A 112,319-nucleotide genomic window follows, 5' to 3' on the forward strand; every position below is an offset into this window, starting at 1 on the left:
TCTTATAATTCAATGGCCCGTCGTCAATTATTCCTTACATATTGTGTGTTATTTGGAATAATTAATGATGGATGCCTGCAATATTTGGACGTGTGATATTCATCATGTTGACCCCCATTTAAGATAACATGTTGGCATTTTAATATAAAATGATTTTTATATTATTTTTATAAGAAACAAAGTCATAATCATCTGGCCCGAGGGTAAATGATGAGAATCTGCATACCCGTAGGTAAACAAAAACAATTTAATTGTAGTCTTAGACATTTGGACAGCACAACGTGTTATGACGATACTGATTCTAACAAAAAATGCTACTGCAACATACAGTATTGTTGCTATGGTTACTTCCGAAAGTGAAGGTGACTTTTCCCGAGCATCTATTAGGCGGCAAATGAAAACACGCCTTTGGTTACTAAAATGTTTAAAAACGCTGATGAAATCTGCCATATGTATTGCATGGCCTTAAATCTTCTGATTTGATTTCCTGTGGGGGGATCCATGCCTTAATTAGGGGGTCAGACCGCTCCCCTCCAAACCTCTCTATAATTTGCACCCAGGCTACAGTTGGTACCTTTTACTTTGAAGCAAAATTGACTTGAGGGGGAAGACCGACACACACACACACACACACACACACACACACACACACACACACACACACACATACGTGATGGTGGAGTGAGTGAGCGAATGCTGTTTGCCAGTTCAGCAGTAGCAGATGTTGGCTAGCGTTTAATAGAGATGTTAATGCAGAAGAAAAGAGGATTCTCATTGGGTTTGGCTGCTCTCCTCTCGTCTCTTTCATTAGCATGAGTACGAACACCTGGTGCGAGCCCCAGGACACCAGCAGAGCTGACGGACCAACATGCATCTCCGCAACCTCTCTCGTACCCCCCCCCCACACACATGTATATGAATCCACACCAATAGTGAATGTAGACAGCCATGGCAGTGATGGGGGGTAGAGAGGGCGGTCTTAGCCCGAGGGTGTCAGTGAGAGAGAAAGTGAGACAGAGGGGGAATTGTAACATCTATGCCTCATATCTTTGTCCTCTCATGTACCCTCAGAAATAGAACCAGTGACCCTTGATGTATCAGGACCGTGTGTGTGTTTGTGTGCCTGTCAAGTGTGATAGTCTAACCTCCTTCTCTTCTCTCAAACTCGATGAAGTAAAGGGTCACATTTGTTGTCCCACGCAAAAGCCCTGTTAAATAAAAAGCACAATTCATTTGGCAGAAATTATTAGTGGTGCCTGATAAGGCAAGTATCAGTGGTCAGCGTTGAGGGTAACGCATTACAAGTAACATGCATTACGTAATAATATTACTTTTCTGAAGTAACGATTTCTGAATGCAGAACTTTTTAGTCATAAAAAACACAAGAGATCAAACCTCAGTTTGGAAAAAGTAACGCAAAAGTAACTAAAAAGTAACATAAGCATTACTTTCCATGAAAAGTAACCAAGTAACACAATTAGTTACTTTTTTGGGAGTAACTTAATGTTGTAATGCATTACTTTTAAGTAACTTTCCCCAAACACTGTGTCATTACTGCTCAAAACAATCTCATCCAATAATTTTACAATACAGAAGCGACTTAAACTGCAATTCATTGACTGGCCGCTAGAGGCAGGCTCCAAAAAGGAGTCAATTCCCATAGACCCCCATGTTAAAATGCCCAACTTTATAGCTGAAAATAATATGTTTACAGCCTGGTACAAATTTCTTTTCCTCTGTATAGCTAATTTTGCCCTTTATGACAACTGTGAGGGGGGTGAATTTTTTGCAACTCATACATTTAATTTATTAAGCCTTAAAGTTCTGCATAATTAAGGGCGTGGCCACTTGAGTGACGGTTGAATAGCCATTGCTGTCACTAGAGTCGAGCTAGACAGGCATGGTTTCACCAACCAGCCACCTCACAGCTTTACCCACGTCCCACCTCTTTACCCATTTTCTGATATCCATGAGTGACGCGCAGTGACATGCGGCCAAAATGTGACGACAGGCACCACCTACTATTGGCTTCAAAAACGATCTTCAAAAACCCATGGGTGACGTCATGGATACTACGTCCATCTTTTTTACAGTCTATGTTTACATGCCATAGAAGAACCATTTATGAATCCCAAATGAGCCACACAGACAAAGGTTCCTAAAAAAAAACTATTTTATTTTTCTATAGGAACCATACAGCCAAAAATTGTGCATTTATTTGGTATCATTTAGCACCTTTAGGGGTCGAGCACACCAAAGCTTTTGCACCGGCAGCCGGCGTATATTTTCAATTGTTTCCAATGGAAGCGCCGCGCTTTTCAAAAACGCCTGCAGCTGGTGGGTTTTGCCCATGCCGAGCGCGGCACTTGGCAATTTTTCCGTTCTCAGCGCTGAGAGATGAAAAATGTTCAACTCGGATGAAAACATTAGCTCATCAATGTGATTTCTCACTCGGCTGTCCAATCACAGTGGAGGAGGGGTGGGACAAATATCACAACAACCAACAGGTGCACCATTCAATGACTGATAAACGAAGGGCTCAGCTGAAAAAAAGCTGGCAAGCGCCTACAGTTGGCATCCGGCTGGCGTTTTCCGCCACGTTTAAATGTTTGAGTGCATAAGTCGCCCTACATCTTTTGTTCTACAAATGTTAATATGTCCTCAAATCAGTTTGTCAAGGAGAAGTGTGCAAAGAAAATTTAAGTGATTTAATTGATCAAGTATGGTAGCCCACACACACACTAAATGTGACCTCTGCATTTAAGTTCAGTTTACGTGCAACCTGTTTGCCATGAGACTCAAACTGGCAACCTTCAGGTTACAAGCCCGACTCTCTAACCACTGACCATTAAAGGAATAGTCCATTTTCTTAAAAGAAAAATCCAGATTATTTACTCACCACCATGTCATCCAAAATGTTGATGTCTTTCTTTGTTCAGTCCAGAAGAAATTATGTTTTTTGAGGAAAACATTGCAGGATTTTTCTCATTTTAATTGACTTTAATGGACACCACCACTTAATACTTAACTCAACACTTTCAACTGAGTTTCAAAGGACTATAAACAATCCCAAACGGCTAAGGGTCTTATCAATACACCAAAAAAAAAAAACATGGTTACTAAACTTTTGCCACAAAAAAACATTCATTTTCGTAAGGGGAATATGAGTGTTTGTTTTTTTGTAGTTTTTGAGTCAATTGCATACCGCTTTTAGCTGTACACATTAATTAACTTAAACAGTTTTCGTAAATGCATTTCAGAGAAAAGTGAATTCTGAGATTTGAATAATGCATCTGACGTGTGGGATGACGTCACGACGCACGTATTTTGATTTTTACCAGTCGCTCAAGACAGACGGATTCAGTCCCAAGGTACGTTAAAATATCTTAAAATTAATATATTTGATTATCGTTTGACCATTCTGAAGTTTATCAGTAGACTATCATATTTCGAATGCGAAATGTTGTCAATAACGCGGTGTCTAACTCGCTATTAGTGATAAACTGCTGTGTAGCTTAGCTTAGCTTAGCTTAGCTTATAGCTAATGTTAAAGGTTTAAAAGATAGCACTGTTAGCCTGTTATATCGAATTAGTACACCCGATTGTTTTGTTAAATATATGTATTGGTGTGTATGTATATGTTAATGAAAAAAGGTAGCGTCAGAAAATCTGTTTTTTTAATGTAGCGTGAAAGTTAACCCTTTATTGACTGTTTAGTGGTTGTAAGGCTTTTACCTAACTTAACTGTATTTAGTATTAATGATGCTTCATTCTTTCCTCAGAAGCTAAAGTTTTTCAAAGACATTTGTAGGGAGGACTTTGCAGCTAATGGTAAGTCATTTTAAACTCTTAAGATATAATAATTCATTCGTAGTAGTAAATCAAGCTTCAGTTTAGATAACGTTATATACATATTGAGGAAGTTTCCCGGACAGGGATTAGACTAGTCCTAGACTAAAATAAATGTAAGAGCTGTCCAAACTGAAAACAACTTGAACTGACATATCTTAAAATACACCAGTGTCCTTTGTTTTGCCTCAAAATGCACACAGGTAATGTTTTTATTAAGGCATGTTTTTTGAAACTAGTTATATTTCTTAATTAAACTAAGGCCTAGTCCTGTTTTAAGCTAATCCCTTTACAGGAAACCACCCAATTGTCTGCTTGTTGCATTTTCTTTCTGACAAGTTTTACATTTAAATTTAATACAATAAAATCTTTCTTTAGGAGCTGAAGTATTTTATGTAAGGATTTTGCAGCCCATATAGGCAAGTCATTATAATGAAAACTCTTTGGGGTGGTTTCCCAGACAGTGATTAGCTTTATCCATGACTAGACCTTAGTTTAATAAGGATAGTTTTAACAAACATGCCTTACTAAAAACATTACTTGTGTGCATTGCGATGTAGAGCGGGGGGCACTGATGTATTTTAGGATATGTCGGAAGTTGTTTTCAGTTTGGACAGCTCTTGCATTTGTTTTGGTCTAGGACTGGTCTAGTTCCTGTCTGGGAAACCGCCCTTAATATATATGATGACATTTTAGTCAAGCTCTAGTTTAGGTAAAAATATATCTGCTATACAATCTCTGCCAGTAAACTATAGATTTAATACAGTAAGTCTTAAATGTAATGTTTTAATATTAAACACTTTTTAATTGAGCTTATTGTCTCTCTTTTTCAGATTTCCTAAGCCTGAACCAAAACCTGCCAGACTAAAGTTGATTTGGGAGAGAAAGACATTGTTAACTCAATCATCTTGACATTCTTCAATGAGTAATTGTTCAATTTTTAGGCAAATACTGTACACTTTGAATGCTGTGAATAAAACTATATTTTAAATATATTTAAAATGACTTGTTTTTGACTGTATTAATCAGCTTTTATTTATTTGGAAAAAATTATTTTGGTTATGTTACCAGCAAGTAATCTATTCCCAAAATAGCACTCTTTAAGTTAACTAATTATTAACGCACTTTAAGTATACTCATTACTAATCTAGCTGCAGGTATGTAAAAGTATACAAAATGTAATGTACTTGGCATATTCATTTTTCACCAGGGCAGTTTTTAGAATTTTGGATTGGCCAAAAATATATAGAATGTATGCAAACAGTCTATTTAAGGTATACTGATTGTATGTTTGCAAGACACTCATAATACATTTGTAATGTACTCCTAACATAAATAAAACACACTCTAAATCCACTTATCAAGCATGAATTTAGCACAAAAACAGTCATGTACTTAAATTGTACTAAATACACTTAAAGTTGTTCCACTTTAGCACACAAAAGTACACTAAATACACTTAAAGTTGTACTTTGTTACAATTAATATACAACTAAAATATATTAAGTACAAAATTAGTTGTTCCAAAATAGCACTCTTTAAATAAACTAATCAATAGCACACTTTAAGTATACTGGTCATTAGTGTGACTGCAAGTATACTTAAGTATATCAAAATTAAATATATTTAGCATACTATTTTTTCACCAGGGTAGCGAAACGATTGTCATTTTTGACAATAAAAATAACAAATATACACTTTTAAACCACAACTTTTCGTCTAGGTCCAGTCCAGCGCGACCTAACGTAAATGCGTAGTGACGTAGGGAGGTCACGTGTTACATATATAAAATGCACATCTGCGGACCATTGTAAACAATAAACTGACACTAATTTAATTAGTATCATTCCACATACAACAACGTCGGAACGGTCCTCTTTCAACACACTCGTAAACACTGGGGCGGAGTTTCGCGCTCGTTCTCTGTGACCTCTTGACGTCATGACGTATTGCGTGAGGTCACGCTGACGCTTTCAGGACGGGATCTAGACGAGAAGTTTAAAAGTGTATATTTGTTATTTTTTATTGTCAAAAATGACAATCGTTTTGCTAGATAAGACCCTTATGCCTCGTTTGGAATTGTTTATAGTCCTTTGAAACTCCGTAGAAAAAAACTGTTAAGTGTTGAGTTAAGTGTTAAGTGGTGGTGTCCATTAAAGTCTATTAAATGAGAAAAATCCTGCAATGTTTTCCTCAAAAAACATAATTTCTTCTCGACTGAACAAAGAAAGACATCAACATTTTGGATGACATGGTGGTGAGTAAATTATCTGGATTTTTCTTTTAAGAAAATGGAATATCTTTTAAGCCATGACTGGTACAACTTATTATAGGTGTACACTGAAAATGGACACGCCATCTGTGAGCAAAATATCAAATACTTGGAAGTGAGCACCTGGAAGACATTACACTCCAATGTGGTGCCCGCGGGTAAGGTGCCCGCCACAGCACCTTTTATTAATAGTCGCAATTGTAATATTTATTTATTACATATTTTGATATTAGCTTGGCTTGGTTTACTGTACGTATGTTAACATTTTAAACAATACTAAAACATATCAACAAGTCAAATAAAATAAAATCAACAAGTAAAAAAAAACTTTTGAGTAGACTATATCAAAAAGTAGCCCTTTAGATTGTTTAATCCATTGTGGTAGCCCTTGCCCCCAAAAGGTTGGAGACGCCTGCTTTACACTGTCTCAAAAAACAGTCCCTAGCTGTCACTGGGACAATACCCTTTTTAAAAGTACACACTTGCATCTAAAGAGTTCATATTAAATCTAAAGTCTTTTATAGACCTTATGCCGTGAACCTCGCATACTTTTCGGCTTTGTGTTGTTTCCAGGCGGACCGTTAAAGAATGCGACATATCTCCCAGAAATCCTGTATAATTCAACCAATCAGAGGATGACTTTTGAAGCTGCTGAAGTGTTTCCAGAAAAGTGTGCCATATGCATCAAATGTTCAGCCAAAGCTCCGCGGGCATCACGTCTGAGGCTGCTTAAATATATTGTTGTCCATAAAAGATTTTAAAAAACATCTCAATAATAGAGAAACCTGACTTTTTCAATAATAGGCAAAACCTATAATACTACAGTTGTACCATCATTTCCAAACAGGAAAAAAATGCACATTACAATGCAGACAGGTCTGTCTGTGAAACAAACAGGGTATATAATATGACTAACATCCTCAAAGGTTGAGATTTTTTAAATGTTTTTCGGAAAGGTTTTAGTTTCCCACTAGAAACAGTTAATAGCATATAAAAAAGAGGAAGTGGATGAGAAAGGAGAGGATATGGTCTCCGGCGCACGAGCACCGCTGTTGGCCTTGAGTGCTTTTAGTTCAGCGCCGTGCCCGTGGGCTTTAGGGAGTCAGAACAGGGCAACTTCGATCCACCTACACCAACTTCCTTTCCCACTGGCATCACCCGCTGGCACTCTAGAGATTAAGACGTAGCCAATCAGAACGAAGAACGTATTTGATTGACGTCAGAGCTGCAGGGACTTCCCGTGTGGTGTTGAGAGAAACGTGTGCTCTTCCTCTGTGGCTCATCGCTCAGATGAATGACAAGGGAGAAAGTCACACTTTGTCTAAAATTACACGGATTCGACCCTGAGAATAGTTGGGCAGTTTTCCAAAAAAGATTTGTAATTGTTCGTGCCATGCTTTTATCGATTGGGTGAATAATTTTAGTGGCTACAATTCAAATATTCTTTAAATTCACATTTATTTTCAACAAGCTTTATCATGTGTGTTACCTGGGACTCAAACCCTTGACCTTTCTGTTGCTATGCAATGCTCTACCAAAGGAGCATATGCAATGCATATAGCGGCTAAGCAATATAATTACGCAATAATGCAAACACAGTTTAGCCGTCATTGCACAAACATACTGCTTGTGAATGACCAATCAGAATCAAGCATTCATTTGTAATGCAAGTATCTCTGTTTAAATGGACAGTTCTCTTTGTTAAGTTTTGTACAGTTGAACCACTTTGTACATTACATACAGGACACGGCACGATTTTCATTACAACTAGATTTATCCTTGTCGCAAAAAAGAGGCATCATTTCCCCAGCGGCTGTGATATCAGTGTATTTCTGTCAGACAGGTTATATTTACTCCGGTCCGGAGAGAGAATCTCCAGCAGAGGAAATGACAAAGCGTGAAAAGCTTTTCTGTGATTAGTAAAGACACAGGATACGCCTCTCAGCACGTCCTTTAGCAAGAGAGAGTCGTCGCTGTTGCCAAGCGGACATCGCTTCCTAAATGATACTCTACAATAGTGTGACATGTGGAAAGAAAGATTTACAATGTTTCCCGCTGCACGTTTGAGAAATGAAATGATTGCTTGTTATGAATCATAATTCTACTGCTGCAAGATTCATTTGTCTACCATCTCAACGTCAGATGAAAGCTTTGAAAACTCAATTTTAAGCTACTCTCGGAGGGTTTTATCTGAACTGCACGCTTTGTCAATCATAGTAAAATGTTTCACATGGCCTGAAGGCATCGTATGCTCTCTATAGCCCATCGCCAAAACTATCTACAAAAACCACAAACTAAGCACCAACTATAGCAAGGTTTGTCTTTTTCTGCATGTATTTAATTTACACGACACCATTCACACTTAATGCCATGTTGGTTAAGCAAAAAAAATAAATCAAAACTATGTTTTATTTTAGAATAAAGAGTTTCCCTTTATTAACAAAAAATAATAAAATAAACTACTTTATAACATTTACGCATATGCATTTAGATCAAAAGTCTTAACATCATGAGAAATGTTTCAGTCAAGTGACACCAAACTTGTAATTATGGTCAATAAATGGTCCCAAGGTGTCACTGGGGCTGTACCCTTTAAAAAAATGGTCTTAATATGTAGAGATATGCATATGGTATTAATATGTACATATGAATGTTTTGTGGACTTTGTTTTGACAGTGTAGCATAGGTCTGCCTGAATATAATTGCATGCATGCGTGTAAATATGTGTGTTTATGTATAGCTCAGTGGTGAAGCATTGTATTAGCAGCACGAAAAGTCATGGGTTTGAACCCAGGGAACACACTGTGCATTACAAAAAAAATGAAGTGTTGGGTTTAATTAAAAATATTATGTCAACAGGATCCACACAATTTGTTTAAGTAATCTCAACAAACAATAATTTTGTTCATTTTACAAAAGAAGTGAAACCTTAGTAGAGTCAACAAATAAAAATTGAGTTAAATGTACATAAAAATGTAATTAATGATGACAAAAATTTTGAATAATGCCATTTTATAAACTCCACCCCCTTTAATTAGGATTTAATAAGTCCATAACACAGAATCAATCAAAGTGTAGCTGCTCAATACAACTTATCATATATACCTTTTTTTTTAAACAGTTAATCAAACATATCACAAACATATTTAAAATGCAACGTTGCATTCCAAACCGTTTGTTTGATTTGTTCTAAAATATATCAAACAAGTTAATTAACTCATACTTGGCCACTTATTACTCAGGTACCTATCTAATCATTCTACACTTCTGCAATAGGGTACAACAATTCTGCCAAAACAACAGTTACCCATAATACACTGCAAAATCCTCAGCCAATGAGATGCAAGTCTGTATTGGTTTTATTAATTACTGTTATGCAACAATGTTATGTTGGCTGAACAAATAAGTTTTAAGTAAAGCTGACAAGACACACCTTTTTGTTGAATAAACTAGATTAAATTAAGTTCGCATTGAACTTAGATTTTTTTTTAAGTTATCACAACATGAAAGAATTAAGTCAAATTGGCAAAAGTGAAAGTTCATTTTTTTGAGTGTATGTAGGTCGCTTTGGATAAAAGCGTCTGCCAAATGCATAAATATAAATATTTTTTTTTCAAATGCAAAAGTGCATAAAAGTGCAAATGAAAAAATATATTTTATAGCAACATTTCAAACAGTTCTGCTTATGTTTCACGTAAACAACAGTTTAGACTTATTATTAAACAATAAATCTGCTTTTTACATCTCAGTTTGACTTTCTGCGTATCTGATGGTTTTAAAAGAGACCTTGAGAAAGTGAAGGAGAGTCTGTCTGTATGAATGACATCATGAAAGAAGGATTGTGAAGTGACACAGTGTCCTGTGCTTTAGGTGAAGACAGCAGATCAATACATCAATAAGTGTTTATGTGTGTTTGTGTCGGTCAGTCGGTGGCTGTCTCGTGGCTGACAAGTCAATCAAATACATCAAAACATTGCATTAATTGTATTCCTATTCATGTTGTTGTGTAAGTCGACCAACCATATCAATAACAATTTATAAATAATTAAAACTAAAACAAAATGTGACTGTTACTAAAAATACATTTTAATGCATTATTTCTAGTAATAGAATAATTTTTAAATACATTGTCATGCTTTTAATTCTTCCATACAAATGACTATTTTGATTATAATTATATTTACCTACAACAGGATACTTCTCTGAAAAAACTTTATTGTTTATCCAGTTATTCCAGTTATTAATTTTACTTCAAACATACAGCACATTTTTAAAGTTTGTTTAGAGTTTTGCAGGCATAAATGTGTACACACTGATAATGATCAGACAGGCGGAAAGCATTACCCATGTCCACAGTCCAATCATTCACCACCCGTCATGATCCCATTGTGTGAACGCGGCCCGCTTTGATGTGAGAAGTTATTTAGCAGGCGAGTGGACGCAAACAAATCCCTCATACAGGAACTGACCAGGAAGGCACTCTGACATCAAACAGCGCAGTACGAAACAATAGTCTGGACAGTCTATTCTGCAAAGATTTCTGCCACTATAGACGGATAAATGTGCGTTGCACGCAATAACCTCGGAAGATATTAGTCATGCAACCCGGCTCAAGGTTCGGCAGAGACAATGTGCCTGTGTTATTTCAGATGGAGATATTTCGGAGACGTATGGAAGTCTGATTTCCTCGACTTTCGCTGTGAATCGCCGAAACCGTCCTCTCTCAGAACACATGTGCTATAGCGGTTATATAGACTACCTTTAAATTACCAGGAAACATTTAAAGCCAGAGCATTTTGAGTTATAGCTATAATTATTATACATTTTAACAAATCCTGTGTTTTGCATGAGGAATAAAAGCAGTGTTTTTTGGGAAGGGAGATGCACATGGATCATCAGGTTAACTTTTGTTGTCAAGCATTTTACCAAACATAAATAAAAAGGAGTTGCATATTTATTTTGCAATCCTCAAACTGCTAAAATATTTTGCAATAAAGAAAATATTTTTTAAATAAAATATGCAAATTAGGGGTGGAACGGTACACAGAAGTCCCGGTTCGGTTCGTACCTCGGTTCAGGCGCCACGGTTCGATTCACTTTCGGTACAATGGAGGGAAAAGCAAAACAAAAATGAAGGCGGCATTTTTTTAGTACTTAAGCTAATCTTAAAAACATAGGTGTCCTTATCAGTGTTATTTTGAGATGTCATGAATATGAACTGAAATGCATTTAACATACTATCTCGTATTTCAAAAATGCATACCACTTTAAGTAATCTTGTACTCATCTTTCATACAAATATGGGTTCAAATGTATTACAAGTGTTACCTAAATACATTTTAAAATTACATTTTGGCCTTATTTCATATTAATGTACTAAAGAACAAAAAAATAGGCTTGTAGGATGAATTAATAGGGGTGTACGACTTCACGAGGCGCTGCAAGAAACGACAAGTGGATGACGTCAGAGTAACGTGAGAGCGATTTGAAATCAGCCTCCTCCGCAAGATTTCTCGCGGTACTCTGACGCTGATGGCGCTGCGTAAAGTTGAGCACGCTTAAGAAACTGAAAGCAGCTGAACTCGACAGAACTGCCCTGCGTATGCCTGTTGTATATAGCAGGACATTTTATCTCCTACTTCTCAGCGTGAGAAATACAAAGTGTGGCGTTTGAACTGACTGAAATGCGTGTCAAGGTGAATGCGTGAGACTTGAGAGCCATACCTAACAACTGCTGAACAACGCCAACGCACTGTCCTCGTCTTTTCCACCATTCTCTCGCCTGTACTATTGTAACTGACTGGAAAACTGAAGTTTTGCCAAACTTGCGATCTTAAAGAGGCTGGCGGAGTGTACACCACTTGCCATCCTGGACCAGCGTCGACGTGACAAAAAAATGCAGAGTGCTAGAGAATGTAGACGGGCTCTGGTAGAGCGAGAGCGCATACATAGGCGGAGCTCGGATGCATCGGCGCCAATCAGAGCTTCAGAGCTAAAGCGGGGCAACAGATTAGCTGTCCATAAAGAACCCGCGTATCTAACAGTAGTTCCGCATTACATTAATTATTTTGCACGCAAGTTTTTTTTATTTTCATACCGTGTATTCTCCGTTTAAATTCATGCACCGAACCGTGACCCCCGTACCGATTCGGTTCGAAACGAATACATGTATTGTTCCACCCCTAATGCAAATACATTTTTGCTACTGGTCTCAGATTTTTGGGTCTCACTGTATATGTCAAAATTTTGTTTATTTAATATGATTCCATGCAAATAAGCTTTGACTGATCAAAGCGTACATTTTAACTGGAATAATATTTTTTTTAAACAATAATACTAATAGGATATATAAAATTAAACAAGCCCCCCTTTAAAAATCTAACGCAGTCAGCAGTGTGTCCCTGTAATGTGTCCCGCCACGCCTGGCTGTCCCTCTGTTCTCCAAAACGTTCCCCAGGGACGAAGCCCTGCAGTGAGACACGGATCCAGCTAGATTACAAAGTGAGAAATAATCATTCATTAACCTCTGGCCCGCTGGGTCTGTGGATCGACCAGCTCCCGAGACGAAGCCCATTGTTCCCCGTCCCACTGCAGCTGGGTCAAGCCAATTGACTAAACTCATAATGATCTTAAAAGGATTAAGTGGACAAACAGGGCAGAGAGTTTCTTTTTTCAATTACACCACGAGTCATTTACATGAAGTGGAGCAGAGAGCCAATAACCCAGAGCAGAAACACAGCGGCCCTTTGGGAAAATCTGCCCGGAGCTGTTCTGCCTTCAACACAGATGGGATTTTTGTGTGCGTGTGTGTGTTGAAGAGAGAGAGAGAGAGAGACAGAGAGAGAGAGATGTCTTGTAATGTATTCCCCGAGGAAAAAGTTTCATTCACTCAAAGCAACAAAGAACTTAATCAATCCGGCAATTTAATGCAGCTGCAACATGAAAGACCAACATTATTTATTTTTCTGTTTAGTCCATTCACTAATTATTTTCTCATTTGCCCTCTGAAATGTTACAAACGTGTATCATATTGAAACTGTAATTAGATGCGATAAAAGGATTAAACAGATTGGAGTTGTCCTATTATATGTAGCTGTTTATTTCTTTTATCTGAGCAATTTTTGACAGTCGTAATGCTATAGCGGGTGGAGTTTGGTTTCTATCGCGATGTGTTTTTAGCAATGCCATAGAAGAACTTGTCTTTGGTCCCTTAAAGGAAAACACCAAAGTTTTCCATATTTTACTATGTTCTTACCTCAACTTAGATGAATTAATAAATACTTATATTTATTTAATGTGTGCACTTAATCATTTTACAGCGCGTTGTGAATGTGTTAGCATTTAGCTTAGCCCCATTAATTCCTTAGGATCCAAACAGGGATGAATTTAGAAGCCACGAAACACTTCCAAGTTTTCCCAATTTAAAGACGGTTACATGAGTAGTTACATAAGTAATTATGGTGGCACAAAATAAAACGTGGCGATTTTTTAATTGAATAGAAATGAGAAAGTGATATATTGTATGGCGGAAGAGCACTTAGTTTGCAGCACTTCGACCTCAGTGCGCAGTAACTGCACCCAATTGGATAGACCTACAACCAATCAGAGCTACGATGTTAAAATGGCGTCTTTTGCAGCCTGACCTGATTTCTTTAGCACTTTGTCAACTTTTTGACAGCCAGGCAGTAGGGATGCTCCGATCGATTGGCCGATAATGCTTGCTATGTTTCTCAATGAATTACGGTGAAATGCCGCTACATCCAAAAGCCAGGGGGCGCTCTCGTGCAGAAACTCAAAATGCGCTGTAGACGAAGAACAATACACACGCAACTGTGATGACACGCAGCTCCATGAAATGGCTGAAGGATATATTTATATTGCTGTTCTTCAAACCTTTTCAGGTATTTTCATAATAATAAAGAATATGTATAATGATTATGTTTGACGAGTGTTGCTTTTTCAAATGCATGTTATAAACGACTCAAACTAACAGTGATTTTAGATCGATAAGGACTTACTGATCGAAAGCCGTAGTACAGGAAATAGCTGTAATAAGATCGGCTGTCCGATTCAGAATAGTGATCGGCCACGTATTATTAGTGGAGATCGGCATTGATCGGAGCATCCCTACCAGGCAGGTAAAAATTACATTCATTACGTCCTTGGTTTTGCCCTTTAGAGGTTATTGGACATTTGGGCTTTGAAAATTTGTGATGAGAAGCACATAAGAATGATTTATATTTTCATAATATGAGTTGAATTTGTTAAAAAATAAAGATGCTGATATGTTCATTAGTCTCATTGTGTTATTCCTAGAAAATTGCCATTAAAAAACAAAAACAGTACAACAGGCGTCGGTATGGGCGAGTAAAAAAATATCGGTACTTGTACTCGACCCTTAAAAAGTGGTATTGGTGCATCCCTACATTTTATAATCTAAACCATCTTTTTTTCCACTACAAAGAACGTTTTATGAATGAATGTAAGTGTTCTTTATGGAACCATTCAGCCAAAAATGTGACCCTGGACCACAAAACCAGAAACTGAGATTTATACATCAGGTTTCAATTGCGATATGATTGTTTTTGATTGAAGGTTTGTTTGTTTCCTAATCTTTGTAAGTCGCTTTGGATAAAAACATCTGCTTAATGCCTATATGTAATGTAAATGTTAGGATAGGACAATTTTTGGCCAATATACAACTATCTGAAAATCTGAAATTCAAGGGTGCAAAAAAATCTAAATATTGAAAAAATTGCCTTTACAGTTATCCAAATGAAGTCGATAGCACTGCATCCATTCACAAAAATAAAAGTTTTGATTTATTTAGGGTAGGAAATTGACAAAATATCTTAATGGAACATGATTTTAATACCCTAATGAATTTGGGCATAAAAGACAAATTTATAATTTTATCCCATACAATGTATTTTTGCCTATTGCTACAAATAAACACATGCAACTTAAGACTGATTTTGTGGTCCAGGATCACAAATGTTTCTTTTATGGCATCGTGAAGCGCCTATATGTTTAAGAGTGCATATGGCTTGGGTCCTGCATTCATATCAAATCTTTGGGGTTTTATATTTATTTTCATTTTAGTAAGATTACGATATATCAAAACCTTAAGCTCTGAGCTAGGAATATACAGTAAACCTTAACATCATACCTTTATTGCCCATCATTTTCTGTCTCCTCTCTATTAGCTCTACAATAAAAGCATCTTATAAGCACACCCAATAATCTGCTTTTTTTAAAGTTTCTGCATAGAGGTTTAATTTGGGGGATGTGTTGATGTACACCAGGAGTCTCTGTAAATGTGATCAGAGACAGAGCACAGTGACTGATAAACTCTTAGGTGATGAGAGGATGAGAATAATGTGATAATAATGACCCTCCTCACCTCACGGCGCTGATGTAAGCATTATTGTCACCTGTGTCCATCGGACAGGGTCAAAGGTCAGGAGATAATGATGTTACGTTTTGATAACAGAGAGGAGGTGAGACAGGGATCGATGGCCGTGGGTCTCTGTCACCTTGAACAGAGGACACCAACCTTCAGACTTACTGAAAACTACACAAATTACAAGATGCACTTAATGTGTCTATATCAGCTTTTAAGAGTAAATAGCAGCGTGACCGCAGCTTCTGTATTTGTAAATGTTCAAAAATGAATCTAAAATGATTCTCAAAGCAGTTTAATAATCTTGTATATCTATGTCATAGAGCTAAACCATGTGAGAATATAAGCATAGCACATGTATAACCTATGAATTGAAAGTTAAAATAACGTATAAACAAGTTAAAAAACATACCATCTTAGATGATGTCACAATGTTGTCTTCAGATCTTCAGATTGTTATTTGAGAGCGCATGCCGAGCGGAGCGTCGTCACATGATCAGCTGAAGGTAACAAGACTTTGAATCCGGATCCTGAATCCCAGGGAGTTGCAGATTCCATGTCAATTACACTCATCTTGGGAATTCTCACTATGCAGCTCTTGTCTGGTAAACTTTCCAGCAGTAGCCGTCTCAAAGCACAACACATTCACGTCAAGCTCTTCCCATTCATTTATCTTACAGAATGCTGAAGGAAGCACATTTGCCAAAGGGACTCCTGCTGCTTAACTTTCCCGTGATTTTGGGTTTGTAGTTTTCTATCTTGCTCACGCCGTTGAAAAAAAAACAGTAAGATGTGCTCTGCAAAAAAAGTATAATAGTAAGTGAATACACTGAAAAAAACCTTTTTGGTGTAGTAAAATATATTAGATTAACCATCATAATTTCTACATGGTAATATTAACATTTATTGAAAACTAGATTTTCCTAAGTCAAATGATAATAAATACACAATTAATTCAAAATGAACTGTGTGGGAATAGTGAGTCGTATTATATATTTTCTTATATAATTATCTGTTTTATATTTACATAGTCCTAAAATAATTAAGTACATTTTATTCAAAAACTTTAGCGCGTTCAAGTCAAAAATCTGAATTCATTTAACTAAAGCATATAAAATCCATTAAACTAAAACATTAAAGTAAAATGAAATTACATTTATTTGCACATGTTGTAAGGAATACCCACAATCCTTTGCACCTGAATATTTTGATTGTTTAAGCTTTTTCACAGAATAATGGGGCATACACACCAAACTTGAGTTTAACGATTTGCGTGAGTAGATTACATACAAAGTCAATGCAAAGGTGGGGCGATGCGAATGACGCAAAATGGGCGGCACGATTGCCGCGAAAACATGCGCTATTCGCCTCAAATGCGTCCTCGCGCAAGTTGAAAATATTCAACTTAAGCAAAAAATTTGCGTGATACAAAGTTAAATACCGCGAGTAACCTATGCTACGCGCTTTGTGTGTACTTAGCATAAAAACTGAAAAGAACTTGTACCACTTAAATATTTGTTAATAAAATGTCATAAAGGTTTAAGAGCTTATATTATTGATGTTGTTTAATTATAATTTTGTGAAGTCACCGTTCAGGGGTGCGTTAAAAGCATCGTTTGTTAACTATGGTTGTTGTTACCATTGATTTCTATTGATAACGACAGAACTTGCGAACATAGTTTCTTTGGGGAAACGCACCTCAGGTAAACAGTGTTTACTTACATGAACCATCTTCAGAACATTTTATTGTATTTCTCTACACAGTGCTGACAATGCATGTCAAAAACGCAGTTTGTATGTGTTTTGGGTTCGAGAATTACTTTTATTCAATAGCTTACTTGTAGTCAGTCATGATTTTTGTGTTATAATGCCATATATAACAATAAGTGTAACTAAGTCCATACAACTATGTTAAAGAAAATAACAAACAGTAAACATAATCTACCATACAGTAAATGTGATTTATTTAATATTTAAAAAAAGGAATGCTTTAGCAGACTTTACCTAAACAATTAAAATAAATCTAACTTCTAAATTAAAAAATAATTAAGTGACATTTACTTAATTATTTAACAAATGTTTCATGTATTATTAAGTAGATTTTATTTGATTTTGGTAGGTAAGTTGTACTTAAAGAGACAGTAAGTAGGGTTTTAAGTGTTTTATTAATCAAAATCAATGTCTTTATTCATAATTATGTCCTTGTTGGTGTCAAATGACCTCTGCCAGTGATCTGACTTTTCTTTGTAAGCTTAGAATTTTTTCTCTTTATTTACATTGGACGGTTAAGTCCAAGGAGGCTTCCATATCATTCAGCCGTATTGATAAACTATAATAGCAAACTATAAAAGCACTAGCCTACCAACTCATTTCCACAACGCGTTTTCATCCAGAACACGTGAACTAGCTAAAACGAACAAGGAGATCATTGATTACATAACGGCTTCCGTAGTTGAAACACGCGTTTGGAAAAGCGAGGCGCTAGAGAGCACTGTTCGTTTGAATGCAAAATACAATTTCACCACAAGATGGGGTAAATCCTACTTATTGTCCCTTTAAAAGAGCAGTAAATTTGTGCAAATTGTTACAAGGATTTTTTAAAGTCAATTTTACAAGATTTTTTTTCAGTGTAATTGATAATAATAACCATTATAAATTATTAACCTAAAACACAGCAGTGTTTCCAGCAACAATTTAAAACAGATCATCTGTCATGCCAAAGTTTTGCATTAAATGGATAGAAAATGTCATTGATTTAGAGAAAAAAATGAATAAAAAAAACAATTAAACTTTATCTTAATGGTCAACTTAAGACATTCTTCTAACTATAAGAGACTTTGCAACTAACTACATCAACTATCATTAATTTACCTCTCACCACTCATTAGAGTATTAGTAGACTGTTAAGGGTACGGTTAGGAGAAGGGGTTAGCAAAATAAGTTGTAACGTTGTTGCAAAGTTACTTATAAATAAAGTTACTCATAAATAAAATATTCACTTGAATGTCTGCTAGGGGTTCATCACAATAAAGTCTTAGCAAACATAAAGCCAACAGTCTACTAATAATCTAATGACTGGTGTTTGACAAGTTGAAATTAGAAAAATGAAGAGTTTCGTTGCAAAATGAGATAAATCCATTTTTTAACATTTTTGTCAAAACATGTTTATTATTATGTTATTATTTTGTTTTATTGTGCTACTTAGTTGTATTTTTTAAGTTATGAAGGTTTAAATCAAAACAAACCGACTGCAGTTGCATTTATATTAATTGGAATGCACAACCAAAAACGAGATTTCTGAACAATTAAAAAAACGGAGTTATCTCGTTTTGCAACAAAACTCTTTATATGTCACACTGGCGTAACCCTCCTGAGACGACTGAAATAAAGTTAAGCCTCAGATTGGTAACTTTAAGACTTCTAGAATAGCAATACAGTTTGATCATCATAAAGTGCGGGAGAGGGAGAGGAAAAGGGAGAGGGAGAGGGAGAGAGAGAGAGAGAGAGAGAGAGAGATACAGTAGGCCAAAATGTCTGTTTCAGTTGCTCATGGAACTTAAAACCACAGATGACAGCAAATGTCGTCTTGAACGTCAAGATGGACTGAGTCTTCATGACAGCAGCAGACACGCTTAAATTTTTGTCTCACTTGATACAAATGAGCATTTCAACAACTTTTGGCTCTGTGACTGTAATTGTTGATGAAGGCTCATAAATTAAAGAAATTTATAGTAAAGCCTTCCTATACACCTGCTAAAGAATGACATTTAAAGTAGACAATAATATTTACTACAACAACAGGCGTGCTTGTGTAAAACCGGATAACACTTGACAGTATATTCTAATAATAATGTGACAATATTTTGCAAGCCAAAAAATGTAATTGTATATATTTTTTAACTATCAACTGCTCTTTGATATATCCTACAAGTGTTTTAAATGTACTCCTCTTTATTAGATCTCATCTCTTTTGTGAGAAATCCAACAACATGTTGAAAGCAGGATAAAAGCAGGTAGCGCCCCGTGCGGCCGTCCGCATATGGTCCGCATTAAATGTCAGACCGGCCCTATGAACTCCGCCCCCCCGTGCCTCTGAGTGGTTCAGCCCGCTGACGGACATGCTCTGATTCCACATATGCCGAAATCCAGAGAGCGTTACATTACCTCTTTGATACTAGCTGATTTATTGGGCCTTGGCAGCAGTTGTGAATGTCTTGAGCGAGGAAGAGGCTCGTCTGTGTAAGAGGATAGCATCTATCGGATAGCAAGCCGACAGGACAACAAATGCCACACCATTTCCACATTATTCTGGCTTACGAAGGTTGCGTTTCACCCGCCCCCTTCTGCGGCCTGCACATCAACACAGAACATATGTTACCACGAGCCACATAACAGTCATTTAATTGCTTTTAGTATAAGAGCAAACTATTTTACACTTAGTGGTCTGAGGGAGTCTCTTTTACCTTTTCATCACTAGTTTACTTTATAGAAGTTATGCCAGTTATTAGAAGTGGTTGTAGGGGCGCCTATAAGTCAGATGTTTTACATTTAATTGTGAGATCTTGCATGTATTCTCACTCTGTAGACAGACTCCAAAAAGAAGATCCAGAATATTGTGATCATAGCTTTCAATGAACTGTACTGTGTGCTCACTCAAAAAAAAACCCTGTCTGTGAAATCCCAACTAAAGTCATTTTTTTGGGATTTACTGTTTGGATTTTAAAGACACTATGTGTGTCTGTAAAAATACCAAGGAGGCATTAAGGAAATTGATTAATTATGAAATTTATTATAAAAATTATGAATAATAAAAAAATCAATAAATGAAAATTTGGTAGCATGTTACAATAAAGTTCAAACTGATAGAACATTGCGTTAGCAAAGTAAAAGTTCATGGGTTTGCATCCTTATGAAACACACATATATGAGAAATAAACGTAGAGCTTGTGCACTGTAAGTCCCTCCAGAAAACATTTAAATGCATAAAAGTAAATACATAAAATCATAGTTTATGGACAATTAACTAACAATGAACTGTGTAAGAATTAACAAAGATCAATCATGTCTTTATAAATACTGTATGTTGTTCACAAATAGTTTATTTTATTTAACACTTAACTAATCTGAATGAATTTAACCTTACCAGAAGTATTTATTAATGAAATTTTTTTCCCTTAAAGGTGCAGTGTGTAAATTTTAGCGGCATGTAGTGGTGAGGTTGCGAATTGCTCAGTCCACTGCTCACCCCTCGCTTTTGAAACACATAGAGAAACTACAGTAGCCAACACCGGACAAACATGTCATCATCGAAGACAACTTAGTCAAAAAAGTTTGTCCGTTAAGGGCTTCTGTAGAAACATGGCGGGACAAAATGGCGTCTTCCATGTAGGGGGACCCTCGGTGTAGATATAAACGTCTCATTCTAAGGCAATAAACACATAACGGTGAATTAAAAAAGGTCTTTGTACACCCCTGATAATATAGTTTTATATATTATTTTGCATTTCTGTCAAAAGATCCTTCTAAAAATTACACACTGCACCTTTAATTTAGGCAATCAACCAAAAAATAAGCTTTAATAATAATTATTATTAATAATGTATGGGTCAATGACAAAACAAGCTCCTAAAAATGTATTTTATTTCTTTTTTACAAAAATGTAAGTAATGCCTATTTTTGAGTCAGGAACAATGTGTTAAAAAGTTTTTTTTATTGAACAACATTTCAGTAAATGTTAATGTTTTTTACAATATTTTTGATATCTCTATTCACTTAAATATCACGTAGTACAACCAATAATCGTTAATTTCCTATATAAGTTTCAATGCACTCCGGGTGTCATGCTTGATAAAATTATTAGCTTATTACAATTATTTCTTATGTCTAATTTATTTGTTTATTTATTTTTTAAGAGCATTCATAGCAGTTGCACCATTTGCCTTTCTGGTTGCACCACCTGACCCCTGCAATGAATTTACATTTAACAGACTTCTACTTAGATGCTGGTATTTTGCCTGTGACATCAAACTCATAAACACATAAACTTCTTAAAATGAGTTTGATAAAATAGCCGTTTGGTCTAGTTTTACACTGGTTGTACCACCTGACACAAGTGTACCACCAACGCTTTCTCTCAAGAAATCGTACATATTTTATGAGTTGGCTAATTTGTATTAATTCAGCTGAAACAGTATACATCAAAGCCCACTTGTGTAGCCACTGGAGTCCCTCAGGGATCTGTCCTCGGCCCTCTTTTGTTTATTATTTATCTATTGCCCCTTGGTAGTATTTTTAGAAAGCACGGTATTCAATTTCATTGTTACGCTGATGACACCCAGCTTTATCTTTCTTCAGACACTACTTCAAATTTTCCATTATCAAAACTTACCGACTGTCTTGCTGAGATCAAACAGTGGTTTACATTTAATTTTCTTAAATTAAACAGTGGAAAAACTTATTTGTATTATGTATTTTGACTGTATTGTTTTTATTGTAAGGTGTCCTTGAGTGTCGTGAAAGGCGCCCATAAATAAAATGAATTATTATTATTATTACCACCACATTTGTAAGTTTTTGTACGAATTGCCTTGACCCCTGTGACGTTGGGGTTAGGGGTTGGGTTTCGTTGTTGTTTTTTCATGAGATTCGTACAATTTTTCATGATTCACTTCGTATGAATTCATACGAATTAGCCAACTCATAATATATACACATTTTTGTGAGATCATGTCACGACTGGTAACAGGAGTGAGGACGCAAGTGCAGGGTTCACCATGAAATAAATAACATTTAATATAAAATGAACAGAAACAAAACACGAGGAGTAAAACAGCAACACAGGAACATCCAAAATGTGACACGGGGAACAGACAGGGTAGTAATGACAATGACAATGATCCGGCAAAGACTGTGACACAAACACTGGTATAAATACACAAAGACTAATGACACACAGGTGGAATGAATGATGATAATTAACAAGTGTCCAGGTGATGACAATATAGAACAGACACAAAACATGACACGGATCACCGTGACATGACCCCTCCCTCTAAGAGTGGCTACCAGACACTCACCTAAACAAAACAAACACAAAAGTCTGGTAGCGAGAGTCCAAGGGAGGGGTGGAGGGCTTGGGGACCCTGGCGAAGCCGGCAGCCGCCGGGATGAGACCAACAGGAACGGTAGGCCGGACTGCGCCAGGAGAACCGGAGCGATCGCTCCGAGAACCGAGGCAGACGAATTACCCCCCTCCTGGGAATCGCCGACGATCAGCTGCCCCCGGAAGTCATCTCCCATCCCCTCGCGGAAACGGAGACCCTCTCACGGTAGCCACCCCGGGGAAATGATCGGGCGTGGTCCGTTCCGGATCCCCCTGCGAGCAGGATGGTGGTTCTCCGAGGGACCGTCGACGACGACTCAACCGTTGGGGGACCGCCTGGGCCGATCCTCCTCCCGCATGCTCGCAGGAGCGAGCGATCGCTCACGGTGGTCCCCAAGAGACATCGGGGCTGATGGGGAATGAACCCCGATGTCACTACTCCCCCTCGACGAAACTCCTGGGGGAGCCGCCCTCCGTGAACCCGCTGCGTCCAGTCTGGCCGGATCATTCTGTCACGACTGGTAACAGGAGTGAGGACGCAAGTGCAGGGTTCACCATGAAATAAATAACATTTAATATAAAATGAACAGAAACAAAACACGAGGAGTAAAACAGCAACACAGGAACATCCAAAATGTGACACGGGGAACAGACAGGGTAGTAATGACAATGACAATGATCCGGCAAAGACTGTGACACAAACACTGGTATAAATACACAAAGACTAATGACACACAGGTGGAATGAATGATGATAATTAACAAGTGTCCAGGTGATGACAATATAAAACAGACACAAAACATGACACGGATCACCGTGACAGATCAGGCTTGTACCACCCTATCCATTACATAGCTATTTTTCTGTATTTTAGAGAAATAACTATTGCGAGATAAGTACAGTTACTAGACAAATTATGTGAATGCTTTGTTAAAAAGAAAAGTCTTAAGACTCAAAGTGATCGACTGTATCTGATTCTCGGACATCAGTTGGCAAATCATTCCAGAGCTTAGGGCCAAACCCAGCCGTTTATATTTGACCCAACCACTTTTTAAGTGTAGAAGTGTTCGAAAAGACAAATAAAAAATATATATTTAGCTTAAACATGTAAAAATGGCAAGTAGAAAAAATACTCCTCACCCAACCTATGTTTCCAAACTACTAAGTGTCACATAGATGATGTTTAAACTGCAATGAATCACAATGCACTTTAGGATCACTTTGACAGATCTCCGCTGTCGCTGAACGGTTGTCTTTGAATCACACTCGACTATTTACATGCAAAACATATTCACTTACTGTAGAGTGGACATTACTGGTGCGTATGCATGCATCAGAAATCCGATTATACCATCTTCTGACGTGGCTAAATACCTTGTTTACCGGCTCTGCCTTGTTGATGGGTCATGAGTCAGCGGTAACCTCAGGAAGAGCAGGTGCCAGTATTTATTTTTCCTATTAAAGTGATGCTGAGAAGCTAAGTGTGGTGGGTTTATGCCATGCACGGCTTGCATGATAGCCGAAGTAACCCAATAACTAATTAGCATTTGAGAACATGTGCATGTATTTCTATCAATCCCTATTTTGTGTGGTGTTATCCTCCATTAGCTTATTGAATTAGCATGCTGTTTTGGTTTTGAATTTGAGAAGAGCTTAGGGTAGAGATGTGCTCATGTGGCATTACGACCGGACACATGGATTAGTATACGGTATAATTATAAAGAGCAGATCACGGTTCTAAACTGTTGGACTGGGTCACATTGACTCAACATTCCTGATGTAATCTATCTGTGTCTTAAGTAATCTGTGCGTGTTGAACAGGTGATATTGAAGTTTGGCTTTATGGCAGATGTCATTGACAAGTGATGTATTGGCAACAGTCTTGCGCAGGAAGCAAAATCATCGTTTTGTGACAGATAAATACTTGTAATTGTATTTTGTTTGTGTGTTCACAGAATTTTGTTTTTTAGTTTTTAATCAAAAGTATAAAACTTTATTGGACAACATCAAACATGGCTCTATGGTTTTATCATGTACCATTTAAAGTCAAGTGTGCTATTTCAGCAGGTGTAGAGTGAAATTTATTTTGATCAAGGATTGGATGTGAATGGCAAGCAACAGTGGCTCATCCTATCTATCAGCAGATTGGCTCCATGTAGACACATCATTATTAACATAACTGCTGTGACATGGCTTTGACCTCTGACCTCTCAGGCTCCGGTTCACAGTGGAGACAGATTCCCTCAGTTACGTCTGAAGGCTCCTATGACAAAATTCCACCCTGAGTTGTCTCAGGCCCTGTTTACACGAGAACGCTCGAGGGTGAAAACAGCGTTATTTTATCGGATGTTTACACGCCGACTGCGTTTTTTGGGGCTTAAAAACGCAAAAAATGAAACCACCATCCAGAGTGGAAATGCTCGCATAAACGTGGAATAAAAAGTGATAATGCAACGCAACTTTTGCGTTTTCTCTTCAGATCGTTTCCGTCTAAACGTAATCTCAGAGACGAGTTTTGAAACTTGAAATTTACTTGAAAATTGTCTTAGGTCTTTTTAGCATCCTTTATTGATTTTTTTAAGAGACATACAGCATATACAGGTCAATGACAAGACATGCATATTTTGTGTCTGAGGGTATTATTCATTATAAAAATAACTTAATACCTGATTTATGACTTGTCACTTTATTCTGTGAAACCTATTTAGTTTTAAAGATTATCATTACTTTTAATAATGACTAAAAAAATTTGTTTTGGTATCTCAAACTTGTAAAATGGCAGGCGGGCAACTTAAAAAATGGTGTTTAAATTTTGCAAAATAAAAATAAGATAAAATTCATCATCCGTAGTTGAAATGTTACAGTAGGGTAATTGAAAACCTGTAGTCCAAAAATGTGGATGTTCTCAAAGGTCAAGTCTTTTATTAAGAAGGTTACAAGTATAAACAAACTGAATATGGCTCAATGAAAAGTTTAGCTTGTAAGGAACAAAGCATTCACATAACTCGTCTGGGTAACATACTTGTGCCGCAATAGTTAGCCTGTCTGGAACCAAGAAGATATAAAAACACAACACTGTGTGAAACTGGCATGACTTGCGAACAGCTCCTACACTAATAGGATTTTGTTTCTCTCTCCCTGTCTCATCCTCGATTGGTCAACACACCACTGATCTACTGACCGTCCTTCAACGTAATGCCCAGCCGATGCCTGACCAACGACCACCGGCGGAACCCGTTTAATCTCCTTATCCGTTTACCTATATATATATATATATATATATATATATATATATATATATATCCCAAGGTTTTTTTCCTCCTAGGACTTTTTTCTCCTAGGGGGGGGGGGGTTCAACCCCGGGGAGTCAGCCAACATTGGCATAACTTAGCACCCTATTCTATACGTTACATTATTAATACGCTCGCTTGTAAAGTCTCGCTTGTAAAGTTTTTCTGTGTTTCCTCTGCTTCTATTAATGTAAAGCTGCTTTGAAACAATTACCAATTGTGAAAAGCGCTATATAAATAAAATTTAATTGAATATTTGACCCAACCATGGGCTAAAACTACTCACAGTGCTTTTTCACAGTGGTGGTAAACAGCGATAACAAATCTGTTTGTAACATATAATCAACCAATTGATACATCATACTGTAGCCTATTACAAGTCATACTTGCTATTTTAACAGAACCGCATGTACATCAGGTTGGCTACATAACGAATCTAAAACACTATTTACCATTTACCATTTAAAACCAGATGCTTGAGTTTGTTAGACATAAAAACACCCACACACAATCAATGAATGTGAAATGTAGTGAAAAAACCACACCGGTCTGATAAGACAAGTCACAGTTTCACTGACCGGCCCCAAACTCTCTCACACTGGCCCCGGTCCAACCTGAACCCTCATCCAGTCATCACGTGTCCCCCTCACTCCATTTCTCATTGTCCTGATGAGAAAACACTCAAAGCAGTCCCAAAAAGACAGAGAGCCTCACCACGATTCCTCTCATGGTGAAAGTTTGCGGTCAGGCCTTCTTGAGCAGGTACGTGTCATGACAGAGAAATGAGAAGAGCCAGAGAAATCAAACAGACCATGAAGGCTGTGCTGTGACAGGAGGTGTGGACGGAGGACTGGGAGTTTATTACAGTAGAGCTTCGCTGATGGATCAATCTGATGGATTCCAGTTTTGCTTTGACCTTTCTAATGATCATAAATCATCTTTTCAATCTCCCACAATGTTTAGCAGAATCGCAACAGCCTCGAGTGTAAAGCCAACAGTCAATATGAAGTGAGATTACAGCTTATTAAGAGTACAAACTGGAGCCTGAAACTTTAAATGCTGTTTTGATATGCAAAATTTTATACTAGCCATTTTATATTTAGTTTTTATATTATTATTTTTTAATATGGCAATTTTTCAAGATATAATATTAGTCTCACGTGTCCACAGAAAGTCATGTGAAGTTTCAGGTCCAATACCCTAAATATCATTTATTATAACATGCTGTAAAGGCTCATGTTTGGGTGTGCAGTAAAAAGTGCTGATTTTTGTGTGTTTCTTTAAATACAAATGAGCTGCTGCTCCCCTCCCTGTTTAGCCTACTGTAATCTAATACTGAAAACGTATACATTTTTAATAGGACAAACACCTTAATTATTTGTTCATAATGAATGTGCGGCAATGAATTATGCAAAGTGGATTTAAAATAGAAATAATAATCTAACTGCGTGTTCACACCGTCACCGGCGAGAGCGTCAATAAACGCTCTGGCTGCCCTGCCAACGACGCTATAGAAAAAGAGTAGTGGACAGTTCTGACGCTAGAATGCATTCTCTGAAATGCTTTTCCGCCTTCCGATTGGTTGCCGGCAAACGTTTCTGCCTTTCGTTTGGTTGCCGCCGAACAGCGTCATAGCTCATTACCATAAAGTTGAGTTGATTTCAACTTTCCTCGACACTTAAATAGCGCAAGCTTTGTCAGATAGCATCTACTTCAAAATGCAAAATATATGTTAGCAGCCAATGTTAATCGTTAACGATTTGGGACAAATATGATGTTATTTAATGTTAAACTATGTGAGTGGTGCTCTGTGGCGAATTTGAGCAACTTCCTGAGTCGTAGCTGGTCCCGTAGGTGGCGCCTGTCCGTGCCGGTCTGCGTATACTCATAGAAAGCAATGTTTTCGAGTTTTTTAGAACGGTGCAGCGCTGAGCTGCATGGCCGGTGTGCGACCCCCTTCACACCATTGAAGATACGCCGCGCTGCTGCTTGCCGTGGGCTTTCATTAAAAATGAATGACTTCCGGCCATTTTGACGCTCTCGCCGGTGACGGTGTGAACGCACAGTAACTGTGGTCTTTGGACAGTTGTGGGCGGGGCCTACGCAAAGTGACATCAGTTTGCTTAGAAAAATGGCAACAACTTGTGCCATGAGATGGGGATTTAAAGATGACATATCATGAAAATCTGACATTTTTCATATTTAAGTGCTATAATTGGGTCCCCAGTGCTTCTACTTACCTAGAAAATGTGAAAAAGAACAACCCAGTAACTTAGTTTTGGTAAATCATTCTCTGCAAGCATGTGAAAAATAGGTCATTTAAATTTGGCTCCCCTTGTGATGTCAGAAGGGGATAATACCACCCTTTAATCAACCACGGCACTGCCATTTAGTGCAGAGATCAGCTCATTTGCATTTAAAAGGACACACTCCAAAACGGCAAATTTTTACGTAAATCTACAAAGTGGCATTTCAATAGGGCTGCAACAACGAATCGTTTAAATCGATAAAAATCGATTACTAAAAGAGTTGGCAACGAATTTCATTATCGATTCGTTGTGTCGGGTGACGCAGAGACGTTTAAGTATATTAAAAAAAAACTTAAGTTATAAGCGCGGAGCGGAGTGAACACACTTGGTCCCTCTCGCGCACGGTTGCTTGCAGAGTTCAGCGTCTCATAGACAGGGCGGAGAAAAGATTTTTAAAAAAAACAGCGGAGGTAGAGGAAAACCACATGTCAGTGTTTTTCTCCTCCCAAACGTAAGCACGTCACCTGGAAGTTAGCCGGCAAAGAGGTAAACAAACAAAGACGACACGCTTATGCTTTATGGAGCGACGACAGCCGGTAAAAAAAGTTTCTAGAACGAATAAAAAAGTCCAGTGACAAACTCCAATGATATTAAACAAAGAAATAAAACTTTGAGAGAGAGTTTTATGAACGCTTTTCCCCGTCATGGACCTGTACGTAAAATCATCGCACAGTCACTCTCCTGCTGCTCTGTACTGCGCGCTCCAGCTTATGCCGTGCAAGGAGACGCGCGTGTCCAGCCCAACATACAGTACAATATACAAAGTGACGCCTTTTTTGCATAAACATCATCTTAAATTTTTTAACCCGAAGTAATGAATGGTGTATTTGCATTTTACGCGGGAGTAGAAGACGCATTTTCCGTTTTCACAAGACGCATTTATGTGGCCAAATGTAAATGGAACAGTTTTAACAATTATGAGATAGCTATCTGATCAGAGAAAACACATAAAGTCAAATATAAAGGTACAAAGCTGTCACTGGTGCAGTACCCTTTATAAAAGGTCCTAATATGTACCATTTAGGTACAAATTTTGAACTGCCAATATTAATATGCACTTTTTGGGTACAAATGTGTACCTTTTTGAAAGGGTACTGTCCCAGTGACAACTTTTGTACCTTTATTTCTGAGAGTATACTCGTATACTATCTTTTTGATCCCATCAAGAGAGGGAAATGCATTTGATGGGAAATGCATTATAAAAAAGTCTATATATTTGGCAGATGTAAAGCATACATGTGTATTTTTTGTGTTAGTCCATTTTTATTTTATTATTATTGTAACAGCTCAGGTATGTTCAAGGGGCAACATGTTTGTGTAATTTCTAAAGATTTTAGTTCTGTTCTGTATAAGGGGTTGGAAATTAATGCTTTTCTTGTTTGTTTTTTTTGTTTTTTATCTGATTCATCGATTAATCGAAAAAATAATCGACAGATTAATGGATTATTAAAATAATCGTTAGTTGCAGCCCTACATTTAAAAATCTTATAATGAATTATCTTTATTTTTTAAATTATATTTTGAGCTAAAACTTCACATACTTACTCTGGGGACACCAAAGATTTATTTGACATCATAAAAAGGCTTGTAAAATGTCCCCTTTAAAGAAAACATTGGGCAGATTTTTATCATTACAGGGTGGTTGTTTACACATGTGACAGAACTTTATGTTCAAACAACATATATTTATTTAGTTATGCATTTATGAAGATGTAATGATGTAATGCCTTTCCAGTATCTATAGCCCTATTTAGACAGGATTATTTTTACAGCGGCACCTCTAAAATTGTGCTGTCAGAGATCCTCTGTGTTTTTTATAGCTCCCGAAACGGCCATGTATGTGTTTTTCTCTCACGACCTCCGTAAAAATTCAAGAGAAATTTACCTACAGTTTTTCTCAAACTTAAAGGGCGTTTTGCAGGTAACATTTTTCAACGAATTTGTGCAATTTGCTTGTTGATAATAAACATTTAAATTGTTATCCATTGTATTTTATGTTGTTGGGTATCACAAAACCCGAAAAAGTATGAAAAAGTACAGCAATTTGCAATGATTCTCCTTTCCCTCACAACGCACTGTATGACGTCACGCTGGGGAGAGAATTGACCAAAGCCGCCTTGAGAGCATTGAGAATGACTATAGAAAGACGAGTAAAGTACAGTTCTGATATCGCAGATTATTTACATAGATAGATAGATAGATAGATAGATAGATAGATAGATAGATAGATAGATAGATAGATAGATAGATAGATAGATAGATAGATAGATAGATAGATAGATAGATAGATAGACAGACAGACAGATAGACAGACAGATGGATAGGCTAGTATAGAGAGATAGGCAGACAGCCAGATAGCATAAGGTTAGCATATCTTCGTGTAGAAAGTAAACAAACAATTAACATACTCGTGCATGCTGGCTTGAGGGGGTCCATGATCCTGCCTGAAATGGGTGTAACTTTATGCGATCTTCAGCACAAACGGTTTTGGCAGCATGTCTCTAATCCTGGAAGGTGAGTGAAGCACGTCACGTCTGTTCGCGGGGACCAGCGACCCAAACGCACTCACTTTCTTACAGCCAGTAGCGGAATGGCAATCGAGAGAGTCGGTGGGCCGACCTGATAATAGCTATACATTTCGAGTTATATTAGCAACACCGTCTGGCGGCGTGATGTGCGACCGGTTTCCCGCAGCCCGCTGGTCAAACTGTACAGCCTATCTGCTCAACAAAGTATATAAAAGTGCTCAACCTGTTCGGCAGGTCCAAACATGTACAGGATTTATAAAAATACGGTGATCAATGAGCGGTTCCTCCTCAAATGGCATAGTCTGTCGCCGCCGAACGCCTGTTTATTACAGTATGTATGCGGTCGGATCCGAGTGTGCTGCAGCTGCTGACTGCTGCTGCATAAAATGATCGTGTGATTCGTTATAATCGCATAAACAATATAACAAAGCATCCTTTTATTTCACAAAACAATATATTTGAGATATTATTTGATAGACTAGTAAGTGTGGATTAAGGATGTTTAAAAATCTCTAGCCTGGTGGTCAGGACATGAATGGATCAAATCAGCAGATTTGCGAAGTTTTATTTATCTCCACATATATCATAAATAATAATTAGCAAGGTAACTTTGCAGTATAACACATTATATATTTCCTACGATGTATATATGATTTCCAAATTATATAGGTAACTATTAAATAGCAATAAATGTCTCATCTATCTCTATGGCTCTGGCTGAGTCTTTCTCAACTTCTCCCCAACGTGACGTCATCGCAGAATTGCGTTAAAAAAAACCGTTAATACCAAAAACGTAAAAAAAGTGGTCTTTAAGACCATTTTTGAGACATTTTAAAAATTATACACATATCTTGAGTGATTTATGTACCCATTAATCGACAGTGGTGGTTAACCTGCAACATACACTTTAAGCACTATTCGGACGGGATTAGTTTTCCAAACGACGTTTGAGTTTCAGCGTGTCCCCCAGGACGTCTGTGATTTTATGTACCGATTCGAACGGGATTAAAATGATGCAGGCTATTCCAGAGATGGGAGTGTCTGTTTCATGCATTTGGGCGTTGCAGTAGCACGTGCTCTGGATACGCGTGTTTGTAATGTTAAATATTTTGCTTTAAATGTAAAATCATGACAAAATCAAAACATGTAATTTATTAATTTAATTTTAACAAATCAAAATAAAATATACAAATCCTACTAAAGTAACGTTAGCCTACGTGTTTTATATAACTGTCTGCTTATAACAAACACAAAGTAATGAAGAAATAATGATTAATAAAATTTAATATCTTTATTAATTAATTAACATTACCATTCCGGAGTTGAACAACTTTGAACGGAGTTTCTTATAATGTTAATGATATTACAGTGTTTAGTCTTAACAGTGTATGATATTCAGCTCGTCTTGATTTAATTATTTTATTTTGCCGAATACGTAAAAACATCCATATCTGAATGAACAGGACTCAGGAAATACAATATACGCGCATTAGTAAGACCTTACGGCAGATCACGTTGGCCAAAACACGAAATGAACCGCGTTTTCAAAAGATATTGCGGGCAAACACAGACGTTTGCTTCCGGACGGGATTAAATACACAGAGGACCTCTGAGTTCGGCGGAAACACAGTAGGTAAATTGCTCTGGAATTCTTACGGAGGTCGTCAGAGAAAAACACTGACATGGCCGATTCGGACTGGATTAAAAACACAGAGGACCTCTGAAAAGCATGATTTTCTCAGAGGTCCCCCTGTAAAACTAATCCCGTCCGAATAGGGCTTTAGAGTTCTTCTGAGAAATTTAATCCCATTCGAATGCGAATGTATGTGTTTGTCAGCAATATCTTTTAAAAACGCTGTAAGGTCTTACGCGTGTATATTGTACTTCTGCATCCCATTCACTCATACATGGATGTTTATTTCCATTCAACAAAATAAAAAATTAAGTCAAGACGAGCCAAATCTCGTACACTGTTGAGACTGGCCACTGTAATATCAGTATCAGGTAAGGAACTCTAAATGCGTGAAACAAACACTTCCACCTCTGAGAATACAACACTGAAACTCAAACGTCATTTGGAAAACTAATCCTGTCCTAATAGTGCTTATGACTATAATCATGGCGAGAACTGGTTAATTTACACACAAGTTAATCCACAGAAGTTGATCAATACACACTAAAGGGGAAATCTGACAGATCTAATTCACCTAACCTGCATGTTTTTGGCCTGTAGGAGGAAAACAATGTACCTGGAGTAAACCCATGCTGACACATGGAGAACATGCAAACTTTTCACAAGAAAACGCCAGGGCTCAAACCGGGGACCTGAGCCAAAGCACTATAAGCATTGTTTTTATTCACATCAAATTATATATGGCATCTGGCCTAAGTTCAACCAAAAGTACAAAACAAATCCCATCATGCTAAAACTAATGTCCATTTATGCACACAGATGCTTTAATTCAAAGTGAGTCACAGAGCATTCAACCTAAACACTTTTTTTATCAGTACGCGTGTTCCCTGGGATTAAACCCCTGATCTTTGTGTTGCTAATGCATTGCTCTACCATACAGGATTACATCTGATGAATTGCATTTGTGGTAACACTTAAAACATCTAAGTTAAACCCACCCGCAAAAGTGCATGTTACAGCTAAGCAAGTTAAAACCTAAAAAGCAACCTAGCAGTGGCAAGCCGTGCCCGCAGACGACCCGAAGTACAGCGCAGCTACAAACACATTGTGTGCTGTGCGCTGGCAGCATGTTTGTTTACACATAGACTGAGATAATTAGGCAGAAGTAATGAGCGAGCTACGATGACAGCCGCGGAAACCAGATCCCGCTGCTGTACGTGCTCCTCCGCCCCGCCTGAGCAACTGCGGCGCTGGCCTGTCACGTCTATTTTTGCCCACCGGCTGCTGAGGAACTTCTGGCGCCGGCCCCTGGGAGCCTCAGTGTTAGAGCTGACGGGGCCGGTGTGGTTATTTGCCCCTCTGCAACCTCCCACCACCCCTCGCCTCCTGAGAACTGAACCAAACTCTACGCAGGGCAGGTCAAGCGCCGGACAGCAGCGGCTGACATGAGAAATGCATATGGCACATAACCTGTCCGTGACGTCTCCAGAGACTTTCATCATTACTGGGAAACGAATGGACGTAACGACAGATCGGCCTTTATTACAGGTGTAACCTAGCTTTCCAAACGATATTCCCACTGTGCAGAGATTTGCGTACTTGTGTTGCAATCCCAAGTGTGATGTGCTGTGTGCCAGAACAGACACATTGCGTACATACCGCGGTCTGCATAGCCCCTAACTTGTCCAACATCGGTCTCTGGGGTCATCTGCAAACAAAATGCCAGATCCTTTTAAATTCCACAATTCAGAAATAAAGTGTAGTGTTTTTTTGCATACGTTTAACTTTCATTAAAATCTCTAGTAATTTCAAATTAATTAATTTTAAGTTGAAATATGTAAGGAATAATTGACTACGGGCCGTTGAATTATAAGAAAATAATGCACACCCAAGGTGGTAATGCAGGTGTGCATTATTTTCAAATAATTCAAAGAACCGGGGTCAATTATTCCGCTTATACCACGGTTACCAAAAATATTGCTCTGGTGCCTATTTTTAAGACATTTTAAAGGTTAGGCATGCGGTTATTGAAAAATAATCAACACCCATGGAACATTTCTCAGCCAATTAGAATACAGCATTTAGTAGGTCCATGGTATAATTAGTAACAACTATAAAGTGTACTAAACAGGGTTCATGTAAGTAAACACTGATCACCTAAACATTGAATTCAAAAATTATAATTTACAACAAAACAACATTAATAATATAAGAGCTTAAACCTCTATGACATTTTATTAAGAAATATTTAAGCAATCAAAGTTCTTATCAGTTTTTATTCTGTGAAAAAGCTTAAATAATCAAAATATTCACGCACAAGGGATTATGTATATTCCTTTTAACATGTATTTTTAATTTTAAGTTCATTTCACTTCACTTGAATGTTTTAGTTGAATGGATTTTATACGCTTAAAAGTTAAATAAGCCAAGATTTTTTTAAGTGTATGTGCAAAACACAAAATATTAAGTGATGTTTAATTCATTGTTTAAATACACTGTAAAAAATACTTTGGTGCCTTAAAATGTTTTGTTGAATCAACTCGAATTTACAAGTCATTTCAACTTACTATTATTTATCTTGACTATGGATGAGTTATTTTAACTACAGGTTAGTTGTTATAACTTATAAAATTAAGTTGACTTTTCTCAACTATATTTTATAAGTTGTGACAACTTGTCTCTGTTGACATGACTTGTAAATCTAAGATGATTTAAATATTTTTTACAGTGTGGGTTAACAGTGTAAACTGAGTGTGTAACTCGTCTTGTACTATTTAAAAAAGCAGATGTAAACTATGCAGCAAGTTATTACTTTTCAAAACAAACAGCCAGCAAAACATTCCCACACTGTAAAACACTATACTTAAGGCAACCAGTAATCAACTTGCCTTTACAAGTCATTTCAACTTACTTTGAATGTGCATGGTAACCATAAACAACATCCGAGCATTAAATCTTGCAATGGCTTTCAAAAGAATCATGAAAGTCTGACTTTTTTCATGTTTAAGTGCTCTAATTTGGTCCCCAGTGCTTCTATAAACCTAGAAAATGGGAAAAAGATCAAGCCAGTAACTTTTTGGGAAACCATTCTCTGCAAGCATGTGAAAAAAATAAGTAATTGAAATTTGGCGCCCCTTGTGATGTCAGAAGGGTATAATACTGCACCTTAACCTTGCCAATTTTAACAAGCTAAAATAAATTATCTATTTGAGCTAAAACTTCACATATGTACTTTGGGGACACCAAAGATTTATTAATATACATCTTTAAAAAAGTATTGTGAAATGTCCCCTTTACTGTACACTTTTACAAAATTACAGTATTACTGGGTATTAATGGCAACTAGCTGCCATTAACTTACTGTAGATTTTACAATTATGTTATTAACTGGCAACAGTTTGTTCAAAGTTAAATAAACATGAAACATTTTCAGCTGCATAATTACAGCAAATTTCACTCAATGGTGAATCAATATATTTCTGCGGTCTAAAAAAATGCTGGGATGTTTCAACCCATGGTTAGCTAAAATATTGACAAACCCAACTGCTAGATTACATTAACCTACAGTAGAAAAAATGTCCATATTTGAACCAACCACAGGTAGAAACAAACCAGCATTTTTAGAGTATGCTGTTTAAATTACCCTGTACACCATATAACCAAACAACTTAACCAAAAGTGGTTTGTCTATGGCATCATGTAGTTGCCATATTAGCCAAACTACATACTGTAATTTAAATGCACCAAACACAAGCAAAGCATGTTCAGGCTGAGAAAATGCAAATGATATTATTGACAGAAGATTTCAGCTAATCAATTATCAGTCACGTATCTCTCTGTAATCATTAGCAGCCTGCAAACCTAAACCCGCTAGCGTCTGGCCATGTTGCAGTTCCCGGAGACGGTGGGAGATGACACCTCGGGTTTTCAAAAGGCAGACGCTAACATTCGAGCGGGCCGAGGTACTCGGGGGGGCGGCCACCGCTGACCTCCAAATGGTATTCATTCCTTGCCGGTCTTGTGTGCGAAACATTTCTGTTGACACCCAGCAATGTGCCGTTGATGAGTTAATCTAGCAGCTGAGTGTGTCCTTTACCTAAGAGGTCCTCCGCTTGTTCTCTTGCTCTCTTTTATCATTCTGTGCCTTCATCATCAAGGACACGAACGAAAATATGTGTCATTTAAAACTTTTATGAACTTCTGATTCATGTTACTCTTGCGGACCTTGTGGCCTTGAGTCTATCGCAGGTCATATAACAGTGTCACGGAGTAAACGCTGAGTGGGGGGAAACTATAAAAGGTTCGGGCATGGCTGTCTCAGCTAAGTGGGACAATTTAGATACCTTGTAAAAAACACATCAAAAAGGCACCCGAGATGAATGGGCTAAACCATTGTCATTGTGGACCCCTAATGTCTTGATGGATGGAGATTGGCAGTCGAGCCGAATCGAATGATGGATCAAGCATATCAGAACCCACAGCTGCATGTGTGTGTGTGTGTGTGTTTCATTCCTGTTAGACTGGTATAAAGCAGAATTAGTGCTGGCTATTACTTCAGCATTTCTGGATTCCGACCTGGGTGTGCATTAACTCGAGACACTAAAAATAGACTCAGCGTGTGTTCTGCTATGAATGTGAAATCAATCCCTGCTATCATTCCTGTATTGTTTGGCTCAAGCCTATACAGAATTAGAGCTCACGTCAATACCTCTCTCTACTTTTCCAAGTAAATATGATTTAACCGAGAATGTCTATATGAATTGTTTTTTTTTTAATGCAAATTAAAGACATAAATGGAGATCATATATTTAGCAATATTTTCCGAAATAGCACAGCATACAGTAGGTGCATTTTTTAAATGTTGCATGATACTGCCCGACTTAAAAATCAACAAATGCACAGCGCTAATCTAAACGAACAGTTTGACAGTTAACCGTAAGTGACACCCTTTGTGGCATAACAGGGATTAGCACAGAACATAATTTTAACTCATCTCGCGCCATAAATGTCTGGGCCTGGTGATAAAACTTAATGCAAACACAGTATAGCCACAAATATTATACTTGTTAACATGAGACTAATGTGATGGAATTACTAACAGTACTAACATTGTCTGGGTAAAGTCCATCCAACTTTTTAGGTCACTATAAGGGTGACATCATGCCCAAATTGTATCCACCTAAAACAGAAATGAATTATTTAAACATCATTACAGGTCAAATAATAAAGGCCTATAATTTTTCTTTATAAAATGCAAAGACTTTAACAACAGTATGAGCTAAATATGTTCGCATATAACGTCTCCTGACATTATTATAACAAGGTTATATTTTCACAGATTGTTCTGAATAGTGGTCGATCGATATGTTTTTTTTTTTTTAATGGCCGATGCCCGATACCAATATTAAAGGGCACCAATGATCCGATTAACGATTTTATATTTCCTTTGGTGTGTAAGTGTGTATTAGTTCATGTTAACGTAATGCAAAAGGTACAAATCCCAATGTAAACGATGACGCGAGTTATCGTCTCCAATTTAAATCTCTTTTCTTGGACTACAACAAAACACGGATTGTAGGCAACAGTTTACTTCCTGGGATTGGTGATGTAGACAAGACCGACATTATCATAATTCCTCACGCTTCGGCATTAGCCTGTAAGTTAACTTCTGTTAGCATTGCATTGTGAGCGAATCTTTCAAACGTAGTAAGGAGCATCACATTTTCGGCTGACGTCAGGGGCACTTTTTTGATTTGTTCCAAGTCAGTCTTTTTCCTTTTTTAAAATCTGGAGCTACAAAAATGTACGGTTTGTGGAAAATAATGTTTTTTGAACCATAAACAATGCAAACACACTGTATTATACCAAATACACAAAATAACGTTGTTTTTAGCAATAAAATAGTTGCCCTTTAAGAAAGCACTATGGCCAATATAAGGCACAAATATAATTACAGTAAACGAGAGACACACTGAAAATTGGTGAAACTTAATAAATATTTGAAATGTATAATATTTATAAATAAACACCTTTAAAGTAAAGTACTTATTTACAAGACATTATTAATGTGGATCTGACATCTCACGGTTCTGTTTGAACAAAACTTTTCTGCACACCATAGTGTCCAACATAACATCATGTTAAAAAGTGAATAATGATTAGGGCTATCACGATTATGTAATTGCGGTTAATTGTCTAACAAATATTAATTGCCTGTTTTATTGCTTTGACATTTAATTCTCATAATTTTTTGTTGTTCATGAAATAATATCCAGCATTGTTGCGATTATTTAAATTAAATCTTTCACAATGTTTACCTGGCAGAAAATATTAATACACAACATTTAATTATTTAATAAATATCTGTCAATCTATCTTTTTCATAATGAAATAAACACAATAAAGTTTCTGAAAAATACCTGAAAATAAAAATGCAATCAAAATAAACTGACTATACCAGAATGAGCCTCAAATAGTAGCTAATCCTACTACTGTCATATTAGAACTGGACCACATGTCAATTCTTTGCAGATCCTTTAGAATAGCATTCTTCACTTTTCTAAATTTGAAATTGCTGGTTAAGGAGTGCCATCTACTGTCTGGTTTATACAGGCGCTGCAGCTCCCCCTTGTGTTTTTTAGAGAGATCTGCAATCATTGCGGTGATCTGAAATCATCACAATGAGGTCAATGAATCAGGGTGAGACGATTATTTAATCATTGTGACAGCCCTAATAATGATTGGTAATTTTACTGTCTGTCAGACTTTGCTTTACATCCGAGTGTCTTTTCATTACAAACAACAAATATATATGAAGAGTTTGGTTCCAAAACGTGATAAACGGCATAAAAAAAATTGTTACTATTATATCAGGTCAGTATTTTAAAGTAAATTCTTAATTTTACGCAAAATGCAATATCTGCTGTGTTATTCTGTCATCTTTTCTCCCTTTATTCCAAAAAACGCCACTCCCCCTTTTCTTCAGAATGCAATAAATCCGCTCAACAAATCACAGCGCACCATTTCACACATTGTAAACAAACAATGGCGGTGCGTTTAGTACACACAGAATCCCAGTTTTCCTCATTTACTTTGTACTTCGTGATCAACAAACAAACAAAAACAAAATAATACTTTGATGACATTGATAAACCTGTGGTGGTTTTCTGTGACGGGAAAGAAATGTAATCAACATCTAATAATTTACGTGAGAGGTACTCGGGAGCCGGGTGCCTGTTCTCCCGATAGCTTGAAGCTTTTGTCTTGCTAACACATTGACGCCAGAGGATCTTATGAAAAACTTTACATTATTTTACTCAAAGTCAACGAAAATCGAGCAGGACCAAAACATTTTACAGCTGATCGCTGTGAAAAATGTTGAGCAACGACGTCCCAAGTATAACCGCAGCAATTACAGTGTTCTTAATATCACAAAGTAAGTGTTTTGGTTAATGCCATTAATGTTCAGTCAACTAAATGAATATGTCATGGCAAAGATGAATGCACATTTATATATTGATTCAATAGATTTATAGCATTTTGGAAAAAACTTGTAATGGATTTATTGCATTTTGTGGAAAAAAATATTTGTTTTTATAATAAATCTTTGAAAATCAAGTTATGGATTTGAATTTTTTATGTTTTTATAACCTAAAGATGCTAAACTGTAAAAAAAATCAGTAGAAATTACAATGGTATTGCAGCTGGGTTGCCGGCAAATTACCGTAGATTTAAATTTATGTTATTTACTGGCAAGAATTTGTTCAAAGTTGAATACATTTTAAATATTAACAAGTCTTTATCTTTACAGAATAAAACTATACAATAACAGCCTCATGCAAAGCATTCTGGGAACCAGAAAAAAATATTCAAACTTTTTCTGTTTTTTGCTTCAGATTTTGTTTCCCAGATTGTTTTGCTTGATGCTGTTTTTCTAGTTTTTTTTTCTGTAAAGACAAAGACTTGTAAATGTTTAATGTTCATTTAACTTTGAACAAAATGTTGCCAGTAATAATATAAATTTAAATCTATGGTAAGTTACCGGCAACCCAGCTGCAAATTTCTACGGATTTTTTTACAGTGTATGTGAAAGTTTGTAACAGAAAATAGTGGTTTTCATTTTGTCACTTTCTTGGTATAGAAATTAGTCAAAATGGATTAATTGCGTTATATAACAGATAGTTTTACTGGCTGCTTGAAAAGCTTTATTGTCTGATGGCAATAATAATAAAAAAAAAATCCAAATATCGACCGCTATATCAGCCATTGCAATATCACTAATTTTGGTGAAAACAAATATTTTAGCTGGGTTTTACACACTGGGTTACAAATAATTAAGTAAAAATATTTTTGTGGTAATTTAAATAATTGCTAACCTGTACTAATTCATTTAAAAACAGTGTCTACTTTATAACAGCCTGCTCTTATTGTTTTTTATAAGATACCTATGAAGCTCCTTAAATTAAGAGGAGAATCCTTGCCTAGTAAAAAAAAACAGCTCATGTCTCTATTAACATCCAGGCACATGCCTTCGGTAGTGAAAATCCTCTAAAGTAAGACATGTGGTATGCTCCAAATGTTTGAGCTCTCATTTCTGCACTGTGGGAAAGTCCAAATCCCTCTCAGCAGGGGTGCGCCATAGATTACCGCTGAACTAGATCTATACAGTAAAGATAGATGGAATTACAGTGATATCCCCGCTAAGTGCTTTGAATGTTCTCTTTGATGCACAAACGGCCCGTGTAATGTGCTACAGGGAGTTGTAGTCGAAACTAAAGGCAAAAATGTGGCCGGTGTGAGAACACTGTTTATTTGTTTACACTTTCGAGCCATAAAGCAGGTTGTTAACAAGATATACGGCAGCGTTTGCTTTGAATATCTAAGTGTTTGTATTAGGTGAGAAAAGGCACAGCTCAATAGTGTTTATGTCATCTTGAAGACAGAGGACCCGAGCTTTAAACTATGTCCTATCTGTTTGGTGTGAGCCTGTCAACACAAAGATAACTCTGACTGATTAAAGATAATACTCCAACTGTTTCCCGACAAAACTTTTATACAAACCTATAAATTAAACAATGTATGCATTCAAAACATTACCACAAACAAATGCAATAACCTAGACTTTTATAAAAAAAAAATAGAATGAGCCAATAATAATGTAATCAATAATAGATTAATAATAAAATAAAATTAAACATTTAAAAAAAAATCTAATTCCAAACTTAAACTTTATACAACATTATAAAATAGGCTGAAGTGTGAGGTGGGAAATGAAGGACTGCTATGAAGATACTATATCAACCTCATTACGGTGCGTGACCATTCATTTCCTCTATAATGAACTCATATCATTCAACTGTGTCACTGATGCTGGGCCAGGAAGTTCGGTCTAACACCTTTGGGTCATTAAGCAAATCCCTCAGTGAGCGAGAAATAGAGAGACCAAAGCCCTGCTGAGCAAGAAATCCATCAAATAGCAGGGGATTATGGGAGAAATTGTGTGATTGTCAGCAGCTGATCTAATAAATGAAATGCAGCAGCACTGCCCCACCCAACAGTCCTATTTCCCAACATATTCAATAAACATTTAACAAACAGACAGAGAAAAGACAGACTTAAAATTAAGTATATAATGTAAACTATACTGTGTTACTATAACTACATAATACATTATATAATTTGTCTCACTCCTGGTTCAACAATGCAAAATTCATAATTACAGCCAAATGCAACAGTGGAGAGAAATATTGATTCTAGTACGAGACATATTGCCAAATTCGAAGCACGAGCCGCCCCAGTAACTACAGATTAAAGTTCAGCTTGTTCATAATTAAATGGATATTGATTTTTATGTAATAAAAATGTGACCATCAAGCTGAAAAATATAGGTATTGACATCCCGGTTGCCATGGTAACGGTCTAATACCTTTTTAATAAAAATGGAATTAACCTCAAATTGACTTTAATATGGCTGCTTTCCTAGAAATTGTCAATTTCGTTTCAAACATATTTTTGGGGATTCACGGCTTGGTGGTTAGAGAGTCGGGCTTGTAACCCAAAGGTCGTCAGATCAATTCCCGTGACCTTGAGCAAGGCACCATTCCCCCAGTTGCTCCCCAGTGTTATAGCTGCCCACTGCTCCATGTGTGTGTGTGTGTGTGTGTGTGTGTGTGTGTGTGTGTGTGTTCACTTCTCACTACACTTTAAAGGATTAGTCCATTTTCTTAAAAGAAAAATCCAGATAATTTACTCACCACCTTGTGATTCAAAATGTTGATGTCTTTCTTTGTTCAGTCGAGAAGAAATTATGTTTTTTGAGGAAAACATTGCAGGATTTTTCTCATTTTAATGGACTTTAATAGAGCCCAACATTTAATACTTAACTCAACGAGTTTCAAATGACTATAAACAATCCCAAACGAGGCATAAGGCTCTTATCTAGCAAAACGATTGTCATTTTTGACAACAAAAACAAAAAATATACACTTTTAAAGCACAACTTCTCGTCATGTAGATCCGGTCGTGATGCGCCAGCTGACCCCACGCAATAAGTCATGACGTCAAGAGGTCACAGAGGACGAACGCGAAACTCCGCCCCAGTGTTTACAAGTGTGTTGGAAGAGGACCGTTCCGACGTTGTTGTATGTCAACTGATACTAATTAATATCTTTGTGGCAGTTTAATGTTTAAAATGGTCCGCAAATGTGCGTTTTATATATGTAACACGTGACCTCCCTATGTCACTACGCATTTACGTGAGGTCGCGCTGGACCGGACCTAGACGAAAAGTTGTGGTTTAAAACTGCATATTTTTTATTTTTATTGTCAAAAATGACAATTGTTTAGCTAGATAAGACCCTTATGCCTCGTTTGGGATTGTATAGTCCTTTGAAACTCCGTTGAAAAAAAACTGTTAAGTGTTGAGTTAAGTATTAAATGTTGGTGTCTATTAAAGTCCATTAAAATGAGAAAAATCCTGCAATGTTTTCCTCAAAAAACATAATTTCTTCTGGACTGAACAAAGAAAGACATCAACATTTTGGATGACATGGTGGGGAGTAAATTATCTGGATTTTTCTTTTAAGAAAATTGAATATTCCTTTAAGAAAGTGTGTGGGGGTTCTGTCTTGTCTTGTGTTAAGGTCTTTTATTTTGAAGTCATAGTATTCATGTTCATGTCTTTTATTTTTTATATTGCTCATAGTTGTATCTAGTTTCCCTATTCTCTGATGTGTCATGTTCTGATTGGTTCCTTGTCTGTATATATAGCCCTCATGTTTCCATTGTCTTTGTCAAGTCTTGTCTTGTTCATCTGTATGTCTTTCTGTTTGGTGAGTTCATGCCATGCCGTGCTTTTGTTTAGTTTTATTCATGTCAAGTTTAGTTTTTTGTTTGTTTCTTTTAATAAAGCTGCACTTGGCTTCTAAATTGCTCGCCTCTCAGTGGACTACATTACAATGTGCTATTTTTTTACACATTGTTTTGTGTTATGCTATTTAAAACATTGTGTGTTCAGGAACAATACAAGATGTGTTAAAACAACACAAAAAGTGTCAGATATGTCTCTAGTTAAGGACAACACATTAAACGCAGAGGTCAGAGCTACCATAAAGTGTCCATTATGCACTTTTACTAATATTTTGAAAATCCAGCCCAGTCTCACAAAATTATGTACCTGTAGTCAATTTTTTTATGCTTTTTCATGATACTGTCACGAATTTCCGTGTTGTTTTTCGTAATCGTATAATGAATTTCTGTTTACGTGTCATTGTCACGTATTGGTTACTCAACTCTTTTTCCTATTTTCTTACTATTGTCGCATTGGTTTAGGGTTAGCATTACACAAAACCCAACTCTAACCTTAACGCCAGGCGACAATGGTTTAAAAAAAAAAAAATCAGAAAAAATATTATAAACCAATACTTAAAGTGACATTCTAACGCAAACACCAAATCTAACCCTAAACCAAAGCAAAAGTAGGAAAAAGCAGTTGAGTAACCAATACGTGACAATGAAACGTAAACAGAAATCACAAAAAACACAACAAAAATCTTTAAAGCACTGATGTATGTTCATTTTGATTCAGAGATAAAACACAGCTTAGGTCTAAACCAAAGAGCCACAACAGTGTTTGATGATAAATTATGTTAATAATGTTTGAATAATTATGTAGTCTTTGAGATAAAGGCTAAAAATTTACAAACTAGCAAGCAAATTGACAACATTTTGAATTATTTTTTATATCCATCAGTGATTAGGGTTGTTGTCACAAATCACAGTCCATCCCAAAAATATATTAAAGTAGTGGTTCTTCTTAAACTGCGGGGCGGGCATGAGATGGTGTCGGGGGACATAAAATTAACAATAAAATTAAATAATTTAACAAATTCTGTGTAATCACACCTCAGAATAATATAACTACTGTACCAAACAAACCGCATTGTAGGCTCGTCTATTCGCTGAAAAAACTAACTTTTTGGTTTAGTAAATGTTTTTTAAAGATTTACCCCTAATAATTTTTACATAGATGGGAAAATCTAGCTCTCAATAAATTTTAAAAAGTAAAATTATAAATAAATACACAATTAATTAATTCATGTACAAAATGAACTTTTTTGGATTAATTTTCTTGTATTATTTAAATGTTTTATAACCTAAAAAAAGTAAATATTAATCAAAAACTTTAGCGCGTCAATGTCTGGTTGATGTGGTAAGAAATACCCATCATCCCTTGTGCCTGAATATTGTGATTATTTAAACTTCATCACAAAATAAAAACAGATAGGAACTTTAACTGCTTAAATATTTGTTAATAAAATGTCACAGAGGTTTAAGCTCTTATATTATTAATAGGGCTGTCAATCGATTAAAAATTTTAATCTAATTAATGACATACTCTGTGATTAACTAATCTAAATTAATCGCATACATAATTTTTGCTGTGAAAGTATTAAATATTTCAATTTAAATGAATCAGTGAATAATCAGCATGTTCGATAACTTTTTTATTATTATTTTCACTGTGTATAATGGCCATAACAATCAACAAAATGACATACAGTAATTTGTTAAGGAAATAAATAAAAAAGTGCTTCAGGAAGATTATTTAACAAAAGTTTAATAGTGCAGTATCAATTGCAGGGCTTTTTTGTGCAATTGAACATAAACCTTAAATAAAAAATCAGCCCCTTTACCTTTGGTATTACGGGACGTGCTAGGTCGTACCTCCGGATTAACATTAACTCCTGGATGCTTTGCACTGATGTGATACTTTAGAGTGGACGATGATATGCAAATCCCTTGCTGCAGACATTGCAGACGACTTTATTTTTTATTATCACTTCCATCAGGTCGTTTTTTTATAAGTAAATGTTCCAATCTATGATCTAGTCACCAGCCAGCGAGTCTCCCTTCTTCATTTTATAGTCGAATGGTGGCTAGAACCTTTCCAGGTTCAAAGGTCAATACGGAATGGATTAATCTGCGTTAAATTTTTTAATGCGTTATTTTTTCTCAGATTAATTAATCGAAATTAATGCGTTATTTTGACAGCCCTAATTATTAATGTTGTTTTGTTGTAAATGACAATTTTGTGAAGTCACCGTTTAGGTGATCAGTGCAAATGAGAAGCACAGCATTAAAGAAACACTATAGAAACACAGACACATGCATAAAGACACATGTTAAAACATGAAACACGCTTGTTAAGCACGAGTGAACAAAAGGTCGCTCATACAGCTGGTTATTAAGGTGTGTGCGTGCGTGTGTGTCGGACTCTGGTCTGATGCCATCTGGCTCTGACGTTCTCCGGAGACTGGAACAATGCCATCACCTTACTTCCATCGGGCCGGTAATGCCAGTTTCTATTTCTACAGACAGAGCAAATGGCTGGGAGCAGACTTCACACAGTGGCATTAGCTCAAGCCAGGAACAGGTTGTGTTCATTGTCTGGCACAAGACAAGGGCTATTTAGAATGTAAGGTGAAAAACTAAGAGAAGCTATTTCTGCAAACAGGAAGTCCAGTGAGCTTTTGAGGGACTGTGAATTGTTTGACTGGCTTCAAACTATTCTCTATATTTTTATCTATTTATTTTTAAATGAAATAAATAGATAAATAATTATACCTTGAATGCATTGTAGGTTGCTTTGGATGAAATCGTCTGCCAAATCGTCTTGCCTTTAAACATTAAATCCGTGGGCCAATGTCATTTACCTGCTATATGATTTTGATTATTTATTTATTTAACCAAAAATTAAATATTCAAGTAAAAAATAATAATGTATATTTATAATAAAGTGATGTACACTGTCAGAAAAATAGCCCGTACTGTAATGGTCCTGGGGCAGTACCCTTTCTGCAATTTTCTAAAAAAAAACATTCTTTGTAAATTATCAACCCATTCTCACTTCCCAAGGCGTCAAAATCTGAAGCATGTTCAAACGCCTTCAGCATCAGTATGAAGAAGCTAAGGGTGCCCCTATGCGTCACTATATCGACGAAATGGGAACTCCGTTGCTTTCATGCTAATCCCTCAGCGTCGGATATAGACGAAAGGGAATCCCGGAAGGTGATGCCGTCACGTTATGCGATGATCGGCAGGATCTTGCCGCTTCTGGACGGTAACTACTAAATTTTTGTTCCAAATTTTCGCTTGGGGTTGGGGTTAGAACGACTTTCTGTTACATAAAATTACATCCTAACCCAAACCCAACTCTAACCCTAACCCCAAGCGACAATGGTTTAAAAATCAGAAGACAAAAAGTAAAAACCAATACAGACATCCTAACCCAAACTCTAACTCTAACCCCAAGCAACAGTGGCTTAAAAATCAGAAGACAAAAAGTATAAACAAACTGACATCCAAACCCCAAGTCTAACACCAAGTGACAATGGTTTAAAAATTGGAAAAAAATTGAGTAGCCACCATCCAGAAGCGGCACGATCCCGCCAATCGTCGCACAACGCGACGGCACCACCCTCCGGGATTCCCTTTCGTCTATATCCGACGCTGAGGGATTAGCATGAAAGCAACGGAGTTCCCATTTCGTCAATATAGTGACGCATAGGGGCACCCTTCGCGTCTTCATACTGAATTACTGATTTTGACGCCTTGGGAAGTGAGAATGTGTTGAAATTATGAGTCCTTTAAAAGTGAAAGTATTTTTTTAAGTTAAGTTTTTAATTATAAGGTATATATAACTTCCATGCGCAGAAATTGTTTAAATATGGTTAACCATGGTCTTATGATAACATGCATACAATAAACAACCAGTGGCGGCTCGTCACTGCTCATCCAAGGGGTGCAAATTCAAAATATGTGTTCAGAGTGTCATGTGTGTTGCTCGTGTTTTCAAACTATGTGTTTGTTGCGTCATGTGAACCATGTGGATCACGTGTTTTGTCAAAATAAGTGCCTGTAAGTGCCTTTTTTATCATTAACCCGCGGGCACCAGGTAGCCCGCACAGAGTCTGTGAGGTGCCCGCCAAAGCACATTCTATTAATAGTCTCAACTGTAATATTTATTCATTACATTTTTTTTATATTAGCTTGGCTTGGTTTATGTATGTTAAAATTTTACACAATACTAAAACATATAAACAAGTCAAATAAAATAAAATAAACAAGTAAAACAAAAAAGTTTTAAGTAGACTATATCAAAAAGTAGCCCTCCAGATTGTTTTATCCATTGTGGTAGCCCTTGCTCATAAAAAGGTTGGAGACCCCTGCTTTAGACGCTTCTGCAGCACGCACTTATCTTGACAAGACACATGATGCACATAGGATCACTCGACGCGCAAAACACATATTTTGAAATTAATAACACATGACGGGCTACATGTTGTGACGAACTTCGCATCGAGCTCCCTCGAAAAAAGAAGTCACCGGCCGCCACTGTAAACAACACTATTCACTTAATGGGAATATTCCACTTTCATACAAAAATACCAATAACTTACTCATCCCTCATGTCATCCATGTTTATGTCTTTTTTTGTTCAGTTAAGAAGAAATTAAGTTTTTTGAGGAAAACATTCCAGGATTTTCTCAATAGACTTTATTGGACAGTTTACAGTTTACAGTTTTAACACAGCTTCAAAAGAGACAACCGAGGCATAAGGGTCTTATTTAACAAAACGATCGTCATTTTTGCCTTTGCGTATTACGTTATCATCTCGAAAGGTCACCCATTACGTATGCAAAACTACCTCTCAAGTGTTTAACTCATTCGCCCCCAGCCTTTTTGAAAAAAGTTGCCCACCCGCATTTTTGTGATTTTAACAAAAGTTTCACAAAATTCCTTGCAGGAAAAATTATCTTCTATATAAACATGCAAATATATCAAATGAAAGAACACACCCTCTGCTTTCAAACAAACAACAAACAAACAAACAAACAAACAATTAAACCACTGAATTTAACCACTGAAATATGGCTATTGCTCTTCAAAAATACAACATTTTGAGCAAAAAGCTTAAAAAATTGCGTTTTTGTAAAGGAATTTATGTTAGAGATCACACTCAGAATGACTATCAAACATAAGGGCAGTTAAAATAATTCATTAAATCTTTTTAACTTCTGTTTTTGATAAAAGCGGTATTATACTTTCACTTTGAAATTCGTCCAGAAAGGCATATTTGTCAGTTAAATATTAACTCATAATTGATGAGATAACTCGTCAACGGCGGCAAAAGAGTTAAACGTGTGGAGAAAAGGACATTGATGTTCTGACATTGTTGTATGTGGAATGATACCAATTAATGTCTTTGTGTCAGTTTAATGTTGAAAATTGTCCGCAAGTGTATGTTTTGTGACCTTTCAACATGATTACGTAAAACATAAGGTCACGCTGGTGTGCATCACATGGCTTCAAGACGAGAAGTTGTGGTTTAAAAGTACATATTTTTTATTTTTCTTGGCAAAAATGATGATTGTTTCACTAGATGAGACCCTTATGCCTTGGTTGGAATCATTTAGATCCATTTAAAGCTGCATTGAAATTGCTATTTTCAACTGCATTGAAACTGTGAACTGTTGAGGTCCAATAAAGTCTATTATATTGAGAAAAATCCTGGAATGTTTTCTCAAAAAAAAAAAAAAAAAAATCTTCTTGACTGAACAAAGAAAGACATCAACATCTTGGATGACATGGGGGTGAGTAAATTATCAGGATTTATTAATGAAGTGGAGTAATTCTTTAAAGAGCATCTATTTCATTGCTAAAAACAACATTATTTTGTGTATTTGGTATAAGATAATGTGTTCACGTGGTTTATGGTTAAAAAAACACATTGTTTCCACATACCGTACATTTTTGTAGCTCCAGATTTCACTCTCTTCCTAAAACGCACGGATTTGAAAAGCTCTGAGTCCCGGATTGGACAGCTAATCTGTACGTTGTGATTGGCCTGAATACCTCTGACGTCAGCCGGAAATGTGACGCTCCTTACCATGTTTGAAAGATTCGCTCACAATGCAATGCTAACAGGAGTTAAAGGAATATTCAATTTTCTTAAAAGAAAAATCCAGATAATTTACTCACCACCATGTCATCCAAAATGTTGATGTCTTTCTTTGTTCAGTCGAGAAGAAATTATGTTTTTTGAGGAAAACATTGCAGAATTTTTCTCATTTTAATTGACTTTAATAGAGCCCAACATTAAATACTTAACTCAACGGAGCCTCAAAGGACCACAAACAATCACAAACGAGGCACAAGGGTCCTATCCAGCGAAACGATTGTCATCTTTGACAAGAAAAATACAAACACTTTCAAAGCACAACTTCTCGTCTAGATCCAGTCGTGATGCGTCAGCGCGACCCCACGCAATACGTCATGACGTCAAGAGGTCACAGAAGACGAACGCGAAACTCCGCCCCAGTGTTTACAAGTGCGTTGAAAGAGGACCATTCCGACGTTGTTGTATGTCGTATGATACTACAGTAATTAATGTCTTTGTGTCAGTTTATTGTTTACAATTGTCCACAAATGTGCGTTTCATCTATGTAAGACGTGACCTCCCTACGTCACTACGCATTTACGTTAGGTTGCGCTGGACCGGACCTATCGAGAAATTGTGGTTTAAAAGTGTATACTTGTTATTTTTCTTGTCAAAAATAACAATCGTTTCGCTAGATAAGACCCTTATGTCTCGTTTGGGATCATTTATAGTCCTTTGAAACTCTGTTAAGTGTTGAGTTAAGTATTAAATGTTGGGCTCTATTAAAGTCCATTAAAATAAGAAAAATCCTGCAATGTTTTCCTCAAAAAACATAATTTCTTCTCGACTGAACAAAGAAAGACATCAACATTTTGGATGACATGGTGGTGAGTAAATTATCTGGATTTTTCTTTTAAGAAAATGGAATATTCCTTTAACTTACAGGCTGTGAGTCTGAAGCGGGAGGAATTATGATAATGTTGATCTTTTCTACATCACCGACCCCAGGAAGTAAACTGTTGCCTACAATCCGTGTGTTTGTTCTAGTCCAAAAAAAATAAAGATATACGTTGGAGACGATAACTCGCGTCATTGTTTACTTTGGGATATGTACCTTTTGCATATCATAACATGTACTAATACACACTTACACACCAAAGGAAATGTAAAATCGTGAATTGGACAATAGGTGCTCTTTAATGTACATTTTAGGTTTTACTGTGCATGATTCATTTTAAACTATTTTTAAGGTTGTTGTAATTATTACATATATATTTCTACAAAATGAGACACAATTTCCTGTTGTCTTCGACAGCTGCAGCTTAATTTGATCCAAAATACTGCATTAATATGAGTCTGATTGTGATACTTGTTCTGTAGCTAAACAGATGAAACCCAGGGAACAAATACTGATAAAATGCATAGCCTGAATGCACTAAAATAAAGTGTCTGCCAAATGAATGAATGCAACGTAAACGTAATGACTGCATTAATACAGCACACAGACACCCTTGACTCTAAACAGAAGTCGGACCACCTTGGCAGGGCATCGTGCATTGTTTCTCTGTATGGATATTGAGAGTCGTTTCCATGCTGGCATTATGAGACATCTGCTGGGCTACAGAGAGCACCTGTTTCCACAGTGATATGGGCAGGGGCTTTATCACACTCATATGCAGTTGTAGGATGTATTAGTTGCGGGCGATCATGTGCAGAGACAGCCTTCGCCCCTGGGCCTCCACAAACTCTCAAATTCCCTATTAAACAGTAACAAGAGAGGCTTGAACACAGCCATGTGTGTGTGAGCACGTATGTGTTTAGTTGACGGGGATCTTCTACAGGATGTACAGTATATGTGTGCTTACTACAATTTGGTCCTGACACAACTGCTGTTTGTGTGTTGATCATCTGTATGGTATTGGTTGAGGGGCAAACATATCATGTCACGTTAATATCCTATCATACCCCAGCTTAATATGCAAAAAGTCTGAAAAAATAATGTGTATCTGTAGCTTAGCTGGTACAGTGGTTCCCAAACTTTTTCAGTGTGCGGCCCCCCTTGTGTATGGTGCATTCCTTTGCGCCCCCCCCAAAGAAAATTTGTGACAAAAAACTGTTCTAAAACTCAACATTTTAATTAAAAAAATATTACATTATACAAAAAAGTAGTGCTTTTGGTTAGTAGCCTTATTTTTTTAAGTTTAATTACACAGAATTCATGATAAATTAATGTATTTCATAAAATGTCATAAAACTGGGGCCCCCCTGGCACCATCTTGCGGCCCCCAGTTTGAAAACCACTGAGTTAGTAGAGCATTATGCCATCACCGCAAAGATTGTGGGGAACACATAAACTAATAAAAATGTATATGCACACTTTGAATGCTTTGTAAATGTAAACGTCTACCAAATGCATAAAAAATGTGCAAGTGTGCATATGCAGACGTGATCAAAGCAATCCTGATATGCATAACTAAAGTGCGTTCTCGTGTGACTGTGTTGGTAGCGGTCCTTAGTACTCAAGGGGGCGATAAAGTTGCCTTCAAATATTAAACTGGATGTATAATGACTCTGGTAGTTGCTATGAACTTGTCAACATTAAATAACTAAGCTTAAAAATATTATCATCAATCTGTTCCTCCACTTGAACAGATGTTGACCTAAAGAAAGATCTGATTACAGAAGCAGACAAACTCTTGTGCCACTATATACCGCCGACAATTCTAAAAATGAAACTGACCTCGTGAAGCTCTTATGTTCACGCATTCACTCTTTTCACTTCCTGATAAGTGTAAATACTGTAGCAGAAACACTCCTCTGTTCCTAAACATGATCAAACCAGATGCTGAAACAGGTACGTCAGGCTACTTAAACAAACAATGACAGGAACTAGTTATTTTTGCTATTTCCGTTTGGTGCCACCAACTCCCATCATGCACTTCTCCACACAATCGCATTCCTCCTACAGTCACACATACAGCTTAAACATTATTGACTATGCCAACGATCTAATGACGCACGTCATATATTGTAGGAGCCATATACAGTAAGCAGCCACCCGATCTGAGGACATAAAACAACGGAGCGGTCCAGTTATGGAGCTGAACATGGAGGGAGCTCACCGTGTCCATCCGCTTTGACCTCCACTTACAACAAGGCTCAGGTTTTTCACACTTGAAATGAAAACAGAAACATATTTTGGTAAGAGTAGGCTGTGTGCCACCGTGGCTGAATGTACTTTGGATAGATACTACAGCGTTAATAAGGTGCCAGAAAAAAATAACAAGGACAGAGAGCTTATAACTCCAACATTCAAGCAGGCTTACAACATGTGTGTTTAAATGAGAGAGATTGTCACGCTTTACTACATGCAGCACTATAGTATTACTGTAAATATTTAAACACGTGTAACTCTCATTCTTACATAGAAATACAGTCAAGTGTTTCATTCTGAGGAGACAGTAAGATGTAGAAGACTTTTACTACTTTCACAATTGTAAAGTAAATATAGAGATTTTTTTCTTTTTACTAGTGCATTAAGTGCTAATGGAAAAGAGGTTATTGTGCTCCAAATAAAAATGGCTCTTATCTTTCTTTGCATTCAGACTTTATTGTTCATATTTTGGCACCAGCTGGCCAAAGCACCTGCCTTGTAAACATGAGATTTTGGGTTCAAATCCCAGCAGTGCCTAAGCCTTTATTTACACGGCAGGCGTCTACGTCGCACTACGGCTGTGACATAGTTTTGTTCCGTCTTCAAGGTGGTGCCAACTCATGCCAGCAGCATTTCAGGAGCGAAGCAACAGGATTCGCAATAGCACATAATTTGCCATGGTCACGTTGGTATTTGCTAATCACTGTGATCTTTTCCCAGGATCCGCCCTCGCGCCAATCCTTTTGACCGGATGTAAAGAGAGATCGTTTCGAGGAGGGGAGGAGATTTGTGTTTTTGATTAAAGGTTATGAGGGCACATGAATTAAAAAAATAAAAAGGAGGTTCACAGATAAGTAATTTGTAAAAATACAACAATATTAAAAAAATTCAAGTTTTTAATTTCAATTTCATTGTGAGTTTAATTTTTTTCATCACAGATGTTGAAAATTACTGGGATACTCTTAATAGTCCACACTTTAAGTTAGCAAATACACAGAACTAAAAATTAGTGATGGAAAGATCCATCATCAGCATAAAAAGTTAATATTGCATCAGTAAAAAACAGATTAATGTATGTATAATTATTAGTAGATATGCTATACTTTAATTATTTAGAAAGTGACGAATATTTTAAGATTGCTTTCTCCTCTCGAAACTGTTGCTACTTCCTGCAACACTACGAAAACCGAGGTGTGTCATGAAAGTCAGATAAAGCATAAAATGGTGAAATGGAGTTTAAATTCAGTGCTGTAGCTAAAATGCAGAACAGAGTTTAAATTATTAGGGAATTCATCTCTAGTGGAATGGATTTGTCTAATGCTGCGTTCTGCACCAGATGCTCAATTCGCGCCATACGCGTGAACTAGACGCGTGAATGAGGTGGAATCGCGTCTACTGCGCTGCGCTAAACGCCTCATTCGCGCCCCGAGACCTCCAGACGCGCGTCAACGCGTCTTCACATTGAATTAACATTGAAATACCACGCACTTGACGCCTCTACCACGGCTGGTGTAAACGCAGCATTAGGCACTTTGACAAATTAGAGAAAAAGTGAGTGGGTCCAATATCCAATAACATTAGTCTTAAAGTGGTCTTATAATGGTTCAGATGCCCATGTACAAATCCAATGTGTGGAAACTATCTGTATACCCTAAAGGGGGTAACACACAGGAGGCGCAGCTCAGCGCCGTTCTAAAAAACTCGAACACATTCTTTTCTACGAGTATACGCACACCGGCGCCGACAGGTGCAACACTTTAAATGTTTTGTGCTCAACTAGACACAAAATGTGTTGTTTTAACACAACATTTTTAAGCGTGTACCATATTAAATCGCATAGCAGCATATTTTTTCATTGCATCTGACCGCACTGCATCGTAAAGGGGTGAATCGCATCGCATCGGTAGCTGCTTTATCTTTAATGTATCGAATCGTAGGCTATGCATTGAGATGCATATCGCATCGGACTCAGTTATGGAGATGAACATGCCTACTAAAATCTATCTGAATATCTTAGAAATGATCTGGCAACCCCCAATAACACCTTGGCATTGTGTGACTATGACAGCCCCAGTTCCAGTAAGTTACAATAAGAAGCACAAACAATATCAACTACTCAGATGTACAAATGTTGCAAGAGTTTTTACAATACTTTATAATCATTATAATGTCCAGTGAATGAATGGTGGTAGACATAAACAGAAGCATGTAGTTTTATTTCTGGCTCAAGTTTCAAGCACAGAGCTACCAAAAAGGCAAGTTATGGGCCAGACGAAATGAAATATCATAGCTGGGGAGGCGATCAGACCGGTCCTGTCGCCCTCTTTCCCCTGTAATCCGTAAAGGACACAGGCGCTTTGTGGTACAGCAGGGTGTGGAGGCCAGACCAGTTCTCAGTTTTTATGTTTAACTGCATCTCAGATTTCCCCGCTCTCTACACTGAGTCGAAACATGTTATGCTTGGAGATGAGCCACTAACCAGGCCAATAAACCAACATTTAAGTTTTAATGTTGCATGCTTATGTATTCATCTTATGTATTTGGTAGTTCTGCACTGGAAGAGAGAGAGAGAGAGATAAGTATTTTAAGTAAAAGTTTAGTATTTACGTATTTTTTTCTCTAAATCTTTCATTCTCACTCGCTTGCTAAAGTGCTATCTCGTGGGAACGCTGTAGCGTGTTTGGTTGACAAAAAATTTCCCTTGCTGTTTTCAATCTTTACAAAGTCCTGCAGTGGATCTGGCATGGCAGCTGTGTGGAGATTTAGACATCATCATTTAGCAAGTCAGGAAAGACATCAAATCATTTCCTCAAGAGACAGAGAGGAAGAAAGAAAAAGAGAGAGAGAGAGAGAGAGAGAGAGAGAGAGAGAGAGAGAGAGAGAGAGAGAGAGAGCATGCAGGGGCTAAACGTGAAATCTGCTCATCAGCTGCAGTAGGTCAAAGATGGTATCTCTTCCTGACAGTACAATGTCTCCCAAATGTGTATCACGTAATGTTATACTTACTGAATTACACTATTGAGACATTTCTTTTATACTTTCTACCCTTCTGTCACTCTTTTCTAATTTTCAGTTATGTTAATGCATTCTGAAGACGAATGGCAAAATGGATTTTGGTTGTTCTTTTTGTGTGCACAAACATACAGCATGGTGGGATTTACACTTAATTTAGATTTCATGCATTTTTACTGACTGAAAGTCCTCTGACACCCACAGAAGATGTGTTAAATACGTAAATGTATTATTTTATTTCCCTATATAAAACTGTAGTATGCTTCATTAATGAAGGGTATAGTGAATTTGATCTTTTAATTGCACTGTATTAATGCATTAAGCGAGTCACATTAATGAATTTTAAATATATTTCTTAGCAGAAATTAATGCCCACAGTTTGCCTAAAATGAGGGGACGATTTTTTAAAACGTGCCCATGGTTTGCCTAAAATGAGGGGACGGTTTGGTAAAACGTGGGCACGTTTTACCAAACCGCCCCCCTCATTTTAGACAAAGTCTAAATGAGGGGACTATTTGGGAAAACGCGCCCACGGTTTGCCTAAAATGAAGGGACGGGTTGGTAAAACGTGCCCACAATTTACCTAAAATGAGGGGACGGTTTGGTAAAACGTGCCCGAGCTTTGTCTAAAATGAGAGGGTGGTTTGGTAAAACGTGCCCACGATTTACCTAAAATGAGGGGACCAATTGGTAAAACATGCCCACAGTTTGCCTAAAATGAAGGGACGGTTTGGTAAAACGTGCCCACAATTTACCTAAAATGAGGGGACGGTTTGGTAAAACGTGCCCACAGTTTACCTAAAATAAGGGGACGGTTTGGTAAAACGTGCCCACAGTTTACCTAAAATAAGGGGACGGTTTGGTAAAACGTGCCAATGGTTTGCCTAAAATAAGGGGACGGTTTGGTAAAACGTGCCCACAGTTTACCTAAAATAAGGGGACGGTTTGGTAAAACGTGCCCACAGTTTATCTAAAATAAGGGGACGGTTTGGTAAAACGTGCCCACAGTTTACCTAAAATAAGGGGACGGTTTGGTAAAACGTGCCCACAGTTTACCTAAAATAAGGGGACGGTTTGGTAAAACGTGCCAATGGTTTGCCTAAAATAAGGGGACGGTTTGGTAAAACGTGCCCACAGTTTACCTAAAATAAGGGGACGGTTTGGTAAAACGTGCCCACAGTTTATCTAAAATAAGAGGACGGTTTGGTAAAACGTGCCCACAGTTTACCTAAAATAAGGGGACGGTTTGGTAAAACGTGCCCACAGTTTACCTAAAATAAGGGGACGGTTTGGTAAAACGTGCCAATGGTTTGCCTAAAATAAGGGGATGGGTTGGTAAAATGTGCCCACGATTTGTCTAAATGAGGGGACGATTTAGTAAAACGTGTCGGTTTACCTAAAATGAGGGGACAGTTTGGTAAAATGTGCCCATGGTTTGTCTAAAATGAGGGGACGGTTTGGTAAAACGTGTCCATGGTTTGCCTAAAATGAAGGGACAGTTTGGTAAACGTGCCCACGGTTTACCTAAAATGAGGGGACGATTTGGTAAAACATGCCCACGGTTTACCTAAAATGAGGGGACAAATTAATAAAACGTGCCCATGATAAACCTAAAATAAGGGGAACAAATTAATAAAAAGTGCCCACGATTTACTTAACATAAGGGAAGAAATTAATAAAACATTCCCGCGATTTACTTTAAATAACGGGAACGACTTAATAAAAAGCGCCCACGATTTACCTAACATAAGGGAACAAATGAATAAAACATGTCCACGGTTTACCTAAAATGCGGGGACGAATTAGTTAAATGTGCCCACGATTTACCTAAAATTAGGGAACGAATTAATAACACGTGCCCACGATTTACCACAAAGGAACAAATTAATAAAATGTTCCCACAATTTAATAAAACGAGGGAACAAATTCTTAATTTGTTTAAATTTCTTAATTCTCTATTTTTTTCTAATGTCATCTGGGCTCATCAAGCATCATCAAGGAAGTGACAGCAAGACCTTTAAGAAATATATGGAAATAGTTCAAGAGAAAAAAAGAGTTAAGATGCCTATAAATGTTAGACCTAATTTAAAGAATAACATTATATTTACTCATCTCCATTATGTCTACTTATGTCATGTTTTCTAAGAAACCTAAGAAAAAGACTGAAAATAACTTGCAGCATTAGTATTTTTGGTCTTTCCTTTATGAATGATTTTCCTAGTCATTCATTTTTCAGCGTCTTCCTTTGATCATTTTACACGATGAGCAGCAGCAATTCCGAAGGCCGTTTTTTAATCCCCGCCCCGCTCGGCTCAGCGCTGACCACAGAGGGAATGTGAGGCAGCGATGGATCGTCAGAAGGGATTCCAAATCAATTTGTCAGGTCAGACGCTGAAGGCCTGATTGCTGTTTGTTCGATGAAAAAACAGGAACGCTCAGGTGACTGACGTGGCAGCTGTGACTGTTTCACAGGGGGGATTTGGGAGAACATCCCAGCATTGGGCAGCCATTCCCATCCGGAATGCTGGCCCCATACCAGCCATCCATCAGCAGGGATTTCTACTCCCACTTGTTTGGACCCATAGCTTGGGCTCTGTTGGGATATCTTGCTTGCCACTGCCAGATGAGCAAGAGTCAGCTTCAGCTAGCGTTATGTGCCAATATCCAACTTGCGGATGTTATAGAATAATAAAAAATGCTTGGAATGCTCCAAACTCTTAAAAATATGGTTCTTCAATGGGTCTTTGCAGCACCTTACACTCTTAATAACACTGTTAGACTTTTTATTGTATATATGCGGTATGTTGCCAGTGAGTTACTCTAACTGCCCCATTACAGTACCATAACTGTACATGTTTTTTACAGTATGATGCCTTTACAGTAGTTCCATTTTACAGTATAATACTCTTACTGTAACCTAGTTAAAAAAAAAATATTGCCTTTAAGGGGAATCGATGAGATATAAATGACTTTATGTTATATTACTGTATTTGTGTTTATAATTCCTTACTAGAGATATTGTGGAGGCTGTAGGGGTCCCCAGAAAATGTCGGGAAAAAAGAACAAGCAAAAAAAAAAAATTAAAGCCAATTATTTGGAAAATATGAGGATCTCAGACGCAAAAAAGCTAAATGCCACTTCCACCAAAAAATAAATAAATACCTTCACTTCAAATCCCCATAATCTCTGACTTTCAGAAATACCGCGTTGTTGAATCCGTTAAACCCCACATGATCGATTTGTTGGCAGAATCTGTAAATGCCACGTCGACTTTGTGCACTTGTCCTCTAAAAGCACGAAATATGGATTAGATGAATGACAACATGTAAAACGACTGTGGATCACATTCAAATGTGGGTCCCTTGTGAGTACGTGGACCTGAATACAACCCGTATGGCAGTCACGGATCACAGCGGCCCCTAAAGTGTGCTTCAGTTTCTTTATTTTTACACTTTGACTTTCATTATTTGCAATGTTTCTAGTTGCATTTTTAGTGATTTTGCAATTGTTTAGTATGTATTGGACAAGAAGTGGATTTTTTTTAAAGGTGCCGTGTATAACTTTTAGAAGAATCTCTTGACAGAAATGCAATATAATATACAAAACTATATTATCAGTGGTATATAAAAACCTTTCATAATAAACCGTTATGTTTTTATTTCCTTAGAATGAGTTGTTTTTATCTGCATACAGCGCGGGTCCCCTTACATGGAAGTCGCCATTTTGTGCCGCCACGTTTCAACAACCCTTAACGGACAAACTTTTTTTTACAAATTTTTCTCCAACGATGACATGTTTGTCCTGTGGCGGCTACCGTAGCTTCTCTATGCGTTTCGGTGAACGGTGGACTGAGCGTTGGTTGCAATTCGCAACCTCATTACTAGATGCCGCTAAAATTCACACACTGCACCTTTAAGTGGAAATTTTTGCCAAAAAAGCTTGCATGCACTTAGAGGGTTTTTAAGCTAAAGACAACCAATTTTTTTCAATTACAATAAAATGACTAAAGTGATATTTGTGAAAATAAGGCATTTCGATTACTCACTAATAACCTTTTCATTGTCATTAAATTGAAATTACTGAACCTAAACATAAGAGTCTGATAAAAATGCTCATTTACAAAAAATATTTCAGATGCACTTAGAGTGTTTTGCATCTAAACTCTTCTAAAATTCTAAATTAGTTCTAATTCTAAATTCTAAAATTATTATCCAACCGAGTTGACATATTTTTAAACAACAACAAAAAAATTTATACAAATTGATATATATATATGTTAGGTTGGGGGTCCGCTGCACGTTCATCATATTTGGGGGTCCTTGCGATCATAAAGTTTGAAAACCCCTGTTCTAAAGAATCATAGAACCAACCTTAGAACCAACATACAGCAAAACCAGAGAAAACGTTTTTTTTTTTCTAATGTATAACACAATAGGAATTTTAAAATGTAGTAATGCATTACAGTCCAAACCCAGACAAAAGATTAGTTCCACCTGGACAGAGGATAATTTTTATACATTAACATAATCATTATGAACGTACTTTTTACAAAAACTTTTTCTAGCATGAAAAACTGTTTAGAGGAAGGTGGCAAAAACATATCATGTATAACAATCTCCTGATGTAATATGATGATTAATGAAAAATGTGGATCAATAATCACAGTAAAAGCACCAAGGAAACAGAATATTAACATATGGCTACAATTAATGTGAACAAACTGCAGTAATGCATTTTCAATCAGCTCTGATAGCACAGACTAATACACTACAGTTCTCCATTTGTCAAGAAACACATACCACGAAACATGGTGTTGCATTACAGTTTCTTACGCTCTGAACTATTCCCCAACAGAGACATTTTTTTCATTGATCTGGGAGTATTTAATAAGAATTTATATTCCGAAGAGACATTTCAAGAGTTGTGTCTCAGAATTAATAAAGAGTTTTGCATGCAAGGAATACAGTCAAAGGACTTAATGGAAAATACACATGCTTGAAACTAGACCTGAGCAACAGAAAATCTGAGTCTTTATCATTGTTTCAACACTATTCGATGTTTCAAATATTCAAATAACACAAGTATTTCATATTAAAACCCATAACCTTCATTTACAGTAGCCAATTCAGTAAATAAAAAATCATTGAAGGGATAGTTCACCCAAAATTTTTAATTCTGTCATTATTTACTCGCTCTCATGTTGTTACAAACCTCTATACATTTCCTTGTTCTGATGATCACATTTTTTGGGGGAATCCCTTTAATCAAAGCTACAGTGATTTTAAATGACGTTTGGCATTGTGCCTTAACTCTTTCCCCGCCATTAACGAGATAACTTGTTAATTAAGAGAAAACGCTTCCCTGCCAATGACGACGACTATTTCCGGCAATCCGTAATTTCGCTATTATTACACAACTTATAAAACCCGAAAGTATGGCCCTAGGGCAAACAGCTGTATATCCGTGTATGTTTTAAGGATCGCTCTGCATCTGATCTCTATCAAAAGTCCTTCACAAAAATATAATTTTCTCAACTTTTTGCTCAAAATTTTGCGTTTTTGAAGAACCCTACCCATATGTGAGAGATTATACAACTACCCAGTCTCACGAGGTTTCGTGATATAGTCACGTAATTTTTTTATTCTTTTTTTATGATATTATCACAAATTTTCGAGTTTTTCTGTGATCATATAACGCATTCCTGTTTTCGTGTGATTATCACATATTGGTTACTCAACTGCTTTTTCCTGTTTTTAAACCATCATCGCTTCGGTTTAGTGTTAGATTTGGTGCTTGCATTAGAATGTCACTTATACATTGGTTTATTTGATTTTTTCTGATTTTTTTTATATGTCGCCTGTCGTTAGGGTTGGGTTTGGTAAGGATGTCATTTTATGTAAATCTAACCCTAAACCAAAGTGACAATGGTAAGAAAATAGTTGAGTAACCAATACGTGATAATCACACAAAAACAGGAATTCGTTATACGATCACGAAAAAATGCGGAAATTTGTGATAGGAAAAAAAAATACGTGACTATATAACGAAATTTTGTGAGACTGGGCTGCTACAAAGGGAACAAAATAAAGGTAGGATGAAACGTTTTTTTTTTTTTTTTGAAAGCAGAAGATTTGTTCTTTTATCTGATATATTGTATGTTTATATATTTAAAGAAGAATAGTTTCTGTAAGGCATTAAACTTTTGTGAAAATCATAAAAAATGCTGGCGCTTGCTGGCAACTTTAAAAAAATGCTGGCGGGGAAAGAGTTAATTAAACTTAAACTCTTAATTGAATCAGTATTGGGGTGTAAAAACAAAAAGTGAATTCAATGATTTGCACCAGTAGTTTACATACAAATTCAATGCAAAGATGATATTAGACGGGAACTCGTGCGGGGCGATGCGAATGACGCAAATAGTGCGGTGCGATTGACTTATAAAAACAAGCGCTATTTGCCTCAAATGTGTCTTTACACAAGTTGAAAAATATATTCAACTGAATGAAAAAATCTGCATGACACAAAGTTAAATCCCGCAAACGAGGAACGAGATGCTTCACGTCTGGCGTGTACGCAGCATAAGAAAGGGATTAGTCTGATATATCCACAATAATAGAATCTACAAAAATTCTGCCAAACAACAGATTGCATTCAACAGGAACATTGCATTCTTTTGATATCACTGAAAGTGATTTATGAATTTCCCAAAAAAGCTGCTTTTTCGGTAATGAACCCAGAGTGCAGAAATATATTTGTTGTGACACTTTTGACCCGTGACTCAAAAGGTCCAAGCGCGTGATTAAGAAAACGGCGGCGAGCCTGAGAGAGTTCAGGAGAGAGAGATGCTCTGATGTATCACAGAGTTTCATGCTTCAGTTAATCAAGAGAAATCAAGGCCCTGTGTCTGTCATCGACTTAAGAAACACATAAGTCTCTTTTTGTTTCTGAAGCTCAGCTCTGAATGCTCTCAGGGTTTGGTTTCACGTTGAGGATTGTAAAGCAATGTATCTTCTGGAAACATCTTCAGAGGAAAGGCTGAGGTAATATCTGTCTGTGCAGAGCAAGATGATTACAGCTTCAGATTTTGCCTGATTTAAGATCTCTCCAGGTTACAAAAGCGTTATGTAAACCACCTGTAAGTGACCAAGTGACTGCACATCAGATGAATTAACATGCTAACTGTAATCACTGTATAATGAACCGACACCAGTGCAAGCCCTTCTAAAAATAAATGTTCTAAAAGGTAGATGAAACTTTTTTTAACAATCAATGATTTCTGATGTTCTTTATTCTGTGAAAATTTGTAAAATGATGTATTTTCTCTGATGGCTGAATGACCAGCATCTCGATACAAAACAATAGGATGTCCATCCCTCACAGTTTTGTTTTGAAATCGGGTAAATAAGGCATATTAAGTGGATGTTTATGGACAAATAACATTTTTGAAACATTTTAAGAGCTGATAGCAATAGGCTCTGGGGCGGATCCGCAAGGGATTCAGACTGGAGTCTATATCAATATTTAGATTTTTTTCTGACAGTGTTTAATACTGTAAACATTTAGATATCTTCTATAACAAATCATTAGCCACCTAATATCCATGTAATGTTTACAGCTCACACTCTCAATATTTGATACCGCATGCCGCACAACATTTACAACCAGCTTGTCTGTCGCAGTTCTTGTATTACTGCTACAGTATAACGACCCACATTGTGTGTGTGTGTAGACTGCTACTGTGGCCTTCCTCTTAAAATATAACATTGTCATTGTGAGCGGTCTCTCGTCGCCTGCCTCCCTAGCTGTTGGTACTGTAACTGTGCACGATTTCCTGAAACCACACCACCCTCCAGAGAAGCGTCATGCCTGTTTACATCAGAGGGTTCTGATGTCATCACAGAGGGCCCGAGCCTTTGATATGGAATGTTACGCCCTCTGTGTTCCTCGGATATCAAGGAAGCTCAGCTGGCAGGTACAGCAGAAATCTCGGTTTTATTGCCAGGGGCCCATTACAAAACATCACTGTGGCAAGAGGACCCCTTTGCCACACAGAACCACCTTCAACCCCCCGCCAAACACCCGAAGCTTAAAAGAGCCCGTTCTCACGCCATGAAATTTCATGGTGTGGGTCGGTTTGGCTAATCTCTCAAAGCACAATAGAATCCGTGCCGTCTCGACATTTGCACCCCCGAAGGAATGCAAACAGTTTATTGATCTATTTACAGCAAGAACACATGCTTGCACTTCTGTGGCACACGCGCTTCATGATTGGCTCAATGGCAAATGGTATTTTTTCATAGTGACCGGGCTTACTGTTAGCAGTGTAAAATAATAAATACGTATCTGAATCGAACGCGACATGCAGAGATATGCACAAAACCCGTGCGTTAGAGGCATCCATCCTAACCGAGTGATGCACCGTGGCAGTTTTGCTATATCCGCATGCCAAAATCTTTCTGGAGCACATTCAAATCCTAAGCAACAAGATAAGCGAGCAACATGAATACTAACAAATTTAAAGCGAGTTTTACATCGTACAGACACATGCTCAATTTTCTTCACTCCACATAGATCTTTCTGACTCTAAATGCTAATGCTGTAAGTGCTGCGGGTTGTCAGGGGGTAAAAGTACGGCGAGGTGATTCCTGTGGTACCCTAATACTGCCATCAGGTGTAGATATATAGCATTTCTGTCTGATCCCATGGGCTGGCACTCACTACAGCACCTCCTGACAGGAGTACAAATTTATCCTGTGCTTTATGATATCCCCAAAAATCTGTTCAAAATGCTTTAACGGCGCACGGGCACAAAGCGTATGAGCACATGTGTAGAGCGGCTGTATGTCTGTGCTTTCTCTTGGTCTGTAGCATAAATCGCTGTCAAATGAAAGTCAGTTCTCAACCACTCCTCCAGAAAGTGTGTGTATCAACTTTAGATTGACTGAACTTTTACCCTGCAGTTATCTAAAACAAACTCCAAGTAGATTTTATTAAACTATTACTATTTTATAAATTATTATAACGGTTTTTAAGTTGAGTAGTAAAAAAATTCTGATTATACACCTGTCAGAAAGAAATGGTCAAAAAATATTTCCCTTTTAATATTTAAATAATTTCAATAATTTCAATATTTCAAATATTTCACATTTGCATCTAAAAAATTCATATTAGTACCTAGAGGTACATATTGGTACAAAATTAATGCATATCTATACCTAAATGGTAAATCTTAGGACTTTCTGAAGGAAAGTGCTGTTCCTGGGGCATCTTTGGACCATTTCTTGACCATTTTTTTCCTGACACTGTAGTGATGACCTTACGACTAAAAAGTGTCAATAGGAACAAGTATTAGGGCTGGGTATTGGCAAGGGCCTCCCGATACAATACGTATCACGATACAATACAATGTGTTGCATGTTGCGATACTTTTTTTTTTTTTTATCAAAAATGTAAAAAAATTAGAGCTGGTGTTTTTTAATTTTCTGCCATTTTCTCACTCCCTTTAACTTTTGAGAAATTGGCCGAATGGCCGTATATGTCAGACAACTGGACAGTGACAACTACAGCAGCGGCAGAGGAAATCAATTGACGCACACAGAGGGATATGATGTTTTTAAAATATCGACAGAGATCGAAATATCGATACACTATCGATACAGCTAACTATCAGGATAGTTAGCTGTAACGATATTTTTGCACAGCCCTAACAAGTATAGACCTAAATTCAATGCTTTTACAATTGTGTTTGATTACAACACCAGCACTATTTACAACCATTTCTTTTGTGCACATAAATGCAATGAGAAATAAATAATTTTTACAATGATGATTCACAGATTTTGCCTCATCTGATCGCAGGGTCACTTGAAAATGCAACACAATCTCAAGTCATTGTATAGTCACAAAACATTTGATTTATTTATTCGTGTTCATGGACACGATTTTCTTTTTTTTCCCTGAAAATTTTCAGTCTTTTTTTGTGTCACTCAGCATGAATTTCTATAAATAGTTTTTCGTGTCCATAGCACAACTTTTTTTTCGTGTCATTTTATATTTTGTTTTCTGATATTTTTTTCTATTTTTAAATATTTGTCACTTGGTGTTGGGGTTAGGATGTAATTTTATGTATTGGTTTCTACGTGCTTTTCTTCTCATTTTAAAACTATTTTCACTTGGGGTTGGGGTAAGGATGTCTAAAATTTAACAGAAAGTCGTTCTAACCCAACTCCAAGCGACAATGGTAAAAAAAGGAAAAAACTATGAGAAAACAATACATAAAATAACACAAAAAAAGAAAGTCGTGCTACGGACATGAAAACTATAGAAATTCATGCTAAGATTTTAAATTCACGGCTAGGGCTGGGTATTGATTCAGATGTTCCAGATCGATTAGATTTCGATTCACAAGCTATCAATTCGATTCGATTTCAATTCTCGATTCTCTGATCAATTTTTATACTCGATTCTGGATTAAACTCAATGAATCCGGAATCCGGAAGTATTGCCCTATGGCAAGCAGCTGCATGTCCGTGTCTGTTTTAAAGATCGCTCTGAATGGGATCTCTATGTAAAGTCCGTCACAAAAATGGAATTATCTCTGCTTTTTGCTCAAAATGTGGTGTTTTTGCAGAAACCTGCCCATATTCAAAAGCTGATTACAAAAGAACTACTCAAGGTAGGATGAAACTGTTTTTTTTTTTTTTTTTTTTGAAAGCAGAGGGTCTGTTCTTTCATTTGATATATTGTATGTTTATATATTTAAAGAAGAACATTTTCTGGAAGTCATTAAACTTCTGTGAAAATCATGAAAAACACTGGCGCTGGCTGGCAACTTTTTTTTTAAACGCTGGCGGTGAAAGAGTTAACCTCCATATTAGTAAATCATATTGAAGCAAGTTAGGTTGGACTTCTCCTCAGTGCATCACAAAACATATTTAAGACAGATAAAATGGTGTTATCTAAATATACAAACTTTCCTAATATTGTATATGTTGTTTTCTACGTTATTATCGGCAGTCAAAACATTATTTCATAATGCACACAAAACAGATAAACACTGCAATATCTGCTTGGCTAATTTATTTACTGAGACGAGGACAAAACAACAAAAATGTGAAACACTGTCTTTTATCCGTATAGGCAATAACTAGATTACATGATCAATGCGAGTCTGGGGATCTTTGCTGCATACAGTCAATTACAGACCGCCTCTTTCCTGAGTCTTCTTCAAACGTGTTGTCAGATGAAAATTTGATTAGCTAAGAATAAAGCAGGATGTGGGAAATTGCAGATTATTAAACTTCACTCCCTAAAAGATCCGCCTTGTCATACACCACATAACAGGACCGGACAGATGTATTAATATGTGTGAGACGCTAACAAAATCTTAAAGGTTTCGGTGCGGCTGAGATTTTTTGCGAGGTGTAAGGCCCTGTTCAGCATTTGCCAATTTTTCCACATAATGCTTTGCATTGACAAACAATGAGAAAAGATAAATACATAGATCAAAGTTGAAGAGCATGGTGATCATCAGCACCAATGATCATCTGTTATTTACAGATCCCTGAAAGCTTAATGGAGGTGACAACCAATGCTGGCTTTGGATCTTCTAACCAAATGGTTTGTTAGCATGTGTCAAACACATGCAACTGATTATTTTTCCTATTTAAATTTGCGTATTAAAGGCGGAGTGCATGATCTCTGAAAGCCAATGTTGATTTTTGAAATCACCTAAACAAACACGCCCCTACCTGAATAAAATCTGGACCTTCTTTTGATAGACCCGTCTTACACATACGCAACCCAAGCAACGTTGTCGGTTAGTAGACACGCCCCTTACTGCTGATAGGCTATGAGTGTGTTTTGGTAGTCGGCCCGACTCTCTTTTCCAAAGTGTTTTTCAAAAATCATGCACCCCGCCTTTGATCTGTGAATCACATGCAAGCCGAACCATGGGTCGTGATCCGTACAGATCACCGATCAACTGCAATCCGGCACACCACTGTGTGACATTAATTTCTTCATGCTTTAAAACATCTAAATGTAAATCTACACCCTATATAGTATATGCACATCTGAATATGAATATGCAAATTAGCCCAGTCTCCACTCTTTCAACCCACCTTGGACCATAGATATATATTTAAATAAATTCTACATTTGGCAGTTTCAGACCTATAACTGCTAAGTCCACTTTCACACAATGCTTACGTGAACTGCACACCTGCAGCAAAAAAAATTAGCACTGATGTTAACAGGTTAAAGCATTCACACTGCACAAAAGGTCATGGGTTTGAACCGAGTTAGCCTCATAAGTGAAGCCGCTGGCTCTTTGATCGCCTCCTGGTGGCTAGCTGCAGTACAGGTCATAAACCCCGCCCTCTCCATTCAAACGAAATGGGTCCTTTCAAGTAGTTGTTATCACGCTTATATATGTTCAACTGTTCATTTTTGTGATAAGTTTCATTTTAGCTAGTAATTTGATGCTATAGAAACGGCGCTATGTCGTTATGATTGGCGTGGTTGAATTGGTCACACAAGCGTTTGGGCGGAAGTTTGATACCGCGGCCCCGCCTCTAGGGGGTCGCACACAGGACACGCAGCTCAGCGCCGCGCAATTCTAAAAAAACGTAAACACATTGCTTTCTATAAATATATGCACATCGGCGTCAACAGGTGGCGCCTGTACGCGCCGCCCAGCTACGACTCTGGAAGTTGCTCAAATCCTTGTGGCGCCATAGAGCGCCACTCACATAGTTTAACATTAAATAACATCATATTTGTCCCAAATCATTAACGATTAGCATTGGCTGTTAACGTATATTTAGCATTTTGAAGTAGATGCTATCTGACGAAGCTCGCGCTATTTAATGTGCACTTCCGGTTTATGCTACCTCCGAGTTGTCCTAGACGCGGCGCAACGCTGAGCTGTGGGGCCGGTGTGCGACCCCCTTCTGGCTCCACGGATGATTCCTTCTGAGCATGCCTTGGCTCCAAACTGACATTTTTACGTAACATGGCAGCGGACATTTTTTGCTTCAATTCATTACAATGGAGGGATGTGATGTTGCGTCTTTTTTTACAGTCTATGGTTTGAACCCAGGGAAAATGTATGGCTTGCAATGCACTGTAAGTCGCTTTGGATAAAGCGTCTGCCAAATGCATCAATATAAATATATTGATAACAATTATAAAAATTCAATAAAAGATTTTAAAAACATGAAAACATATTAAAGAAAACTACAATGATACATATCGTTATTATAATACAAAGTGAATTCTATCATGATATAAGAATTTGGTCATATCCCCCAAGTTTATTGTTGTGTAATTTTAAAGAGCAGCACACTAACCCAGTTGAGTCCTGGTTCCTCACAAAACAAATGTTGTCACCTCTGGCTTGCTCACTGGTCTTAAGGCCTTAAAAAAGCTGTGAACAAGATGTTTAGTGTCGCACAAACTTAACTTCCATTAAAATAAATCAACAAACACATCAGACCATTTCCCCTACAGCGTCAAGTAGTCAAAACGCTGCCTTTGCAAGTGTTTTACATTTAATGTGCTCAGATTTCAATGTAAACACATTACTGTACCCCACAGTGCTTCAAAGCGCACGACCATTTGTTCACTCGCATCACATCAGCGGACAACAACCATTCTCGTAAAGGTGTCCTATTTCCTTTAATATAACTAAACAACAGCATCGCTCTTAGTGAAGAAAGATGAGAAGATCAAAGAACTTTAAACGATGGTTCTGATTCTGGTTAGTGTTTCTCAAGCCTGCCCGGGACTATAAGGCATCAGCAACATCCTGTACTCCCAACCAGGCGCCCCTGCAGCGAAACAGATCAGGTGCTGAAAGAGAGGCGTCTCCCGATTCGGAGACATCCAGTTCCTCGAGCATTCTCACCGAGCATGCCCGGTGACCGGACGGTCGCTGCACGAGAAGATGCACGGTAATCACTGCCAGTTGTTACTCGCTGCATTCAGTGCTATACAATCGTGCACTTCAAATTTGGCTTGGGATCAATCGAGTTGGCCGTCCTGGAAAGGAGAATCATTTCTCAATCGTTCTGATTGCTCCTCGAATCGTTTAGGGGGAGAAGAGCTTTCATCTGCGGCGCACGAGTTCATGTTTCAGCATTTATCACTCGCTCGTGTTAAGGAAAATCATCAATGATGGCAGGAAGCTGTGGCACGAGAAGCGTGCATTCAGGACTCAGTTCTTGGCGTGCTTTTGCATCGGATGGGAGGAGAGGGGAATCGAATCCTCTCCGAGTTCTTGATTTGCATTATATATTTTAGTACGAAACATCCAAACCACCTGTGTGATGTAAGCAACACTCCATTAATGCATTCAAACATGAAAAATTGCACGGCATACTGAATGATTGTCAACATTTTTAAGTGACACTTCCACACATCAAGCATACGCTATGTTGTCAACGGCCTGCACCCAATTTCTTTTCCAAAGGTCCACTTTAACCGCTATCTCTAATGGCAGTGGGAGAGATGGATCACTTAGAAAAGGAGACTCACTCCCAGACCCTCTGTATATATCATTATAGGAGAACTTCAACTGGATGTGGCCTGGGTCACCCTGGAGGTTCTCCATTAAACTTTACGGTTCATTGATCCAGAGGGCCGGCATATGGTTCCTATCAAGCGCTGATGCCTTTATCAAGAACACACTCCGGTCCGGGCCTACACAAACCGTCAGATGATCCGCCTCCAAACTTTGACTGACAAATTTATACGAGTGTTGATTTTTTTCCACACAGCACACACTGTTGCTTTCTCTCTTACACGCGAGTGTTGTATAAATAAAATGCGATGACTGTGTGCAAGTTGATAATTTTAAGATGGTGAAATTTATAATGCTTTAATTTTATGACTAATATAAAATGTCTTCACTCTAGATTCATATCCTGTATAAAAACTTTTTTCAGGTGCTTCGTGCGTTTACTATATAGAAAAACTTACTTTGTCCCTATAAAGCATAAAAAGCAAACACAAAAGCTTTTCACATAAAAAATAAACACAGTATCCATACAACACTAGATACGGTTATCTGAAAGGTTCACGGGTCAAATTACAGACACATGGAGTGTTTCTGCGAGTAGTATCTTGCTGATGTAACCCAAGTAAGACGACTTAACGACAAGAAAGCTTCCACTGAAGCGTCCCTTTAATCACCAGAGACGTTTTAATGACGTCTTATGGAGAGTGACCACCACACAGCCCTTTAGTAACATACGAGTCTGCGCTCCGCTACCTGACATCTATAGCACTCACTGCTTCAGCTCAGAGCACTGCTATTCATTCAGGGAATTACGAAGGGGGTAAAAATATCACAAAAATGTTTCCGCCATGGCCAGCATCACTGGAAATCCCAATGGGTGCCTGGCGTGCATTATGTTCATTTATAATTTTGCAGCACAAACAGTAAAAGAAAGATAAGATTTCGTCAGTTCCAAAAGATGCTGAACGTGAAAGGCAACGAACAAAAGCAATCATTATCATTTTCCTTGTTTGCCAAGTCATTCGGCGAGGAATGCTCGGACAGATGTCCCACGCTCGTTCTTAAGACTAATTTGCTTTCGAGCGATTATTGAAAAAAAAATTGTAACGCAAGCCGCAGATTCGGTCAGATCTCGTTTCTCTCGTGTGTGCGAGTCGCTTGCATCTGGTTCCTTCACAGTCTGTTGCTAACAGTGGACGTGGAAGACAGAGAGAGCCAGGTGCTTTTAACAAGACCCTTTACGCTTTCTCGGCTCTTTATTGCGTTAACATTGAAACACTGCGGAAACTCAATCTTAGTATCAAGAGCAGATGCTTTGCACGATGTAGAAACATACATAAAGTCTAATCGATTATCTCTGGTGTCTTTACGGAACACCAAATCGTGTTTTTTCTAGCGCGACGGGTGCAAACGTTGACTCCGCTCGGGTTGAGGCCCGACACATCTCCATGGAAACGTTGACCCTTGAAACGTCCTGCAATGTGAAGCCGGCACGAGATTTATGAGTGTTTTCAGCTTGTTACAAGAGATTTATAATTACAATGAAAAAGGACAACAATCTGCAGAAGCCATTAGAGACAGAACAGAAAATGTGTGCGTCTGTCTTCTTGCTAATTATTAGTACTCATTTTTGACACAAAGTAAACATTCCTATATAACATAAAGCACACATTACCTCATCTCCCCATGTTCTCTTCCTATCTTTTCCAGGCACTCTAAAATGACTGAAATATGTGGTCATCAAAAAAAAACTCTGACCACAAGAATGCCTCTGAGAAGTCTCCATGGAGTCTCGGGAATCTGTTGTGCTCGAAGATGATGTCGTCAGCACCTGATTAAGATGGATGTGACCAGGCGACAAGGAAACGGAGAGGCCAAGTGGAGGTGGAGAGAGAGAGAGAAGATGCCTTTGGCTCTGGTATGTGAAGCAGCACATCTTCATTGCATGCTGCCGACGTGAGCGATCTTCTTCCATTCTCCACGCTCCCGAGCCTGTTGACCCTGGAGGTTTGTCTTCGGGGGTTGGCCCCTCGCCACGGTCACTAGCTGCGGAGCTCCTAAGCAGGCTTGACCGTGGATAGTCACACACAAGTGCGGTCAAGCTCTGGGCAGCGGGATTTGGGATGTGACAGCGTAATCAATTTCCATGATTCATGGCATCCGAGCAGAGGAGATACAGAGTTAGACGCTGACAGTGTTGTCTGGGTCGGAACTCTGATGTGCCGTGACGGAAGTTGCGGCTTCTAGCAAAACTCCTTGTGAAAAGCTACAACACTGCTGGGAAGATTGTAACTGTACTGCACATGTGATTGTAAAGTTAAATACTATGCTTTATTTAAAGCAGAATAGGAGATGAGAGATTGTAGGATACAGCGATTTGACACGTGTGGTGTTGTGCTTTTGTGCAATGGTGACAACAGTTATTTGTGACCCTGGATCACAAAACCAGTCATAAGGGTCAATATTTTTTAAATTAAGATTTATACATCATCTGAAAGTTGGAAAATAATATAGGACAATAATTGGCCGAGATACAACTATTTGAAAACCTGGAATCTGTTGGTGCATTTCACTTTTTTAAGATGTAAAATAAATATTTGGTTTCTCCAGAGTATATGTGAAGTTTTAGCTGAAAAAATCATATAGATCATTATCACATGTTAAAATGGTCACTTTGTAGGTGTGAGCAAAAATGTGCCATTTTGTGTGTGTCCTTTTAAATGCAAAGGAGCTGATCTTTGCAGGCTTGTGCACAATTCAGAATTTAATTGAGAATGACTCCTTAATTCCAATTCAATTCTTGAATTTGAATTGAATTTGAATTGATGTCAAAAACAGGATCTAGAATTACAATTCGAATTTGAATTAGAGGAAGCAGGATTGCAATTCAATAAAAATTCATATACATATTATACAGTAGCCTTACTGAAGTGTTTAAAATGAAGCTTTCAGTATTTGTCAGATAGTGTGAACTACTTGTACAGATTACATTAACAGGAAATGTTTTCCCCCAGCAATTAATGTTAAAACTCTAGTCACATAACAAATAATTAAGTTTGATTTTTTTGTAATTGTAATTTTGTGGAACACAATGGAACATGCCTTCATTTCACAGTAACCAAGTATTTAAAGAAACTTTCCAAAGAAACTTTCCTAACACTGAATGTAGGCGAGATTCTTTCTGTTGTGTGACTGTGGAATTTTTTTGACTTGCCATGAATTTAATTCCACTTCCTGTCATTCGAATTCCAATTCAAATTCAACTTCCTGTAGGGCGGAGTCAATTCAATTCAAATTCCAATTCATGAATTGAATGGAGGCCAATTCTGAAATTGTGAATTGTGCACAAGCCTTGATCTCTGCACTAAATGGCAGTGTCATGGTTTGAAAGTGCAGATTATGGGGTGGTATTATCCCCTACTGACATCACAAGGGGAGCCAAATTTCAATTATTTTTTCACATGATTGCAGAGAATGGTTACCAAAACTAAGTTACTGGGTTGATCTTTTTCACATTTTCTAGTTTGATAAAAGCACTGGGGACTCAATTATAGCACGTAAACATGGAAAAAGTCAGATTTTGATGATATGTCCCCTTTAAAACTGTTAAATAACAGAGATGGAACGTAATGAAGTCAATACTGTGACTGAAAAAATCCAAAATAAATCAAAACAGAAACACATACTGGTGGTAAAAATGTAATAATAGTATAATAATCCATAAATGTATTCACAAATTGTATTTGTTTAAATGCAAGGTTTTAATAGGCCTAAGTTATTTAAGATATGGTTAAGATTTACTTTTATAAAATAATGTATATTAAAAAGATAGAAACCACTGATTTCAAGTAGTATTATAGGTTAAATAATACAATTTAAACAGTACATTTACAGAAATATTATGCTTTTTTGAAATCTTAGAAATGGCCCCAAGCCAGTTCCCTAAAAAAATGATTCATTCAATTAAATCAATTTTTTAAGGCAAGTGGTTGCAAACAATTTATTTAAGCTACATTTAAACAAAAGTTTTGTTTTTCTAATTTTTTTTTGTTTCAATAATTTTTTTCAGTGTTTGAGACCCCTGAATTAGAGTGTCTTCAAAAGACGTGAGTAATCTGAGCTTGATTTGGATGAAAGTCTTTTCTGAATAAATGAATGTAAATGAATGAACGTCATGTGATAAACAGTAGCAGATGAGTGCAATCGCTCTCTGAGGGTCAAAGGTCATGTTTAGATTCACTCTTCTTCTAAGAAACTGATGGTTATTAGCGTTCAGAAACACTAGAGCTTGACATTCGCCCCGCTCTCATTACACACCCATTCGCTTGCCAATATTACCAGCGGTTCTGTGACGTGTACGCAGCAGGTGGACACAGTGAATGCTGTGGGTTTGTGGATGTGTTGACAGATAGTGATATACGTTATAGATTGTGCCAGCTTTAGTCAACAGTCAATACAGCCCAGCATTTTCTTTAACATTAAATCTATAGGGCCGGTGTCGCAAAAACACAGATGCAGTCACACTGCAGATTACATTTTACTTAGTTATAAACTGACATTCATATTCAATAAGGAGAAAGAAAAAACACTGTTAACATAAACATTCACTCTTCTCTACTAGTCTGTATTGGTTTGTAACAGGCAACAGGTGAATTTTATTGGCCTTTTCTGCGAGGGAGAGACACCAGCTCTGTATAAACATAGACCTCTGACAGACTCTACATGGCATTCAAATTGTTTGAGTAGTAACAACGCTCTCTTTGATCTAAATGCCACCATTAATCTTAAAGACAAACGTTATCTTCCCTTGTTGTCAGCGATTACATCTAAGCTTGCTCTATATTTATGTGAATGCTTTCACTTGACAGCGTGAGCATTGTTCCTTCAGAAGTGGGGTTTGTCTTGTTGGGTCTCAACACATCACACTGTGGGTGATTTCTGTGTTATCGGTTGCCAGACTATTTTCAAGTTTCCCCAAGCATTGGCCCAGCTTTCTATTGGCACCCACCCTTAATTCATGCCATTGATTGAGGAAATGTTGTGTTGGGCTGGTCAGGATGCTTTGATGACATTAGTTGCTTCCGAAATCACCTACTTCCATACTATTTAGTAGTTCAGTTTAGTTCTTATTTGTCCCTGTAGGTAAAGTAAGTTTGCGGCATACTCACAGAGTCATTAGGCTGTCAAAAAACGTTAGTCTTATTTTCTAAAAGTTTTGCGAAATGACAGTTTTTATTAAAAGGACCATGGCATGAAAATCTGACTTTTCCATGTTTAAGTGCTATAAATGGGTCCCCAGTGCTTCTATCAACCTAGAAAATGTGAAAAAAATCAACCCAGTAACTTAGGGCGTTTTCACATTAGCACTGTTGGTGCGCACCCGGGTTCGATTGACATCAGAGTTCGGTACATTTAGATGATGTGAACGCTGTCTTCCGAACTTGGGTGCGCACCCGCGGAACGTACTCGAGTCCGCTTAAAAAGGGTGGTCTGGGGTCCGGTTCATGTGAACTCCAGATCGGTTCGCTGCTAATGTGAGCGCAATCGTACCAAATCGCGGAAGTGAACCGCTTTTAAAGGCGGAGTCCACGATGTTTGAAAGCCAATGTTGATATTTGAAATCACCTAAACAAACACGCCCCTACCCCAATAGAATCTGGACCTTCTGTTGATAGACCCGCCCCACACATACGCAACCCAGCAAGGATGTCGGTTATTAGATACGCTCCTTACTGCTGATTGGTTATAAGTGTGTTTTGGTAGTCGGCCCGTCTCCTTTTCCAAAGCGTTTTTCAAACATCGTGGACTCCGCCTTTAATTACGTATTATATGGAATGTCCCACCAAAACAGACGTGTGTGTTTGTGTGCGTGCACTTACCTTAAATGCATAGAATGCTTGCTTGACTTTTGTTCTTATTTTTTTAAACCTTTTGTTTTGTTTTCAAAGGAATAATACAGAAACGCACTTGCGTCTGTCTGCCGCAAACATACTAAAGTCGTTTCGATGACAACGGGCTGTCCGCCGACGTAAATTTTTGCGGAGGCATTCAGAAATCATCTCTCTGCTTGCAGTTCGTCAACCACGCTTGTCGTATTCTTGTTTACAGCGGTTGCCAAGCAACATGAGTACGCGCCGGCTGCAGCTTGATGATGCAAGCGTACCGCGGTTCAGATGCAAAATAATATGTGAACACAGTCCATGGGGGGCATGGGGAGGGGGGAGCAATCGAACTCGGGTTCGGACCAGGCAATCGCACCAAATGTGAAACCGCCCTTAGTTTTGGTAAACCATTCTCTCCAAGCGTGTGAAGATATGGCTCATTGAAGTATGGCTGCCCTTGTGGTGTCGGAGGGGGATAGTGCCGCCCTTAATCTCCACTATCCAGCCATGTCACTGCTATTTGGTGCAGAGTTTAGCTCATTTGCATTTTAAAGAACATACCCCAAACGGCACAGTTTTGTTCACACCTACAAAGTGGTGTGAATATATATATGGGATATTTTGAGCTAAAACTTCACATACGTACTCTGGGGACAACAAAGATTTATTTTACATTTTAAAAAGTCTTGTGAAACGTCCCCTTTAACCGATGTAATGCGATGTAAAGTTTTATTTTGTGGCACCATACTTACTGGTATAACTCCTCATGTAACAGTCTTTAAATAGGGAAAACACGGAAGTGTTTGGTGGCTTCCCTGTTTGGTACCATAGGAATGAATGGGGCTAGGCTAAATGCTAACACATTCACGACGCGCTGTACAGTGCACGCATTGAAAAAAGCTAGATATGTATTAATCCGTCTAAGTTGAGGTAATAACATAGTTTAATATGGCAAAAGGGTAGACTATTCCTTTAAATCCCACAAGTATAGAGCGAGAAACGTGATGCTTCGTGTTTGGCGTGTACGCAGAATTACTCTTCAAATATAACTGCGATAAGAGAAATTATTTGAATAAAATTTTTAAAAAAAAACTACGTCTTTACACAAATCAATCTTTCTGTTTGTTGTGCCTAAATGAGAGATGGCAATATCTACGTGATGTAAAAATCTGAAAAAAAAAAATTACATTTTAGTAAACCTTATAAGGGAACATAATTCTCTAAATAAATGTTTTCATGACAAAAGAGGATTTTTGGGGCAACATTCTGCCCAAGTTAAGCCAGGGGTAGTAACATTAGTTGGGTTTGTCGGCAGGGAAACCCCCAGAGTTCCACATTTGGAATCTGTGTGGGCCAAAATTTACCGTCCATGCTGTACTGAAATTATTTGCTGGCTTCTAACCAGAATATCTCACATGTTGCAGCAACAGCCAGCTGTGTCTGAGAAAAAGTCTTGGCTCTGAAAATATTTTACCACATTTCTGTAAAATTGCCACATTGTAATCAACACTGAACACAGCAAATTAACAACTTTGTAATACGTTACGGAGAATGCGGAACAGAACATAATACTTCTAAAACAGCACTGATAGGGAAAATATGCTAAATGTGTACATGCCCTACTATTGCCAATACAATATTTTATCAATACCTGGGCCTTGCAATTTAATCATAAAAATAGTGCAGAACCTAAACACATCATTGTGAGAAAAGAATGGAACACCTTTGTTCTCCTGTCTTTGTCATACCAATAAAACCTCTGGAAACCAAACTATACACTGTGATCAGTAAGTCATGACAACACTGATAAGGGAGCGTTCACACCAAGGCGTTTACGCCGGCGGCCGGCATATGTTTTTAATTGTTTCCAATGGAAGCGCCGCGCTTTTCAAAAATGCAATAAAAAAAAAGCAGCTGGCGGGTTTTGTCTACACTAAGCTGTGGCACTCTGGGGTTTTTCAACGCTGAGCGACGAAAGTTGAAAAAAGTTTTTTTGTGAACCGCTCAGCTTGTCAATGTCACTTCTTATCCAACCGTCCAATCACAGTGGAGGAGGGGCGGGACAAATATTACAACAACCAACCGGAACATCGCTCAATGACTGATAAAAAAGCAGAAGTATCATAGCAACCAAAGTTCTTAGCTGAACCTGGCGTTTCCGGACGCATTTAACTCTTTCCCCGCCATTGAAGAGTTATCTCGTTAATTAAGAGAAAATATTTGCATAAAAAAGTGTTTCTGATGAGGTTTTATGTTAATCTGTAATACCGCTGTAATATCCACTAGATGGCGCACTTACCCAATTTATAAAAAATATTTTTACTAATTTTAAACTCTGTGTATGTTTTGATAATCGTTCTAAATCTGATCTCTAACAAAATTCCTTCACAAAAATGCAAGTATTTCAGCTTTTTGGTAATTTTTTAAGAAAAATACCCATATTTAAGAGTTTATAAGAAGAGAAAAATATAGATAGGATGAAAAAAAAATTCTGTTTTGTTTGTTTGTTTGTTTGAAAGCAGAAGGTCTGTTCTTACATTTGATATATTTTTATGTTTATGCATTTTAAGAAAAAACAGGGTTCCCACACCTTATGGCGCTTTTCCATTGCATAGTACCCCACGGTTTAGTTTAGTTTGGGTCGGGTCAGCTCACCTCACTTTGGCGTGGTTAGCTTTTCCATCAAGTTTGGTATCACTTCACAGTGGGAGGGATTATAGGCGTGTCGTTATATTTGCGCTGCTTACTACTGTGACATCATAAAAGTGAGAGCGTTGTTGTACATTCCCATACATTTATTTATTTATCAGTCCGCCACAAAGTTAAAATTGTCCACCACAAATAGCGATGAAAGTAGCGATCTTTTTTTTATAGAACCTGCAAATTTTGAGTTTAGATATTTAGTTTAGATAAATAGATGTTTGCACATCGCGTTTATAACTACCTCTATCTCACATGACAGTTTCTGTTCAAACACCAGCGGCGTCAGTCGACGGCGCTCCGCTGAGCCTCGTTCAAGTTGCATTGAAGCATATAATGCTGACGTGCTCGTCGGGAATGTTCTGCCACAAACTGCAAGTTTGAAAAAAAACTGTTATGGTGTCCCTGATTCTCAACCTGTGGATGTTTTTTGTGAGTTTGGGAACTTATAGCAGAGCACAGATGACAACATTTTTGCTCGAGACATCGCAAGCTAGCCTAGCACAGGTAAAGCTAATCTACATTATAGCGATGACGCTGTAGTGACGAATCTCTCAGAGCAATCAGTAACCTACAGTGTTTTCACGTCACGTTTGGTATCAGCTCGGGTCGCTTGGAACCCCAACCGAGTTGGTACGAAAAAAGTATCGGGTACTACATACTGCACCCAATGGAAACGCTCCCAAAAGTAAGCTGACCCGACCCAAACTAAACCAAACCGTGGGGTACTATGCAATGGAAAAGCGCCGTTAGTTAACTTCAAATTCAAGGACCTTTCAAGGACTTTCCAGGTCCAATACCCTCAAATTCAAGGACTAAATGTGGGGACATCTTTGTTACCTTTTAAGATACATTGTTACAGTACCCTTTCGAGGGAACTCGCGCTGCGTCACTGAGGTGACACTTTGGGGACGCCTCCAGGGGTAAGTGTGTCTGAATGTGTATATCAAATTTAATCAATGGTGAGGCTTAACGACAATGACAGGGTGACGCGAGAACCAGGAAGTATATCACTATGTGAAATATTGCCAAAGACGGCGTTACAGGGACACAGGAAGTATGGCAAGGGAGACGCAGCGTCTTATTCCCTTCTCATTGAACAACAGTTACATACGTAACCCGAGACGTTTTCATGTGTCGAACACAACTATGCAAAAAAGCATTTTGGTATGAATCAACATTCGCATACAGAAGATATAAGCATTTAAAGTGAACAGTTTAGCACGTGTGCTTAAAGTCTAGAATTTTTAATGATATTATAATATGGATTTTTTTTCAGAAAACGTATTGCATAAAATAAATTCAAGCACTTTCAATGCCCTGTATCTATGTATGTATATTTTCAAAAACTTCCCAGGGCCTTGAAATTTTTCCACCAGATTCACAAACTTTCAAGGATTTCAAGGACCTGTGGGAACCCTGAAAAAAATTCCTGGAAGGCATTTTGTAAAACTTTTGTGAAAATCACAAAAACTGCTGGCGGGCAACTTTTCAAAAAATGGCTGGCGGGGAATGAGTTAAACTCTTTGGTGTAAACGCCCTTTAAAACAACAAAGCTGGTGGTGGCCTAAAACTTTTGCACAAAATTGACCAAAATGTAATTTATTTTTCGCTTGCTTTAAGATATAATAGCCATACATTTCTATAAAGCCGCTTTCCGTGAATTTTAATTAAATTGAAAATTCGATTTTGATAAAATATTGTGATTCTTTTGTGATGTTTTGAGATGATGTTGATGTTTCCCCTGACCATTACCTTCCAAAAGGTAGTTGCAAGGAATGAAATGATGTGTTTTGCATTAGATACGGCTTTAATCCAAGAGACTGCTTGAATTCTGACGGCTCACTGTCACATGATTATTTGCGTTTCAGACCGTAAAGATGGATTGGAGCATACTGGACGCCATGCCTTGCACTTGGCACTGCACTCAACCCTTATTCGCACCATGAACCGCAACCATGAAACACTTAAGGACAACCTGACAAACCTCATAAATGGACCAAGGTGCTAAACAGGTGCTAAATGCATGGGGGACAAGAGAAAAAAGGGGGAAGAAAATGGTTTGGAGGGAAGAGTGGATGGAGAGGGAAAAAGAAAGAACAGGAGAGGGAGGTTTTATGGGGTTCACCAGGTGACCTCTGACCTTTTGCTCTCTGCAGGACGGTGTTGTAATAAATTGCCGGTCGTTAAGGGCCCGGACACTTCTTGGCCCTCACTTCAAACGTGTGCTAAGGTTGTGCCTGTTAGCTGGAAGTGGCGTGGCAGACAGGCCCGGTTACAGCACAATCGGCTCTTCATTCCCGCACATCTGGAGGGCAGCACCTTGGCGGAAAATGAGACTTTGTGTCTCTTGATGTTTTCACATGACATCTTTATTAGCGCTCGAACCCATCCACGCACCTCCATCATATTTCTGTTGTCTCTCTCATCGTGAGGCTTAATGCAAAACATTTGCTGTGTCTTCCAAACCGTGGCTTCTGCGGCCATATTGCTAAGTAGGAGCCTGCGGATGAAGCATCGCCAAAGCTACCTCATCTGTTTCCAGAGAAACACGATGCAATAGAGCTTTGGCTTGTATGCATTACAAAGTGAGATGGGTTTAAAATTAAGACTAATAAATATCTATCATCTAATATCGACCTGCAAGTTTATTGCATTGCTAAAGAACGTCTGAACATTGCAGCTTTAATGGGATAGGTAAAAACAAACCATCAACGTCTGTTGCCTTGTACTGCCTGTACCCACGGCAGCCCTGGCAGGGAGACAGAACTGATTGTGGGAGCTCAACAGGTGCGAAGCTGAATCGCAAAGCCAGAGAAGATACATAAATTACCACAGCGGCTCAATCGCACTTTTCTGTGGCTCTGTTAATCTGCCAAAGGCTTTGAAGGCTGCAACAAGAGTTATAACAGCACAGCCTGGACAGCACAGACAGGAAAAAACATGCATACGCGGCATACATACATACAAACACAATTTGAAACTTTCTGTTCAGCATTTGGGATTAAAAGCAAATGGGCTGTATTCCAAACGCATGCTTTACAAGCACACACATTGACTTTGAAGGTACCACTACTCAGACATAAAAAAAATGGTGGGTTATTTTCCACCCAGTGTTGGGTCAAAAAAGGACGAACCTGACCTTCTGTAATTTAAGCTATGTTGGGTTTTTTCAACCCATTGTTGGGTCAGATATAAACATTTGTATGAAAAAATTTAACCCAATAGCTGGCTTTGTCTCTTTTAACTCATTTGCCGCCATTGACGAGATATCTCGTCAATTAAGAAAAAACGCCCTGCCAATGACAAGAATATCCGGCTTTCCGCAATACCGCTATTATCCATCCACTTTCGCAACTTATTCAACCCGGAAGTAGCGCCTCGCATGAAAGAGAAAGAACTCTGTGTATGTTTAAAAGATCGCTCTGCATCTGATCTCTATCAAAAGTCCTACACAAAAATGGAATTATCTCAGCTTTTTGGTCAAAATAGGGTGTTTTGAAGAAACCTACCCATATTTGAGATGTGATAAAAAGAGAAATAATGAAGGTAGGATGAAAGCAGAGGGCTGTTCTTTCATTTGATATATTGTTTGTATATTTATTTAAAGAAGAACATTTTACGGAAGGCATTAAACTTTTGTGAAAATCATGAAAAATGCTGGTGTTGGCTGGCAACTTTAAAAAAAAAAATGCTGGCAGGGAAAGAGTTAAAGATGCAGTGTGTAATTTTTAGAGGGATCTTTTGACAGAAATGCAAAATAATATACAAAACTATATTATCAGGGGTATATAAAGACCTTTCATAATGAACCGTTATGTTTTATTACCTTAGAAAGAGATGTTTTTATCTACATACAACGAGGGTCCCCTTACGTGGAAGTCACCATTTTGTGCCGCCATGTTTCTACAGAAGCCCTTAATGGCCAAACACTTTTACTAAGTTGTCTCAGACGATGACATGTTTTTCCGGTGGCGGCTACCGTAGCTTCACTATGTGTTTTAAAAAGCTAGGGGTAAGCAATGAGTTGTTGGTTTACAACCTCACCACTAGATGCCGCTAAAATTTACACACTGCACCTTTAAACTAGGGCTGTGCTGATTAATCATGCAAATGCGCATTTTCTCAATGAATGAATTTGAATGAATTAGGGTGAAATGCCACCACATCCAAAAGCCAGAGGGTGGCCTTGTTTAGAAACGCCATTTGTGCCACAGAAGTAGCATACCAAACGCTATTCCAGGAAATGTCTAAAGTAATATTTATATCGCTGTTCTTCAGATTGTTTCAGGTATTTTCATGATAATAAAAATATTTTGAATTATTGTGTTTGGCGAGTGTTGCTTTTTTAAATGCATGTTATAAATGACTCGAACTCATAGTGATTTTAGATTGATAAGGACTTCTTACTGATCACAGAGCCGTAGTAAACGCACAAGCTGTGCATGAAACACAGAATCGGAGCCTTGTGATTCAGAATCGATTTCAGACAGGTATTTTTAATGGGGAACGCGATGTATCGGCACAGCCCTACTTTAAAACCAACAATGGGTTGATGATATCCCAGCATTTTTAGAGTGTAAGAAAACAATCTTAAAACAACAGATGGATGGACATTTTTAGAACAAACCAGATCTGAACATACAATAAGCATGCATGATAATAAAATCCTAGCAAGCAATAGCCGACATTTTACCATCTAGGTTACTATAGACTCAATATCGTAAAAAGTAAAAATTGGATCTACTAAAAAAATAAAAAATAAATAAATAGTTCAATTGGTAACACCTAAAAATTAAGCTTTTTTTTAAGATTTTCTCACCTTAATTGAAAAATTTTAACCCAGAAATAAATAAAGCCAATTTCCAAATAAAGCAGAACATTCAGAAGCACCACTGACTTTCATAGTAGGAAAAATAATACTATGGAAGTGAATGGTGCTTCCAATCAGTTTGGTTACAAACATTCCTCAGAATATCTTGTGTTCATCAGAACAAATAATTTATACAGGTTTAATGCAAAATGAGGGTGAGTAAATGATGACAGAATTACAATTTTTTGGTGAACTATCCCTTTAAGATGAAAAAAACTTTTTAAAATGAAGCTTTTAAGTAATTTAAGCTAAAAATTTCAGGTGTTTCCAATTTAAGCAATTTTTAATCCAACTTTAACTTTTTACAGTGACGTAGCCAATACTTGAATTTGGTTACATGTCGTTTTTGCCAAAATAACTCATGAGAAGATATTCCATCATGTAAGCAAAGTCAACCGTGATTACAAGGTGTTTGGTTTATATTATTTATTTATTTATTTATTATTATGTTTATATATTTATTTATTTTTTTTAATTTATTTTGGGGCTATGGTTAGACGTCTATTAAATTTGTGATTTATTAGCCTAAAGATATCTTGTCTAATAGCCGTCCAAACATGTCCGTCTTTTAAGAGCAAAAATGATTGCTGGGTATTGAAAACTACAGAAATAACAACAGAATGAACATTATTTACAACATTACATAACAGAGCGATATGAAACAGAGAAACAGAATATATAATACATAGATAGAAAGACAGATCTAAAGAAACATACATTTAATTATACATCTATAATATAACACGAAGAATGAACAACAAAATAAACAACAGAAGGAAAAAAGATAGATGCAAGAAAAGACAGCTGGCTGCCTAAAGACACAGATATAGATAGATGATAGATTTTTACAGTGGTTCAGGTTTTCACTTGCCCTGCCAAAGTTTTCACTGGCCCCAATACAAAAATGTCAGTGTTTAAAGATAATAAAAGTAAAATATAATTATAATCATAAAATATACTTTACCAATGTAACATTTTTCCAAATAAAGCGGAACATTCAAATAAAAAATAATGACCTTAAACTAATACCTTGTTATTTTGGGGACGTTTGTTGTAATATAGTATAATTTGTGTTGTCTTGACCAGTGGGATTTGTTTTGCAGTTTTTTATGATTAGGAAGCAAAATTTTCCACCCCTCATCAATTCACATTGTTTCTATGAATTTCACTAACTTCTGTTTACATAAAAAGATCAAATGCGGTTAAAATTCTTTAATATCCGATAATAGAGAATAAACTGTGTCTATGCTAAAAGGTTCAAGTGGCTTTTCTCTTTTATGTGCTCCATAAAAGTCCAAACGCTGTTTTCTCACGTCTTCTCGTTTCTTCTTTTTCTCCGTTTACAAAGACCATCTGACTGTTTTCGCTTCATCTTGAATTCTCCTTCTTTCTCTCATTTTCTTTTGGCGAGCGGGACAGGAGGAAATTGGCGTAATGAATTTAGGGTGCCCGTGTTCGGCGAGCTGTGGTCCCTCTGGCACGGTTTGGTCATTTATCTTCCGCACTCTGTCAGAGGGAAATACAGCACAATGGGTGAAGGGGGAGTGCAAATTGACTACCAATTACGCGCCTGTGAATAAGGAGAGATTAGAGGAGGGAACGCAATATGGTTCACTGCTAGCATTTATTTTAACCCTGCGAGCAGCGGAGCGCCGAGGCCTGAAGGGGGAAGTGAATAAGAGTGCAATGGCCAACCAAGGGTGAAATCTGTAAGAGATTCTTCTGTATGCAAGGACGGGAAGCTTTTCGCTTCCTGAGCACGCCGCAAAGATAAGAGTTAAGGGTAAAGACTTTTTTTAAATGTAAAAGTGTTAATGTATGCATATATTATTTATGTTTGTTTATGTACAGGTGTGTTTAAACGTGTTCATGCATGTGTATATGTTCATGTCTGTTAATGCATCTGTGTGTTTGAGTAGCTGAACAACATGTTTTCAGTAGAACATATATATTTTTACATTCCTTAATAATACATTCTTAAAACATCTTTTTTTCTTTCAAGATGTACAATAAACACAAAACATTTTTAGGTATTCACCCAAAAATGAAAATTCTGTTATCATTTACTCACTCTCATGTTGTTACAAACCTGTATGAGTTTTTTATTTTTATTTTGAGAAACACAAAAGAAGATATTTTGATAAATGATGATAAGCGCACAGCTGTTGTAACCACTGACTTTCATAGTAGGAAAAACAAATATTATGAAATATTGAGATAAATGATGAAGCAGATAAGCACACAGTTGCCCGTTCCCATTGAATTCCATTGTATTTGTTTTTCCTACTATGGAAGTCAATGGATACAATCAGCTGTGAGCTTACCATCATTTATCAAAAGATCTTTTTTTGTGTTCATCAGAAAAAAGACATTCATACAGGTTCAAAACAACATGAGGATGAGAAAATGATAACAGAATTTTCATTTTTGAGTGAACTATCCCTGTGTATAGTGTATTTATTTTATTTTAACTATTTACCCTAGCAAGACTTCACTCTCACAAGAACTTATCTCATATTATATTATAATATGTCTGTAATTTTTCACAGTGGGTTTCCGTTAATAAAATGTGAACCTGTAAACGTACTGATCAAAGTCTCAGGGCCGAATCAGCCCTCAAACCTAATCAGGTTTGACTTTTCCACTACAAGAACTTCAACATGAGCCTGAAGCACCATCACTAATCCTCAACCAAATGCTTGCAGCTGAAGTAACACATTTTATGTGTGTTTGTTATTAGCACACAGTCTCTGTGGATGTTTAAGGCGAGAAATGGCTGAAGACTGGCCTGAAGTGCATTTGATGTGTGTGTAGACAAAGGTTTGTCATCGAGCTGTGAATAACATCCACTTGGATGTTTTTTTTTTTTTAAATGATCCATGAAAATTAAAAGGCCACAACCTGTTATGTGCCAGCAATGACTTTTTGTGCAATGTGCCTCAATTTCATTTTACACATTTTGCCGTGTTAAAGGGATAGTTCACCCAAAAAAGAAAATTCTACAATCATTTATTCACCCTCATGTTGTTCTAAACCCATATACATTTATTTATTTTTTATTAACACAAAAGAAGATATTTTTATAAATGAATCACACAGCTGATTGTAACCATTGCCGGCAATATTAGGAAATCAAATTTAATGGAAGTATTGTGATAAAATAATGAAGATATTTTAATAAATGACGGTAAGCACACAGTTGACAGTACCCATTGAATTCCTCTGTATTTGTTTTTCCTACTATGGAAGTCACTTTGATCTATAGGTTTAGAACAACATGAGGATTTTTCATTTCATTGTTAGGTGAAGAATCCCTTTAAATTTCATGACTTTTTTAAGATGTCAAATAAATCATTGGTGTCCCCAGAGTATGTATGTGAAGTTTTAGCTTAAAAACCATATAGATAATTTATTATAGCAAGTTAAAATTGTCACTTTGTAGGTGTGAACAAAAATGTGCCGTTTTAGCGTGTGTCCTTTTAAATGCAAATGAGCTGATGAAATTCAAACACTGATCATAATGATGGTGGTTTGTTGCAATTAAAACTCAATTGTGCTTTTCTCTGCACTAAATGGCAGTGCTGTGGTTGGAAAGTGCAGATTAAGGGGCGGTATTATCCCCTTCTGACATTACAAGGGGACCCACATTTCAATTACTTATTTTTTCACATTCTTGCAGAGGATGGTTTACCAAAACTAAGTTACTGGGTTGATCTTTTTCACATTTTATAGGTTGATAAAAGCACTGGGGACCCAATTATTGCACTTAAACATGGAAAAGTCAGATTTTCATGATATGTCCCCTTTAACAGAATTTACAGTAAATAGAAGTTGTTGTTGTTTAGGCTGAAACTGATATATCTAGAGATCAAAGTGACTGCTAATACAATGCTAATATGTATAAAGTAATTTAAGTAGGAATAATTGACGACAGGCCACTGAATTATAAGAAAATAATGCACACCCAAGGTGCAATGCGGCACGATGCGAAGCGGAGTCAATTATTCCTCTTATACCACGCACGGTTACCACAAACATTGCTCTGGTGCCTATTTTTAAGACATTTGACAAGTTAGGTGTGCGGTTATTAGAAATTAATGCATACCCACAAAACATTTCTCAGCCAATCAGAATACAGCATTCAACAGACCCGGGGTATAACAACAAATAAGACTCACAAAATACACCTATTTTGCATGATGATTACTCAAATTATTACACATTATTACTTTTTTTCTAAATATTGGATTTTTAATATGGTGGTAAATGCACCACTTCTATTAATCAACTGATGCCAACAATCCAATCAAACAATAAGCCAAAATAGTGCCGAAATAATAACCATAATAATCAGCTGAGCAATGTGACAGTCTATCAATACTCATAAATATCCTGAAAACATTTTCCAGTGCCATCTAAAAATACCAGATTAAAAAAATATATATTATTATAACAATGCATACAATTTATTTATAAAACTATCATATTCTGATATGGCGTATTACATAATATCAACTCTATCAGCCTTCACTGACAATGAACAGAGACAATCCAAAACACATATTTTGGGTGGTACCATGTGAGAAGGACAGAAGCGAAAAAAGAGACGGAGGGAGAGAGAGAAACGAGAGAGGGAGGATGTACACGTCACAAATCTACCTCACACATGCATGCGCTAATCAAAAAGCAAATGTTTGGTTTAGATGACAATAAGATCTTCATGCTCAAGTCACAGATATTCAGAAATTCCAGTATGTGCAGATGTGATTAAAACGTTGACAAATCTGACATCCTTCTCAAACTCTTCCTCATGCATCAGATAATTCAGTGTTTAAGTGTCCACATTGCAGTGTCCTTCACTACCAGCGGTCATTATTCTGCACATTGGCACCAAATGTATCCACACTGCCATCTACAGACTGCAGGCCAACATCACCAAAGTCTTCCCAGACTTTAAACATTTCAAAACCAGCCAATCGTTTACTGTATACAGCGTATGAGAGTATACATTGAAGTTGAAATGTAATTTAACATTGTTATTTTTAACATTGTATATATGCATAAGCATTTACTAGCCATATTGGAACCATTTATTTGCCCAACTAATGTACAGTCCTTGAAACAGCTTGCGCTTATAGAGGTAAATACAACTTTTGGCTTTTCATAAGGGATTAATTTAAGCGAGATTTTAGACACAAGCGAGTTTTGACAGCTCTTACAACGATGTTTAGACAGCACTAAAGAAAGTCTGACGTGAGTTTATCCAGGGCAACAGCTGACACGTGCTTTGTGAAGTCTAACTCGTGTTTTCTTTAACATGAGCAGCTAACTGCTTATAATAACTTTCCATAACCCCTCACACAGGCCAAACTGGACGCAAATCCTTATGAATAAATGAACGAGTTGCGCCGCTTGTCCCTGTCGGTGTTCCCCGAACACGAGGACATCAATCTCTTCCTAATTCCATCAAGTGTGAAAGGGCCCTTATGCGAGTGCGCCTGGGACACGCCAACTCTTTTGTACCCCATTGTGGGGAGAGCTGAGAGAGGGTTTCGTCGGCACAATGCCCCAATCCTAGACCCACCGTGCTCCTGACAGCAGAGCAGATGGCGTCGGCACTAACCCAACAAAAGAGATCTAATTAGAGGAACAATGGAGGCGCGCCACACAGGAGAACGAAACAGCAGATCAAGGCTCTCTGGATGGATGTGTGGAGAGACAGGAGAGCAGTCAACCTCTCCTTTCTCTTCTGCACCCCCCCAGCACTAATATGAGGGACTATGACTTTATTACCCCTCATTAACACAAATTAGGGCACTCAAAACCCCCTGAATGAAGGTGACAAACTGAATTAAGCATTTGAAAACATACCCACCCCACCTCACGCCAGGCTGTGACCATATTGCATTTATATTCATGGGGGTCCTGCTACAAAAGCAGGGATTGCTCTTATGGGATTTCTCGGTGAAACTGTGAGAGGAACATTCCAGGAGAAAAGGTTTTATTAGGTCAAGTACTGTCTTTGCACATCAGAACTCCCAAAACAGATGTATTATCGAAAGCAGTTGACTTGCCATGAATTCTTGTCTCTTTGAAATAAACTATTTTTTCAAAAAAAAAAAAAAAAAATAGTAGCTTTACCATGTATTAAGATTTTCAAACAAGAACCACAGTCACATTTTAGTGTAATAAATATACAAATTATTACATGTAAGAAATGAAAATCGCAATGTAGTGTAAACTCACATAACAATCCTGGCAACAAAGTTTTCTTAAATCTGCATATATTCATGCATACATATTAATTGCTCACATTTAATTTAACAATAAATGTTTTGAAAAATGAACCTATATAATAACATATTCTTCATAAGGAAATCCTGGATAGTTCGTTTCTGGCTATACAGCATGAACAATGTCAATGAAAGTTAACAAATTAAGTTAGGGGTTATCAAACTTTATGATGTCAGGGACCCACAAATAAAAAATATATTTATAAATTTATATAGGCAATGAATATATAATTAGCTACACGTGGAGTAATGCTGTATATGAAGAGATACATTTTTAATTGAAATTGTGCAGCAACTTATAAGTCTTGTTTCATAGCAGCTTTACATTGAGTCCTGCCTTACAAACCCCAATACACTGTAAAAAAAAATCCGTAAAAAAACGGTAAATCTCTGGCAGCAAAGTCGCCAGAGAAATTCCATCAAATTACGGTAAAAAAATGTTTTTCAAAATTACATACAAAAACTGTAAAAATACAGAGAATCTTTTACAGTCCTAATTCATTAAATTACAGAATATTACTGTTAATAATTGTTATAAAACTGTAGAAAAACAGATAAATTATGTGAAAATACATGAAATACAACTACTTTTCAGGTCAATCCCTGTAAATATACGGCTTTTATTAGTTATTTTATTAAATTGCTCTGTATTTATACAATAATATTATTTTAAAATACAGTTTATCTTTGTAAAATAACTAAAAAACACCTGTATAAAAACGTATTATGTATGTGAAAATACATGAAGTGAGATAAAGGGGACAGTCTGTAATAAGGAAAATACACTAGAATGATACAAAGCAAATATAAATCATTCTGAAATGTATGTAGTAAAAAAATGAAGATAAACAGTAACTAAATAAATTTTACAATTTGGCTTTTTTCTCTGAAATTTCTGGGGGCCCCCTAGAACCTTGTGGGGGCTCCTGGGGGGTTGCAGATCCCCGTATGATGCGGTTGTGTGTGTTGTGCAGTGATACAAATAGTAACTTGGTCAAAAGTACATGTACTGTACAAATTCAATAAATAAACTAAAAACAAAAAGGGGAAAATTGGAGATACCAAATTGCCCCCCCCCAAAGAAAAATGTGTATGGATTAGAGATTGTGTGCATCAACTTGTGTATGGATTAAACAGTTCCCGACATGAAAATAGCATAGATGCTGAAATGGCATGAAGACTAAGAAAGAAAAAAAGAAAGAAAGAAAGAAAGAAAGAAAGAAATGCTCTGCAAAATATTCTCAAACTGAATAAACAAATTTCAATTTCATGCTTCAAAACTATTATATATTTGTTCACGGACGTTTTCTAAATATATATATATATATATATATATATATATATATATATATATATATATATATATATATATATATATATTAAATTGTATTTATGAAATTGCTAACCTGTATGTATTTCTAATGTTTTGTATTTATTTTAGCCCTACTTTCCTTTTCCTAAGTGGTTATTCCACTTGTCAGGCCCCCATTAAACCAGTTTTCTTTTTTCATTAATCAACATTACAATAATGTAAATGTACCCGAGTTAGCTCAAAAGTTCTCATTTTCATCGGCAGTCCTCCAGTTCTTAATCACTTGCCTGTACAAATAGAGGTAAAATAAAATAATAATGCAAACTAAAAAAGAATACAGGCAAAAAAGTTCATGTATTTCTCCATCCAAAATAAAGTGTGCACCCTCTAGTGTACAAATAGCAAAACGCTAGCGTCAATGTTTACTTTTGTACAGCCATTCCTTAGTCACACAAATATACATAACATACAAATTATTTACATGATTATAAATATTTCAAAGTATTGTTTACTAAATAACACTAATACTAATATTTCACCCAGTGCAGCAGATGGCTGGGTGATTCTCACGAAACCATTGAAACATCACGGCACTAATGATTTTAGCTTTAAAATGTGTAATATAGTAACATTAAAAAGCATCAGAATTAACACAATACTGTGTTTTACCTTGCACAATGTGTGATTTCAACATAAGAATTTATAATTGTAAATTTTATCTGATTTTCTGCTGAAATTCTCATTACCGCAATGTGTCCGGCTGTGTTTGAACATGCGTTATGTTGTAATTTAATCAAATGAACACAAAAATATTAAGAAAAAAAATAAATGGATGTTTTGCTAGACTACTTTAGGTGACAGAAAAAATATTTACTGAATATTCATGTATAATAATAATGAAGAAAAATTAGGAAAATTATGTGTCCATGCCTGATGTTCTCATCCTCCGCAACACTTTTTGAGAACAGTTTAAGCACACATACATAATTTTAATAAAGTTTGATTTTGAGTGACCAAGCACATGGACCAGTTACTTCAAGATGGCTACCAGGTAAGATCATTTTTTTACAGTTAATTTGAAATATTGTCTTGTCAGAATGCTTACACGACATTTTGATTATCATTACTGCAACAGATGCTTATTAAATGTTAATTTAATTAATAGAAGCAAAATACTTTCATTTTAAATGCATGTGCAGAATCTCCAAATTATGTTCTTTCAGGTTTGTCATGTCATTTTGAAAATATGTCAGTGTTGGTGTTTTCTGACTGTTGCGGTAATGAGATTTTTTAGGACTAATTTTTTAAATTATGTTACAAAAAGTGTTAAATGATAAGTAAAAGTTTTTAAATTAATGTTCCCATTTACTCCAGACTTTGTTTTTCAATGTCTGGTGGGAAAAAAAGTAATTTTAAGCAATTTTTACATTTTCATGCTTGACATTTTTAAAACCAAGTTTTCGTGAGAATCACCCGGCTAATCATTCGTGAAATTTTAAAATCCTATATTAGGTAGATGGGATGGATTTACTTATAATCATGGACATATCTGATATATATTCAGACAAAATCAATATGTTATGTTCAACATTTCTGCATTTACAAATAACTGAATTGGCCTAGCAGTTCATTCTCTGCCACCGGACCAGTGATTTTTGGAGCGATAATCTTATTGTCAGTTTCCACAAAAACTAAGCCAGATACCGATCACAACAGCAGAGCATGCGCCATCAATCCCACAATCCACCTCGAGAGTGCAAAGCTCAATGTATATAGAAATGCACTGAAAAGCTCAGTCACCCTAACTCAAAACCAGCCACTACATGCACTGGAATTTCTACTTGTAGCTTTTTCAGTAAAGTAAATCATGTCTTATTCCACTATTCACATAAAGTACCTTTGAAAGATGTTTGCTTTGATATTATTGAAACAATATTTATTTTGAAAGATGCACTCATATTCAAGTTGTTGTTTTTTTGGCACATGCAAGCCTGAAGAACAAATTGAGGAGCTCGGACCCAAATGCCACTATGTGCCACCTCCGTTAAAAAATAGATAATTAACTGAATAACGTATTATACGTTCATAAAATACTTTAGCTTCAAATCAGCTTAATTCTGGCCTCAGGCTATTCAGAAATACCAGTTTGTCTTTTATTCAAGTCTTTTATTTGAGTCTTTTATTTCAAAATCTACAATTTTGTGAACACCTGTTTAATATAAGGGTTTTATTGCATACTAGATTGGGTTACGTAAAAAAACTATATACAAGCTTAACAATGTGTGCTATATTCCCAAATAAAAAAAATTGTAGTACACAAATAGTGTGCACTAGGTATGATAAGGTTTTGAAAAAGTTAAAAACCTAAATGAAAACCCTAAATATCTATGCCCAGTCTCTGTTTAAACCACCAAATATTAACATCTGAGATATCATTATGGTTAAAAACGTTTGGTTAAAACTTTGTTTTTTCATGGTAAGGTTGACATTGGCATGCAATTGCTCTGTAGTTATTTAATTGTTTTAACGAAATATTACATAACAGTAAACATTACATAACAGCACTTACCAAAATGTAGCCAAAATCTATCATGTTTTTGTTTCTTTTATTTTGTAAAGATGTTTACTGTTTTAAAGGGGGATGTTTCCACCTTTGCTGTAAGTTACATAAACACGTAGTCAAACTTAGCAACTATAATAGACACGCCCATCCTCATAATGATGCTCGCCATTCAAAGGCCTACGGACACGTGAGCTCAGTGTATCATTAGAAGTACTGTACATTACGACAATAACAACACATCATATCATTGTTACAGGTAGCAAAATGAACCCACTGCAAGCTCCAATAGTGACCCCAGCTTGACCATGACGATGTGGTCAAAAGTGAAATAAACGTGTCATAACATTACAATCAATACAAAGACAAAACTAGCATTTCTCCAGTTGTGTATAAGAACACGTATAAACACAATTCAGTTAGAAATAAGACACATTATTATATTTTACCTTCTGTTGATGCGGTGCGTTGTCTGGATGAAGTTTATTCGAAGGTTCAGACTTTTTGCTCTCGACATCTAGCGGGTACCAGGGCAGAAAATCTCATCCCTTGATCTCTTCAGGGTGCTTACTGTAACCAAGTGTCAATTTTAAGATTGGATAAGTAGCAAACATCTATATTCTCTAGAAAAAAGTTGTTAAGATGCTCTTTTGAGGCGATTAGATCGCGAATAAACTTAGCTGTGTCTTACATTATACGCCACAGCGCAGACCGAGTATGACGTTAAAGTACCGCGAGGGCATTTCGAAAGCACTGTTTGTTCTCCCTCTCGCGATACTTTGATGTCATACTGCGCAGTGCTGCAAATAGGGTGAATAAAATTAAGATGTTTTAAAAGCTGTATTTTTAGTTAGGGATTGTTGTTTATGCGTTGAGTTTTACCTGCATTTATAGCAGGAGTAAATAAACATAAGGCTGTCAGATTGTTTACGTACCATACTTTCTTTCTACCTGAAAGATTTCACGACGTAATTGTGACGTTTTCCCCCATTATATTTGTGTTATGCGCCTTAATCTAGCAAAACAAAAAACAACATTTATTAAGAACTGCTATGAATTACCTGAATTAGTGTCGGATTGTCCTGCATAAATGTGAGGAAAACTACTTCAGTTTACTCAGGTCCACTAAGAATTGCACAACAGCGACATCTTGTGGCTTTACGTTAGATAATACTTTAGAGCTTATTTATTAAAAAGATATTTAAATACTACTAGAGGTGAATTATGTATATGAAATGTGCATATATTGCTTAATTAATGCCCAATCTTAAAACATAACTTTCATTGATGTAAGTTTTTCAAAATCCCCCAATTTATTCTTACACATTTTTTCTTGCATTTACAGTTATAAATCAGATTTTGAAATCCAGATTTTATGTTGTATCAGACTTTGTGAATCCAACTCAGTGTCCTGTATTATATAATTTTATATAATGTGTATTGATGTTTAAAAATATATTCCTGTTATGCATTTAATCAATTGTTTATAAAGTTAGGAGGGAGAGTGTAAAATGTATATTACTGACATTTCGTATCGACATTTATTTAGGCATTTATTTTGGGTTCTAGTTAAAATAGCTTATACCACGTGAATAAAAGAAAACAAATATAATTGTTGGTCGTTCACTGCTTGTTTGTTACCACTAGAGGGCAGAAGAACTTCATAATGTCAGCTTTATAATGTCATCCACTTTGTATTCATGGTCACAAACCTTTTTCATAATATATGTAAAAAGCATAAAACTACTGGCAAATTTTGGATTAAAATCTATTCATGCATTGTAGCAACCTGGATACATTTTAACATGTATAAACTAAATGATGATTCATTGATGTAAATACATTTTAGGTTGCAATAGATGGCATTCTTGACATTTATTGCCTGTTTTATTAAGCCTTGTCTATTTTTTTGCTGCCTGGCATGATACTAGCCAGTTAACATGACATCAGTAAAACTGTTGTGCTTTGGTTAACATATTTTACTACTGTATTACTTTTTTCTGTTTTTATTCTGTTTATAGTTTTTTTATATATCTAATTGTATTCAAATCCAAATTGTATTGTTTTAGAAAAAATCCTAAACAACTTATTTATTTTATTTTTAATAATTAAACCTGGCTCTCGCCATGAACATAGCCATAGAAGCTGGCATGGCATTAAAAAGAAAAGAAAAAAAAATAGTAGTAAAGCATTTGCTAAATTATAACTTAAAAATGTGTATTTGTTCAAATAGTGCACTTTCACCCAAATATGATGAATACATTAAAAACTGACGCAATGCGGTCCTAATTGTATTTACAGATTTATAAGCCAGCCACATCATGTTTGCCTGAAATCGTATAACGTCAACAGGTTTGTTTAAGGGTTAGGTTATGATGAATTTAGCTTCTTGTGTGTTGGCTCTACTGTAAACATGTTATGTCTGTATTTTTGTGCATGTGTTGTGCTCATGAAACTTGCACAGGGTACAATTATGTGGTAAAGCGTGTGTGTGTCTTTCCATGTTGTAAATTGTGTATCTGTGTGTTTACTTCTAGGCTGTTCTGTTCAGTTATGTGCGGTTTTGTGTCGTACTTGAAGGCTTCAGTCATAAAATATAGCTTGTGTGTGTGGTGTACCTGGTGGCTTTATAAGCACCATGTTGCAGGAAGCTGCTGTAATTTCCTCTATCCTGCATCCAGTGTTCGGCGATCAACCCAGAGCACAAACCACAACCACATGGGATCCAGCTCTCATTCACTTAAGTGGGAACAGTCCAGAAAAAAAAAGAGCAAGAGAGCCTCAACTTCCATTTAGGATCAAACCACAATGAGAAAGAAACAACAACAACAACAAAAAGGAGTCCATTAGCACAAGGAGAAATACAGTTATGGCCTTTGCATGTAGCTTATATATTTCATTTTATTATTTATAAATATTAGGACTGCATAACGATGCATGCTCATTTCACAATATTTGTTCTACAACCTTGAAATTTTGTTATTTATTTATTTTAAAGGTGTGCTATTATTAGTGATAAACGTCTCCTAGCCATTTAATACGAGACCTGAGACAAACCTATAGATGAAAATAGCACAGAGACTTGAGTGGGGGTTGGCGGTGGCTTTTTTGTCTCAGGCTAGTAAACAACCACTTAGAATTGCCCTAGAGACTGCTCATAACACCTTAGCAACCGCATAGCAACACCTTGTCGCCATTTATTTTGGAGAAATCCAGACAAAATTCAATTCATCTGAACCCTTTTGTTTTTCTGGGTGTCCTTGTGTGTATTGCTTTTGCAGAGCAACCTTGAACAGGAAAGTCGCGTGCATCTGTCTGTGCTGATGCAGAAATACTAGACACTGTCATTAATGCGTCTGCTGGGCAATACTTTGATATTTACAGCTTCTGTTTGATAATGAACCTGGAAAGCCTCTGATTTCACTGGAACAACACGTTTGAGTTGGCCGCCTTTGTAGCCCGACATCAAAGCAGAAATATGCATTTACTGCTGATTCCTCTGATCTCACATAAGGCCACAGCCGATTGAAATCAAAAGCAAAGCTACATGAAGAGAGATTTTGGCGTAGTACACGTAGCCACACACAGGAGTGAGCTTCTAATCTCACAGTCAATCTATTCCTTCGATTCCCATTTGCTTAACTGGATTTGTAAATTGTAAATAAACTATACATAATCAATAATAACGTTTTTGAAGTTACTCAAATCAGATTTTTTTCTCTCAGGTGGCACAGATCGGATATGACACACGGACATTTAAGCTGCTGGAAAAACGCACATATGTATTCTTAGGTATTTGTTAGTGCTGGGCAAAGATTAATCGCGATTAATTGCATACAATTTAAAAGAGATTTTTGCATAATATATGTGTGTGTGTGTGTGTGTGTGTGTGTGTGTGTGTGTGTGTGTGTGTGTGTGTGTGTAATGTGTGTAATTATGTATATTTAACCACACACACATGTTAATTTCAGAAATGTTTTATTTATATATCAATTAATGGAATATATACAAATATAAAAACATACACACATGTAAATGTTTCTTAAAAACATACATGAATGTGTGTGTATTTATGTATACATAATAATTACACACTGCACACATTAAATTTGTATGTGATTAATCGTGATTAATCTTTGCCCAGCACTAATTATGACCATCAATTTGAAATTCGTCATTCAGAAGGGCCCTTAGCCAGTTGCTTTGGAACAACGCTTCAATATGGCTGCCATGATTGTTTTAACCATAGATATGTATAAAGGCTAGATGTATAAAGGCTAGATGTATTACGGCGGAGTCTCTAACGTCATCACCTGGCGGCCATCTTACCACAGGCAGCTCGCTCACTCGTAGCATTGAGTTTTAATGGTGCAGGTACTTTTAAATGATCATAACTTGCTCAATTTTTTACCGATTTTCAAATGGTTTGGTTTTGTTATTAACGTGGCTATAATTCTGGGTGCTTTAACATGTTTCATGAATTATTATTATTATTTTTTGTTTAAGTATGCAGTGTCATAGGTACATCTTGGACGTTTATAACAAACCAAACCGTTTGAAAATCGGTAAAAAAATGAATCAAGTTATGGTCATTTAAAAATACATGCATCATTAAAACACAATGCTACGAGTGAGCGAGTGCCCCGTGGTAAGATGGCCGCCAAATGCGGACGTTCCACTCAATTGGCCAGCAGTGCGGACTAGACATCCTGCCTTTATACATATCTATGGTTTTAACTCCAAAGTGCCCTTCGCAGAGGGAAATATCCTGTTTTGAATACATTCTCAATATGGTGGCTCTGGAGATGAAAGTCCCGCCTTTTAGTTTAAAATAACCAATCATCAATTGATAAAGACTGATAATTGTCTGGAGGAGGGGCTCTATAAGGAGTCATGTGAGGCCATGTGTGCATGCGCAGTAACCTCGAAAAAGGTGTTTTTAGCATAACTTAAGCTTAAAAAAATAAAGTTTTTTATAATTTTATAAAACAGCAGCAAGTTTAATTAGAAATATTTAATATTTAGAGTAAATATCAACAAATCATGTGAATTAATGGTGAAATTATCAAAAAACTGACTTTCACCAATCACATAAACTCTAAAAATTGCTGGGTTGTTTTTAACCCATGTTGGATAAATATTGGACAGAACACATTGCTGGGTTAAAAATTACCCAGTGTTGGGTTGTTAACCGAGGGGCAACCTTCCGGTCTCTCTCTGAGAGCAAATACGGAAGTGACTTATGGTTCATTAACATGCGGCGAAAGCGTTAACGCCTGATGGAAGGCTTGTCTGAAGCATGGCCAACAGCCAATCACAGTAGGGGCCGCAACCTATTCTCCGGTCTTCTATAAACGTAATTGGCTGGCTCTGCCTAGGTTATTTGATCCGATTGGCTGACGCACGCGTTGCCGCTGGAAAAATTGAAAAACTTCTATCACTGATGCAACACCGACGGATCCACAATTCAGTTCGGCAATGCATGACGTCATCCATTAAAAGTGAATGGGAAGCATTAACGCTTATGCCCCGTGTGAATGTACCGTAAAACTGCAATTCATCGACTGGCCACTAGAGGCTCCAAAAGGGGTTCAATCCTCATAGTCTCCCATGTTAAAATGCCGCACTTTACAGTAAAAAATAATGTGTTTTCAGCCTGGTACAAAAAGTGTTTTTGGTCTATATAGCTAATTTGGCCCTTCATGACAACTGTGAGGGGAGTGTGAATTTTTTTGAACTCATCCATTTAAATTATATTAAGCGCTTTAAGTTCTGCATAATTAGGGGCGTGGCCATTTGAATGACGGGTGAACTGCCACTGCTGTCACTAGAGTTAAGCTAGGCAGGCGTAGTTTCAGCAACCAGCCACCTCAGCTTCACCCACGTCCTGCCTCTTTACCCTTTTTGGTTATTTGCGAGTGACGCCAAGAGTGCCAATATGGCGACAACAGGCACCGCCTACTATTGGCTTCAAAAAATCTCTTCACAAACCTATGGGTGACATCACTGACACTACGTCTATATTTTTTACAGTCTATGGTTTTAACTCAACGGTGTGTTCTGCCAAATATTTACCCAGCATGGGTTAACAATAACACAGACATTTTTAGAGTTTAGGCCAGTCAATGCTACAACCATCATGAGCAATGAAGAGACACCAGTAAGCCATTTTAACAACATCATCACAGTTTGTTGTGTAAAAGTGCATTGCTAATATTGCAATCTACAAAAACATCTTTTTAAAAGGGACACAACATTGGATGATTAAAAAGATTGGAGAAGAAATGTTTCTCACGATAGATAAACATTACTTTGGCACAGTGGATCATGGGTCAACTCATTTGTTATGTAATTGTGACCACACAGTGAAACGAAGACTCATGGGAAATCATTTGGTGCCCACTGAAAAGAAAACTCAGTTGCTTTAGAGTTCTGACTTTAAGACCTTTTCTCCTGGAGAAGAATTCCTGTAATTGTGTTATATATCGTATAGAAAAACATGTCAACTCGGTGGCTGTTCGAATGGCTTATGACAGCTATGTGCTTTTATCTCCGAGGAATGTAGAGGAAGTCTTGTTAACCCCTGTGCTCCTGAAACTGGCTCAATGTGAGCTTTGAAGCCATAACCCACCCAACGAATTCTTGGAGGAAGAACTCAAACCCAAAACATTCAGCCACATATATATGAGACTGCTTCAGAAACTTCAGAGCTGTGTAACGGAGAAGCACATGCACGATCACGTGACCCCAGCATGTGTTTTCATTCTGGAGAAAAGCCCTGAAAGTTTCCGTTTTATTGGGCTGAGGGGAGCCAAGTCTATAAGATATCAAACAGGTCCGGATACCATGTAGACAGACCCGGTTAGCTCAGGGGTCAAATGCCTGATTACCACGTATGACCGATTGAACTTCCAGCGGGTCAAGAGGTCCTGTCAAAACTGGTCACGTATGAAAATCACCTTTCTTCTTTAAAGTTTCTTAGGGTGACCTGTTTTTCCTATTTTTCTTTTTATAAAGGGTCTATATGATCCTGTTTTGACATTGTTGTGGTAGATATTTTCCCATCTGTTCGATCGCTTACATGTTTCTTTGCTTGCTCTAAACTACTAAATCTGACAGAGGCTAAAACTTTTATTACATTAAAAGGATCCCCAAATTCTATCATCACTCCATCTCCATCTTGTTGTTTTAAACTTGTATGAGTTTCTTTATTCTGTTGGACAAAGAAGAAGATCATTTGATAAATGATGGTAAGCACACAGTTGACAGTATATGACTTCCATAGTAGGAAAAAAATACTATGGAAGTCAATGGGTACCATTAACTGTGAGGTTGGGTGATACGGAATGATGCAGAACACTCAATCAGGGAGAGAATTTGGGCACTCGTGTCTTCGTTCGGTTCGTCTTCTACAGCGTGACCCCAGAGTTTTCACACTTAAAGGCGGGGTGCATGATCTCTGAAAGCCAATGTTGATACTTGAAATTACCTAAACATACACGCCCCTACCCCAGTAGAATCTTTCAAAATCACGCACCCCGCCTTTAAAGGGATAGTTCACCCAAAAATAAAAATGCTGTCATCATTTTCTCATCCTTGTGTTGTTCTGAACCTGTATGAATTTCTTTTTTCTGATGAACAAATGATGGTAAGCACACAGCTGATTCACTTCCATAGTAGGAAAAACAAATAAGATGGAATTAAATGGGTTCCGTCAACTGTGTGCTTACAATCATTTATCAAAATATCTTCTTTATCATTTATCTCAATACTTCCATAATATTTGTTTTTCCTACTATGGATGTCAATGATTACAGCGGCTGCACTGTAAAACCCGATAAGTCAACTCAACTTAAAACGTTTGAGGAAACTGGTTGCCTTAAACCATTTAAGTTTTAAAACTCATACATACGAGTACTGTAAACTGTAAATTATAAGTGCATATGACTAAAAATGTTTGAGTTACCTTTACTCAAATATATTAAGTTTGCTTACGTTCATACCACAAAGTTTTAGTTCACTTAATACATTTTATTTAGTTCACACAACTATATAGCTACTTAAATGGTTTGAGGAAACCGATAACCTTAAATGGTTTATGTTGACTTAACTCAAATTAATAAGTTCACACAACTATATAGCTACTCGAATGGTTTGAGGAAACCGATTGCCTTAAATGGTTTAAGTGGATCTAACTCAAATTAATTAAAGGTGCAGTGTGTAAGTTTTAGCGGCATCTAGTGGTGAGGTTGCAATTCCACAGCTGACCCCTCGCTTTTGAAATGCATAGAGAAGCTACGGTAAATGCCACAGGACAAAAATGTCTACATCAGAGGCATCTTATTAAACAAAGTTTGTCCGTTAAGGGCTTCTGTAGAAACATGTGGTGCCTTCTATGTAAGGGGACCTGCAGTGTATGTAGATAAAAAAACGTATTATGCTAAGGTAATTAAAACATAATTGTTCATATTTTGAGGTCTTTATACACCCCTGATAATATAGTTACGTATATTGCATTTCTGTCAAGAGATTCTTCTAAAAGTTACACACTGCACCTTTAGGTTACATAAGATCAGAAAAACATGTGATTAACATCATTTATCAAAAAATCTTCTTTTGTGAAGAAATTAAAAAAGAAATTCAGATTTAAAACAACACGAGGATGAGAAATAATGACAGAATTTAAATTTTTGGGTGAACTTCAATGAAGATCTCCAATGTTTACAAAATTCTTCATTTACTAGAATCAAAAACACCGGAGTAATTTGTATGCCAGGCATAACCGTAGCAAAAGTAATGCATTTTAAAAAGTAAACGCACTTATGTAAACATAGTCTTACATTACCACAAGTGCATAATCCTCCATTAATTCATGAACATCTAGGAAAGAAATCAGAGCCGAACATCAATTTGTTGTAATAAAAAACATATTTCCTGTCCTATTGTTCTGGGGAAAATCATATGAGACTCTCAGTATAAATGGTGGAACTAACTTAATTATGAAAATCCTCTACCGCATTGAAAATGGGCTGCAGTGACAGGGGAATAAAAGTGTGTGTGTGTGTGTGTGTGTGTGTGTGTGTGTGTGTGTGTGTGTGTGTGTGTGTGTGTGTGTGTGTGTGTGTGTGTGTGTGTGATATCATCCCCACCAGGCTTTTCTGCAACTGTCTGTTGTAATATAAATCCCTATTGCACTTTGTATTTATGCATTTTTAATGAAGTGTCCCAGCTGTGGGTCTGTTTGTGATGAGAGGAAAAATGGGAAAGAGGATGGAAAGAAAGATGCGGATGTCAGGATATAAAAGAAGAGGCCGCACAGATTGCCCTCTGCTATCTTACGGGTGGCCATCAGGTGTTGTGTGATGACATCACTGTGGTGTCAGAGACTTTCAGACCTCACCATGAACAGACCCTCGGTGGACCTTAAACCAGTGGTTCTCAAACTGGGGGCCTTAAGATGGTCCCGGTTTAATGACATTTTATATTATATATATTATTTGTATAAATTAGTTTCAATTATAACATGAGGTTATAATTAAATAAACAAAAGGCAAATAGCGTTTAATTTGCATTAAAGCTGCTATGAGCATGGTTTGCTAACTGGGAAGGGCACATTTTCATTCGAGAGAGACAAAAATTTGGATATGTCCCCGAGTCCAAGATGAGTCATTCATATTTTAATATTATTATTATTTTTTTACTTAGAGTACAAAGACTGCAAATTGTAAATCTGTATATGTGCTGAAAGTTAATTTTGTCACATTTAGCGGTGCACTGGCACACAACCAAATCTTATGCATATTGACTGAAGTTCAATTACGATTGCACGGTGGTCTGTAAAGCAAACAGTCAGAGATCTTCTCATGTGTTCCCCATTTGGGTTTAATAAAGTTTAACTTGGGTTTACTAAAAAACAAACTTTTCTTTCTAGAAGGTGAAAAAAGACAGTTGCTTTGAAAATGACACAAGCATTGTGATGAACACAAACATGGAGGACAATACGAAAGCACCAGTTTATCCATTTCATAAGCTGTTTATTTATCTAGTGAATTCATCTCTTTAATTTCTGCACAGCAGCATACAGGGAATTGTGACAAAATATAAATAAGAAAATTCAACAGTGTTTCTTTTTTACTCTTTTACAAACCTTAAAAGTGGCAAATTGTCTTTGACATTGAATTATCAGCCGCTATCTCGTGCTATTCAAGAATGCAACATTGAACAGAAACTTAAAATGTATGATATCGTTCATTCTTAATATTATGTACAGCTGTCATCTTTTAGCAAACAATGCTTAGAGCTTATTGGGATTTCACTTTTTATCTGTAGAATGCACAGAGAAAAAAAATACAATTATGTTATACAAAGATCAAAAATACTATTATAAACCCTTGTTATAAATGGCACACTATATTAATAAACTGCTGTTGACATTTTACATGTAAGTACAAAATCCTGGTGAGGTAGTTCCCTCTGAAGTCACTTTTAACAGTAAAATACTGAATAGACATCACTTAATTCTTTTCCATTTTTCGGTAATTATTTACAATACAGCAAACGTATGTTCCGTACTTCATTACATTGGAAATCCTTTGGTAAACATAACTGTCAGAAATGTGCAGTCCTGCAAGTGTCAATTGTACATTCACAATATTTTTGCATCCTTTTCTCATTTCCAAGTTTGGGATTTATTCTTGTACATAATGCAAAAAGGGGCAAATGCATTGTTTTTTACAAAAATCTTTTTTATTAAAAAAACAATTCGTGCTTTATCCACTGTGGACCTTTAAGAATGGTCAAAGTGTTGTTTTTCATACGCCTTTTCCTTTCCCCACCCACTTGATGTTTTGGAGAAAGGTGAACTTTGTGAGAAGGGTTGAGCAGATGATATCAAGCTAAGAGAGGCACCCATTTGGATTTGTTTCTCTCCAGTGTGTGTTCCCCTACTTGGGGTGTAAACATTGAAAGGGCACCTCACAGAGTTTGGGCACCTACGGCCACACATTACATTAAATTGTTCATGTTACAATGTGTTACTAATGTGCAACAGATAGGCATGTGAACTTTATTTTTGGAGCTGCTTTACTTTGCTAGTAACATAATCAATTTTATTTGCATGAAATGTGTGTAACATGGACCCTGTAATGTAAAATGTTACCCAGTCTGGCTCTGTCAGCGTAGTTGGAAATAATCTTGCCGATTATGAAGTTATGCTGAGAACATGAACGCGCAACAGAGACTCTATTGTGTTGCTCTGCGCGTCCGTGCGCGTATTAAATGTCAGAGCCTAGAGAAAGATAAATATTGGAGTGGACTGCAGAGGAATAGGACTAAACTTTAGTTTAAACTCCTGTCGACTACAAGTGTGACGACGTGTCGTGTGGAACATTCTTAAAATCGATTCATGGCAAAAAAATAAACTTTGGTTTAAAAGACACAAATGTGGTGCAAGCTTGGCTTACAGTAAAAAAAATACTTGAGTTTGACAGAAGAGCAACTCCTCTGGTGTATATGCTAACATTCACGTCTCCCATTTTAAACAAAAATAACATTTTTTAGTTATCATTGCCCCCCACCCCCAAAAACAAACAAAAAACACAAAACGTGAGTATGAATTTTCAATGAATAAACATCTAAATCTATGCGTGAAAAGGAAAAAAATAGCTTTTTATGAATAAAGTATGCAATAAACTATGGAAATAAAGTATCTATAAAAATATAAGTATTCTTAACAAAAACATTGATATCTTCTTTGTTTAATAAATCATGTTGCCTAGTAGTTAAGACTTGGAAAGCCGCAATCAGAACAGTCATTTTAAAAGAAATGTTCAGTGCAATAATGTAAGTCTAGATTTACTCTTCTTCAGTCTCTTTTAGAAGATTTTCACTCGCTTACCACCCACAGCTCTGCCTCCCTTCAGCACTCTCTGGGCAGGCTGGTCTTTGGAGAGAGGGCAGTATTTTATTGTATGTGCGTTATCCCCGTTGGCGCTGCATAGGGGGCATGTGTACGCCCGCAGGATGGGACACACCACCCTCCCGTCCGGGGTTTTCAGGACGTGGGAGCCGTAAACCTCCTCGGGCGCGCCGTTATTCCGACAGAAGACGCAGATCTTGGGCTCTTGCTTATTCCGCGCAGGCGGTTTCCTCATCTTCCTCTCCACACCGAACAGATCAAATCCGGCGAAGCTCCCTCCCATGCCCATCTCCCGCTCCGGAGAGGAGGACAGCAGCCCCCCCGTGCCCTGGTTCTGAAATGGGCTAAGGATAGAGAAGCGCTCTTTCAGGTCCAGAATGGAGATGGAGGCAGGCGGGGTGCAGCAGCACGAGTCCAGGTGCCCTCCGCTTTCGGCGTCGCCACCGGCCGCGATTACGCACGGGCACGGAGGGGTGTCGTCCAAACCCAAGGTGGCTTTCAGCGACTCCGTTATGGAGTTGGGATTCTGGGGGACGCTGTGCTTATTCTTCGTGACCAGCGTGGACAGCCCGAGATAGTCATTCCAAAAATTAAAGGTGTAGTCGTACGAGGTGCGCGCACTCAAGTAGTTGTGGTTCAAAAAATCCATTTCTTCCTCAACAGGGATGTTGTCACAAACGTGTAAATATATTCCGTCAGTTTTTTTCACTCTGGTCTCCAGGATCTGTGCGTAACTCTGGTCCACTCCAGTGCCTTTCTTGGATATCTGCGCCCGAAGAACGGGCATCTGGTTATAAGGCTTCAGAAGAGGCAGAAGGAGGGCGGGGCTTTTTCAAACCAAGTTTCTTTTAGGAGCAGATTCCCAGCGTGTTTTCTCCTGCCTGACCAGTAGATCACTGTTCACCGCAGTGAAAACTGAGGCATTGCTTTGTGATAGCAAAACAGCGCAAGTTATATGTGCAAATTTGCACTAGTGTAATACTTTGTCAATAAATCCGTGCAACAAGTCTTCATTTTGTTCTTAACACGTTGTGCACTTTTCTATACAATCAAGCTAAAATTGTTTTGTAAAAAAGAACTTACACATATTTTACCATGCTGCGTAACGCGATTTTGTTTTAACAGATGCATCACGACGTTCAACTTCATCACTGTCTTTTCTGACACAATGTAAACTGAATTGACATTTGCAATATTGGTTTTGATCGTGCACAGTCAGTTTCACATTAACTGGTTTGTAATGCGCTCTGTGCGCGCTCTTGAGGGGTTACTTCGTGGAGAGAAGCTGCAGTTTGTATTTATTCATAAGGATTACTGGACGTGATCAGATTACACGTGTGTCATTAGAAACAGAGGGTCGTGCACGCACATGGCTCTTTGTTCTTTGAAACATGACATGCGCGCACCTGCAGATCATAGAGACCGTGAAGTCCCCTTTACTTGTGTATCGTGCGTGTCATTAACTCTATGTTCTGACATTTAAAGATCAGTTTTTATCTAAACATGTTTAACTTTACTTTAAATTATATTGATCCACATGTTTGTTTGTTTTATTGTGTGTATAACACACATACCTAATTTATTTTTTAACCACTTCAGTTTATAATCAAGTCATTATGTATAAACCTTCATATATGACATGAATCACAATGTTTGACATATATTTACTGTATGTAAATATCCTTAGGGCTCACATAGACTACCATATCATTAGAGGTTTATATAGCCTATAAACATCTTTCTGAGAGAGACAAATATGGATTATTCTCCATTTGAAGGAAGTCTTACTGCCATTATTATGATGAAATATAATAACATTTATACCTATTTGAATAGAAACAAATGTGCCAGTGATTGTAGTAGCCACATCCAATTAGGATAAAGCTCAGGATTGTCTTTGAGAACTAAATGGTCCATCTCAGATGTCAGTGTATTTACTTAAAGTCTCTTCTGCAGGGGCCCTGTCGCTAAATGGCAGAGGGTCATTGTTCGACAGGCTCTCAGCTCTGCGCAAGGCCAACTGAGCTCTTCTGTATCCAAAGGGCCTTGTCCAAAAATCACACTGCCCAGAAAGACGTGTAATGAGCGTCTCGCCAAATTAACTCATCTCTGGGTAAACAAAAGGCTCATTTGCATTTTTGTATTTTGCACAAGACCCCTCGGAGCGGCGGGGGGCAAGACACAGGTGCACACCAGCTGATTTCTGCAGACATAAATAATAGCCTGGTGCGTCTCTCATTGAACATCACGGTAATAAATTAAATCTATCTGTAAATAAATGATACATTTAAAGCGCGTTATAAGATTTATATTTATTCACAATTCATGTAGGCCTACTCATGCAATTAGCTGTATTCCTACTTTGAAGCATTGCATGCAGTACCTTAGTCCTAACACTGGGGGTCTATGTGAGCTCATAGGAGCTTATAATTGGCATGACGTCATTGAATATTTGGGAGCTGCAGTTTGTACATCAAGATGTAATAGAAGAAAACTGTAAACACACTTAGACTGCAGTACAGAGAGCATACATAGAGAAGAGTATTTAGGTCATTCCTACTCTGCATTATATTTTTTTATGTTGTATGTCTAAATATGTCCATATAAAATTAACTCATTCAGCATTTTTTTGAAAAGTTGCCCCCAGCATTTTTTTCTGATTTTCACAAAAGTTTCACAAAAAAATTACTCTAAAAATATATAAACATACAAATATATCAAATGAAAGAACAGACCTTCTGCTTTCAAACAAACAATAAACAAACGAACAAAACTGAAAAAAGTTTCATCCTATCTATATTTTTTTCTGCTTATAAATTCTTAAATATGGATATTGTTCTTGAAAAATATCAAAACATACACAGAGTTTAAAATTAGTAAATCGTTTTTTGCTTCAGTTTTTTATAAAATGTGTAAATTCGCCATCTAGTGGATAATCGCAGTATTACAGATTACCATATAAATTCATCAGGAACGTTTTATTTAAACGTTTTATTTTTCTCTTAATTGACAAGATAACTCTTTCGTCAATGGCGGGGAAAGAGTTAGAGATGCACCGATAGAAAAAATGTCTATACTGATAGCCGATTAATCAGACTGATATCTGCCAATACAGATTTTTTAATTCATTGTATTTTCCTGCTCTCTTATGATTGACAGGATATATCGGACATGACTATTGGCTGTTTTTAAACTATTGACCGATAGTGTGAAAATGTGCTTTTATCGACCAATACCGTTTATTGATGGTCGATATATCAGTTCATCATATAAAATGTCTTAGTCCTAAGATTAAATTTAATTAGTTAAGCATAATCATTACAATATCAAAAGTGAATATGTATTCAATTATATATATATATATATATTTTGCCAGGTGATAAAATACTTTAAAAACAAAGGCGGTTTCTTAGTCAGGCAGTATAGTTTTTGTTTAACAAAAGATTTTTGTAGAAAAAAAGCTATAAACAAGAAAAAAATAAATGGTGAGAGATGATTTTTTTTCAAAACATGTTTATTATTATGTTTTTATTGTGTTTTATTGTGCTACTTAGCTGTATTTTCTATCTATGAAAGCTTAAATCAAAACAATACAACTGCAGTTTGATTTATATTAATTGGAATGCACAATAAAAAAAAATATTTTAAAAACTGAATTATCTCGTTTTGAAAGCAAACTCTTCAAAAGGACCTTGGCTTGTAATAAAAGGTTCATTGCCATTAAAAATGACATTGTACTCACTTCAAGTATGGTATATTTTATATAGACAATTAAAACAAAATTGTCTACAATCTAACTCGAAAACCTTCCATTTTTGTTTACAAAAATCTGTAATGCTGCGTTCACACCAGCTGCGGTAGAGGCATCAAGCGCGAGTGATTTCAATGTTAAGTCAATGTGAAGACGCGTGTCTGGAGGTCTCACAGCGCAAATGAGGCGTTTAGTGCAACGCGGTAGACGTGATTCCGCCTCATTCGTGCGTGTAGTTTACGCGAATGGCGCGAATTAAGCGTTGCCGCGGCTAACGCGCGAGTTGAAAAACTTTGTCAGAAAAATGTGCTGCGTTAACCAATCAGGAGCTTGCTCTTGCTCTAGAAAGCGAGCGAAGTTGCAGAAGCACCTCCCATGACGCGAATTTCCGGGTGAATTTCTCGATGACTAGAATTTCACGCGCGGGTTTCATGTGCGAATGAAGCGAGTTAACTGTTCAAGCGGCACACTAGGCGCGGTAGACGCGATTTTGACACCTCAAACGCGGCTGGTGTGAACCCTTGGTAAAAAAATATTGAAAGATCGTAAAAGAATATCACAGTTATCATCAATACACCTCTTCTCCCACTGAGCATACAGTGGATTTTGTTTTTCAATTTCGGTTGAATTGCAAACAAGCAGCTACAGTAATGCTTGTATTTCACCTTACTGTGCAATTCACATTTGATATTTTTATGACTCAAGGTCGACTGCGCTCTCTCGGGGAATATTGATGAGATATTTACAAGAAACGTTACGAGGAGCCTCTAAGTAATGAAGAAAGATTGTAAGTAATGAATACGACCATTAGCGTTCCCTGCAGGGAGGATTTCATCCAGAGCAAGAGTAAGATTTCTATGGATAGTGGTGTTTTCTGCCGTAGCGTGGGCAGAGGCCACACTCAAGCGCGCCGTGGTACAAAAGGGCTTCCTTTATTCTGATTAATTATATTCCTTCAGGAATGTGGACACAAGGCTCCTCCAGCACGGCCGTAGTCATCAGCCACTGTACGTCTAATTAAAAGTGGAGGAGAGCTCTCTGAACGTTTGCCAGCGTGGAGGATTAAGTCTATTTAAAGAGGGAATTCAATAGAATGCCATACCTGACTGCTTAGCAGAGCGGAAAGTGCCGAAAAAGATGTGCTTTGTGTAAATTCACGCTCGGCTTTATAGCTTTTCCTTTCTCTTGAGAATTGCATTGTCTAGACTTCTGACCCCTCTGGTACTGGGTTGAAATTTTGGCCTAAGATGTGTGTTGAGGGTAACAGGTGCACATTTTAAAATGACCCTGTACATGTTTAAGGAAGTCAAGATTTGTACTTTGAATCTGAAGAGGTCAGATTTTGAAGAGATGTTGTAATTGCATGGATTAAACTATATGTGTTTTATAGTCTCCAAAAGTAAATTATTCACATTTTAGATCTAAACATAAGTTAAAGTTAAAAATGAATCATTTGAAACAAAAGCAGTGGCAGCTGGTGACTTCTTTTTTCGAGGGTGCTCGATGCGAAGTTCGTCACATTTATGAAGCCCTTTGTGTGTGTGATTCGTACTTTCAAAATATGTGTTCTGCGTGTTGAGAGATCCTATGTGCATCACGTGTCTTGTCAAATAAGTGCTTCCTGCAGACGCGTCTAAAGGGTTTACGATAAAAGAGACTCTCACGTTTGCCAGATGACGCAACAAACACATATTTTGAAAACACAAGCAACACACACGACACTCAGAACACATATTTTGAATTTGCGGCCCTCGGATGAGCAGTCACGAGCTGCCACTGAACAAAAGGTAAAGTGTTGAATGATCCCACGTTTATAAGTCACTTTGGATTAAAGTGTTTGCAAAATATATATAAATTAGATTCTTACAGTTTCCAGATGAGGTTATGGTCCACACCCCTTTATTTTAAGGGGGCCATGGCATGAAAATCTGACTTTTTCCATGTTTAAGTGCTATGATTGGGTTCATAGTGCTTCTTTCAACCTAGAAAATGTGAAAAAGATCAACCCAGTAACTCAGTTTTGGTAAACCATTCTCTCCAAGCATGTGAAAAAAAAAGTTGTTGAAATTTGGCTCCCCTTGTGATGTCATAAGGAGATCTTATATTAATAATAATGCCACCCCTTAATCTGCACTATCCAACCACAGCACTGACATTTAGTGCAGAGAAAAGCACAATTGAGTTTTAATTTCAACAAACCACCATCATTGTGTTTAGTGTTTGAATTTCATCAGCTCATTTGCATTTTAAAGGACACAACGGCACATTTTTGCACACACCTACAAAGTGGAAATTTTAACATGCTATAATAAATTATTTATATGGTATTTTGAGCTAAAACTTCACATATGTGCTCTGGGGACACCAAAGATTTATTTGACATCTTAAGAAGTCAACAAAATTGTAGTGGAAAAAGTTTTTTCCATCTAAAATTCACTTTGAGTGAAAAATGTAAATTGAAAAAAAAAAAAAAAATATATATATATATATATATATATATATATATATATATATATAT

The 112,319-nt window shown here is 37.1% G+C and overlaps 1 protein-coding gene and 2 long non-coding RNA genes across 3 annotated transcripts; 1 reads left to right on the top strand and 2 right to left on the bottom strand.

Annotated features, from left to right (window-relative positions):
• The first annotated feature begins 3,108 nt into the window (after positions 1-3,108).
• On the top strand, positions 3,109-5,502 carry LOC141350084 (uncharacterized). The gene is made up of 3 exons (XR_012358046.1): positions 3,109-3,371; positions 3,783-3,831; positions 4,683-5,502. It is a non-coding gene; the product is annotated as an uncharacterized lncRNA (long non-coding RNA).
• A 9,794-nt stretch (positions 5,503-15,296) lies between these two features.
• Positions 15,297-94,776, bottom strand: LOC141350131 (uncharacterized). Its single transcript, XR_012358130.1, has 4 exons — positions 94,583-94,776; positions 34,046-34,094; positions 15,937-16,321; positions 15,297-15,657 (listed from the first exon to the last, which is right to left on the bottom strand). It is a non-coding gene; the product is annotated as an uncharacterized lncRNA (long non-coding RNA).
• Positions 94,777-104,142: 9,366 nt separating this feature from the next.
• nanos1 (nanos homolog 1) lies at positions 104,143-106,954 on the bottom strand. Its single transcript, XM_055178824.2, has one exon. The coding sequence runs from the start codon at positions 106,835-106,837 to the stop codon at positions 106,007-106,009; it is 831 nt and encodes a 276-aa protein (XP_055034799.1). The 5' UTR covers positions 106,838-106,954; the 3' UTR covers positions 104,143-106,006.
• Between the last annotated feature and the right edge of the window lie 5,365 nt (positions 106,955-112,319).

The sequence above is a fragment of the Misgurnus anguillicaudatus genome, chromosome 16 (assembly GCF_027580225.2).
Source record: "Misgurnus anguillicaudatus chromosome 16, ASM2758022v2, whole genome shotgun sequence".
NCBI lineage: Eukaryota > Metazoa > Chordata > Actinopteri > Cypriniformes > Cobitidae > Misgurnus > Misgurnus anguillicaudatus.

Excerpts from the sequence above, each read along its gene's own strand:
- nanos1 (XM_055178824.2), bottom strand. The coding sequence starts at position 106,837 with ATGCCCGTTCTTCGGGCGCAGATATCCAAGAAAGGCACTGGAGTGGAC.